This window comes from Homalodisca vitripennis, chromosome 4 (assembly GCF_021130785.1).
Source record: "Homalodisca vitripennis isolate AUS2020 chromosome 4, UT_GWSS_2.1, whole genome shotgun sequence".
In the NCBI taxonomy this organism is placed as follows: domain Eukaryota; kingdom Metazoa; phylum Arthropoda; class Insecta; order Hemiptera; family Cicadellidae; genus Homalodisca; species Homalodisca vitripennis.
The window spans coordinates 158,794,302-158,901,665 of record NC_060210.1 but is presented as its reverse complement, the minus strand read 5'-3'; the positions used below and the strand labels follow the sequence as shown (position 1 = coordinate 158,901,665).

General features: G+C 32.2%; 4 protein-coding genes across 6 annotated transcripts; 1 reads left to right on the top strand and 3 right to left on the bottom strand.

The window, feature by feature from the left end:
• Window positions 1-4,488: 4,488 nt before the first annotated feature.
• LOC124360421 (NADPH-dependent diflavin oxidoreductase 1) lies at window positions 4,489-45,342 on the bottom strand. Of its 3 annotated transcripts, XM_046814038.1 has the most exons (10): window positions 45,148-45,340; window positions 35,265-35,377; window positions 27,778-27,960; window positions 23,870-24,118; window positions 22,741-22,864; window positions 11,846-12,094; window positions 9,374-9,628; window positions 9,022-9,186; window positions 8,661-8,887; window positions 4,489-4,826 (listed from the first exon to the last, which is right to left on the bottom strand). In XM_046814038.1, exons 2-10 carry the CDS (start codon window positions 35,357-35,359, stop codon window positions 4,601-4,603), a joined length of 1,773 nt encoding a protein of 590 aa, XP_046669994.1. In that variant the 5' UTR covers window positions 35,360-35,377; window positions 45,148-45,340; the 3' UTR covers window positions 4,489-4,600. The 3 variants fall into 3 exon arrangements, with proteins under 3 accessions (XP_046669994.1, XP_046669997.1, XP_046669995.1); XM_046814041.1 differs by lacking the exon at window positions 23,870-24,118 and having other exon boundaries at window positions 45,148-45,342; XM_046814039.1 differs by lacking the exon at window positions 35,265-35,377 and having other exon boundaries at window positions 45,148-45,341.
• A 2,134-nt stretch (window positions 45,343-47,476) lies between these two features.
• Window positions 47,477-64,927, top strand: LOC124360419 (tRNA N(3)-methylcytidine methyltransferase METTL6). Its single transcript, XM_046814036.1, has 4 exons — window positions 47,477-47,575; window positions 56,844-57,505; window positions 59,646-59,821; window positions 63,101-64,927. Exons 2-4 carry the CDS (start codon window positions 56,844-56,846, stop codon window positions 63,118-63,120), a joined length of 858 nt encoding a protein of 285 aa, XP_046669992.1. The 5' UTR covers window positions 47,477-47,575; the 3' UTR covers window positions 63,121-64,927.
• Window positions 60,484-69,470, bottom strand: LOC124360420 (polypeptide N-acetylgalactosaminyltransferase 35A-like). Its single transcript, XM_046814037.1, has 2 exons — window positions 69,317-69,470; window positions 60,484-60,689 (listed from the first exon to the last, which is right to left on the bottom strand). Exons 1-2 carry the CDS (start codon window positions 69,395-69,397, stop codon window positions 60,552-60,554), a joined length of 219 nt encoding a protein of 72 aa, XP_046669993.1. The 5' UTR covers window positions 69,398-69,470; the 3' UTR covers window positions 60,484-60,551.
• A 1,646-nt stretch (window positions 69,471-71,116) lies between these two features.
• Window positions 71,117-93,309, bottom strand: LOC124361509 (mycosubtilin synthase subunit C-like; the record flags this gene model as incomplete). Its single annotated transcript, XM_046815566.1, has 9 exons — window positions 93,162-93,309; window positions 89,920-90,064; window positions 84,487-84,756; window positions 82,177-82,308; window positions 78,618-78,783; window positions 78,001-78,125; window positions 76,440-76,567; window positions 73,610-73,828; window positions 71,117-71,302 (listed from the first exon to the last, which is right to left on the bottom strand). Coding segments are annotated over exons 1-9 (1,494 nt in total), but the record flags the coding sequence as incomplete, so codon positions are not given.
• Between the last annotated feature and the right edge of the window lie 14,055 nt (window positions 93,310-107,364).

Below are 107,364 nucleotides of genomic sequence, written 5' to 3'. Positions count from 1 at the left end.
GTTATATTAATTCAGAGATGTGTACTACAAAGCTGTTTTTTACTCTGACTGGTGAGGCCCTGTTGGCCTTGAAACTATCATTACATGCCTTTTGAGTGGACTATTATGAGCTGGTGATACTACGGGAAAGTGTGCGAACCTGAAGTGTTGGTATTGACAAATTGGGAGGAACTGTTAAACAAAAAGAGTAATTTAAGAGTGTATGTATGACTTGTATATTGCATTGCATACATTTATAACTAAAATTTAACAATGCAGCTGTATATTTTTGCATTAATATTATTTTGTTTTTAAGAAACTAAAAATTAACTATTGTCGATCACAGGAAAGATCCAAATTTGGAAATTTAGAATTCATTGTTGCCTAAAGTTATGTCTTTCTTTACTTTCAATTATATAGTTCCAACAAATGCCAAGGTATACATTGAAGATTGTTTATTACTATATGAATGGAAAATGTTGACTCATAAAATGTAATAGAAAGATATTAAGTGACATAGACTATTTCACATTAAAAAGGGCTATAACTTGAAATATCATTGCTTTTGTCACAGTGCAAGCATAATTTCAATCACAATTGAAGGGGTGAGTGTATAAAGGAGGTAAGTAACAAAAGTAAGTTCTTGAGTAATTTGTCTTTAAAGTTTCATTACTGGAACTTTTTCTTTGATTAACATTTTGGACCGATTTTTTTATTCACACTGCTAACTAGTGTATAAATGTTTTCATGGCAACAAGGACTTATTATAATTTTCTTTGGTCGTTGAAAAAATTTTAAATTGTACTTACCTCCTTTATCCAAAAATCTTTTTTAAATAAAAAATTAAATTTACAAAACTGAAGGAGGTAAGTGCACTTACTTCCTTTATCTAGGATAAATATTTAAAATGTAAATATTTATTTCTTTGATCAAGGGTTATATACAAAAATAAAATAACGTATCAGGTAAACAAAAAAAAATAGTTGTAAACATACAAAATGCATTTAAGCAGACATTGTATGTTTGATCATCTTCTTAAGTTGTTTGTTGCCCAATGATGGCTTCATAATACCACTTATCCTTCTCTGGAACGAAGCATATCTGTTCTTTTAGATTGTCTCTCTTTTCTTTGGATAGGGATCCAGTGTTTTGAAGATATCTTGGGATGTAAACGTCTTAAGGTAAATGGGATGAGGAATTCTTTTGCTTGAGAATACATACCATTTTGAAAGGTATGTAATAATCGTAAGACTCCTTGAAAAAATACGATCCAAACATTTCCACACGAATTCAGTTAATTACTGTTTTGAAATTAACCTTTTCACTAAGATGATCTTTTTTCCTATTCATTGGTTTCATGTTTTTTATTATATTTTCAGTGTCTCTAAAGTGATACTGCATGTCTATCACAATATTTCTTTTGCTTGATGAAGCAATAACGTCACGATACTCCTCAGGAGTATAAATGTTTTGATGCTTCCTCAACCTTTTCTCAATGCGTCCAAATGCTCGATCCGAATCTAAATACGAATGCCCCAGTTCTGGGAACTTGTGATCTATAGTTTTGAAGATGCCTTTTCATACTAGATATTGAAACAAACACACCATCAAAAAGTTTTTATTTTGTCCAGAACATGAGTCTGTCCACAAAATGAGATGATCTTTCCCTTTGAGGGCTGGATCCACTTCGATAACTCGGAGAAAACAGCTAAAAATTTCAGAGCTGCCTCTGGAAGCTTGATTTTCGGTCCATGATCAGAAGACGGTTTTTTTCTACATTTTTTGTTATTATGTGGATTCCTAAGTTGTAGAACCACATTTGTCTCAAATAAAATGCTTTTGAGGTACTTAGCCTTGGTAGTGGGATAGTCTGTTGTAGATCTAATGAGACATAGACAGTTTTGTCAGAATTCCTGGCATACGAGGGGGTACCCAAAAGTAACCGGAATTGTATTGCTGGCAGCCGGCAGCGTGTAGTACACATTCCTGCCGCTAGGTGTGTGTCGCGCAACCCATTGCGAGCTCAGTGACCCCAGTTCCGTTGTCCTAGTGCATTCTGTTCGTTCGTAGTGACTGTTTTCGCTAACCCTGTTTTGTTCTTGTTTCGTTTTTTGTCATGGCAAGTTTAAGTGAACAACGTGCAGCTGTGAAATTTTGTTTTTTACTTGGTAAAAATACTGCAGAAACTATTTTAATGTTGAATACAGCTTACAAAGATGATACTATGGGGAAAACTCAGGTCTACAAGTGGTTCGCTCGATTTAAAAATGGCGACATGTCGATTGAAGACAAACCTCGTTCTGGACGTCCATCAACCTCTCGAACGGACGAAAATGTTGAGAAAATTCATGAACTTGTGCTCACCGACCGTCGACAGACAATTGAGGAACTATCAGAGAGTAGTGGGTTAACTTGGAGCTCGGTTCAGCGAATTTTAACAGGAGATTTAGGACTGAAAAGGGTTGCTGCCAAATTTGTTCCTCGACTTCTGACTGACCATCAAAAGGCACATCGAGTTGAAACTTGCCGCCTTCTGAAAGAACATCTCGAAAATGATCCCGATTTTCTGGAAAAGGTAATTACTGGTGATGAGTCATGGTGCTATGGTTATGACCCAGAAACGATGCAACAGTCAAGCCAATGAAAGTTGCCATCTTCACCTCGTCCAAAAAAATGTCGGCAAGTCAAATCAAACATCAAAACCATGTTGATTTGCTTTTTTGATGCTAAAGGCATTGTTCATTCTGAGTTTGTTCCTCCAGGTCAGACTGTCAACCAAACATTTTATTTGGAGATTTTAAGAAGATTGCGCAACAGTGTTTGCCAGAAAAGACCCGATTTGTGGCAGACTGGAGACTGGTTCTTCCACCACGACAACGCACCGGCACACACAGCCATCTCAGTTAGGCAGTTTTTAGCCAAAAACGGCATGGTTCCGCTGCCCCACGCACCTTACTCGCCTGACCTCGCTCCATGCGACTTTTTTTATTTCCACACATGAAAAGAGGCTTGAAAGGTCAACGATTTGATAGCGTTGAAGAGGTTAAGAAAAAAACTAAGCTCGAGCTTGCAGCCATTTCTAAAGATGACTACAAAAAATGTTTTGATCAATGGAAATACCGTTGGGGCAAGTGTATTAGTTGTAATGGAGATTATTTTGAAGGAGATAAGGTCATATTGTAAAAAATTTGATAATATATAATTTTTATGAAATAATTTCAGTTTTTTTTGGGTACCCCCTCGTATTCCCTATCTACTTTTTGAGAGTCAAAAGCTGATTTGTAGTTTTCAGTGTGCTCTTCGTTTGCACTACCTGATTCATATATTATACATGCACATGTGATACATACATGTATCACTTTTGGGATAACCAAAAGTGAGATTGAATTCATTATTGAAAATGAATCTGTAAGTTACCTCTTTGATTAGGAATAGTTCATCTTTTCCGTCATTTCAGCATTTATCCAGGTAAAGTTTATGCATTCTGGGGATCGAAAGTAGAGGTGAAAGATATTTTTTATGTATATTACAATGCCTAGATTAGTGTGATTCTTCAGCTGGGAAACTGGAAATATGGTTGATGACGAAGCCAACAACTTCAGCGGGTGTCTTGTTGGGTCTGACCATGTGTTTTCCTCTTCTGTCAGGTTCACTAGCACTTTTCCCTGATTTCATTGATTTTTGGATCAGGTCCACCTTTTTCATACTTATTCCAAACAACGAAATGAAAGCTCGTTTGCATACGATTGTTTCTCTACCACTACTAGTCACATTGTATTGGTATAACATACCTTTTTATATATTTATAATATTTACCTTTTAACTTGGTTTCTTCATTTATTTCCTCATTGATGATCATTCCATCATTCTCAACTTCACTTTTTAGGTTAGTGTCATTATCACCTACTTCTTCTGGTTCAGGTGCTGTTTTTTCAATACTTTCACGATCACTATTAACTTTTAAACCCAAATCTGCTAAAAGCCTCCCTTTAGAAGTCATTGTATTAAAAGTTATTACTTATTTCGGCATTACATAAACTAATAACACAACAGTTGTACACAGCTTAACAACCTTTGTTGTCTTCGTCTCATCTGATGTTTAGCAGCTGACAAGTGCATGAAGGAAGTATGTTCAATATTTGTTCTCTGTGTTGTAGATGAAGGAGGTAAGTACTATACATAGTAACTTATCTCCTTTATGCACTAGATATATAATACAACATGGTCACTAATCTCCTTCATACACTAGCTATCTCAGCTGTTTTTACTCACAGAATGCTGGGAGTAAATGGAAAATATAATTTAGCACTTACCCTTTTCATGCATGTTGATAATTCATTTTCTTAAAAAATGTCACTTAACTCCTTCATACACTCACCCCTTCAATTATAAATATGTCAATAGTAGCCTCAGCCTTTAAATTCTATCAATCAGCTTGTTGCTGTCTTTTAAAGTCAGAAAAAAATAAAGAACATAGAAAATCATATACTAAGTAATAATGACTTCAACTCACTTCATTCAAGTTTTTATTAAAATGGTATTGATTTTTGAAAAACAATGCAACACAACAAATTTAAAATTAATGTTATTGCTAAAGATTTAGTTAATATCACAAAATCAATTAAGACCAAGTTTCAGTCTGGTACATTCCTTTAGACTCCATAGAGGTTATGAAATCATCTGCTTGTTGAGGAACAAGACCACCTTTGTCCTGAAGAACTGCTACAAAAGCATTCCTGACCGCAGCTGGCATGTTGTTGGCATTCCCCGCCACATAGATCCAACATCCTCGCTCCAACCACCTGTATATCAAACTAGACTCCTTCTCGATAATGTGCTGTACGTAACTGAAAAAAACAATCAATTTTATTTACTGCACACATAACTGCACATTTAACTTATCAACATAATAAAATTACAGAAATTGTATACTGTATTGTATGACACAAGTACAGTAGAGCGCCATTAACTGAAACAATTGGTGCAGAAGTGTTCGGTTTTTGTTTGAAAAAGTCTATTTTTTTGTTTAGGATCGATGGAACGGAAGTAACATACATTACAACATACATACAATACTTTTTTTAGCAACATACTAGAGTAAAATATTACAGAATGTATTGTATATACACATATAAAGTAAGAATTTGCACATACTTATTTACTGTTTACTTAAATGTTATTGGTTTAGTTCAATGTTTTGGATGTGATTAAAAACATTACAAAATTAACCAGTAAAAGTCAAACATGTTTGCTTAAGCTATCCTTGGAACTGGCAATCGATATTATAACGTTGATCCAAATCAAGTTTCGTAGTGGCAATTGACATACAAGTTCAATCTGACACCCGTATCCCCCCCCCCCCGTATCCGTTTTGGTAGTTTGTATTATACATAAGACAACACTACTTATATCCCATTTCAAACACAAAGAATTGCTGATTTTATGGTGAAATTTGTTTTGCTGTTTTTTTGCAACAGTGATGGTGCTGTGACGTCATAAAATTTTCCAGAATGATCGTCTTCATCTAGCCATTTTGAAGGTGGTGTTAAGTCTTTAGATTTAGTCACAAAAGGTATTTATTTTGTAACATAGTGTTAATTAATTATAAACTAGTTTATTGCAGATATTTTTTAATTGATGTGTAGCGTTTTTAAAGTTAGTTTGTGGTTTTTGTAATTAGTAAGCCTAGGTCAATCTAGGTGCATTGTAGTGAAGTGTTTGGGAGCTACAATATTAGTGATATCTCACAGACACATCTGGTCTATTATGTTAGTTTATGGCTTTTTAAGGCTCTCATTTCAATTATGTTGCAAAATTTTGCTGATATGTCATCTGATATTAGAAAACTTGACCTGTCAGACTTGCACAACCTAAACCCTTTATGCTTTCTGGAACCACAAACTAAGTCAATATTTCAGCAAAAGTTCAAAATTAGTATTTATTTATTGTAAAATCAATATAATCATTAAAATATTTTCATATTCAAATGTATATAAGAAGAAATTTTTGCGTTTTCAAAACGTGTCGCTCTCGCACCACTTTACGCCTACGCATGTATGAACCAACATTTGCAGGATACCAGGATTATTGGTGTGTTTGTTTTGCAGTGCTCAAACTATCTAAATTGTATTATATTTTTTTAAATTTTGTGTATTTTTGAAAGCAATAATGATCTATAGTAACAAATATATGATAAAGTCCCGCCACTTTTCAAAAATAAAAATTAAGAAATTGGTTGTTTTTTTTTGCAGTGCACATAATTATTTAAATTTTGGGATATTTTTTAACATTTATTGTACAAATTAATTTTTGAAAATAATCATACCCATTAGTAACAAATGTAGCCTTTCATGTACTATTGTGGTTTGTACAATATTTATATTTCTTCAAGAGAACCTGGTTACCATCATATATTTTCTAAAAATGAAGAATAAGTTGACTAGTTTATATTCTAATATTTGTTATAATATCACACTTTACAAGGTGCAGTCCCAACACATAAAAAAAAACGCATAGATTTTGTAAGGATAAAACTTACAATAAGTAAAAATGAAAGTTTTTTTTTTTCTAAACAAGTGATATTTTAGTTACAAGCCTAAAGGTTTTTCTTTACATTTATAAAGAATTTGTCACTTACCATCTACAACACATTCTTTCTCTATAATGCTCAGCAAATCATATCTAGAGTTGTTTTTTGTTTTGACAAATAGATACTGTTTGGATAATTTTTTATCAATGAAACTAACATATTTTGATAGTAGTGTATTAGCAAATGTGTCTTGACATTTTTTGCCCTTTTATTTATAACAGAAATACAGAATATCAACAAGAGGTACTTTACATAAAGGTGGACTTTTGGTTAGTTTTTTAATATTTTTTTTTATTGCTGCATCATTATTATTCATATAAAATGGATTCACCAGCCATCAACCGTACTTCAATTGGGAAGAGCACCAATAATTTTTGAATATTCCTAAACTGAAATTTGGTCACTCAATGTTTTTGGTTTTAAATTTCCTTCTTCCAACTTCCTCTTCTCCTTTTTTGTCTTTTTGGGGGTAGATTGTGGTAGCTGACCACCACAGATATCAGGGAACCAGATCAACAGTTAGGATCAAACATATCATTTTGGTGATAAGGCAGCCATCCTGACTGTTAATCACAGACAGATGTGCCTAACTGAAGACAGGAGTGAATTGAGTGAGTGACTGTGTGAAACAGCAAGGTGCAAGCAGAGAGGTTATATGACAATCAGCAAGTTGTATATTATTGTTGTATCGATAAACTATTAATTATTAAATAAATTAACCGTAGAACTGGCATGGAATAATAAATGCAAATATACTAAGTGAGATATACAAAAATTCAAGACATCAAGTCAGGGCGGCTGTGTGATCTAAGGTACTACTCTGACATGGGAGTTAGCCTTGAAGTTGAGGGTTTGATTTTCATGTTGACATTAGAGATTTTTGCGGTCTGGTGTATACTTATTAGATTCACTTATCTATAGTAAAATTGTTTGGAGGGTCCACCTTAAATTAGCAGTGGTCGGCTTGGGTGGAAGTTGACGGGACCAGTGATTTTCTTATATATGTGCATTTTATTACTGAATCATGACCATAATAATAGCTTTTAAGAGTAAAAAAATTATTTGTACTTCAATAACACCTAAATTATAGTATGCAAAAATCCGTACACACACCGGGAAAAATGCATTATAAATTACGATTTTGCCAGTTCTAGGGTTAATAGATAGAGAAGGAGTAGGTGCCAGAAATTAGAGGACAATTAATTTTTTAATTTTAATACGTAGAAGCATGTTTGGGCGTGAACGAGGATCGATGCATCGTGTCAGTGCGTCTTATCATATTTCTGTCTAGTTTAATATGTATTACGATGTACAATGTATTGTTTCATTTTTAGTTTCAATATAAATATAAAATCATCAAAGCTGCCAGTAGAATTTGTGTAGTTTAGAGGACTATGGTCGCTCCACTGCCTCTTCATATTATCGTGTATGGATTACCAGCATAGTCCTGCACAATAACTTACATCTTTTCTCATAGTCCACTTTGTAAAATACACTACACATCATTACCAGTGGTTAAAAAAAAAATTAAAATAGAACATTTCTATCCATAAAAAGACATTAACTTTTACATCAACTAACAACTAAAATAGCCGTAATTTGTGCATTATAAACCTATTTAGACAAATAGGATAACATTGAATTTGTCATTAAATTTCCAACAAAACACTACTATTGCACATTTTTTATGGGATTAATTGTTTTCTTTTGCTGTTTGACATTAACCGTTTTTGAGATACGATTCTCAAAATAAAAGCCAATATGGACATAAAAAAATTAAACTAAGCAAGCTAAAACATATGTTCGTATAAACGTTATTGCTTGTTCATGTGTTTATTAATTTTGTGATGTTAATCTTTTGTGAAACACTGTATTAATAAAATTTCCTTACGTGCCATCAACGGGTACTTTTTGTTCTTCAGTCTTAATTGATATTAATAAACATTTAAAAGTCATTTGACAAGTATTTTATCTTTCAATCAATGTTCGTTTGGTTTTTGAAACTACAAAAAAAGTATGATAGAAACAGCCAGATATAAAATAATTAATTGAGAAAAAGGGCTATGAGGTGTTATGGTTGCACTCTACTAACATTTTATGAGGTTGATCTCTGGAGAAGGCTGTGAGGAGCGTGAGTTTTCTCATGTGTTCCAAAGATTTCCATTCATCGGCCATATGGAAGTCTGCCATGTGGTTGCGGTTGCCAAAGACCAACAAAAGAGTGTCACTGTCTGCTGAATCTGAGCACACTCTCTCCTGGATAAAACTGCGGAATGGAGCCACTCCAGTTCCAGGTCCTACCATGATTATTGGAATACTCTAAAACAAGTCCAGTTATTAAATCAGTACAAATAGTACTTACAGTATTGATATTATGGATACCATATTTCAATGTTTATGCCTTAAGATAAAAGTATAATTATATTTATTTATATGTATGGAAAAAAACTAACGTTGTCCAGAGGAAATGTAAAAGAGCCTTTTTTAATGCACACTGGCAAGTGATTGTTGATGGAACATGAAGCTAGCCAGTTGGAGCACAGCCCTAATCTGGGTTTAAATAGTGATGTCTTGTACTGAACCACAGCCAGTAGGATATGTATTTCCCCAGCATGAGCCTGGAAACAAAATAGACAAAATATAAAATAATATAAAGTATTTTTGTTTAAGTTTAATTCTGTGTTATTCATATATAGCCTCTGATTACACACAATGGAAAATGTTCATACAATTTTTTAAGAGCTGTTAGCCGCTCAACCATAAATATTATACTAAATTAATTAAATGTAACAAAAATATATTCACCTTAGGAGATGATGCAATAGAGAAAGCCCTTTGGCGAATTGGTTGAAAGATATCAAAGAAATATGATATTGGAATATTTGCAGATGCATAAGGAAAATCAGAGAGTACTTCTAGAATAGTTCTGCGAGGACGATTACAATATTTAAACAGATCTTCCTGGCCTTCTGCACTGATCAGTTCCTGTAACTTCTCCTTCTCCAATTCTGATGTGGTGAAGTTACACATTATCTGGAATGTGTATCTCTTGGGAACAGCCTGTAAAAAAAATTCAGTTAGTAGTTCTTACAAGATGGCATATTAAATTTACATCTTTCAGTACAAGTATGTTAGCACATGAAAACTCTTATGGTAACAGAAACAAGTCTTTAATATTATTAAATTTGTATTGGGAACTGGGAAAAAATTGTCTAGAAATGTAATACAGTATGTATACTAAAAAAGTATGTTTACTGCTTATTAAATCATTATTTTTTATATTATAAAATAATATGAGACACAAAATTCTTTAGCAAAAAGTATTATATTTTCTATTATTTTATACATATTTGTGTAATATTATTTCATATATTACAATCATCACTGACTTCTAAATATTAAGCTAATAAATAAGTATTTTTTCAATGTCGTTATATTCTAATAATGAAACTATGTGTTTATGACAACTGAAATAGGAAATAAAAATTCTGAAACACAACCTTGAAATAAATATCTTGTTAACACAGTATTTATTACTATTCCATACCTCTTTGTACTGATGTTTTTATTGTTTGACATTATTAAATTTAACTTATCTTTTAAAAAGTGTTTTTCCACACCTCCATGGCAAATTAAAATTATATTATAACAAATGACTTAAAAACCAATTTCAAAACATTTATGATATAAAATTTGACTACATAAACTATTTACTATAGTTATTCACATATACCACCATAACCTTTTAATTAGTACGCAATTTAAAAAATTTGAGGTTTCTGAAGAATATAGTATTCCGCAACCAGGTGTCTCAATAAATATAAATTTTTTCCAAAAACACCAAAGAACAATTTGTGTTTAAAATAGTGTTTTGTCTAAAAAAAAACAATCTAGATGTTTTGTCGTCCTGTAATTTTCAACATTTAAAATCAATTTAATTTTATAATGTACTGAAATCAATCAAATGTTATAAATTTAATAATATAATTAATTTTGTAAAACCCAATATGCAAAATAACTTCATTTCAGTTTATTTTGATTATCAAGTAAGAACGGAGAAATGCGGACATCAAAATAGCCCACCCCTGATGGCTACAGAGCGATCATGTGTGACATGATATTTTGTGTCCCGAAACAACAGATTTTCCCCATGCAAAACATACATCCATACCCCGCCAAAAGAAGTAGTCACTTCAAAACAATAAAAACACTAGAACATATGCATCAGTGTTTTCATTTTTAGATCAACACAGATTGTGTAGTAAATATATTTTAGTAATATTGAATGCCACCACAAGACCAATTATATCACGGCTTATTACTACGATTAATAAATGCTCTCTTATCTTTATTTTATAGTTTACTTTTATTTCTGTTATTTTGCAATATATTTTTGTTTTATATTACATTGTATATGAATAGTAAAATATTTGTTTTCTAACGTTAAAATAAAACACTTACGCTGAAAGATTTCCTAATATAAAATAGTTGTAATAAATAAAATATATTTTGCTAAATATTAAAGATAACTTAATTTGATGCTGATAGTTTGAAATAGTCCTATAATTGAAATCTACATATAAAATATCTACTACTAAAACAAATTGGAAAAACTTTATGGCTAAAAAAGAAGTATAGTTTTATGCAAATTACATTTAAGAATGTGTAGCAGACTTTTTTATAAACAATAAAAAGATACATAAATCAATGTAATGTTTTCCATATAAACTTGTCCCAATAAATTACAAACATGAGTAAGAAAATAGTTACTTGGAATTAATAAAGTATAAACAAGACTCAAGTAAAATTTTACTTACCATTATATGAAGAATAATTATGTAGTCAAAAAATACTCAAAAATTATAAATGAAAATGTGGTTGCTGTATCCACATTTCCATATAAAATTTAGATGATAAAATTATACATACAGTAAACATTTCATAAACATATACTCACTGAGCTACCCAAAATAACTTCTGTTGCAACTAACTTAGCAGTAACTGGTGACAGTGAACTGAAATATTAAAACCTCTTTTACTCAACATATTTTAAAAACAATATATATTGGAATAATTAATATGATATTATGTTGGATACATTTTTTAAAAGTCTACATATACCTTTACAAGGACTATGTATCAAGTTGGCTACAGTAGAGACAACTATAGTAACTAATTTAATTTAATAAATTCGCTAAAATTTTGTTGGTAGAATAATCTCTTTTGTACATTACGAAACATACAGTTATTTTTGTGTAATATATTAAAGTCACTTACATTTAGGTCCCAATACAGCTGAGCACACTGATGTAAAGTAACTGGATGAGAAAGTGCAGGAGGGACAGGCATATCATCATCCTTGCTCAATATAGTCAACATCGTGTCAGGCCTTAGACAATGCAGATTGTGATTTTTAAGTATTTCTAGCAACTGTTCTGTTGATTCTGGTAGGTTCTGAGGTCTGATCATCACAACATCTCCAGGGCTGTATGAAAGAGAACTTTTCAGTTTTATTAATCTCACATCCTATAACACAAATAATTTCAATAAATTAAATACAAAATTAAAGTTAATAATTTTTTTTAACTTTGAACAAAAGATAAATAAGGAAATTATATAAAAAGTATAAACTTAACATCATTAGATAAACTGAAAAGATGGAATTTTAAGGTTTATATCTTTGTGTTCTGGTATATTTTATCAAAATCACTATAGCTATTTGATTTCTTCCTAATTGTGACAGATGCATATACAAATAAATTGGAATTCTCATCACTTTGCCATGTTACTACCAGGAATACGAATTAGTCTATACAAAAAGTATATGATCTTTTGTTTTTTAACATGTTAATAATTTTACTTATTTGTTTCATAAATAAGTTGTTAATTTTTTTCTGAACATGATCATAAATAATTTGTTTGTATTTACAACAAATACAAACAGTTATTGGTGTTGGTTATACTTTGTGACGAAATTCAGCTGAAAGTATTAACAGCTGTTAAGTATCAGTTCACTTTGTATTACATGTCGTAGTGCAGTCTGCCGGATCCAATGTAAAACACTCCAAAATCAACAACTACTTACAAATGAAAAATTAATTAAAAAAACATTTTCCAGTAGACCAAATTGTGAATCTAAACCATTCTCGAATTCCATTGAAAACACACAAAGAATTTCATCAAAATCGGTCCAGTCATTTCGGAGGAGTTCAGTCACATACACACGAACACAAGAAATATATATATATATATATATATATATATATATATATATATATATAAAGATAAACAGAGAAATAAAACTTGTAAAGTAGGTTAAATTCAGTTTTAAAATTTATATTTTTTACTTTGATCTAGTAACTTTTATTTGTTTTGTTACATTTTATAACTTTGGCCAAATAAAAATTATTTGTTTGTATCTTTGTCTTACATTTTCTTATGATATATCATTATATATAACATAATAAAACAATATTTTGAACATTAATATATAAAGAAAAAAAATTACCATACATAATATTTATATTTTAGTAAAAAATATCTGGCATGTAGAAAAATATTTTCAAATAAATTAGTTATAGAAACAGAAACAGAAATCTTTATTTGCTATCATCAAGATAGAAACAGGCGTCATGTAGGCTACATTATATATAGAAAAGAGTCTATTTGCTTGCCAATACTCACTCTCTCCAGGTTAAAAATTCATTGACACTGTAGAAGGGTCTATCTGCCAGCCAAGATTTTAATTTCCTCCTAAAAACTTTCAGCTCCAAGAACTTCAAGGATGCGGGTAAGGCATTGTAGAATTTTGCACCTGCGTAAGAAGGTTTTGATTCAAAGAGCTTCAAGCGATGGACCGGCAGGTTGAAGTCAGTTCCATGTCTGGTGCAGTGTGTGTGAACATCCTGATGTCGCTTATTTATTCCCAGGAGACAAGCTAGTGTTGTAGACTGGAAGATATATATATTTACAACGGTTAATAACTTCAGATGTTTAAAGACTGGCCGGCAACTATCTTGTATTTTCATTCCTTTTATGGTTCGGATGGCTCTCTTCTGTAAAATTAGAAACTCGTTGTAAGTTATGTGCAGAGGTTCCACCCCATACCGAAACTCCATAGTATATGAGGCTCTCAAAAAGGGCATGGTAGGCTGTTAAAGCTGCCTCCTCTGTGCTGACAGATAATGTTCTTTTAATGGCGAAGGACAGCTGTGGACAGCCTTTGACAGAGAACATCTATGTGCTCATTCCACTTAAGATCTCCATCCAAGTGTAATCCAAGATGTTTAATTGAAGTGACAGCATCGATGTCAGGAAGGTTTGAGACTTCATCCCTCTTGGTGCCAAAGGTAACCTGCTTGGTCTTGGAAGCATTGAACACAAGGACCATGCCTTGCACAGTAGTCCATCGCCAAATTCAGGCCAATGTACGCGTTTATTTCGAGGCTTTCAACAGACTTCTGAGAAGTGAGTAGGACGGTGTCGTCCGCGGACATGATGGCCCTACATAAGGCTCCGTCACTGCAGGCAGGTCATTGGTGGACAGCACAAACAAGAGTGGGCCCAAGACCGAGCCCTGAGGAACCCCCCTCACCATGGGCCGAGAGTCTGATCTGGATGTGGATCTGATGCCTTTGATGGATTGAGCTATTTCAACCACTTGGTTTCTGTGAGAAAGATAAGATCGAAACCAACACAGTGCCGTATCTCGTGATACCAAGATGGTGTAATTTTGTCACAATCATGTCATGGCTTAAACAATCAAAGGCCTTGCTCATGTCAACAAAAAATGCCCACAACCACTATCTCCATTTTCTATGCCATCCACAATAAATTTCAAACAAATCCACCAAGGCTGTGAGAGTGAACCTACCCTTTACAAAACCATGTTGTCTATCAGTGAGAAGATTGTTGATATTTAGGTGTTCAAGGATTCTAGATAGAACAATCCTCTCGAGGATCTTAGAGATAGTGGGGATTAATGAGATGGGCCTGTAATTCCCTATTTCATGTTTACTGCCTTTTTTGAGAAGAGGAAAAACTTTGGCGGTTTTTAGTTTTTGTGGAAACACACCCTGGGCCAACGACAGCTGGATGACATGAAGCAAAGGGTGGTAGAAGTTCATGTTTGGCTGCTTTCAGTATTTTAGCTGAGATTCCATCCACTCCCGTTGAAGATTTAGGCTTCAATGAATCTATTGTAATTGCAAGCTCTTCAATTGATACGGGTTTCAGGATATGTATAGTTTGTTCCACAGGGATTTTTGCATGAGTAGTTTCAGCTTGGTTATAAGAAGGGCTGCTATTATTTACTCTAATTGTTTCATCTGCTATTGTTGTAAAGTATCTGTTGAAGTGATTAGCTACGTCTGTAGCATTATCTACCACTCTTCCATTTACTTCAAGGTTTATGGCATTTACAGAAGACTCTTTGGACGATTTCCTCTCACCATTGATTATTTGCCAAACAGCTTTGCTTTTATTCATAGATCGGCTAATGACAGATGCGCTATTTTCTTTTCTTAGAGACCTAAGTTTTAAGTCGTAGGCTTTTTTTAGTCGAACAGCAGTCTGTTTATCATTGTCTGAGTTATTCAGGATGTACTTCCTTTGAGCCTCCAAAAATTCCTCTTTCAATAGCTTTGCTTCTTCGTCGTAGCATGGCAGATATTTTGTAGTTGCGGTTTTGTCTAGACTTCTTCAGGGGGCAATATATATCTAGATTAAAAGTTAGAGTGTGAATCAGAGACTCATATGCGCCATCTGCATTGTCTGAACCAAAAACTCCAATCCAGTTCTCAGCTGCAAAGATTTTGTTTTAGGTTGTGCAAATTTTGTGCATTGAGGTGACGACGAAGAGAAGATTCTGTTATTCGTTGTCTTGCTGGGAAAGTGAGGTGACAAAGCTGACACGTCGTGGTCCGTCCGAGATCGCCGTCTGCATTTTGATCAACCTTAATAAGATTTGTACTGACGTTTGTACATACGGCATCAATAGATGTTTGTGAAGATGCAGTAATCCTAGTTGCTGGGAGTTGAAGCCTCGTCAGGCTGTGTGAGGCCATAAGGTCGTTGAAAAGGGTTCTTTCAGGCAATGGCTGCAAGTTGTCGATATTGATGTCACCTATTAGAAGTACCCTTGCCCTTGTTTGAAGATGGAAATGAGCCCAGTATATCTGACAGGAGCTCAAGTGCTCGAACGATAGTTTTCTTGGCGTTTTATAGGAGGGCGATATACTCCTAGAATGTATAGAATTTCTTTTGCCACTCAACTTGATGGATACTACCTGCTACCTCACATATCAATGGTAGACTTTTACATTCCACGTTTTAAATTAGCAGTTTCGTTTTTTCTAGGGTTACATTTTTGTATATATTGCGACACCCCCCCTTTTGCCGATTTCTTCTCCCGAAGGCAGAAATCAAACTATAGCCAAGTAATCTGGTGTTAGTGATTAGGTTGTCGCTTTGTCCATGTTCAGTAATCACAACAATGTCTGGTGATAAAGAATGCAGAAGATGATTGAATCTATCAATCTTATTGCCAATCTATCAACATTTTGGTGTAGCACAGTTAGAATTTTTTGACGTGTCCATCTTGAATTTATGAAAAGACGTCTTCTCTGAGTAAACTTCTCTCTGCTTTTCTTCAATGGGCTCTTCCATAAAAAAGAAGTCTCTTGGTGGCATGGTTCTTGAACTGGTGCATCTAATTCATACCTGACGCAGTAGACTCACAATACAATGTCACCTGTTACCGAGCAAACACTACGTGCTTGGTGTCAGACAAGTGCCCCGTAGCTGGTCTGTCTTTTATTTGGTTTCTTTTCAAGAATTGTTCAAAATTACTTTCATAAAAAGACTTCAAGACACTCTTTTTTATCCAAGGGGACTGCAAACATTGGGGGTTTATTTCCCAGTTTCAAAGCTGATTGTAAAGCTTTAAAGCTCCGAGACAACGCCCAATCTTGTTTCAACATCTGGGAGAGAATCACATTAACAACTGAGCTTTGTTATGTTAGGATTTCTTCTGTTTCAAGTTTTCTTGTTCAAGTATTGCATTTTTTTCATATATTTAGCTGCTTGTAAGGAAATGCTGAAAAACATTCTTTCTGTTTCTTGAGCTAACTTTTTTACGTTTTGTTGGTGTACAATTAGGTGAAGTAGTAGTATTTGTATCAAACAAATCATAGGATATGTTTATATATAGTATAAATAACATAAAAACAATGTTAATAAAAAAATAATATTGCAATCACTAGACACTTCACTTATCACAACTATTAATAACCCTTTTTATAATAAAAATAATACAAATCACAACATAAACATGATAACAAGCCACTGGTTGCTCTTACTCCCAAATATCAGAACAACAATGCTGTGTAGGATATTGGAACACAAATAACAGACAGACAGAGCACTCAAGAATAGGGTGAATAGTCTATAGAATAGTCTATAAATCAGCTGATGTTAAAAGTGTTGAACCCAAATGCACATTATTGTAAACTAGAGTCCTTCTATTAGAATAGAATAGAATAGAATAGATTTATTTCCTTTTTTTATACAATGGTACATTATTATACAAAACAGTAAATTATTTACAAAATTAATATAACCAATGAGTTCTTACCTATAAACTTAACTACACATTATACTCGTACTATATTTAAAAAATTTACTATGGATAAAAGGAAATCTAGGGCCTCTTAGGCAATGCCTGTTTTGAGGTTCCTACAATTTAAATTAAAAAAAAAAAATCTCAGCTACCAGAGAGGAAAAAAAATTATACTAACTTTAAAAACAAACGGTCTACTTTACTTGAATTGTTGCCATACCTAAACTTTGCAACAACTTCAACAAACAAACAAAATCGGTAAAAAAGAATTAATAAAAAACAATTATTAATCACCGACATCATTGTGAATTTATTATTCTGTAATATTTTGGGAAAATACAGGCTGTAGTCAGTTGTACCATAAAAACTACTCATTTGTCACTATATTAGGTTTACTGCTGTATATTAAAAAGAAAATCAACACTATTTACTTCTACAAGATAATCATTTAATTTTTTTTTTAAGTGAATTTAGTGGATGAATTTTTTATATTGTCTGGTAATTTATTAAACATGCGAGGCGCGATAAAGTTGTAAGTTCTAGTAAAGTATGCATTGTTTGGTTTGGGAACAATGAAATTGCTACAGTTTCTAAGTTTTGTTCTATACTTATTTGCTGGTTGAGGATTGATAACCACTCCTAGAGTAAAATGAACATATTACCTTATAAGCAAACAAATGATAAAGTTCGAGAATTTTAAGTGTTTTAAAAAGCGGGCTTGTATGTTCAAATTTATTTTTAAGACACATCAATCTTAATATATGTTTTTGCTGTATGTATATTATGTCTAAGTAAGTCTTATAAGTACTACCCCAAATCACGATTCCATATTCCAAACGACTTTGAACCAATGAAAAAATATAACATACGCAAAAAACATTTATATCACATAAGTTCCTTAAAAAATAAAAAATATCTTGTTATGTTGTTTAATTTAGCCCTTAATTTAGTTATGTGTGCTTTCCAAGAAACATCACTTTCTAATATAACACCCAAGTATTTTATCTCATTTGTGGATTTGACAAATGTGCACTCATCTCTTAAACACGTTCCGATACAATTATTTTCAAGGCAGAACGCACACATGTATCTAACTTTTTTGAAGACAGTTGGGTTTTGTTTTAAGGTAAAAGTAATAAATTTGGTTTTTTTCTGAACTCAAGACCATACAATTAGTTGAAAACCACCACTTTAATGCTTTAAGATCTTCCTCCATTGCTATTTTCTACTGTATTCCACTCAAGTCCTTTGTAAGACAATGCCGTATCGTCAGCAAAAGATGTCAAGTTACCCTTAAATGTAGCTCCGCACAGATCATTTATATAGATTATAAACAATAGTGCACCCAATACCGAACCCTTCGGAACACCACTTGGTTATCTCACCCAAGTTACTAATAACTGAACTCACTTTAACACATTGTTTTTCTCTTCAAAAGATAGCTTTCAAACCATTTATGAACAATACCTCTAATACCAACACGAATTAAAGTTTTGTCCAGAAAGAATATTATGATAACCGTATCAAATGCCTTCCTAATGTCCAAAAATAATCCTCCCACGCACTTCCCTTCATTTTAAACCATTGTGTACATCAGTCATAAAATTAATTAAAGCATGCTCGGTATTTAGCCCAGATCTAAATCCAAATTGGTTGCAGCTAAAAAAGTTTGTATTTTGCAAAAAACCTATTATTCTTTTTTTCATTAATTTCTCAAATACCTTGGAGAAACATGAGAACAAGGATATTGGCCTGTAACTGTTACATTGTGTTTTGGATCCATTCTTGTATATAGGTATCACTACAGCAAGTTTAAGTTTTTTTTGGAAAAACTCCAGTAGTAAAACTTAAGTTTTATGATATACGTTAGAACATCAATAATTTTAGTTTTTATTTTCTTCAATAAGACAGAACTAATTCCATCTACACCTGCAGCACTGTTGTTTTTTAGAGAATCAATTGTAAGTATAATCTCTTGTGGTAATACTGGTTCTAAATATATTGACTTTCTTTCTATTCTATTTAAAAACTGGTTTTTATAAGGCAGATTTAAGAAATTATTACTGATTTGTGAATTTAAATTTATTTGATTTACTATATCCAATAAGAAAGAGTTAAATTCATTAGCTACTACAAAGGGTTCATCACAACATCATCATCATTAATTTGAACTTTTATCTGACAATCATTTTCTCTTCCTTGACCTGTTAATTTATTCACTAATTTCCATGTAGATTTCGAGTTTCCTTTACTTTGCTCAAATTGATATTTGTAATATTTATTTTTGAGGTCCTTAATATCTATTTTTAACTTATTTCTAAACGCTGAATAAATATTTTTTTAATTCCACATTTTGAGGGTGCTTTTTTAACTAATTTAAATAGATGATTTCTTTTCTTTATTTTCATGCAAATGTAATCATTAATCCAAGGCTTGATTTTAGTGAAAGATGAATAATTAGATTTAACTTCAACCTTACTTTCAATTATGAACGTCTCCAATACGTCAAAAAAAACTCATCGAATACAGATGACGCATCAAGCCGACCATACACCGGTGTCCAGTCAGCGTTGTCTATCAACTGTTCCAAACGTTTGTAATCAGTGCGGCAGCGAGGAGCGGAGGACGGGGAGGCACAGCTCCGCTCCCCTCCACACCCTCCCAACACGCACACTTTGTACTTGCACGAGTGAAGTGGTCAGTTTATGTCCAGATGCCTAACACTTGCTTCTTACATTTACAACACCTTTATCAGAAAGCCTAACAAACACATGGTGTCTATACAAGTTTTTGACTCATTAGTTATTCTAGTTGGTTCATTCAAACAGTTTTCTAAACCATTAATTGCCATAAAACTACTGTATTCATACGTTGCTGTTTTAAAATTATAACAATCCAAAATATTTATATTTACATCTCCGACCCACAATAAATTTTTAATATTTTTAAAGTATTATTCATTCTGTTGAACAACATTTTTCATATCATCAACAAAAAACATCCGCTGTAAAGGACTGCAATCTATAAATAGCGATCAATGAAAACTTTTTACCCATTATTTCAAACGACAACAGGAGCAAATCAGCTGATTGACAAGATAGATCTAATTTACTAACGTTTATCAATGACTTTTTAAAATAAATTGCTATACCACCCGCCCTGTGTTGTTCATTACATTTAAAATATAAATTATAATTATTTAAATTATATAAATTAACTTCATTAGAATTTATCCAAATTTCAGATAAAATTATTATGTCAGGAGAAAAATTGTTACTTATCATTTCAGCTGAAAATAGATCAAAGGTTTGCTCTTATGCTTCAATATTCCGATGAAATATTACTACATTATTTTCCATTTATTGTTACATAAAATGTAAAAAACCTGAATCAAGAATGAAACAGATATTAATAATAAGGCTATATCTCAGAAAATTAATACTATTAAAGTAAAAACTATATATAATTAGATAAATAAAAATTGCATTTTTAAATAATTACTTGGTTTATAAATTTTCTTAGAAAAAAATCAAACTAAGGTTATAATAGCTTAGTAATACATCGGTAACTCAAAATTGATCTTTGGAAGGTGATTACCATTATCGTTACAACCTACAGGTTAGCTACGTCAGCCTGACAGGTCACCTGAATCACTGGACTCTTCTCTTCTTTGCGCATGAGGATCTTCCCGTTGCGGACCCACAGGAACCTGTATCCTTTGTCCTTCTTTGCCTTCCTCGCCTCCGCGAACAGTCTCCGCCTTGTAGGTGAAAGGGACTCGTTCAGGTACACAGGCTGATCCATTGTCAAGTTCATGTGTCTGGTCGAGAAGTTGAATTTCACACGACGTTTCTTCAGAAGTTCCTCCTTGTCTAGACGTCTAACAAACTTCACTATTATACCAGGTGGTGGACTTCCAGGTTCAGATCGTCTCCCCAGTCGATGACAGGCATCTATCATCGAGTCAGTTATATCCCTATCCAAACCTTTCCCGACATCCTTGATCACTTGCACAACATCCTCATTCTTGCTCTCAGGAAAAACTCCATGGATTTCGATCGCGTTCAGCCTCGAGTATTGCTCCATGTCTTCGATCTTACGCTCAAGCTCAGAAACTTTACGTGTTAATCTATTGTTTTCTGCTATTATTTAATCTACTACCTTCAAAACATTTATCAATGGACTCCTTATGCTCAATCACTGACCTCGTATTTTCTTCCAATTTTTTCATTCATGTGTTCGTTCGTAGGCCTTATTAAAGTCCGCCTCTTGCTTTTTCTGGTTATCAGCGATTTCTATGATTTTCTGCATTTACATCCTCCAAAGTGAGCGACCCCCTCAGTAACTTCAGCATCAAAACGAAGACTTTTCCTTCTTACTGCACTACAAGGCTTACACCTCCATGGCAAAACCCTCTGCATTTAGACATTCTACGTCAGCCCTACTATAGTTGTAACACTGCGCATGGAACTCCTTTTTGCAGTCACTGCACTGCAACTTAACTTGGTTAGATTTCACAGGTTTCACACACACGTCACAAACAGCCATGTTTGAAAAAATAATAGCGAACCAGCGAAATAAAATATTGTCGATGTAAACACCAAAATAAGTATACAAAGTAGAAAATAAATAGAAAGCTTGCACTAACTGGCATATATAGGTTTAGGCTTAGAACGACCGGCACACAGCGTTATCTCTGCGACCTTCACTCTCTGAGCGCCGACTCATGACTTAGACTATTTGAGATACACAACAGATGTCTGTTTTGTACTGGTTATTAATATTTGAATTCTACCAAGTAACAATGTTACCGACACTGATTTGTAACAAATAGTATCTTAATGTATTATCACTGGTAAATGAATACAAATTTTCCAATATAAATTCCATTATTGCAAGCCCTTTCAGAATCAATGATTCCATCATCAGGCACTTCACAAATGAATATATTGCAAAATTTGTATTCATTTACCAGTGATAGTAAATTAAACTTTTTTCAATGTTCCAAGATTATTCCTTTAAATATTATCTTAACAAATATTTGTGTGTCTACTTCCTTTAGTCGACCAGATTATGTTTTTTAAATTATCTTTTCAGTAGTAAAAACCACATCTCTGTTTTTAAGTGATATTTCATGATTTCAATTAAGTTACATAGTTCCTATCATAATTACAGCTTCTCACATAATACCTATTTACAAATATTGAACAATTAATGTATTTAGATATAGCATATGTAAGATTGCAAACGATATAACACTTTAGTTAAATAATAAGTAACATATTTCACATTCATGAAATTTCTGATTTCGCATTTTGCTTTGAGTGATGAACAATATTTTTGCATTGTATTGCAAAGGTTTTCTATGATTAAAAAAACCTCACTGTGTTGCCTACAAAATAGTGAAGCTATCCAATAGTAAATTTGAGGTTAGTGAATCAAACTAAATTTTAATTGTGCCCTGTCTTTTACATGTACTATCAAGAGGTGACCAAAAAGAGTAATTTTAAAGACCATGTCAATGATATTGAAACTATACTTGCTAGGCTCATACCTGGAAATGCTGATTATGAGTAATCCGCTGATTGGCAAAAACCGGACAGAGAGAGGAGTTGTCTTCCCACTGTAACCATTCTGTTCTGTTTGAGAGGATCACATCTGAAGGCACTACATTCCACCTTTAACAGATGTTTCTTAAGAGATTATTTAGTTAAAACATTCAAAGACTTAATAATGAGATTTATTTGCAATTATGTTGTTTACTACTATTATTATTAGTAATTATTTACTAGCAAATAAATACTTGTAACGTTGCAATAAATACAATAAAAGATGCAATATGTGTGTTTTATTAATGCATAACTGTTTAGTGTGATAGATAAACATATCAATGTAAATAGTTTGTCAGTGTTTTAAATTTTGTGAAAATTGCTTCTATTTAAAAATTATTTTCGTTTTATTTGTCTTATGAATTCAAACTAGATAAGATAATATATATTGGAACCATGCCAGTTTTCTTTAATTTACAACACATTAGGCAAAGTATCAACTTTCACATAAACTGTTATTACTTCACTTCTATAAAAGGAGGAACTCCAAGTTTGTCTCATTTTTCTGACATTTAAATTTAGTTTATGACTGCATGCAAACCGCTATAAAGGAATGTCTAATATTTATTATAATAGATTAAAATTTAAACATATCATAACTCCACTATTGAATTTTTTAACTGTTTAATACATTAGTGTGGGAAAAAAATATTTTCACTTGAAATCGTACTGTGAGATCCATTCATTTCTGATGAAAAATAGAAATATTATTATTTTGTAACCAAATCTATGATCTAAGGCTGAGAAATACCTTGGCCTTCAAGGCACTAACCACCTATTAAAAAATGGCCTTTACCACACATCACCCTAAAAATATCAAACTTAACATTGTTAAAAATGTACCCAATTAAAAATAATTAAATAATTTTGTATTTAAAACTTTTTTTTAGAAAGAAGAACATTAAGAAAATTTTATTAAGCAAATTAACTTTATTTTTCTATATATATTTGTAAATAATGATTTTTGGAAAAATATTAAAACAAGGAGGATTCTCCAGAGTCATATATTTTAGATGCACCACTCAAAGTGTTAATTTAAATACTAGATCTGTTAAATAAAAAACACTCATTCACCTTGAAGATGGAAATGTAACAGCTTGAGAAGACAATTCCACAGGAAGAGGATACATGATATTTAAGATGTTCCAAAGATTCTGTAACCAAGGATCAACGACAGCATCAGCTCCAAGGTCATGTTGATCATCAGCAAGCCCTACGTTACACAGGGCATGAGCTCCAAGTCCTTCCAAACGGCGATGTAATTTTTTTGCAACATGATTGAACTTAACATATGATGAATCACCAAGACCCAAAACTGCAAACCTAAAGTAAATTTGTATAGAGTTAAAAAAACAGCACTAATGACAAAATGCAGTCATTCTAAAGATAGTTAAAATAACCATATAAATAACCGTTTTAAATGGTTATGAAAAACAAAGAGTCAGGAAAAGAATATGTAATGTGAGTTAACATGTTTTTTTTATTATTGTTGTTGTTATTACTATTACAAAAAAAGAATAAATTCCTACAATCTCCACAAAGGCTTTACATCACTCTGTATATGGAGAGGAGCTCCAATAACAGATTGTAATAGTACAAAATAATCTGAAGATTGCTCAAAACTATAATAATAAAAATTATTACTGATATTTCTTTTATTAATATAAAGCATATTAAAATCTTCTACATTGTGAATTAAAAAAGTATTTTAACTTTTATGGATATTTTTTACTTTGATCTAGTACAGAACATCCAACTCAATATTGAAGAATTGTACTGAATAGCTGGAATATGTTTTCCAAATTTATTAGTTTAACACACAATTACATATCTGAACCATAAAAAGGGCATGGATATAGCTTTATTAATAACATTGTTAGGGGCATTGTTATGGAGTAATGCAATTTCTTAATTTCATAACCATAAATATAAAAATGACATACCCATAACAATAATTTCTCACAGTCACTTCAGTGGCATTTATTAAGTAAAAATATGCTTGTATTGTTATCAAACTGAATACACAGAACATTAAAAGTTTAGTTTATTATAAATTATAAACATATTTACAAAAAATCTGAATTACAAACATTTAACAGGGTAGCACTTAGTTTTCTAATAGTTTTAATAATTTCCTTACCCACAAGAGATCAAATTCTTTTCATTGTTAAAACAATCATTGAAAACACAATATACGTAGCATTTTGTTGTTTTATACATACAAAAATCTAATGACAACAGTTGTTTTACTCTCAGTGTAGAGCTGTGACACTAGAGCTGTGACACGAGTACCAACTTAAACGGCTGAAGGCCGAAATAACTAAGTTACACTCATAGAAAGTCTAAAGCAGACACTAACAGTTTATGTGTAATTTTTTAACGTTTGTAAAATCAGGCGTTTGTAGTTTAAAGTGTTAATTGAACATATTCTTGAGCAATTTTATTCATATACAAGTATGTATAAGTAGAGAACTATTCATAAAAAGTCTAATGATTTTTTTTTAATTTCACTAAACAAATTATTTTAGACATCAGAGATATAACATATGTGTATGACTACATATTGTATATAAACATGTAATTTATTTACAATTATAGAAGTTTTCATTGAATAGCATAACATTTAAAACTTCTTGAGGGGAAGCTGATGAATAACAACCCGAACACCCTAAAGTCCTATTAGGATGGACACAATTAGAAAAATTAAAAGTCCAAAATGAAGTTTAAAGTATATTACAGAAAATGCACCATTCCAGATGGTGTCCATTCTACACCATGGATGAGTTCCTGAACTGGAAAAGAGAAGAGCAATACTCTAAAAAAAAACTAACTATGTAAATATTTGACGCCACTGAATTTCTTGATATTTTGTAAATAAAGAATTTGTCTATTGTCTAAGATCTTAAACTTATTTTTCAATAATCACTGTTGAGTTTTGTACATTTATGCCCAGCAATGATTCAATTTCTGCATTCCATTTAAGAAAAAGTCAATATCTTTACCTTGGAGCCAGCATGCAACTGCAGATTTTACTTAACTATCAAATTCATATTGAACTTCTTTCAGATGCCTTAAAGTTGTGGGAAAAACCAGAAGTCACATGGTACTAAATCTATAGTGTGTGGGGGATGGGCTCCATTTCAAAGTGCTGAATTTTTCATATGTCTGTCAGCTGCAATGGAGTCTGGCATTATCGTGATGCAGTAGGAATTCTGTGCGCTCTGGTCGAATTTGTCTAATACTGGTTTTTAATTGAATGTTCGTGGAGGGGTTGACCCCAAGTGTCTGTACTCCATAAGATAGATTTTTCTTCCAAATCATAGTAATGAATTAATGTATCATCTCCAGCAAAGTATAATTTCTGATATGTTAATAATAAATCATCCCCTATACCTTCATATCGTCAAATATTTGTCTGACAACTTTCAAGATGTTAAGCTTTCCATTTCAGGAGTAAGCATTCTTGGCAAACAACAAGTACACTCTTTATGGTACCCTAACTGGTGAATCATTTTTAAAATATCAAGAATAGAAGTGATTTGATGTTATTTTATTTATTATACTTTTCCTGAATAGGTACATCAATACAAGACTGGTTTTCATTTGCTGTCACACTCACTGGACTACTGGAATGAGAAGCATATTTTACAATTAATATTCTACGTCCATAATTTTTAGCTTTTAAAACCCAATTTCTAATGTGACTAATATCCATAGTTTTGTTACCATAAACATATGTCATTCGCTGATGAATTTTAATGGACAGACAATTATCTGCAACATGGAATTTAGCTACTGCTCTTTGTTTAAACTGTAACTGGAAACGTGTCTCACTAATCTTGTATCTGAACATCAGACTAAAGTGACCAATCAAAATGATATGTGGCACATTTATGATTGTATTTGTCAAATGAGTCTACGCCTGATAACCTATCTTGATATTCGCCGGAGTGATGCTCTCGGAGGCGTTATTTATCAGCTGCCCTTTATATATATATATATAAACATAATTGCCATTTATACAGTTTAATGTATATATATATATATATATATATAATTTCAATAAACATTGAATCACAAAAAGTACTTGCTCCGCCGGGAGCAATATATCTTTTTTATATATATAGGTAAAAAAGATAGGGCTGAACTTCAGACAGAAAATGTTTTTGGATGTTTCATGCCTTCAATGTACCACAATTACGTGTGTGTGTGTGTGTGTGTGTGTGTGTGTGTGTGTGTTCTATAAAGGAAACACAAATTTCAATAATACAAATTTGCCACTCAGTATTTTATTCTATCTCAACAAACGTAACATTTTTTTAATGGATTAAAAATAGTGCTTTTGTAAAATGATTTATTTTACATGGTTAGTTCAAACGAGATAAAATATTTTTTTAAGACCCCAATTGGATCTCAAAGTGAAGGAATTATATTGTTACATCAATACTAAGTGGAGTAACTGCTTTAATTAAAAAATTACTATATTTTCCAGGCCTTGACTTAAATTCACCTAAAAAAAGGTTAACCATAATATAACTATTTTCTATGAATATTAAAAAAAGTTACGATTAAGCATAATTTTGATTTTACCACCATAAAAAATTGACTTTCGGCACTTACACCCCATTGTGTTTGGAGTGAAAATGTGATCTCTTTTATATTATGGGGTGTAACAACAATATATGCAAATTTGTCACAGCACTGTGAAGTGTGAAGGAAGAACTTTGCAAGAACACACATTTATATCTTCCCGACAGGCTCTCTCTATACAAGAACTACAACATAATATTTTACTATATGTATTTAATTATGCTTTATTTGCTCTCCTGGCAAGTGATAAAAATTGAAGTCTCGGTAGAGCAAGTATTCTTTCTCTACCAACATTTACTTTAATTAGTTTGATGGCTTTTATCGAAAAAAGTTATAAATATACCACATAAAAAATAGTACTGATTTAGGCTACTAAAAACACATATTTTTACCGAAGATTTCTTAAAGAATCCACAGGCAAGTTTTTTCTCAACAAGAATTTCCAGAATTTCTTCATGTTATCAGGCTGATCTCCTTGTCCAGTAGTTGAGCATACAAAAACCACCAATTGTTCAAATATAAGTTCAGAAACTGTGTAGTCATCCATCGCTTTAACTGGCCCATGGAAATGGTTGCTGAAACAAATAGTGTTTTATTAGTAAAAAGTCTTATCTACAAATTTTCCTAGTTCAGATAATCAATTTTACTTTAAAGAAATGTTTAAAAATGTTATATTAAAAATAATTTTTTTATATCTATATGAACCCCTATAATTGTATTATATGAGATTTTAATATAGTATGAGTAAGAAGTAACAATTTTCCAAATCTACATTACAATATTCTCAAGACCCATAGCAACAACATGATAGGGATTCAAGGCACATTCTACATTCATCAGATACTGCCTTATACTCATGGAGATATTTGACAAGAAGGATTCTCATATAGCTGAAGAGTAGCTACAAAAAGTTCTTGAATAAGAAGAAGTAAGTAAATTATTTATCTCAGATGGGGAACTTGTGTCAAAGTTTATATAAAAATATATACATTTTAAGTCTTAAAAACAATACAGCATGAACGATACAGATAGCAAATTTATATATATATATATATATATAGCTTCATGCAATCAGAAGTTGATAATGGCTTTATCACAGTCTGTTTCCCTAGAGCGCTATATGAGCCAAAATTTAATCATGACTTTCACCAACCAATTTCCAGCCACAATCATACAAACCTCAGAGACGTATGGTTAGTTTCACTCTCTAGACTGCAAAGTTATTTATTGATCTGATGTTTTTAAATCTTGTATCATGGTACTAACAACACAAACATATATATATATATATATATATATATATATATATATATATATATATATAGGTATAAAAGAAAACAAAACATGTTTCTTCAACTTGAAAAGCTTAATATTTCGTTACTTTTCAGTAACATTATCAAAAGCATGTATACAATAAAATATAAACAAATATAAAAATGAAGGTTATAAAAACATTGGAAACAACAAAACAAAACATATGGTATCAAAGAAGAAAATTAAACATGTAACCTTTCCTAAACACAGAGATAGATAAAAAGTTTGAATAATAAATTTAAATTAGCTGTGTCTCAAATTTAATCCATCTGGTGATTTTGATTGAAGAGCCATTATATTTGCTTGTTCATATCTTCTTAGTAATAATTTTGTGTATTCTTTATTGTCATAATTTTGAAACTTCTTGATGCCAATTAGAGAGAAACAATTTTCAAAGGTTTTGTTGTGTTGGACAGCGTGTGCAGATACGGGTCTAAGTAAATTTTGACGTCGAACATCGGCACGATGATTGTTCATCCTCAGCCTAAGTGACGTAGATGTTTCTCCAATGTAGTCTTTAGGGCAATGTTGACAGGATAATTTATAGACTACATTTTCACTGTTACATGTGATATCTTCTGCAATAGAATATTTTTTGTGCGTAACGCAACTTTTGTAACAGTTTGTAGATTGCATCATATTGCATATTCCACAGCGTGGTTTATTGCATGGATGGCATTGTGTTTGAAATTTGTGTGTTGAAATTTATCTTTAATGTATGTTTTATCTTTAATGTATTTTGGATGAACTAATAGATTTTTCAGATTTGGTGGTCTTTTGAAAATAATTCTAGGAGGTCTATTAAAAAGATCCTTTGTTTCTGGAGATTGTTCCAATATTTTGTAGGCGGTCTTCATAATTCCATTTACTTTGTATAATCCAGGATGGTACTGAGTTACAAATTTGGCATCTTTTTCCACAACACTTAAAACATGGTTTGTGTTTTTTAGGCTTAGCTATTTCACTGTTAATTAATTTTGCAGGGTATCCTCTGTTGATTAATGAATTTGATAATGTTGTTACATAATTTTGGAAGTCAGTGTCATCTGTACATAGATTCTTAGCTCTTAGAGCAAGACCCTTGGGTATAGATTTCTTTACATACTGTGGATGGCAGCTATCATAATGTAAATATTGCATACTATTTGTGTCCTTGACATGAATTTTAGTTTTAAAACGACCGCTGTTTAATAAAACGTCTACATCAAGGAAGGTCACAGAATTTGGCGATGTTTTCCAGGTGAAATTTAGTGATGAAAAATCGTTTAATTCTTCTAGGAATTGTTTCAAATGTTCCATTCCATTATTCCAAACAAGAAATATATCATCAATATAACGAAACCAAGCCAAGGGTTGAAATTTTTGGGTTGATAAAAAAGTTTTTCTCGAGTAACCCCATAAAAAGATTGGCGTATGAAGGAGCCATTTTTGTCCCCATCGCTGTGCCCTTTATTTGATTTTTTATATATATATATATAATTTGCATACTTTAACTGTAACAACCTAATTTTAAATTTAGGATCTTAGTTTTGTAAAATTAGGATGAAACACCAAAGTATACGAAATTTGGTATTTTTGAACATTATTGGCAAAATATGATCATTATTAGTATATTCCAAAGTTATATGTTTACAGTACAATACAAAGTTTTCTTATCTGTATATCATTTTCATTTATTAATGAATCCTAGCTTATAATAAATTTGACTAATATTATATTGCTGTAAATATAATATTATATATACATACACATATATACAGATGTAAAAAAGTCCCACATGGGTTTGATAATTCCTGAACGATTACAGGTAAAGCAATAAAACTTGGTCCATCATTACTGCACCTATAAATCTACTTTTTGAAGTAACTAGCATTTTGTTATCATGTCAGGGGAATGGCCCGCAAGGAGTCAGATGGAAATCTTAAATTAGAGCATAGGTTGAGTAGTACATCAAATTATAGATCTCTATTAATAGGGTACAATGCCATAAATCCAACCTGAAAAGGTTCACTCTTTAAAAATTATGCTGTCGACATGTAGACCAATTTCCTCATGAGTCTCTTTTTAATTAGACAATTGTCAACTATTAAAGTATTTAGGAAGAAACAAAAGAATACGAGTTTAGCATTTCACCATATAGCCTTTATGAACTCAATCAGTTATACAATTATAATTATTGGTAGTTGTTTTCATTCAATTTTTTTTCTTAAGTGTTTAAAATTGTAAATTACAAAATTATACTTTTTTAGAAGATTAACCCCTGCAGTTCAGTTTTACAAATACATGATTGTATTCTGCAATTGGAGGGCTGCTATGGGAGGCTGTAGCAGCTTTCTCTGTCTAATGGAGGATTATGATTACAACTCGGCGGGCCTCACTGAATGGTCCCTGCTATTTTCTAATGGTGGTGCTTCTATCAAATGTTTTATAACTAAGCTTTAAAATGTAGAAAACTAACATCAATAACTTATTACAATACAATAGTAAACACTACAACTTTCTGTGTTTACTGCGACTGGAGTGCAGATGGCCAAGCAGTCTAAGGCGAACTTTGGGTTAAGTTATAGAGTGCAGGTTCAAATCTTGTCTGTGACCATTGGTTATTTACAATTAAAACCAAATGTAACAAGGTAAGCTTTTTATCAGTATTATTGACCTTGTACTTTATCAACTCTCTCCCTTATGCTGTTGGATAAGTTCTTACACAGGCCAGTGGCCCATGAGGACAGATAGAATAAGACCCTTTGAGTGCCAACGTCTGATTTTACCGGGCGACAAAAGGTGTCTGAAAAGTGCCAACGTCTGATTTTACAGGACGACAAAAGTTGGCCGAAAAGTGCCGACGTCCGATTTTACCGGACGTTCGGGAAAAAGTCACTAAAAATTGTAAGCTTTAATATTTTTAAATATTATCATATTGAAATGTTTGTGAAGAATTGTTCTTTTCAAAATAAATTGTTATAGTACACTTCCGATCAATTGACTAACGAAAATCAATCTAGAAGGCACTGACTTCACTTGTCAACAGATTGTGACGCATATTTCTCAGTGCGTTGTTTATCTCAATTAACATTTTTGACTGGCACACTAAGACATAATAGAAAGGGGATTCCAAATTTAAAGTTGGAGATACAAAATATTTGAGAAAAGACTACATGTTGCTAGGTTTTAGGGAAAACAAAGTCAAAGAAAACAAGTTCTACTGTTATCCACCAAAGCTAAAGCGGAAAATGAACGCAAGAGCAAAAATCGAGGAAATTCTATTCGCATAACTAATAAACCTAAAATGGTGCGAGATTATAATGATTTTATGGGAGGCATAGATGGGAATGACCAAATGCTTTCTCAGTATTTGGATGATCGCAGAACTGTAAAAGTTTGGAAGAAAGTAACTTTTAATATAATTGCCCGTATGGTACTAAATTCTTATATTCTGTACCAGAATAATACAGAAAAGCCTTTAAACGGATTACATTATACCATATCAGTTGTAGAGGACTTAGCAAAGGATTGGCTTGCATTGCAAGAAAACCGGCCCAATGTTTCAGATTTGGTGAACATTACTCCAACGCGCATTAGCAGGGTTGGTGCTGGTGGAGATACAGGTATTATTTATGGTCTCATTGAAAAAATTCCTGATAACAGAGAAAAAAATTGCTGCATCTGTAGCAGAGAAAGCACACAGGCAGGTGGCAAGTGAAAAAAATCATCATTCATATGTGTAAAGTGTAAGAAAGGCTTACATTCAAAATGCCTCCCTAAACACCATTGCTAAAAACACTGGTTAGGTCGAGTTTTAAATATTTCATGTGGATTTTTTGTGTATATATGTACTTTCAAAGGAGTTTTCATCAAGCTTAAGTGTGTTTGTATAGCTTTTGTGTTTATTTTACAAACTTTGAATTATGAAACTCACATATAAACATTTTTGGTTGCCATAGCTACCGGAAACAATGTGACAATAGTTTCTTAAAAGTTGTATAACTCACTCATTATTGAAGATAATAATATAAATTTTTCAAGATTTACAGACAATTGCATACACTTTCCAGTGATATGGACTAAGAACAGGATATGAATTTTTTTTGTCATAATAATTTGGTTGAAAAATGAAATTATCAAAACTGTTTGAATTTTTTTTAGGTAAGTCCATTTTTGGTATTCCTAAATTTAGTGTTATGGTAACTTTGTTATTTTATGTTAATTAAACAGAGTTTTCAGAGAAAAATAAAGAAAGAATCATGTTGATAGCTTATTAAATAATCAAACTGTGAATTTTTTACTAAAACCTTGCAAAAGGGCTGGCACTTTTAGTTACACCCACTAGAAAAATACCTGGCACTTTTCAGTATACCCACTCAATAAATACTTGGCACTCAAAGGGTTAATTTAAGTATGTGTAACGACCCGAACCCAATATTAATAATAATTCAAGAAATTATGCTTTATTTGGTTATATACAAATTTCATTCATTTAGTAAAATTTAACTAAAGACATAATAATTGTAAAGTGTACAGCACTGTCGAGGAGGTCAGCAGTAAGACTGCTGACAATGCAGAGTCAGCACCTGCGTGTGCTGGGAAGCGAGTCTAGTTCAGGCCTCAGACTCGTAGACATGTAACTCTCTGTTGCCCTATTTTAAAACTTTTCTAAATTCTTTCAATAATGTAATTCAATACTTTATATCATTCAGAAGTGCTCTCCCCTTTTTAACCAATGTAAATTGTGTGATTTCTATAAATTAATCTTTAATAAACAGTGTTTTTTAAAATTCAAACGTTGTTGCACAAACTTTATTTCTTTTTCCGGAATCATCCGGTGGTGGCAGCGGATACCAATTAATCCCCAAATCGGTCGCGTTACATATGTAGCTATAGAGGTAGTGCATTTCTTTGCTTGGCTTAGGTGTTGGTGCATGTGCATGTTTACAGAATCCTCAGTGATAGACATCTGTGAACTGACAGAGAGGGAAGCTACAAAGATGCCAGGTAATTATACTTTACTGTCTCCATATAGTCTCAAATGTGACTCCAACCAGGTACTTATATTGCACTTATATCAAGATATTTAGTTCATTGTTGTTTTAGTCTTCGGAACCTAATTTTAGATATTACATTTATGTCATTAAACAATCAGCGTTAAAACTGCACCGACTCTAACTGGTTAGAATGGTGTTTTAACCTATATAAGCCCAGTAACTTTCTGGTGGATGCTGGGTCCCCGGTGGGTATACAAAGGTTGAACTAATTGTATGCTACAATACAGGGTATCCCGTAACTCTCTGGACAAAGGTATATCACATTATTGCTGAGATCAAGACAAACAAATCTCACCATATAAACATGGGTCTCCGGTGCTTGATATCCATCAGTTTCTGATGTTTCTCATCAGATGATATGGTTTTTATTAAAGAATTAATATATTAAAAATTAATAAATTATATCATACCAAATTTGGCTCAAATGATAAGAAGGCCAGATACTACAAAATATTTTATAATGATATTATCTTTAATATTTTTGAAGTGGCAGCCATTCAAACTTTTTTTGAATTTCAGAATATAGCAACTTTTTTATACAAAAATTAAAGGATAATATTTGATCTAAAGTCTAATGACACCAAAATTATATAATAAACTAATAAATAACTGGTAACTTTGTTATTTTATGTTAATTAAACAGAGTTTTCAGAGAAAAATAAAAAAAGAATCATGTTGATAACTTAATAATCGAACTGTGAATTTTTTACTAAAACCTTGCAAAATGCCTTCAAAAGGGCTGGCACTTTTAGGTACACCCACTAGAAAAATACCAGGCACTTTTCAGTATACCCACTCAATAAATACTTGGCACTCAAAGAGATAAGACTTAAAAGGGGATTGGTCTACCTGTAATTACAAAATCATTCTTGAAGAAACAATTCTAACTTCAAGTGAAAAAATCTAAACCTATGTCTTGCTTGAACTGTGTATTTATAGTACAAACAAAATAATAAAATATCTGTCATAAAATTCACCAACTATAACTAACAAAACAATTGGCTAGACGTCAAATCGGCCAAAACAAATGACACAAAAATGGAATTGGGAATATCAAATTGTGCCAGCTAGAAGCAGGGAAAGAATAAAGTGTGTCATACTGAAACACTTGGATTCTAAATTTATTAGAACCATATTGATAAAAAGTAATGAGGAAAGACTTACTATATTATTTTACTATACATAAATTTAGCTGAATTTTTAAAGCAAGAACAAGTAACATTTTACAGCAGTGCCATGTACTACTTAAGAAGCAAATAGTACTAAAGTGTTTTCACAAATTATTTATTTTCAATAAACACGACCTTCCAAAATAAAACCGATAGCTACACATTACCCATAACAAGTTTCCATCATTCGCCAGGTAGATAAAAATATTGACTACAATATTTGAGTGGGTTTTTCCAGCAACTTGAGTTTCCGTCATACTTATGCTTATTATATGCAAATTGGTTAATGGCTATGTGTATGTGAATTACAACAAATATTATTGACAAAGTGATATACAAGATAAGATCATTAATTACCACCGAGCCTCTCTCCACATCCTTTCTGCTACTTCCTGTGCTGATCCTGTTTGGCTGCCATACAGAATAGTCAGTTTCCGTTTTTTATCATCCATTACTCCCCCACACAAGAGCTAGAAATGAAAATGTCTAAGCTTAGCTGAATTACAATAAAACATAATACTAGAGCATAAAAACACTACTGTAATTAAAAAATAAGATAAATAAAAGTTTAAAATAAATACAGAAACATCAATATTAATTTTAAGGCTGAAAAAAATCGTCTTATCAAGGTTTAATACTGCTGTTATTCATCTTATAGAGGTTTCTCCTCTCTCTCAGATAAACTATAAAACAAAGATATTTGTGACCAACCTCTGTAGTATGAACTATTTTTAATGTAATTAAAGCTATTTTTCAATGCAGCCTAGATAAAAAAAAAACACGCAACAATTTTTGAAACACAGTATCCATGTATGTATTAAACCACTTGTTATAACAGATCAATATTTCACACAAAAAATTGCAAATCTTGAAATGTTATCAATTTTTGATTGTTACCTTCATGAATGGTTACATATCCAAAGTGGATTATAACTCAACAATGGCTTTCACTACACTTTGATTTAAACTATTTTTCTTCAGGGAAAAACACTTTTGCACATCAATATCTACTCCTGAGTCTTTCATTGACAGTTCAGATTGATCACTGTCTGCTCATGCATCCTCCTCATCATCTTCAGCTACTTCATCTTCTTGAGGAGGATTTGAGGATTGAATAGAAGCCTTTAAAAGAACTTTACTCTAGTTTTGAGCTAGGCTTACTTAAGTGCGTCTGTGGGTGCTAGCATTAGAGGTTGATCATCATCCTCATCTTCGGGAATTGTCACTTAAAAGCAAAATTTTTTATAACAGTTAGAAACAGTTTTCTCTGTCACTCCAGGCCTTTTTTTCCTTCCTGAGGGAAAAGGACAGTTTGTCCTCGCGCTTAGTCCTAAAAGGACCTTTAAGTCTCCCTTACTTTAATTTTGTGCCTTCAAAGTCCGAGGCTTTTTAAAAAACCAATCAGATTTGAGGGCTCCTGTTCTCTGATATCCTTGGGGCTGAGGAGATATGCTCCCAGGTATCTTTTCCGAGTTTCTACGATGGCAGGACAATCTAACCAAATGTGCTCTGCTGACTCCTCCTCCTCTCCACAGAGTCTACACTCGTTACTCTGGCTAAGGCCTACCTTCATAAGATGCTTCCTTAGAGGGCCATGTCCTGTCAACATTCCTAATATAGTCTTATATCCTCCTTATTCTGGTCTAAGAGAGCTGTCCACCCTTTAACGTAAGGAGAGATAAACAATTTGGATAGTCTTAATCCTGAGGCTCTACTCCAATTATTGTGTCTTATTCTCTTTTCCCAATCTTTGACCAAAACTTTAATGTTGGAGGCTATCCCACAACCTGGCTCAGGCCCCACCATTGTGGATTCCGCTCCCTTTTTGGCGAGGATGTCTGCTTTTTCATTTCCATGAATACCTTCATGACCCTGGACCCAACCAAGTGTTACTCTGTTATTATTCATTGCCAGCTCTGCTAGAGCATTCTTACATTCCCAGACCGCTTTCGAATCAAACGAACAGATATCAAGTGCCTTCAGTGCAGCCTGACTATCAGAAAGTATTAGGAATTTTAATCCTTTAGTCCTCATTTGTATGAGCCTTCTGGAACATGAGTCTATTGCCATGACCTCTGCCTGAAAAACCATGGCATGTCTTCCTAGGGGCACAGCCATGTCGACTCCAGGTCCGTGTATTCTGTATCCTGCCCTAGAGTCAAGGCGTGAACCATCAGTGTAAAACTTCAGAACTCCTTTTGTAGGGTAGGCCTCCTTTTTAATCCATTTCTCCCTACTTCCGATAGAGACCATATATGGTTTGTCAAAGGAGTATTTCTTAACCGTTGCGTCTGACACTTTGGTTAGCATTTCAGCCTCAGGAAATTTTTGCAATATCTTCATGTGGCCTTCAAAGGAGGTAGCATTAATTACCTTTGTTCCTAGAAGCTTCATTGCACTTAGAGCGGCTGTTCTCACCACCTCCTGCCCCAGAGGAGTGTATCTAAGGACCGCTTCAATTGCTAGTGTTGGGCAGGATCTCATTGCTCCCTTGATGCTTAAGCAATGCTAGCCTTTGAAGACTCTGTAGCCTTTTAGCAGCTGTTGTTTGTTCTACTTTCGGCCACCACACTAAGGCAGCATATGTGGCCATTGGTTTTATTATGGTTTCGTAAATCCAATTTATCATTTTGGTTTAAGTACCCATTTGAAAAGTGGGTAAAATTTTGGTTACTCTAAAAAAATCTAAAAAAGTAATTTAATAAGTATGGTGAAGGCTGTACATTGATATTTCAACCCATTGGGAATATATCCAGATGTATCAGGACTTAATATACACCCTTACATGTAAGGAACCACCGTTTTCCCATAACTTTTGCTAGGATCATTGTAGAGTTTGGTTCATGTCATTGTATTTCTTTTGAATTTACCTTTCAAATGATATCTCACAAGATAGGAGGGATTTGAAAATTTCAAGTGACCCCCCTTTCCCCTTCGAAAAAGGGGAGAGAAATATTTTTATCCTTTATTTTATCCATAAAGTCCAAACAAATATTTTAATAGGTATTGTGAAGGTTTTATATCAATATCTCAATCTGTTTAGAATATATCCAGGCGTATCAGAACTTAATTTGCACCCTATACATGTCATCTGGGTGATACTCCTCAGTAATACCAACAGGTTTTTCTTTCCAATTATCGCATATTATATACTATCAACTGACGCACTTTTGTCACACTTATTTTAAAAAACAATATCGTTCCTTTTTTTAGTTTTTCCATTCAGCCATTACTAGCATGAAAATCGGTATAAAGGTGTTTTTAGTATTGAATATTACGCAAGTTTCAAAGGGATTTGAAAGAAATTCATCTTACTGAGGTTCGACTGTATTCTGAATTATTTTATTCCATATTACAAATATTTATACTGCATACCAGAAAATCCATTGTAATGTTCTACACATGATTTTACTTTGTTTAAATTAATTTGAAGCAATAATGTTAAACTAAATTACGTTAAAAATTTTAAAAGATTGCATTTTTATACTATGTAAAATAAATACAGGTATTTAAGATTATATACAATAAAAACACTTTAGTTATATTTGTACAAACATACATAACAATCTTTTCTACAAAATGATAGCCAATCTGCAATGGTATTTCTGCACATATTATGACGTCAAAACTACATTAATTTATTAAAAGGTCATAGTAGGTTTAGTACCAATTAATAGTAGGTGATTGTTAATGCATTCATTAAACTAAATTTAGAGCGTAAATAAAAGTCTTCTCAAGTACGTTTATTGTGTTTTGACAACAAACAAAACGTAGTGTTTGTTTTGACTTTTCCTGCAACTAAACACCAGTTGATTTTCCCCTTTAATTCTAGTTTTCATTTCCTCACTACAAACTGGACACTTTGGATTTAAAAGAGTAATATCATTATCCTGTAGCCACTCAAACACTCAAATAAAATTTTATACAAAAAGAGCATGTACTGCGCCATTCTTGACTCATAGATAACTTAATTTGAACTATACTGTTATTCTGTCAAAAAAATAGCAGCTGGCAATTATTATTTATGAATATCTATAGGTCATTTCCAACCAAATCTTATTTCCAACCAATTTTATTATATGGAGCAGAGACGTGGACGTGAACTAAAAATGATTTAAGCAGATTGCAAGCTGCAGAAATGAGATTTTTAAGAGGGATAGAGAAGACTACAAGAAGAGATAGAATAAGGAACGAAATAACCAGAGAAAGATTGAAGGTAGTTTCACTTGCAAGAGACAATGGAAAGAAGAAGAATACAGTGGATGGGGCATGTGAAGAGGATGGGAGATAATAGAATGCCTAGAATAGCACTGTCCTTTCCTCCTTCTGTCTCCAGAGAAGGAGGAAAGAGGAAGAAGACCAAGAGGAAGACCGAGAGGAAGATGGGAGGAACAAGTGTGGAAAGACATAGAGAGAAGGGGACTACAGAAAATGCAGGTGGAGGAAGAGGAGACCTGGAATGACAGACAAAAGTGGAGGAGGCTGTGTACGATGACCCGTGATAACGGAAACGTCGGATGATGATGATGATGATAATCTATAGGTCAAATGTTTTTATATACAATATTATAGATATTTCTAATCAATATTTCGATAATCATGGTGACCACTTATTTTATTGCAGCCGGGACAAATCTGAGCATAAGCCAAGGAAAATTATAAGATTAAAGGCTGACCTGGCAAATCACGAATTTGACATTATCAACATATTCTGCTCATCCTCCTGAACAAAAAATATATATGGTTTTAGGGAGTGCAAATGACAAATAACATGATTTTAGAGGGTATGTACATAAATAGTTAAGTTCTTAATGTTTAATGTTCTGTTTGTGTGCTATGTCTGGATATCTGTAAATATTATCTGCGGCTGGAACTGATAACGTATCTGTTATCTGAGCGCTCTGGGGCAGAAGTCAGAGATAACGTGTACTGTAGGTTGGATCGAGTGAGTGCGTGAAAATCATGGATCAACCAGCCACTAGTTCGACCAATCATAGTGAATTGGTGTTTCGTAAATATTATCTGCGGGTGGGACTGATAGCGTATCTGTTATCTGAAAGCTCCGGGGCAGAAGTCAGTGCTTCACTAGATATCGTGTACTGTAGTTTGGATCGAGTGAGTGCGTGACGATCATGGATCAACCATCCACTAATTCGACCAATCGTAGTGAACTGGTGTGTGGGAGTGTTTTTTCGGGCATGTTAAGAGTTTACGTTTCGACCGAAACGAGATTATTTAGTTTCTGTACATTCTGTGGAACACACTAATGGTAAGTGTTATCTATTAATGTCCATTTATATATTTATATTAGGGTTATTCATGATTTATTAAGTTTTTTACACGGTACATAATTACCTTTCCATTACAATTCAATTTATATTTCTGATCAGCCCCTCTAGAATTTGATATTTTACTGATAGGTACTATCTCAAGGGATGTTTTTCTTTCGTTGACATCAGCATGGGGCAGCACCAGGTGCTGCCGAAGCCTGCGCTGATGGCCGGAGGCACTCGTCTCAACTTGATAACAACTAATTAATTTGTAGCTCGAAATTTAAGAAAAACACTGTTCATTTGGATCAAAATTCTGCTCATTTCAGTATTATTTTTCATTTACATTTGCAAAGATGGTGCCACATCGTATGACGTCATCACGAGGTTGAATCATGGTCACAAAAGGTCACGTGATGCCCGATGTGGATGTAGAACATGGAAATATTGCTCCGCACATCAACAGTTGTTCCATTTTTGATGTTCTAGAACTTCGTTATTTCTCATTTCCACCCCGTCAAACCTTATATTGTTTTGTTCTGTAGGACGATTCCAATAAGTTAATAACGCAAAACTCGTATTTTGCCGCTCCGGCCGTTAATGTGACAATTATCAAGCCAAGTATTTAGATTAGGTATGCAGCCATTCTTTTGTTACGTATGTGACACTTAGACACATTTATGGTGAAATATAAATAAAGTAAAATTATATAAATACATTTATCACAGTTCAGTGTATATAGAAGGTGATTTAATTCAAAAGTATACAAAATTGGGCACAAAAATTTTTATTATTTTCCAAGCAATACATGTTTTTATGGCTGTTACGTTTGTGACATGAAAGGCACTCATCCTTAGAGTGTTAGGTACATAATGGTAAAATTCTGTTAATTTTTCCTTCGATAAAATTTAAAATAAAATAAATTGCATTCCTAATTAATATTTACGTACAACTCTTAATTAATCAATGTACCAACATGTTTTGAATACTTGTTAAAAATTGTGATTTGTTGTTACGTATGTGACAGGTTGTTTTGTTACGTATGTGACAAGTATAACTAGAGTACCAAGAAACCACTATTTATGATAAAAATAACAACTTATTCTATGTAAAAGTGATATCCTTACAACTGAACTGAACCAACAAAATAGGTAACTGTTATCAATTCACATAGAAAAACGTTACAATAAAACTTAGGTACTAAATTCACATATATGTATATTAAGGCTCCTTATAACTATTTCTACAATATTAATTTTTTAAATAAGTTGGGTACACTTTTGTTCTAAGTAAAACTAACCAGAACATAGTCACACTTTCTTTAACATGTACAGTTTTTGGAAACTGATAAAGTTACACGAACTCAACGGTTTTAATTTTAGGTTGTTCCAACACCCGGATAATGTCTTAAGTAGCCACGAGCCTTTCATCATTTTCATCAATTTTAAACAGTGTAGTATCCTCCCCATACTTTCTCAAGAAAGTGGACTACAATATCTTCATTTACTTTGCTCTGGCAAACTGCTACGTAGCGAAATTCTTTCATTTTATTACTTAATAATTTCACTAATACAAAGTCACTAGGATTTGGGTGTAGGACATTTCTATCAGTGTTTGATAATGGGCTCTTCATCTGTCTCCATCTGTGCATTTTCCAGTACTCTCATACTTATCATCATAAGATTCATCACTGTAAGCATCTTCATAGTGTAGCCGTCGTCGGGTTGACAGTTTTGTAGCGTCATATTCTTCATTCTTAATGTCAACTTTAAGCATGAGTGATTTTTGATGTCCTGCTAATCAGTATCTTGTGATCACTATATGCTTGAAAGTGGTGCATTGCTTGAATACCAGTTATTTGATGAATTTTACCCCCATCTCTCCTCAAGATGTTTTCTATTATGATCTATTTCTTCCTTTGAAACAAACAATAGCCGAATTTCTTTGCATTTTTTTTCCAATGTCACTCTGTAGAAATCTTCTGGGGTTATTAACAAAAGCTTTCCGACCCTTTACTGCTCTCCGTACAATCCTCTTTACCATCCCTCCGATACCATCTACAGCCCCCTTCCCATGGCTGGAAGCAAAAGAAATTCCAGTTCATTGCAATACCAAAGTCTTCCTCTGCAAAAACAAATATTTGACATAGTGTACCGGCTTTTAAATTGGCCAGCACAGTTATCAGAAAATATATGTAAATGTTTTACTTCTGGAGCTATTTGATTAATTTCTTTTACAAGAACTTTTATAAATGTCCAAACAGAGTTCTTACAATGCTTCAAATCATCACTAACACAAGCAAAACTATAAACTTTATAATTATGCCAACCTTTTATTTTTTGTACATAAATCAGTCTGGGAGGCTTTAAAATAAACAAATAAATAGATTAACTTGGTAGATAGGCTAGGTTAAACTAACTTCCTAAGTTAATTCTTCTTCAAATTGACAGTTTTTGTATCATAACTTAATGTGTCCACATACGTAACATTTTGATGTGTCACATACGTAACACAGTTTACTTGCCAAAGAATAATATTTAAAAATAAAATAAAAAATATCATATTAACAATCATAACTTGACCTTACTTTTACAAAATGTTATCCATGTCAACATTCTAGATGAGATGCAGTTTAAACTTTTTCATGTTTCTTGTTACGTATGTGACACTGTGACATACGTCAGAATTATTTGGAAATAAGGACTTGTTTTACTTACCAAGTTTTATTTAAATTCAGCTCAAGTTTATGTAAAATGTCCAAGCTTCCTCTCTCTAACCTCAAATCTGAGAAACACTTATACACTAGGTAAAATCAGCTGTTTTAAAAAACTAGATTATTGTTATTAGTTAGACTGTCTCATCAACAGGCAACTTTAACCTAGAATAAAAAAATAAATATACATCTTCTATTAAACTATTTTCTTTGGATTTGGTAAATTAAAGTATTTTACAACATAATAAATATGTCTTAAAAACTAACTTTAAATTTATTTCATTTTGACGTGACAACGTCTTAAATTAGGTTGCGGCTCGGAGTCACTCATGAAAAAGTGTAACGCCCGGTAACGTTACGATGCACCGTCAGTGGGTCCGCCGCACGGGATAAAGCAGATAACTATGTTTATTCGTGAAAATGTGGAGTGCTGAGATTCGTTCATTTACAACAACTACAACAATAAAGGTAAATAATTGTACACTGATATTTCATTATCGTAAACTATGATTGATTGATTGGTAATTCTAAGCAATATATGGGTCAACCTCGATTTTTCTCATATTACAATATAATAATGTTCCAATAGTCAATTAGAAAAGGAAATGACTAGAATTTCTTGCCGGAAAGCAGTTATAGGGAGCAGGCAACTCATATTACAATATAATGTTCCAATAGTCAATTAGAAAAGGAAATGACAAGAATTTCTTGCTGGAAAGCAGTTTATAGGGAGCAGGCAAACCGCGAGAATTACCTATTAGTGATCAGGGGCACTGACGTGATCTGGGCTTCAAAATTTGGAACTACTCGAGTTAATTTTTTTTCTAGAAGAGCAAGCAGCGCGAAGCGCTGCGCAGCGGGCAAGCATCGTGCGTGATCTTCGTATATACTAAATTGATTCAGGCCAAAGGAATGACACAGATTCCTTTACCAGATTTTTACGGAGATTTTGTATTGGGCGGATTATATTGGTTTACTTTGCTTTCCAGCATGTAATTAAATGTTTAAAATTGTTTTTACATACATTACCTGCATTATATTGTAATATGTAATAACAATTTATCAGAAATTTTTAATAAAAAAAGGATCACGCACGATGCCTGCTCGCTGCGCAGCGCTTCGCGCTGCTTGCTCTTTTAGAAAAAAAATTAACTCGAGTAGTTCCAAATTTGAAGCCCAGATCACGTCAGTTGCCCCTGATCACTAATAGGTAACTCTAAGCAATATATGACCGTCTGGCGGTTGCCTGCTCCCTATAACTGCTTTCCGGCAAGAAATTCTAGTCATTTCCTTTTCTAATTGACTATTGTAACATTATATTGTAATATGAGAAAAATCGAGGTTGACCCATATATTGCTTAGAATTACCGATTGATTAATTGTTAGATTGACACAAAAGTTGAGAAACTGAGTTTATAGGTTATGTCATACTATTGACAAATGTTGATAGTGTTAAGTAAATTATTAGTTTAAATCACTCTGCAATCAATCGTAATTCAGTCGATTGAGAAGAAACAGCGTGTATTGCTAGTCAAACATTTAAAATAACAAATTATAACCTCTAACCTGTCATAACAGTGCGACCAAACAAACGAACTAAACCGACCAATCACCACACGCGGAGTTAGAAATTTAACTGTGTTTAGCAAGAATTTCAAATTCCAATTTTAGTAAATGTTTTATTCAACTTTAACCATTTACAATAACAAATTTTAATTAATTTCAAATTATGTACAATGTTTTTTAGTAAACAAAATATATTTGTATAGTTAAAATTTGTGCAATTTTATTTTCATTCAATTCCTTGTTCCTATTGTGCAATTTAATAATATTCATATCAATAAATATTCTACCGAGAAAAAGACGTTGTCACGTAAAATCTTCGCCCGTTTAAAACCGACTTTACAGGCAACCATAAATTTTTTTTTAATACTGAGGTGTCTGTTATAAAAGAATGGCTGTAATGTTTATTTCTCTGAATACAATTTCACTATTACCCAAATTTTGACCATAAATTTATCTGAAAATTTATTTTTATTTGCCATTACAATTACTTGTCCTACCCTCTGTAAATGGGGTGAAAATGAACTATTGCTCAATAAGCTAGGCTAACTAATGAAAAGTTAAAACCTAATATCCTTGAGCAAAAGTAACCTATCAAATATAATAAAGAAGGAAATGATAATAAGAAAGTAACTACATTTTTATTTTAATCCCAAAATATTTTCTATATTAATAATTTTTACGACTCACTCACCTCATACAACTAGTTAATGCCAAGAACTATAAACAATTAAATACTTGACTTTACTACTAACAGACTGAACTTATGAGATGTGATAATAATGTATTGTAGGATTCAATATTGTTGTTGCTTTTAGATAGAATAACTTTTTTGTGTTCAACTTTAACATCATTAGGCAGGTACTAAACTCTCTCGATAGGTAGGCACAGCCTGGAATTTTGAAGACACATCCTGCACTGGGCACCGGAGTTGTTGAATTTCCGCTATTCAACAATAGGCGAAATGATTAAAAAGTCGTTGCTCATGCCAGGTGTAACTTGCTAATGGCTAATTACAACTAGGTTTGATGTGAATAAAAATTAGTACTAACTACTGCCTATTTGTAATTTATACTTCTCAAACAAACAAAACACACACACACACACACACACACACACACACACACACACACATATATATATATATATATATATATATAATTATTATTTCAGCCCCATATTTCAAGGGCGTAACTTATTACAATTTCTAGAAAATAATTTAAAACTCAGAGAATACTTACTGAAAGAGGAATATATGAAACTTAATGTTATATTATAATAATAATATTTTATATGAAACAATTATAATGAAACTGAAGAACATTTTGACGTGACAACGTCTTAAATTAGGTTGCGGCTCGGAGTCACTCATAAAAAAGTGTAACGCCCGGTAACGTTACGATGCCCGTCCAGTGGGTCCGCCGCACGGGATCCGCACGGGATAAAGCAGTTAACTGTGGGTCCGCCGCACGGGATAAAGCAGATAACTATGTTTATTCGTGAAAATGTGGAGTGCTTAGATTCGTCATTTACAACAACTACAACAATAAAGGTAAATAATTGTACACTGATATTTCATTATCGTAAACTATGATTGATTGATTAATTGTTAGATTGACATAAAAGTTGAGAAACTGAGCTTATAGGTTATGTCATACTATTGACAAATGTTGATAGTGTTAAGTAAATTATTAGTTTAAATCACTCTGCAATCAATCGTAATTCAGTCGATTGAGAAGAAACAGCGCGTATTGCTAGTCAAACATTTAAAATAACAAATTATAACCTCTAACCTGTCATAACAGTGCGACCAAACAAACGAACTAAACCGACCAATCACCACGCGCGGAGTTAGAATTTAACTGTGTTTAGCAAGAATTTCAAATTCCAATTTTAGTAAATGTTTTATTCAACTTTACCATTTACAATAACAAATTTTAATTAATTTCAAATTATGTACAATGTTTTAGTAAACAAAATATATTTCTATAGTTAAAATTTGTGCAATTCTTATTTTCATTCAATTCCTTGTTCATATTGTGCAATTTAATAATATTCATATCAATAAATATTCTACCGAGAAAAAGACGTTGTCACGTAAAATCTTCGCCAGTAAAACCGACTTTACAGGCAACCATAATTTTTTTTATGATACTTTTATAATAACGAAAGGAATAAACTTATTAAGCGTATTAATTAATATAAATAACTGAATAAAGCTATTGAAAAACAATATGTGCAACTGTGATTTCTTAATACTTACGGTTCAATTGTTAGCTTAATTAAAACTAACATTTTCATCCTAATGTTAAATCCAGTGGGCTAGAACAAGAATTTACTGACTAAGATAGGAATATTATTATTTTCAGCCTATAATATTTGTTCTTTTTGCTCTAAAACAAAATATAAAAATTATTAAGTACAGTGTAACATAGCGAAACTGATATTTCGTTCTTCAACAAAGGGAATAAATAATAATGTGTAGTAGCAAATAAAGAAAGTATATTTGCTCTGTTTGTCCTATCGGTAGATATGATATTTGTATCTTGATACCTGTAACTTCCACGTAAATTCTACTTTAGCGGTAGTAGGTACCCAGTAAATTTTACTTTTGCTCTGGACTGGAAAAGTCATTAGTACTTAGAATCAACTCTTATTTATTCACCTCTCAAATAGTTCGGTTTTAGACACTTTTTACTTATCTTACTTCTTATTCTCGTATGTATTTTTCTCTAAAAATAACAATTTTCGTTACCCTTAAGTTTACCAGCAACCACTCAGATAAAAAAGGATTTTATTTATTGAATTATATTAATCAAGAATCTTCATTATCATTTTAAGAAACTCGTGCTTTATCCAGTTTTGACGCAGGCTTTACTGGTTTTTTTTGTCATTTAGTTACGGGAAGAACAATCCATTTGTTACGTACAGCCTATCCCACCAGTTCCTATTTGGATAGAAGGAAAATCTTTCTGTTGTTTGATGTCTGTCTCTATTTTTCTTAGGATGTGCACAAAACTCACACTTAGTATTGTATTGCCGTATTGGTATTCAAGCCGAGTTACAAGAACACTTAGAGGAATATGTTCTAAGTTACTAGTTTAAATCATACATACAATAATGTAAGTAATTTTTAAAAATTCGTCAACTCAAATTAGTTTTAAAATAATTCAGTGTTTCTAATTGTAGCTATGTAAATGATATTGCACTTTGTTGATGTTCTTTAGAACTTTTAGGTTATGTCTCTCCATTGATATAAAATGTTTACAAATACTACTTGGCATGTTTTGTTGTTTAACCCTTTGAGTGCCGCAGCGTTTTGCTATATGGTATGCATAAAATGCCAAGCGAAAATGCCTGATTCTGCAAGGGTCTGATTAAAAATTCATAACAAATTTATTTATTGGTATAATGTCTAGGGTTTTTTGTTTTTTTTTTTTAGATAAATATATTTTCTTTATACATAATATGTATAATATATTATTATATTATAATACATTGATCACTTATTTAACGTTTTTATACAAATAAAATAAATCGTTATTGAAATATTTGATTTTTTCACTTTTAGTTATTCTTATACACCATTTAATTCTTTACAAAAAGACATACAAACATTTTTTTATACTTATAAATAAAGTTTGGAAAATAAATATGAACCACTACAAAACTAGAAATTTTCTAACCTAACCTAAAACTGTGTATTGTCTACACAGATAATGGGGTAGGATACGATAAGCGGACCCGGTTTTTTATATAGAAGAATGTAATCATCGATACCTAATATTCGCATCTCAAATCCTAGACTATCAATCGATATAAAAGTATTTATAGTCCTAAATAACAATTATATGTTTTAAATTTAAATATGAATTTAATATTTGCAGTGGTCAAACAAATTATTATAACCAAAATTAGGAAAACTGAAGACCATATTTGCTCCTCTCACAGTTATAGTTGTTTCTTTCCCACAAATTTCACATAATGGGGTTTTCAGTCGAACATGTTGAAGCCACGAAAAACATGTCTTATCATCTTTCAAAGCAATGTTGTGTAGTTTTCTAAAATTGACTACCATTTTTAATAATCAAATTTTACTTATGTAAAATTGAAATATTACCTTACGTGGATTATTTGAAAGTGTTTACAGCTGTTGATATAGATTATTTAAGTCTATATCATTAATTGATATAAAAAACCGGGTCCGCTTATCATACCCTACCCTGATAATGCTTAAATCTAATGCCTGCAATACTAGGTCTTCATTGTTAGCAATGTTTTTTACGACTCATTGTTTATAAATATCACTGAACAAACACAAAAAACATAAAAACTATACAAACGTATTTAGTAAAGTACTAGCTGCTTACGATCGCCGTAACTCACGGTCAAGTCATTGTTCTACTTACACACAGACTAGAACAACATAAACAAACAAAATAATATCAAGATGCTAACACTACAAACCCATTTACACTTAAAAACTTTCAATATCATTTGTGAAATAAACAGCAGCGCAAACAAAACACGTGACGGCTCGTCCACGTAGCGGTCGATTCTAAACTCGACTGACGCACTTTACAACCGCCGTAAAAATCACAATCTAACCAGAATGCAACAAAACCTACATCAAAAGTTACGTTGAAGCCTTTGGAATGCGTATGTATAGTCATTGAGCCAATTTAAATAAATACTATATAAAATATAAGCGTTACTGCAGAAGTCGCTAACAGCGATTCTGGCATTTCTTGCATATAATGCGGGATCGCTGACAGCGATGCTCCGGCACTCAAAGGGTTAATGTTTAAACATACATTTTGAAACTATAATTGCTGTTCATGCCATTGTTCTTGCTGATGTCACTAGTCTAGTCAGTATGTCAACGAAATAAAAACAATGATTAATTATGAATATCCATAGATCAAATGCTGTATTCAATAGTATTAAATCAAGTACTTTATTGCCATTGATCACATTTTACATGTTGAAATAGGCATTGTCAATAAAGTAAGAAGTTTAAACTAAATTACATCTATAATATATCATATTCATGTCATATTTATACAGGGTGCGGCAAAATAACCTCCCTATTTTCATTGCTTTATTGTGAGTAGAGGGAGGCACTCAGAATGGTGGGGATAGCCGCAATCGACGCAGGAGAGGGGGAAATTTAAGTGACGCTCCGCCCGTAGGCACCAGTCGTCAGTCGCCATCATGGTGTGGACTAGTGCACAGAGAGCGTTTGCGGTCGAAGCGTTTATTTGTAACAATGAATCAGTTATCATGGCTCAACGCGAATTCCGAACGCGGTTTCAAATTCCTCCTCGTGATTCAGTACCGGACCGCAAGTCTATTGTGCTGTGGGTGAAAAACTTCAGAGAAACTGGTTCTGTTGTGAAAAACGAGGTGGAAGACCTCGTAGTGCTCGTACACCAGAAAACATTAATGCGGTTAGGCAATCAGTTTTGCAGTCTCCTCAACGATCAGCTCGCAAACATGCAGCCGCCCTTCAAATGTCCGACCGTAGCGTTCGTCGAATTCTACACATGGATCTTCATTTCCATTCTTACAAGATGGTTGTTGTCCAAGAGCTGTATCAACGTGATTGGCAGAGTCGTATGGAAGCGTGTAAAATAATCTTGGATAGTCTCCCACCAGACGCTGTTGTTTTTTTCAGTGACGAAGCGCATTTTCATCTGTCTGGAAGTGTGAATAAACAGAATTTTCGCTATTGGAGTGAAAACAACCCGAAGGAAATCCATGAGAGGCCTCTTCATAGTGAACGTGTGACTGTTTGGTGCGCGTTATCACGATGTGGAATCATTGGCCCTCATTTTTTTGAAGAGGATGGCAATGTTGTTACTGTGAACTCAAACAGGTATGCCAACATGCTAGCAGAATTTTTTGAACCTGCCCTACAACAGAGGGCTTTCGAGAATGTGTGGTTCCAGCAGGACGGTGCCACAGCACATACTGCCCGAATAGCAATGAACATTTTGAGGCAAATGTTTCCTGGCCAGTTGATTTCTCGGGGAGGGGACATTGTGTGGCCAGCGCGATCACCCGATTTAACCCCATGTGACTTTTTCTGTGGGGTTACTTAAAGGCCGAGGTGTTCAAACATCGCTCCAGAAACCTGCAAGATCTGAAGCAAGCTATACGGGAGGAAGTTCTGCGCATACCCCAAGCCATGCTTGAGAGAGTCCACGACAGTTTCAGAATTCGCTTGCAATAATGCATTGATAACCACGGCCACTACTTATCTGATATTCTGTTTAAAAGAAAGTAGAAAAAACTTCCCATGTCATAGAATAAGTTAAAATAAATAAATTTGTTTTTTGGAAAAAAACTGTGGTTTTTATTAGCATTTAAAAATAGGGAGGTTATTTTGCCGCACCCTGTATGTACATTTCTATCCATAAATTCTTGAATTGAATAAAAAGGATTCTTTACTAACCATTCATACAAAACTATTTAAAAATTTTTCTGAAGGAATGGTTCTTGCTGAATGAGGAGGTTTGTTGAAAAATCTACTTCAATTGATTTGTACAGAATTTGCTGTTTTACTGAGTCTGTGACAGGAAACATCAGTTTTTTTTTCTTTGTTACGAGTGTTATAATTGTGTATTTTCTGTCTGGAGGCTATATTATGTAAGTTAAATTTGGTATAAAGCAGTGTGTGATATGTGTGTGTGTGTGTGTGTGTGTGTGTGTGTGTGTGTGTGTGTGTGTGTGTGTATATATATATATATATATGTGTATATATGGAGAGACTTTGAAGCGGCCTACACTCGTTATTCGATTGCTATTAGTGAAAAATTGAATATATTATCCAACTTTGATGTATGTAAAAATCGTTCACAAATACTAAATGTTTATTGCAAATTAAAATTATAGTTATAAATTTCCGTAACAAGAAGAATCTCGTACGTTACAATTTTAAATACACAAATTTTACAATAACATTACAAAACAACAAAACCAACTACTATGGCCTAGATTTATGGATATCAAAGAAACCTTACAGTATTTATAACTTGCCCAGCTTGATATCAATACGTAACCGCTTTTGTGAAATGGAGGAAAGAATTCTCCCCATGTGTTACCAGGAGTGAAACCCACATATGTTGAAGCTACTTAAACAAATCTCGTTACTTGTGAGAAATATCTTGCATATTTTCCTCATATTCATCGCCATTTTCAGTCTCAAAATATTAGTTACTTCTTGTTGTTTATTTTTTACATTAAAATTACTATAACCAATAAGTTGAAATCATATAAGTTAAATAAATTGTAATATCGAATTATCCTTCAGATAAAAACAATCAAACCATTTGTTAATAGCAATCGAATAACGAGTGTAGGCCGCTTGTTAAAGTCTACCCGTATATATATATATATGTATATACTTTAAAGTGTATAAATGGCAAATACACATCCCGGCGGAGCAAGTACTTTTTGCGATTCAATGTTTATTGAAATTATATATATATATATACGGATAGACTAATAACATTGCCACCCACTGTTTGCTAGGACTCATTGTGAATTAAGTTAAAATTGTCAAAATACATTTTTATATATAAATTAAATGGTAAAAATAAACAATTTTTACTTTGGACACAAAAGATAGTATATTTAGGACAAATTGAGATAATGTAAAGGAATTATAACAAATTTATTGCTGAAAATAATTTTTCATATTTTTATTAGTTTATATTATTTTCTGTAGAATGTTTTTGGAGATTTAGATAAAAATGTATTAGTTAAAAAAATTATTTATACATTTGTGGCGGCCAGCCTGCAATTTAAAAATGCCCGCCATGGCAAACTTGTACTTCTGACGAATAGTATGGTAGACTGGCGGTCAGGTTAACCAAAACAGCTGATAAGCTTTCCTCTCCCCGCACCGTTCCTGCAGAGTGGAGACGTGAACGAGTCAAGGAAAAACCTGTGCCAATAGATGATCCCTGTGGTCTTTTATCCTTAAGTATTTTAGATATATCTTATATTTATAAAAATCTTGAGTCACGATGTATGTTGCCAATAAACTCCAAAACGACTGAACCAATTTCAATCAAATTTCACATGTATCCGTAATTTAGTCTAACTTAGAAGATAGGATAGTTATTATCTGAATTATTCGCTTATGTCGTGAATATAAACGAATAAAATGAAGAAAAGTTTTCAAAGCGCCTGCACATTATAACCTGCAATTACGAGATAGATACGTATATTAAACAGTGAAACACTATTTGAAGGCGCTAAGTTATGATGTATAATTGTCTAAACTAAATTTTTGGTTGAACTTAAAGGTTGAGTGGTAGACCACTTTGTAATAAAATACATTATGCATGTACAATACATTTTTGACATATTTTCTTGATCGTGACATCAAGGTAAAATCTACATCGGGGTTGGAAATATAATTTACTTCAACCAGAAATGCTCATACGCGGGCAAAACTTACGAAAAGCGTGCGAAGCCGCGGGAAACAGCTATATATATATATATATATATTTATTTATAAGACTATATTTTCTCATATTTTATCGTGACTGGTAACAACCAAGATAAACTAAATTATTTTTATTTAGGGGAACTTGAGGGATGGGCAGGTGGCGGTATAGATTGCTTGTCTCAAATCGGTGATGGGAGGTATATACCATATATTATAAATTGGCATATCTTTTATTTGAAGTCTCTTTATATTCAAAATTTAATTTAAGCTATCAAGGCTGGCTGGAGCACAAAAGGCCTGATCTCTGGAGATTCCGTGTATGGTCTAGGGGTTACGGATGGGATCGAACCTGAGCACTAAAGATTAGAATATATTTAATATTCAAGGATACTCGATAGCTAGACCTTATCATGTCACACATTCTAGTTATTGTTCATAAAAAAGTGAAAATAAAGAATAAAATATGTTTAAAAATTATGGTAAAATTAAAAATCTGTTTACTGACTTCCTGCATAATTTTACCATAAATTAACAGCACTGCTTATAATATTCTAAAACAGTTACAAACCGATACATCAGTGTACATATTTTTGTTTAATCCTTTAAGTGTTGTGGAATGTTATTTCTACGTTGACATAACTTGATGAAGCTTTAAAGATTACAACATAAGCATAAAAAGGTGTTATTTTCTGCTTCTGATATGTAATTGTGTACATATACAGTGTCATCGAAAAATAATGCCTAGATTTAATAAAATTATAACATCAAAACCTTTAATGTTAAATGAGTAATTCTTTCACTGGACGATAACTGGTGAACGCAAGTTTTGTTTTTAGTTCGTCTGATTGAGTTTCCCTGTCTTTGTGATGCGCAGACAAGCTGCGCAATCGTCAAGGTCAGCCGGCCACAGACGCGCCGCCGCTCAGTACGATGTTGACCGTGCAACAAAAAGCACAGTGCGTGATTTGGTACGCGGAGTCAAAGTCAATTGTCAGTGTACAGCGGCTCTTTTGGAGAACATATCCGGGTCAAACAGCACCTGATAACAAAGCTATCGTTCGATGGTTTAACCAGTTTAGGGAAACAGGGACCGTCGGCAAAAAATCTAGACCAGGCCGACCAAGAACATCAGAAGAGAATGTTGAGCGTATCCGGCAATCTTGTGTTAGGAGCCCAAAAAAATCCATTGCTCGATGAAGTCTTCAACTAAACATTCCAAAAACAACAATACAAAATGTACTCCACAAACGGCTAAGACTTCATGCGTATAAAATTCAGATAAAACAGCAAATAAAACCTACCAACCGCCCTAAACGAACTGAATTTGCAAGTTTTATGTTAAATGAAATTGATGATAATCCAAATTTTCTACAGAGAGTGTTGTTTAGTGATGAAGCTACGTTTCACATATATGGATGTGTAAATCGTCACAATTGCCGTGTATGGGGATCGCAACAGCCAAACGAAATCCACGAGTATGTGCGTGATTCTCCCAAACTCAATGTGTGGTGCACGTTATTTCATGACAAAGTTATTGGACCTTTCTTTTTTGTAGAAAAAACCATTACAGGCCTAGTTTACCTGGACATGCTTGAACTGTTTGTGTTCCCCCAATTAGACGATATCGAACAACAGACTGGACAGCGAATCATTTTTATGCAAGATGGGGCTCCACCTCACTACCATCGCGAGGTACGCGCTGCACTAAACGCACGCTTCCCAAACGGTTGGATTGGTAGAGCAGCCCCCTATTTCATGGCCTCCTAGAAGTCCTGATCTTACCCCTTTGGATTTCTTTTTCTGGGGGTACATAAAAAATATAGTTTACGCAGAAAAGATTCGGGATTTGGACCATCTTCGGGAGCGAATTTCTTCCGCAATCTTAACTGTTACGCCAGATATGATTGGACACACACGTGGCAGGAAGTTGACTACAGACTTGATATCTGCAGGGCAACGAACGGTGCTCACATTCAAACATACTAAGGTATGAAAAAAAAAAAAAAATTTATTTCTTTCCGCACATTTTAAGACTACAACCTTTAAATTACCTTTAATAGTTTTTTTATGACAGTTATTTAAAATCTAGGCATTATTTTTCGATGACCCTGTATTTACTAATTGTGTGGAGTTACAGTTTATGGCTGATGTGTAGCAAGTATCATTTTAAAAGACTAGAAAATATCCTTAACTCAAAACATTTTGCTTTTTAATTTCTTGTGTTTTAAGATAACTTTATGAAGCAAACATTTTTCTGACAATATTAGTTCTAACACAAGTCCCATGTGCTTATGTCATGACTATCATATTCTGTTTTCTGATTTATGCTGAGTTAAAACATTGGTAACAGAATAAAAATTGTAAGATACTTCAAATACTCTCTGGAGAGCTATCTTTAGTCAATAGCTCCGCTGAAGATTTTTATTGTATTAACAACTTAACAGCAGTGTGAACAGGAAAACTTAAATGGGAGCAATATTCTAAAGTAACCACTACAGAGGTCACATAAGATTTTCACTTTTTCAAACAGAACAACCTTCTTGAATTTGTTTAATTGTGACGGTAAATCACATATTGTCACAAACTGTTTATAAACTGTAGCATAAAGAGGTAACATAACATTGTGGCTCTGGTATCACATTGTAGCGCGGTAATAAACTACCATATGTCCTCGCATCTAATTTACCCTAGATTGTTGTCCCTTGGTCTGATAACATTATATTATAGAGGCAAAATAAATTATATCAGTCATATTGTTTTAATAGTATGTATAAATAGAAATTATTTGTTTTTATATGATAAACCTTTATGTATTTCTGATTGCTAAAGATGCAAATGTTGTACTTGCAAACTCTACCTTTTTTCTCTTGATTGAGACGGTTTAGTTGTTAACAGAGCTGCACATTCGGAAATCAGGGCCTCAGTATATTGTGTTGATACTTTGTTTACCAAGCAGCCAAATGTTTAGAACACAATTTTAACAGTACACTTCTGTAGGGATTGCTAGTGAATGTATTATATTTCGTCTAGTTTTAAAACACTACTACTAATTTTAGCTATTTTTGTATTTTAATAATTTTAGGCATCAAATTCCATCTTATTCTAGTTATACTAAGAAAAAGATTTTAAAAGTCAACTTGATCTAATGAGGACAGACTTGATTTAGCTTAACCCCTTAACTGCCATGCCCATGTTAACATGTGCCAAACTGCTCCTTCGCTACACGAAGCCTGGCTGCCAAAGATGATGCACATTGGCCTCTAGTTGTATTTGTTTGAATTACTACAAATTCACCGTAGTGCTGTTCAAATGCTATTACACTCTGATGGTCAAGTAAGGAACTATCATGAAAGCACATTGTGAATCTTTACCTGGACATCAGAAACAGAACATGTTGTTTTCAAATGATTGTGTTTTTTGAAGTTGCTACTGTAATTTTTTTAATTTAATTGCGGTTCAGTCGGTTTAATAATGACCGGAAGTATTTGTAATAATAATAATGACTTTTTATTACTTCTAGATTTGTCCAGATGTGTTGTTGTGAGTCAGGTATTCAGTAGTTTGTAACTTTTTTGGCAATGATGGTAGTCGTGGTGTGAACTCAATATATTAACCACAATCTGACGTGACGAATCAGTAGACTTTGGTGGCAGTTCGGTATATAAAGATGTTTTGTTTGGTAAGTAAAGATGTAGCTGAAGTTTATAGTTGTGGGCATGAAACACGCTACACCTATGCTGACTGTGGAGCGATTATGTGCGCGGCAAATAAATCCAGCAGTACCGGGCAACGGCACCGTTGAAAACTTGGCATTTTAAGGGTTAAAGACCTCCAAAATATGATCATAATTTTAATTATTTACTGGAGGGCATCGATAGTTTTCAGTATGGTAAATTGTGTAAGTGGAGTCCTATGTTTTTCTGTTTCAGATGGATATGGATGACGGATCTCAATCTGACTGTACGACAGAGACCAAACCTCTCTCGAATGAAGAGGAAGAAAAACTAAAGCAACAAAATTCTCGTTTGGTTACCGAGTATGTTGCAAATAAAATCAACATAGAATCAAAGAAACATTGGGATCTATTTTATAAACGAAATGAAACACGATTCTTTAAAGACAGACACTGGACAATAAGAGAATTTAAAGAACTCATTGGAAGTGATATTAGTGAAAAGACAATTTTACTTGAAGTAGGCTGTGGAGTTGGAAATTTCATTTTTCCTCTAATAGCAGAACAGTTGAATATGTTCATTTATGCTTGTGATCTTTCTCCAAGAGCAATTCAATTGTTAAAATTGAACCCACTTTATTCTGAGGACACTGTTGTAGCATTTCAGGCAGACATAACAACAGAACATATTTATGAAGACATACAAAGAGAATCAGTTGATATTATTACTCTCATTTTTGTATTATCAGCCATAGATCCTTCAAATTATATAAAAATAGCAAGAACATTGTATTTTCTTTTAAAACCTGGTGGATTTATTTTGTTTCGTGACTATGGCCTGTATGACATGGCACAGCTTCGTTTCAAACCAGGTCATAAAATATCAGATAATTTTTATATGAGACAAGATGGGACAAGGTATGTATATCTACAGGGTGAGGCAGACCACCCATACAGTATGTATAGCGGCCAAATCAAACGAGGTAGATTATTCGTAACAACTTAAACCCCCCTATTTCCACCCCAAAGAATTTGGAGAAATTATTTTGAAATTTCTAAAACTCCCCAAAAGGGTAGTTATTATTAAAAAATCTATTTTTGTACTACAGTTTTGAAACCATTGGGGATAGAGACAAACTTTAAATGTAGAAAATGTTTATTTTTTAAAGACCTTTCTAATTATGTACAACACAACCTAGGTTGCTATTTGATTTTTATTTTAGATTGGGGCTGTTAAGTATTTCAAAATTCTATGTATTTTTAAAATGTGTAAATTTTGGGGTAGGGTGGCATTTGATGATATTTTTGATAAGCCGCCTCATCATTAGTTTTGAATAAAAATATCGCCTCTCTACATTTGTGCAGGTAGTTGCAATAAATTTACCCACAAACCCCTGATTTTTTAACGTTTTGGTGTATGTACATAAACGGCAAGATAGTTCAAACTTTTTGCATCAAAATAATCAGTGAAGAAATACCTTTAAAATGAGGTATAACTCAACATACACATTTGAAAATTTTCCAAAAACCACCCCTACCCACCAAAAACTACCCTTTTGGGGAGTTTTAGAAATTTCAAAATAATTTCTCCAAATTCTTTGGTGTGGAAATAGGGGGGTTTAAGTTGTTACGAACAATCTACCTCGTTTGGTTTGGCCACTACACATACTATACGGCTGGTCTGCCTCACCCTGTATAGAAACTGTAAAATTTGAACTTGGTTGGTAAGATAAAATCTGTAATATACATGTTAGTGTATTCTAAACTTTAACACAAGCCCTATTTTATGAATACACAATTGTGTAAACAAATGCTAATTAAAACAAACAATAAGAAAAAATATATCTCAATCCTAATACTATTGTTGACTATTAGTATCAATAAAACTATATTATGGTTTATAGAATTTTTCTTTATGTTTTTAAAACTTGGCTCAAAGCTTACTGTTTAATCTTATACAAATCATTTATAAATTGTGATGTGGCAGACCGTTCTGGAATTGGAATGATTCCGACAGGAACATTCTAGGCTCAGAATTAGTTCCACGAGACAGCTCCAGTTCCATTCTGACATGTTATTGCCTACATTATTCTTGGCAGATTTCGTTCTGAAAGGATGTAGTACATGGTACATTCTGGAACGCTTTAATAATTTTATCTAGGATTTGATGATTTCACTTACATGGATGCCTTAATGATATTTATATGTGTAAACCTAATGTCTCTCTGCACATCTGATTTTCTTGTCAGGTATGTGACAACTGAAGTATTTTGACCAACGAACTTAGGCTTAAGCCATGTTATATAACAGTGAGGAAATGCCCACTAAATGGAAATGCATTAGTGATGCTAATTATAATAATGCTTTACCACCCGTATATAACAAATCAAATTCTTGTGATAAACAATGCATTAGTGATACTAATTATAATAATGCTTTACCACCCGTATATAACAAATCAAATTCTTGTGATAAACAATGCATTAGTGATACTAATTATAATAATGCTTTACCACCCGTATATAACAAATCAAATTCTTGTGATAAACAATCAACCAACACAAATTTAGATACCAACCAATCAACCAATTAGCTTCAATTATAAAACTACTAAATTTTATTACACAATTGTTTCCGGAATACAAAAAATTAACAATATGAAAATTGCCCATAATTTTTTACTTCCCTCCCCAGATATCAAACATTTTACATATTTATATATATTCTTGATCGTGAAAAAGGCAAAATCGACTTTGGTACAAAAATACTAATATAGAGTAAATTATAATGGCCTTAAATGTAGACTTTTTCCGTTTATGGTGACAATTCCTATTACTAAAAAAAATATTAAGATATGATCTTTAATATTTACGAAATGGCGGCCATTAAAACTTTTGAACTTTGACTATCTTAAAAACCACTAATTTTACTTAAGAATGACAAATTTAATTACATCAAAATTATTTAAATGGAATAATAACTAAATTACGAATATTATGAATATAGGTTTATATATGTATATACACAACATATTTCATTGTAATTTTTTTATTTCTAGGTCATACTTCTTTGCTGTGGATTTTCTTGGTGAATTATTTAAAAATGCAGGATTTTCCATTGTTACAAATTGTTACATACACAGAAGAACAGTAAATGTTAAGGAAGGAATTGACGTCCCAAGGATATTTGTACAAGCAAAGTTTCAAAAACCATATGTGGCAGATGATGCTGACAGTAAGTTATTTATTATTATTTGTTTATGGATTAATTGATTAAATTTGACAATCATTTTGAACACCTTATTACTTTATGGGTACACAACAGGGTTAAACAACACTTGTTATTTAATGACCATTACTTGGTACACAACACTTGTTATTTAATGACCATTACTTGGTACACTACAGGGGTAAACAACACTTGTTATTTAATGACCATTACTTGGTACACCACAGGGGAAAACAACACATGTTATTTAATGACCATTACTTGGTACACAACAGGGGTAAAACAACATGTGTTATTTAATGACCATTACTTGGTACACCACAGGGGTAAACAACACTTGTTATTTAATGACCATTACTTGGTACACAACAGGGGTAAACAACACTTGTTATTTAATGACCATTACTTGGTACACCACAGGGGTAAACAACACGTGTTATTTAATGACCATTACTTGGTACACCACAGGGGTAAACAACACTTGTCATTTAATGACTATTACTTGGTACACAACAGGGGTAAACAACACTTGTTATTTAATGACCATTACTTAATGAATTATGTTATTGCTCCCATCAGTAATTATCAATCCTAACGGTTTCCTCCTGTCCTATGAAATAAACATGTTTATTAATGTTAAAAGGAAGGCTTCACAATAAACATGCTTATGACAGTTAAATATTTTATTATAAATAACAAGTACAAATGTAGAAAAATAAAACACATGACTTTGATCCTAAGTGGTTACCGGCACCAGGTCCCACTGATTGAGTCCCTTGTTGACACATATATCCATGACAATGTGAGAATTGAGTGAGAGATGATCTGCAGCGAGGCAAGTACCAGCAGCCAGGTTATATATAGGACTGGCATTCTGCACAGAACATATAATTGGAAGTTATATTATACTGTAAATCAAGATGAGTGTACAGTATATTTAATTAAGTTTATAATCATAATCTGTTTAAATGTGTTACTTTGGCTTTCAAAAAGTCATGGGAGTGAAAAACGATATAAGGTTTAACTCCCGAGTGGTGGTACTTTTTTCTCTAAGTGGACATTTTTACTGATTTTGTATGTTTGCAAAAGAAAATTTATATAAAATACTGTAAATTATATAAGTATGACATATCATATATCAATTTAAACTACATAACACACAGAATAGAATGGTAATAATATGAAACCCTTACCTTGGATTGTTGTAAAAAACTAATGTGTTGAATCCCAAAAATAAAAATTCAAATTTTTTTGTTTTTATGTTAGGCTGAGTAAATGTTACTAAATTTAATTTTTTTAGACAAATCCAAAATAGCCATTTTGTTTAAAATTTAATTCTGAACAAAAATATGTATCGTTTATATGTATTATTCCTAAAAACAACACACTAGTTGCTGATAAAAACTTTTATGTAGACGTTTTTTACTGCATTTTAATCAGTATCAAAGCCAACCTCATTACTCCTCATTCTTCTTGGTTTGAGAGGCCTCCAGTAATGTTTCAAGTAAGGCAAAACACTCCCTATGAACCCAAAAATTACAAGCTGGACACCAGAAGTGACTTGTGCCCCCTTTTTTGGTGTGTCCACACACTGCACAAAGTCTGGTAAATAGCAATCCAGTGAGGAAGATCTCCACTTGGTCCAGGAAGTAGTACAGTAGGTGGATGAACTGTTTGTAAGGATTCCATTAGTGCCAGCATATCTAAATACTATATAAAATTAAAGTTTGGAATCTGGTCTTTCTAACCATACCTAATATATAGCGTTTAGGTCACTGCATAACATCGGAAATACCGGAACAAAAGAGGCTTGTGTTAATAGATGCTAGAGCGTCTCTGCCACTTTCGAACGAGATTTAATAGACGCTGCAGCGTCTTTCACCACTCGGAGGGTTAAGTAGTGGTTAATGTCTTGGTTCTTAGTCACTAGTTTTATTCAAGTTTTTACTTTAACCTATAATGTGTTTTAAAGTATAGGCAGTTAGTTTTCATTAAATAACGTATTTTTTGTTCCCAGGTCATCATCATTCTCAATATTATTTGCAGTTTTTATACTAATAAACAATCAAATAAAAAATTGAAATTATCATGAAGTAACAACTGCAATCAACATGTAAGGGCTTCCAGAAAATACAGCAGTAAACATAGAAATGACTGCTGGCCACAAAGGATTAAGTCTATTTTGAAAGATAGAACTGTAAAAACATTTTAATAAAAAGTATCCCTTTCCTAATTACACAAATATACAGAAAACAAAAAAAGAATAAAAATAAAATTACAGATAAAAGTATTTATTTCAACAATTCTCAACTGGAAATCATAAAAACATTAATTTATTCATGTCTGTTTAGTCAAATGCATTCATCTTAACTTTAATCCTAAGAATCGACCATTGCATTCCTTCTTAGCTATGTTTGCATTTTGAAATTAACTTTGTTATGCTTGGAGTTCTTAGTAGACCTTTTAAAAACACAACTTCCCTTTTGTTTGGGATACTTTCCTGATTGACTTGACTTTCTAATCCTTTAACTTTTGAAAAATTTTACCATTGGCATTATAAAATGTCTGACGACTTGAGAGCGATAAATGTGTCTACCAATGCAAAAAGGGATTCTGTTCCAATTAAAATTATTATAATTAAAGACATAATATTCAAATAATTTAGTTTTTAAGTTATTTTCCCTCTTTTATTGTACTTATTTACTCGTTTATTTAGTTTAACAAATAACATTTATTATAAAACAAGGCTTAAAGTATTTGTACGGAGTTGAAAGGCTTTTTTTAAATGTCTAATAGTGTTAAAATCAAATTTGAGGGTTTGTTTCTCTCCTTCCAAATCAGTCCACTCCATGGTAAAAAGTGAGATGAATGTCTAATTTTAAATACACTATTTTTAAAAAGTGAATTTCTATTGTATATTTTGTATACTTTTCTACCTTCTATATGAAATCATTAATTTTGGTTTTAATCCTATTCCATATTAATAGATATCTAGATTTCAATTCCTGTAACTAAAAAATATTAAAGTGCTTTTTTTTAGATCTTTATTATTTGTTAAATGATATAAAATGGCATAATTTCATTATTGTCTCTGTGTAAATTGATCTATGAATGGAAAGTGGTTGGTTTTGGAACCAAGCAGAAAATGTTAAACGATAATTAATAATATTTTGAAATTGTTGTGGTATCAATTAATTTGAAAATTAGAATGTACCCATGTCTACTTATAATAAATTATTCAATCTACTCATACATATTTAAACCAGGTCTTATAATCTGTTCTAGGACCAATAAACGTGAAATGACCAAGTACACCCCCTCATGGAGAGACAAAAATTATCCACATCCAGTAGAGAAATACATCAAGTGAAGAGGTCAAGAGTATCATCCAGGGAATGAAGTTTCAATGTTGGCTGGGATAGACAATATCTTTCTAGAATGCTGAAACCTCAATGGACATTACCAACAAATCCCTTTCCTTGACCTGGCCAAGGCCTTTGATAAAGTAGATCATTTTATTTTATTGAAGAAAATGGATTATTATGGGGTATCAGACGCTTTTGTAAAATTTTTCGCATCTTATTTAATAAACAGAAAACAGTATGTTTCCTATAAAAATAATTTATCTGCTACCTTTACGGTTCAATCTGGAGTACCTCAAGGCTCAAACTTGGGACCTTGTTTGTTTACGATTATGATAAATGATTTAAGTGACCGTGTGGTATCAGCTAACCCTATATTTTTTGCTGACGATTTAAAACTCTTCAAGTATATATCCGATCAATCTGACGCCGATGATTTGCAGAAGGACTTAGACAGTGTATTTTTATGGGGGGGTGGAGAATAATATGCAATTTAATATTTCTAAATGTCATGTAATGTCATTCAGCAGATCAAAGACTATTATTAAGAACAATTATTATTTAAATGGAACACTTTTGTCTAGAGTTGATTCAGTAAAAGATTTGGGAATCATCGTTGATTGCAGTTTGTCTTTTAATGACCATATTACTAATTGTATTTCTTCCGCCAGTCGGATGCTAGGGTTGATAATCAGACAAGGAGTAAATTTTCGAAACAGTGTAACATTTATTACACTATATAAGGCACTGGTTAGGTCACGACTAGAGACTGCATGTATAGTTTGGAACCCTACATATGCCGTTCACAAAGATGCCATAGAAAATGTACAAAAGAGATTTTTAAGATATCTTTACTTTAAATGTTTTAATATTTATACTTATTTAATTAATTACGAGGAGTTATTAAGTCTGTTTGAATTCGAGAGTCTAGGTCTGAGGAGAGCAGTGATGGAGCAAGCGTTTCTGCATGGCTTAGTGCAAGGGCGGGTGGACGACGTGATCAGTATGGAAGCTCTTAGGTTTAGGGTTCCGCGCTTCAATAGTAGGAGTAAAATTATGTTTGATCTGCCACATGTACGGACAGTATCGCACGCGTACTCGCCTCTGCTACGGATGATGAGATCTCACAATTTAATACTTTCGGAAGGAAATAATCTTGATATATTTACAGAATCAAAATATGTTTTTAAGAAGAATTGCCTAATGATATTAAAAGATAAACCTTATTTATATTGACTTTTAGATTATTAATACAATGTATGCCTAATATTTTCACACAAATATAACTGTAATTTATCTTACTATAACCGTTCCATCTATTTATATTTTTGTTGTATGTTGTTACTTAAATTATTTGTATTGTTGCATGTGTTAATCAAATTACTTAGTCGTTGCATTTAAGTACAAATTTTTGTTATGTTTCTCTAATGATTATTGTGCTGTTGCTGTCATTTATACTTATTTGTTATATATTACTTGATATCCAGTGATTATTTTAAGTACTGAAAATGGACCTTGCAAACCCACGAATGAACTATATTATGTACAATTGTTAACTGCTTTAATGTAATTGGGTCTTAACCTGTATTAAAGCATGCAAACTATAAATAAATAAATAAAACATTGTTGACCTACAAGCAGTTTTTGTCGCAAAACACTGGAATGCGTCTTCGTATTTAAGAAGACTTACCATTGTAGAGTTAATAACTGTGAATTTCTATTTTATTTGTATTAAATTGCATTTTTACCATTACAATCTTTTCATAAGTTTAATTATAACACAAATAAACTTCTGATTACTTTAAACTAATGACTAATTGTGAATCCATATATGTAATAATCCTTTTCCCTGGAACTTCCTTGACTCTGTTCTTCCCATGTACTTATATTTATTTTCAGTCAAAATGCATGGCTTTAAACTAAATATTGTCATGAATTTATTTGGACTGCTACATTCGTTTTGCTTATAAATTCTGGTTAGACATTACATTGGACATAAACTAAAATATTAAAAATAAACTTTTGAATATTACACACAACTTTTTTGAAATGTTATGTATCTACATAGGGTTTTATATTTATTTGTGATATAGCACAGGTATTTCCAAGTATTACATACATTTTTACTTTTATTTCTAACAAACACAAAATATTAAAAATATATATATATATATACCTTTGTAATTTTTACAGATTAGTTGGCTTAATATATTTATAAACTTCTCAAAATCCATAACTTTATTCAGGATTATAAAAATTTCACAAAATATTATGAAAAGCAGTTTCGATGGATAACATATTGATTATCCTGAAATTCAATAGCATTTTCTAGTACTAACTACACCAAACATAACTTACCATACTCTATTAGATGCATATTAGTAATACTACACAATTTTTAAGTAGTAATAATCGCAATACTTAAATCACCAAAAATAAATAAGGTTCTAACATAAATTACCAAGAGATAAAAATGATTTGCACGATTCATAAAACAACAAACTACATAAATGTTGTCAGCTGATCACAATACCATAAGTAAAATGTTACACAACTTCACAGCCGGAAAAAATATTTTTGTTGAAATATTAACCCCTTGCGCTCCGAATGGTCAGTAGTACTGGCCATGCAACGTCTTCAGACAGCCCGTTATTAGTTTTCGTCATTGCTTGTCCCTCGCCGCTCGAATGGCCAGTAGTACTGGCCGCGCTAGTTCCACTCCCAGCTAGTCGCCATGTTTGTATACTTTCCCAGCCAGCTCGTAATTCTTTTTAAATGACCTTTGTATTAGAAGAATAGGTATTTAAAAATGACGTAAACACCATTTATAGATAGTTAAAGAACAACTTTAATGAAACTAACTTATTCTAAGATAAACAAACTGTTTGTTAATTTTATTTTTATACATACATTTTTAAATTTAATAATTAAAATAAATTGCTGAAATTACAATTTGATATTTACATATAACACAGTCATAAAACGTTTTCCAACATTTTTAGTCTTTGAACTTTTTGGCGGAGTGGAATTTTTCAAAACATAATCCATGTGAAGTCCTGGGTTGTTAGGACATGTTTTGCAGTAAAAATTTGCTGTGTTTTCTGTCCTTGCCAGGTCTCCTATCACTACAAACTACGCAGTCCTTAGTCTTGCCACCATCAAGTGGATAGGGGATGTGCAATTTTCCCGTTTTAGTCTTTCTTCTTCATCTGAAGTGGAAGGCCTTCCTCTTTTCCTTGAATTTCTTACATCTCCCACTAATTGTTTAATCAAAATTTTTCTGAATTTTCTTTGCCGTATCTTATTTTGTCCTTGGTTCAGATTGTAAAGTATAAAAGCATTTACAACTGCCGTTTCAAGAAGCCAGAAGAAAACCTTCCTCCACCACTTAATGGATTTTCTTGTAAAACAATAACTAGAGATGTATTGATCTGCGAGATCTACCCCGCCCATTGATTGGTTATATTTACAAACCACAGTCGGTTTTTCAACGTCTTCTTCTTGTCCGTTTTTCTTTGTGCGGCGTGAACAGTTTGGGTTGAGTTATCATACAGGGTACTCAACATAGCTACCAACTTTGTGTCTTGCCACAGGAGCACTGCAAACTTGTCTTCTTTTCTATAACAATAAATGTCACCTTTTTTTAGTTTGATTTTGCCTGCTTTGTTCTTCTGTTGACTCCTTATTTGCGCTGGTAGGCCTTTTTCGGTTCATCATAACAGTTCCTGTGATATGAATTTTCATTTCAAAAAGTACTTGAGCAAGATCTAGGTTCGTGTAATACCTATCAGTAAAGACATGAAGTCCTTCTATGTTCCCATAAGTCTGTTTTAGTTTGTCAACCAGATGGATAACTATACGGCTGGTAACGCCCAAGTCTTGCCGTGGCATTCTATCAGTGGTACATTTGCCAAAATATGGCTCCATTGCACATATATAACCTGTGCTTGATTCGGAAAGAACAAATATTTTAATACCCCATTTTATTGGTTTGTCCTTATTGTACACCTTAAAAAACAACTCTACCTTTGTATCCGACGGTGCTTTCATCAACACTCACTTTATTCTCTGGTACATAGAATTCTCTAAAATTCTGATCCATGTATGCCACCACATTTTCGTATCTTACCTGAGCGTGTTAGCCTACCTCGTACAGGTCCAGAGGGGGGTGGACTGACATGAAGATTCCAAAATAATTGTAGGAATCTCTCTTTGCTGAATACGTCCTTAAAGAACGGCTGGTAATCTACCCATTCAGTAGAAAAATAATCGTCCAGTTCTGGTTTCTCGTTCATCCCCATGTTAAGAACTACACCCAAGAAAGCTTTTAATTCTGATAATGACATGTCATGCCAGGACCGCCACATTGACCTTTTTTGGAGTGGTGTTTTCATCTGAATTTTTTTTCACCAGCATAACGGTTTAGTCTCATTGACGATTTCTGATAACAAAGTATCATTAAAAAAACAGCTGAAAAAAATCTAGGGGAGTCTTTGGTGTGTGTGTGTGTTAGTGGAGGTTTATAGCCACTGTTACCTGCCCAGTTAAACCTTCTAAATTTAGCATTACCTGTTTTCCATTTTTTGCCATCCGTCTGGACTCACTTCGTCTTCACTGCTATCTGTACCACGTACTGACAACTCACCACTGTCCTCTCCCACATTGTGTTCATTTGTTATATTTTGAATATCATCTTCATCATTTTATGTTTTGTTCCATTATACTATAATCGGCGTCTTCACCCAATTCTTCACGGAGTTCATCTTCAAATTGTTCATTGAAATTGGAATCCAAAATCACTATTGTGTTCAGAACCACTGTCTTCATCAATGTCACTTTCATCGGCCAATATATTTCTAACTTCATCAGAACGTAAACAGTCATCCATTGTTCATTTATTAAAAAAAATGTACTAAAAATATACAATATTTACAAAATAATAAACTTAACAAATTGTATGGATCACAAAGCCTACTACAAAAGAACTGTTCCAAATGTAAACACTAACTATTTACAAATATTTACAAAATAATCAATTGCACAGCTGCCGTTTTTATTATGAAAGATGTGTTATAAAGATATTCAACTATTATTTACAAATATTTACACATTAATAAAAATCCACAGCTAAATAACATCAAACAGTACGAAAACACAAGTCAAAATGAACACACAACAAGTAGTAATGGGCGAGGGTGACTGACCTTCGAAACATCAGTTGTCTGAATCTTCTACGCAGAAATGGAATTGGCGGGAAACCATTGTCAGCAGATGTCAAATTTAGTTTAAGAGTTCCTCGATAGGTTACAGCACTCGCCGGACATATAAGTATAAATTAAAATAATAATAATAAAGTGTTTACGTCGTGTCCAGTAGTACTGGCCATACGAGCAATGGTCGTATTCTGTTACTGGCCAGTACAGCTGGCCATTCGAGCACCGAGGACAAACTATAAAAAATTGCTTTCGAGTGCATAGGGTTTAAGATTAAAACAGGTTTGGAAAATCTTTATAACTATACTGACAAGTAACGTTGAAACTGCACACTATAATAAAACCATATTGGCATCAAATAACCGATGATTCTATGGAAGTGATGACATGCAAGTGCAAAGTGTTACTATAAACTGTTATCACTACTTGTGAACTTCACATGATTTACTACTATTGCACCAATGTATACAGTACAATGAACTTAATCTTTTTTATGTTATTTTGAGAACTATTGTTACATTTGGGACCAAATGACTATAATTTCTCCCTATAAAATTCATAGATAAGTAAACCAAATATATATATATATATATATATATATATATATAAATATATATCTACAGGATGTTTTGTATTTTTATAAATCATCAATAATTTTTATTTATAAGTAATCTATGTTTCTGTTTGAGTGAAATGGTCTATGACATGACGCATATTCCTACATATTTCAGTTTCAGACAAATAAAAACACCCTTTAAGTGAAGTTCAAAAATAGCCTGCAGGCCATATTAGAACAAATTACTGTCACCAGGAGGGTTAAAATTCCCAGTTATAAAGAAAAACTAATGTATTCATAAATAGTATTTCAGCTCATGTGACAATACAACAAAGTAAAACTATTTATGAAATGCTATCCTGAAACTTACAGATCCGCGGTGTTTCCACTCCTGTGAGCCTCCCATCTCGTGACACTTGGACAATTTGGGCCTGTATTCTCCTGCATCCATACAAAGTAGCTGTGCTAGGACCAGTTCGTTCTTATCAGTCTCAAACCAGACCTAGAAAACATGGTAGACTGTTGGACTTGTAACTCAACCATATACTGTCCAAAGTTGTTGCTGGTCTGCAAACTTTTTTCTTTTTTATAAATATACATTTTAAAAATTGTGAATGAACTTAAATGTTATTGTACATTATTTATTTTAATATTTTTCCAACTGAACAATGGAATTTTAAATATTGGTGGATTTAAAAAAATCTAATTAATTTAAGCAGTGCATCTCAATTCAGTTAGAAGCATCTTTTCTTTTATAAGAGTTTTAAGTTAGACCTATTAGGATGATGATAAATAAACAGTGAAAATTGCTTGAACAATAATCAGTAAATGCAGAGCAATCTTTTGTAAGGGGCTTTACTCTTATGATACTATCTCCTATTTACTTTGTTCTTGCTTAAATGCAATTGCTTACATAAGTATATAGGAACTAAGTTTGTGTCAACTGATGTTGGCCGGGAGAAAGAAAATGAAGGAATCGCCCAGCATGTAACTCATAGCATTAAATTGAAAATGATTGAATGAAGATTTAAATGTACCCATTGAAAATCAGAAACTCAAAACCCATAACTTATAGATTAGAAGAATTGTGCTTTAAAAGAAAGAAGCAGTAAAAAAAAGTTAATGGGTTGAATGCTATAGACTGTTATAGATAGGCTTTACATTTATATTACATTGTCAATAGTCATAGGGTCACATTATTTATCTCATCTCAATTTAGAAAGAAAAAATAGTTTATATCTAAAATATTTAATTTACAAGTTCAGTTTTGATAAACTATTTTAACGGATTGTTTCTTATAATTTTCAACTAATATATCGAACAAATGATTTCTTGTCTATGTGTATGTCTATAATTATCTTCTAACATTTGAATTAACTATATTTTTTATTTGTTCATGCTTTCAAGAGTGTCCATTTACTAAGACAATATTTTCCAAATTTAGAATGATAAGTAATATTTGTTTGGAATTTCTAAAAGCAAACAACGTATTTTTTCATTTATTTTATAACGTTTTGTAAATATTAATCACTTATTAAGTCTACATATTTTATTTATTGACGTGAATCCACACAAAACTCTTTTTAGTTAGAGAATTGTAACAAATAGACTTATTTAGATTTCTATGTGAATTTTCGTATTAAAAAAAAAAATTGTGTTTATACAATTTTACAACCCTTTCATAATATTGAAATTATAAGTTTACTTTATAAAATAAGAAGAATTAGAAATGCAATTTCCTCTAATGATTTTTTAAATGATAATTTTGGGGTATAACCTATCTGGTTTTATTATGATTAACCCTTTCATAATATTGAAATTATAAGTTTACTTTATAAAATAAGAAGAATTAGAAATGCAAATTTCCTTTAATGATTTTTTTTTTAATGATATTTTGGATTATAAACCTATCTGGTTTTATTATGATTGATACTGCCTATAATATTTATTGTTAAATAGATATAAGTAAGTAGTGTTATTGCACTGTACAGGTAAACATAAATAATTTTAAAAAAAATATTAATATTATAACATTCTGAACGCTTTTATAAAGGATAATGTTTTGGGGGGTGGGGGGGGGGGGGGGTGGGGGGGGGGGGGGGTGGGGGGGGGGGGGGGTGGGGGGGGGGGGGGGTGGGGGGGGGGGGGGGTGGGGGGGGGGGGGAATAAATCTAGAAGGAATCATATAAAATGGCAATCTTTTCTTCAGTTGTAATCGCAGCTCCCGATTTGAAAGTGTTACATTTTCCTGAGGTGTAACAAAAGCTACCAATGTTTTGTCCTCTCCTTCAGGCCCAAAAGCCTGAATACAGGCAGACAATATGCCAGGCAAGTCCATCAGATTTGTTTTCACTGCCTGTAAAAATTAAAGTATAATGTTTTAGTTGGGTTGTTTACAATATCCATAATAATTTCTCTTTTACGGGAATAACTAAACAATAGCAAAAGAATATCGGTTTTTATTTTTAGATGAAAATTGTATAAAGAAACTTTTTAGTTATAGCCACAAGTGACTGTGTTAGCAGAAAATTCCTCTAACATTTCACATTTTGTTGTAATCTCTCCTAATTTATTCTAAATGTAGAAACTCAACTTAGTTTGTTTAACTCTAATAAAAAGATCATATTTATATTAACTACAAATAAAAGATATAAAACCATTTTTATTTTCTACTTTTTGAAGTGAATAAGAAGTGAATTTCTGGAACATTAGTATTATTTAGTAGCAAATAAATCTACTTATGAAAAGGTTAACAAGGAGGAAGTTTGCAACCGTTATCCACATTCATGAACTTAATAATTTAATGTATCAAATTTCTGATATTTTCAAGGATTTTTAAATTATGGATCAATTTAAGTTCATAAAAGGCTAAAAGTACCTTGTTGCATGCAACTCTAATGGAACTAACATGAAACCAACTAGAGAAATGTTAAGAGAAATATATCATTCTTTGAGAAATTGTATGCACTTCCGCATCAATTTTTTTATGTAATGTCCACCAGTATTTTTTTGGGGTTTTCTTCCTGAGCTTTAAAATAAAAATATCATGTTACCATGTTGTATGTTTCTTATTAGAACCCAAAATATTAAAGTAGACTATATTAAACATCCCAGCTTTCTAGCTACATGGTAAAATAAAAGGGTATTAACAACAGTTATTTAGGTCTTAGATATTACAAGGCAGAAGAACGCCACATCACATGTCAAAACAGGCTTCACTAAGATTGCATGCAAAATACCAAATCTATAGCTTATTTCATTCTCGATATGTTCTTTCGACATATAGACAGACAGACAATAATAAAAAAACAAAAGTTGTCACAAAAATGACACATCATAGAACTTGTTCTAGTAGAAATGAAGTTCCTGCAAAAAAATCTATAAAAGAAATCTTTCTTGATATATTTTGCTACATGATACATTCAGATTTGTTTCTATTAAACTGAGTTTAATATTAGTGTTTAAATAGTAACATTTTACAAATGAAGCTTAATACACAATTTTAAGTATGTTGTTTTTGAAATTAAAAAAATAAAAACAAAATTACCAGTTTGTTTTTGAAATATTGTGACAGACAGATAGATAAGGCCCTATGACTGATAGGCTTTGTAAAACCCCAGACAATGAATTTTAATTTGTCTTAAAATTGAGTAATACAGGGTGCATTATGAAAGTAATGAACATGATTTTATTGTGATGTGACTATTTATCTTAGGGTGCTTGGACCGGTCGGATAATGTGGTAGGGGTTCTGCCCTTCCAAACACGCTGTCTCAATTCACTCCAAGCAGTAAGAATAGTAGGATGTGTGTTTTGCATGAAGTTAGTTTTTTTATTATGTCACGGTGCGATAAACCACTCACAGGAGCTGCAGTACGCGATCAAGTTTAAAGTGCGGTTTGGGAAGAATGCAACGGAAACATCTAATTCTTTAAGAGGCCTTTGAAGAGAAATGCATTTTGAGATCTCAATGGGGAAGGTGGCACACAAAATCTTCTATCAAACCCAAAAAGGCACACGTGAGAAACAAAACAATGCTGATTGTCTTCTTTGATGTCCAAGGAATCATCAATTTTGAATTTGTACTGCAAAGACAAACTGTCGACGCTTTTTACCTGTTGGATCACGTGTGTCTGGTTTGAAATCAAAAACTTCTTCAAACTTGAACATGACATTATGGCCTTCAGCCACATGGCCTTCTTTGTTACCTATTATCTGACCCAGAACAAGACTCCTGTCTTGGGTGCCAATGGCCTCTTTGTTACTTTACAGTCCTGTCTTGGGTCCATATGAATTTTTTTTTGTTCACCTGATTGAAGAGAGAGCTGAAGGTAAAGCACTGAGAGACGGTGGAGAATATCCAAGCTCATGTTACAATGTTCATGAGGTTCCAGTCGAGGAGTTGCAGAGTACTCTCCAGGCATGGCAGAATTGACTCTGTAGGTGTAATGATGCTGGAGGAGACTATTTAAAAAAATTCTAACCATTTGTAACAATCAGATGAATAAATCTAATTTTCTCTGAAGATGTACATTACTGTCATATTGTACCCTGTACATTTCATTTTCCACTCTTCCGAACTGTATATATAGGAATTTTAGTTTTACAGTAAGAAAATATTTCACAGCAGCTGGTAATAAAATAATCTAAATTATGGAGTATACCTCGAGCTCTACAGTATATCCTCTGATCTTGACCATAGTGTCACATCGACCACAGACTTCCAGGCTGCCGTCACTGAGCAGATAGCCCCAGTCTCCTGTCCGATACAACCGGTCTCCGACACTTGGAGGCACGTGAGCAGGACGAGCAATGAACTTCGCTTTGTTCAGATCAGGCCTGTTAAGGTAACCGATGGCAAGGCCAGGTCCACCAACATAAATCTATGAACATACAAATGTATGACATTAAAATTTAATTGCTTCTTAACCCATTAGCATACATATTTATAATAGCACTGATATTCCTTCAGATCCTCAATTAATTTAATGAAAGTGCAGTTTTATGTTTAATTGCTTTATGACAAGTGTTGTCTTACACACGCGCGCGCACACGCACACACACACGCACACACACACACACACACACACACACACACACACACACACACACATGTATGTGTGTAAGATAGGAAACACTTGTTTTAATTACAAAAATATTAAGCCTGATTTTAAGTGATTCAAAAATGTATATATGTGTATGTAAGACAACACTTGTCATAAAACAATTAAACATAAAACTGCACTTTAATTAAATTAACCTTATAATATAAGGTTATAATATATATATTATATATATATATAAGGTTTTGCAGGTATTTGGTCTTCCGATCATATGTTAGTTTGGTTATTTTAACACATACCTGATAGAATTGGCCGAATACAAAATAATTGAATTGTAAAAAGTAAGGGCTCTGTGGTGTAGTGGTGATAACATGCTCACATCGACAAGTGAGAGATCTGGGTCGGGTCCCGGTTGAGCAAGTACTTTTTGTGATAAAAAATTTATGGAAAATTAAATTAAGCTATTTCCATTTATACAAATCTATATATATAAAAAATGAATGTTTGTATGTTTGTCCTTTATGGAATCGTGAACTATTGGACCGATCATGATGAAAATTTGTACGTATATGTATTTTTCCACGGAGAAGGTTTATAAGCTATGCCCCATCCCTTTCCCGATTCAGGATTCCGCCCCACTGGTTACAGAAATACCCATAAGAAATGCATTGCAGCAAACATATGTTAACGTCTTTTCAAATTTTTAATCAGCTGTTCTTTGTAAACATATATTACACTTATAGTTTTAAAGCATAGAGTAAGCTTAAGAGAAACGACAAATTTTGTTTAAACTGTTTTTGCAATCACTGTTAAACATAGACTTTACTATCCAGATAATACAATTCAAATTTGACGTAAAAATTCACCTTTAACTGCAATATTTATTTAATATAAACCATGCTCATGCTTGATCAGAAGAGTAATGCAGATATCATAATTACTATCTTACGTTGGCTACAAATATAAAGAATGTTATAAAATCAACCTTAGTTGTTTTTTTTGACAGAAGTATGGTTCTCAAAACTCCGTGTGTACATATTCTCTCGATCGAGACAACAAAGCAAGCTCAATCGTGGCATCGGAGATATAACTAATTTAATCTAAAATTTATTATAGTAAAAAAAAAAATTTATTAAGTAATATAAGGACTTCGGTTCTTAAGATTTGCGTGCGAAGCCGTGGGTAACAGCTAGATAGAGGCAGGAATATGGTACATACCTTCATAATACGCCCAAGAGGCTCACGATGGAACGACTATCAATTATCTCAGCAATGTTTAGAATGTGATAGAAAAAGAATAAGTGAGTATAGTGTACTGTTTTTCAACGGGAAATTGCGTGCGAAAGCCGCGGGCAACTTTTGCAAAAAATTATTGAAATGCGCAGCAAAGCGCGCCGGGCCCGCTAGTTGAATATAAAACAAACTTTATAAATTTTAAAATAATGAATTTTAAATTATTCAGGCTTCCCAATTAATCAGAATAATTACAATTCAAGTATAACAACTAAAGAAAAAAATTACCAAATTTTGAGTAGCAATAAGAGTTTAGTACATGGAGATTTACAACGGTTCAGATAGTAAGGAATATTTGTGAACTATTTTTGAACGGGGCTCTGATCGCAGGAAATGAGTTAAGTAAATTTACTTTCCAGTCCACGTCTGAACAGTGCCCTGTTCTTGTGCAATAAACTTTGCTTCACAAGTGGCTGTAGTATGCAATACCAACACAGTATAAAATCCCACTACAACATGAGCCAACAACAACAATAGTGAAATTTGGTACATAATGTTTTAAAGCCAAAGTGTCATTCCATTTTAATATACACAAAATGTTAGAACTTATATGTGATTCATAGGTAAATAAAACTGGTTTGCAGTAAAAAAATTATAAGCGAGTCATTTGTAAATTCAAAGTAAAGTACGTAATTATCTTCAATCAAGACATAAAAAATGCACAACAAAGATGGCCATACAAATGGGGTTTTTTATTACTTCTCATTCAGTTTCAGCACAGAACCTTATAATGTTTACTAGAATAAAGACAAATCTTTCTAAGTGATGAAACATTGAAGCAAAGTCTGGAAAAACTTCCTTTAAAGTAGTTTGGTTTAGATTCCCTTCATATAAAATGTTGTTTTGATATTCCTTTCATAATTTTTAGAATATTAAAACATTCTTAAATGTTTTGATAATAACCATCACAAAATAAATGAAATTATTAAACACTGAACAATTCTTGTGTATGAAAATGTTTCTATGTATTAAAAGAAATCTGCAAAAGAAATCTATGTAATTAAATATCTAAGTATAGTATTTAGCCCTTAAATAAATTTTATCAGTTTCAATTTGTTGGATCCTAACTTCATGTATAAAGTTCAAAGTTTGTAAAGTTTCAAAACATTAATGTTTACAATTAAGTAATTCATACTACCTCTCCTGGTTCTCCAACCGATTTAATATTGAGGTCTTGATCCAGAACAACCACTTGAACTCCAGTTAACAATCTTCCAACTGGACAGAACTGTCTTGAACTTAGATCAAGCTGTGGATCTGATAAATCTACAACATAAATAACACACTCAACTTTCTACTTAAAAAAATCTATTATTTAAACTAAACCATTGTGTTGAAGTTATAAACCCAGTTGCAGCTTTTAAAAATATTCTAATATATTGGCAAATTAAATTTTAGAATAATAATGTTTAAAAAAACCTAATTTAAATAAAAGAACAACAATTTTTTGCAAATTTGTACACCTACTAAGAACATTAACATTTTGAGGTTACAACAAATTCGAGAAAAATAAGCTTCAACTAAACTTAATTTAAGAATAATGCATACTCTGAGAAACATTTTTAACGCTTTTAGTAAATAGTTTTAGTATATTTCACAGAGTACAGGCTCAACTATAATGGGCTTTTTCTCTTAATTATAGTTTGGTGTAATATAATAAAAATCACTACTATAATAGTTAAGGAGAAAATTGTTTATAAGTTTAGCATATTTTGCATGCATAACAAATTATTTAAAATAATGTATGTACACTTAACCACAATATACAACTATACACTAAACTTGAATCACAAATGACCAAAAACAACTAGGTCATAGAAATATTATAGTATAGAAGGCAACATGATGACCATGCAGTTATTACAAATCAGAGGTGTTCTGAATTATTCTGTACAGTTTTCAACTGTCCATGTAAGAGCATGTAACAATGCCCTTTAGTAAAAAAATTTAGAGTTTAGTAAAACTACAAAGTATTTAATCCTTTACTTGTTCCTATAAACTCACATTTTTGGGGAAGGGTTATCATATTGACCAGTAGCTCCATCATGTCAGACCTCATTTTGAAGGTCTTTATAAAAGAAGAATAATTGTGATAATGGAGTTATATAAGTTTACATAACATCAAGTGATGGTAGAATTTTAGTTTTGTTCAAACGGTACCATTTTGTAAAGAACGGTTTATTTGTATCATTATTTTAGCCTCATCAAGACCTTTAATTTGAGCTTACTCAATACATTACCCATTTCTAATTTTTAAGTAGTTCCCTATTCACATTTTGGGAGGAGTAACTTTAAAAATCTGTCATACATATTTTGAGCATATGATATTACTTATTTTTATATGATATATTTGTAAACAGTTAACCATTCAAAAGTTATAAGGTTGGGGTGGAACTTTTGGGACTCCAAGTGTAAATACACTTGTTTCAGACATTGTTGCATTTTGATGAAGAGATTCATTCATTTATGATAAAATTATACTCTAGGGAATAAAATATTAAAGCATATAAGCATTAAAGGGATCATGGTGCTATGATGTAGAAATCCATTTGGATTTGATAAAATTATACTTTGAGGAGCTAAACTATTTTAGTAAAGATAAATATCTCTGTTAAAAACATCATGGCATTATGATGTAGAGATTCATTTAAATTCAATAAAACTATATTCTAGAGGGCTAAGTATTACAGTGTAAATACCTGCGTTTGAGACATCATGGCACTCGGATATACTGTAGAGGTTGAGCTGTTGTATCCAGGGCAGAAAACCAGCCACCTTATTTCTTAGGACTGTTGTTAAAACCTCACCACAATATACTATTTGTCTGCAAAATTGCAAGTGATATAAAAGACAAGTGTTTTAAAATATTTCCTACATTAAAAAATTATGTTTATTGACAACTTTTTGTAAATATTCTATTATTATGGGGCATGTTAATGTAGTTATGCTCAATCTGAAAATTATACAACATAAAACTTAACTAACTATTAATAAAAAACATGTACTGGTCTGTTAGTAGTTTAGATCCGATAGCCTAAATCAAGATCAATTCAATAAGAATAAACATTGCAACCACTTATATATGATGACAATACTGCAATCATTCTATCAGTGGAGGTGTCCTTGGTTATCACTTCTCTGAGCTCTGAGCATATCACTGTTAGTCAAGATTATCTTGACCAAGAATGTTGTAATGTATTATATATCAGCCAATTTCAAAGGACAAAATCCTGGAAATTATTTTATAAAATAATTTCTTAAACTTATTTAACGATTTAAACCATTAAATATTTAATTATGATAATTTGTTCATTACCTCAATGACTTCAAACTCCTTTGAAGATCTACTCCTTTATATTCAAGTAATGCTTGAAGCAAGGAGGGTGTAAACAGCATTCTTGTAATTTTATTTCTAAGGATGAATTGTGCAAGTTTTGGAGGATCGTAGATGGTGTCATCTGGAATTATGTACATTGGTATACCTGAAAATATGTAAAAAATTTATTAAAAATTCAAAAATATATGTTACTTAACATTCATGAAATCTTCAACCAATTTTGTTCAGTCTGGATTAAGTGTTGATTGTTTCTTCAGACAAATTAAATATATTATATACAAGAAAGAGTTCTGTATACTTGTTTTATCTTTGAGATTACAAAGTACAGAATGAACTTAGAAACAGACTCTATGAAATCAATGAACTGGTGTTAAACACTTAAGAAATTATTGGAGAAATTAAAAACAAATGTGCAGGATATAGTTCTTAATATGGTAATTCATCATTCCCTTATAATTTTTGAGAAGCAGCTGCTTATTTCAGATTAAAATTATTGACATTGGAGTTTTATATACTGATGTTTTACTTCCATAATAATGTTAATTTGTCAAATTTGCCTGTGTTGTATTTATTAGTTGCTCTTAGAAAAATTAACATTGTATATTTAACATGTTCACGACAGTGGATAATTTCTAGACTTTTTACTTGCCATAAAGTTTTCAATAAGAATGGCAAAAAACTTCAATAGTTTTTCAACCTGTGGATAGCGTTATGGATTGTATCCACAATGCCCATGTCAGTCGCCTCCACTGAACGAAGCTTTTCAAAGGTGAAGTTGATAAAAATTTACCTCAGGTCAACACTGTCTCAAGGAAGATTTAACAGCCTTTCAATTTTATCAATTGAAAACAAGCTGTCAATTGATTATTTGGACATAATTCATTCATTCTCCGAATTGAAAGCAACAAAAGCCCTTTTATACATGTATAATAAAAAAGACTATGTACCTATTTTAATAGTTAATAAACTTTTGTTGTGTGTGCGCCATTATTAAACTCTTTAATTATTATAAATTTAAAAACAAACACCCCAATAATATATTTTTTATTCTTGTTAAACAGAAATACAAAAATATATTATTGGAGTGTTTGTTTTTAAATTTATAAATAATTCCAATAAGAAAATAGCTTCTAGAATGTCTTTACTTATTGGTTCACTATATTCTGTTGTTTTATTTTCTTGACCCAGAAACTTTCAGTAGTTTATTTAATATAATAGTGGTATAAAAAAGAGTATTGAACCTATCAATTCAGTCAATAATAAATCAAATTGAGAAACATAACCTTAATGTTCTAAAAGACGCAAAAGTGCATAAAATCTGTGTTTTTAGACTTTAAATTTCAAAAATTTTCCCTGGACTCCCCCTTTTACCTGGGAGGTATTCCATACCCCTCAGATCTCCAAGTAAGGGCATAAAGTGTGAGTTGAGTCCTTGGTTTTATATGCATATCCATCTTTAAGCAATGTTAGAACATTACTTTGTAATTAGAATTAAAAGCATATGTTTCAAGCATTCCAATTCCTGTTTGAGATTGAATAACACGCAAGAAAAACAAAATATATATGATTTAAATTACATTACTATCCACCCCCACTGATGCAGTGACATGTTTCCAGACATCATTTATTGGTTTGACAGGCTAAATTTTCATAATCTTAACAAGATTAAATCTTCGAATATTTTACAATTTTAATGTTTGAGAATAAGATTAATTGAGAGATTTTTGTTTATTTTACCACTTGTTCTTTTCTTACAAAACATATCCAGATATTTACAAAGATCCATCATAATAAAATTAAAATTGTGTAGCTTTAATCACAACAATACTTAGGACTAGCTTTTTTACAAATTCCAACAATACCACCTAAGTAATGGTTTTTCTACCACTCTTTTTAAATTAAGCTCTTGCATGCATTATAAGCAGTAAGCTCTGGTTTTTCTTATTATTCATTAAATCTTTGGAACATTATGTAAAACAATTTTTCTTACATATAGAAAAAGTAATTCCCTAAAAGAAATGTTCTGGTTGGCTTATATGGCTTCTGACTGGACCCTGGTAAACAGAGCAAATGGCTTGACAGATTACACAGGAAGTAAGCTTCAGTCACCATGTATAGTGGTGGACTGTATTCTTAAATGGTTTAAAACATATTGGAAGGTGAAAAAACTCAGAAGATGGGTGCCTCATGACTTGAAAAATCAATGGAAAATGTCAAGTTTTGATGTCTGTTCTTCTTTGCTTCTGCAAAACCAAAACAACCCTTTTTTGGATTGAAGTGGATCCTGTACGATAACCGGAGGTGTTGGACTCCCGACGAGCCTCTCAGGCACTTCCCAAAACCGAAAACCCACTAAAAGAAGACTATAATAATGGTTATAATATGATGGTCTGCAGCTGGTGATATCCACTACAATATTTTAGAACCTGGCCAAACCATCGCAGCAGAGTCCTATTCTGAAGAAATCAATGAAATATACCAAAAATGCATCAACAACAGCGGTACTGGTCAACAGAAGAGGCCGATCCTGCTCCATGACAACACCCATCCGCACGTTGCACAAATCACCATCCAAAAATTAAACGAAATGAACGTTGTATTTCTGCTTCACCCACCATACACAGCAGAGCTCCCACCAACCGACTACCACCTTTTCAAGCACTTTGATTACCTTCTCACCGGTAGAACCTTCACTAATCGGAACAAGACAAAAACGTATTTCGTCAACTTCATTGAATCTTGTGCACCAAGTTTTTATCCTGTAGGAATCAATCAACTTGTAACATGTTTCAGAATAATGTGCTGATTCTGCTGGCACATATTCCAATCAAATGGAGTCAGTATTACTGAAGTTATGCCACTTTGAACTTTACCTATTAAAACCCTGAGAACTTTTTTACAAACTTAATATCTTCTAATTGAACCTACACTGGGTACAGCAATGACCGGTGTCATTTATATCTGGGAAACCCTTTGGATATTTAGGAGTATCACATCACTAACCACACATGTCAAGATATTTGGGTAGTTGGTGGAGAGGTCTAGTCTGTTGCATACAATGACTGTTGTTGTGAGTGGAGCTCTCTTAGTGTTAAAGGCTTGTTGCTAGCCTGGACATAAGGTAGTGCTGTCACCTGTCTGCTTTGACTGGAGAGGTTAGAACACAACTGCCTCCCTTGTTCCAAGATGACATGACTGAGATATAGTGTGCTCGTTATCTCTGCTCATGGGATCTCAAGAGGAGGCAGACCCTACCCCCAACTTTATCCATCCTGAATATCCTGTCATTCCGGAAGAAAGAGCAAGGGTCCTTTTAAGGCTAAGTGCAATGAGAGGTTTTTAACTTCTTGTCCTAAGTGAACAAAAGGAAATTCTAAAGAGTTTGAGATAATTTTTCAATGTGTATCCTCCTATCTCAATACCTTCTCTACATTAAGATTAGCTTTACCGAGTTCTGTGCAATTAATAATATCCTTTAAATAGAATGCACACATGTTAACATATAAAATTAAACTGAGTGTTCTACATTTTTACTGACCTTGAGCTAGAGGGCGCAACATTTCCCAAACAAAGAAGACATTGCATGCCTCTCTGTCATGTTCATTGTACGGATATGCACGATGTCTCCAAGTAAAAGAGAAAACAGCTCCACGGTGAGGACATTGTATACCTGTTCAGAAACACATTTTGCAATGTAACAGTTCTTTTACACAAATTGTATTCATATAGTAAGTCCATTTAACTCATATTTGCTTGTATACTATTGTGATTCATAATAAAAAAGACAGTTAATACACAATACTGAGATATCATAATATGATAGTGTATACAGGGTGGTTAAAAAAGAAACTCCCTATTTGTATTTGACTGGAAGGTTTGTCAGTTTCAGCCAAATACATGTAATTAAATTTTTTTCTTATAGACGAGAATTAAATCAAATTCAAGAAAATGGCCACAGGAGGATTTTTACCTGAAGAGTGAGTGCAAATTGCTTGCCGTTACAAAGTCTGGCAGTCAGTAGTAAAAGTACAAAGGTGGTGGCACAATATCAACGTACCACATGCTGTGTTGGATCCAAAAACATTAAAAAAACTGTCATTCACAATTAATAACTACTGGATCAGTGAAAGACGGTATAAAAACCATCCATCAACATCCAGATCAGAAGAGAATATTCAAATCATTAAAGAGATGTTCACAAGAAGTCTCGGAAAAACAGCACGTGAGAGTGGTCTTACACGGTATACTGTTATAACAGTCCTAAAGTCTCTCAGATTTAACCCTTGAAACACATTTATACTGCCAAGAAATATTTCCTGAAGACTGTGATTGCTGATGGAATATGAAGAAATTATGCTTGGGTGGTTGAAGATTGGCTAGAACTCTTTGATAACATTGTCTGGACTGACAAAGTGGTTTTTCATATTGGGGTTTTTTTAATTGCCACAATTCACATTACTAGGCAGAATTTGGCCTTAAGATTATGAATGGAGAGCGAGCGGTACCTCACTATTCTCGAAAACAGAGTTCGGCAAACTTTTTTCAGCGTTTGATAACATTGAGAACAGGTATTTCTGCAAGATGGAGCTCCACCACACTTCGCATTGAATGTTCGAGAGTGGCTTGACAACCGCTTCCTAGGACGTTGGTTAGGTCGTTAAGAACTAGATGAACGGCTTGCTCATAGTCCAGATCTCATGCCTTGTGAGTTTTTCCTCTAGGGTTGGGCAAAGGATTAAGGCTATCACACAACCTAGGAATCTTGATGAACTAGAAGAAAGGATTCAGCAAGTGCTGACAAATGTACCTCAACAATTCTTGCAAAAGTTCATAGCAGATATTCCAAGACACTTGGAAAAACATAGAAAATACAGGCGTTTACATTGAATTTTGAGAGGTTTAATATTATTCTTTATCAAAAACCTTGTTTGACTGAAACATTACTCACATTCTTACCTTTCAGTTAATACCTAGGTTTCACTGATAAATGTAAAAAAAAAAAATCATGACAAAATGCAAATACTGAGTTTCTTTTTAAACGTTCTGTATATAAAGCAGTAGGATAATGTGGGTTGATAAGCACTTTATGGCTTCACAAGTAGGGATAAAAATGAAACTAGCAAATTCTGATACTATAAATTCTGTACAGAAGTTTTATTGTGAATGTTGAAGTTGTATTGTAAAATTAAAGTACAGTACATCAGTCATCAATGTACAACAAATCTCTCCCTAATAAAATAAAAATTACTCAATTTTGAAAATTTAAAAGGTCTTAATTAGTTTAAGATTTAAGATGTATCAAATAAAGACTGGATCTCTTAACCATTTCAAATCATATTCTTTATAAAAACTAAACCATTAACACACTAATACTGATGCTGACAACTCATAAATTTAACCTTTGTATGTTTCCTACTTTTAGTGGTTTTCTTAGAAAAAAGAGTTAAATTAGTATATGTGTTTTTCAAGAAAAGACATGAACACTTAAAACGTGTTCAGTATTTTTATACACAAATCTAGCTGATTTGATGCTACATCACACATCCACTCTATATTTTGTGGTTTTAATTGTACTATTTAATGCATTAGTTTCAAGTGCACTTTTAAAAAATATAGAAAACCAACATGAATGTGATACAATAATACACCGCCTTGTGTTTTACATCTCTTGCTTTTTTATCCTATTAACATGAAATACTCCCTTAAACTTTTCAAGAAAGTATTACATAGTATTACAGAATTCATGTTATTCCAAAATTTGGTTTCTAGATGGCTACCCAGTAAACATTTAAGGATGATCTAGTTCCAAAATTATTTTTGGTGAAAATATATTTTAACACAGATTTACCTTTAGGTTTCCCTGTAGTGCCTGAAGAATAAACAACATAAGCAATATCATCTAGAGAACATTTTACAGGAGATTTCATGGGAAGATCTTTTTGTTCATGTCTTAACTGTTGAAGCCAATCTCCTTCCAAAAGAAAGAAAGGGATTCCAGAGTGAGTTATTCTAGCACTAAGTGCTTCTTTAGTACATATCACAGAGGGATTGACATCATCCAGAACTGAATCTAGCAGTGTTTTTGGCCATGATACTTCTATTGGTAAATAAGCTCCTCCTGAAATCATTTAATATATTTGTGATTTTTGTTCTTATGTAAAGGGTAATTTGTGAGATGTTTGTACAAAATAATGCTTTTTATACAAAACATGCAATAATTATACATGAAACAATATGTAATGTACACAAACAATATTTAACTGGTTTCAATAAAGTGGTTGCTGTTCAAAAACTTTGATGTTAAATTAAAAAACCCCTATGTAACAACCATGAAAAGGTTTTAATAGATAACATAATACAAAATAGTTTCATTTGTAAATATTTTACTGAAAAATAACTGTGAGAATAGATTTTCACACATATTATGCTACACAATAGTATAGCGTTATATCAGCTAAACGTGATTGAGTACACATTGGATTTATTTCCACATTTTATTAACAAGAAGTATTTGTTGAAATATATTCTTTTGTCTCTTGTGAAAATATTTACTTAAAGTATTTTATAGAATCTATATACATATATACAGGGTGTTCAGTAAAAATGTTCCAATATTTTTGGATTTTGTTCTAAACATAAATATGAGCAATAAAGTTCATATGAAGGTATGTCCTAAAATCTTCAGTTTTCTGTCTGTCTGTATGTAGGTATGTGTCTTTTATAAAAAAATATCAGTTAAGTTAAAGTTATGAAACTTGAGAACTGTATTAACCTTTGGAAAAAAGAACTTTTTGAAAATACAATATTAACAAAGTATCCTATATTTAGTTATTTTTATACCAATTCCAATGGTACCTTTCTCAAAGAACAATAAAAACAACATATAAGCCAGCACAATCACTTTATAGGTATGCTTTCACAAGTTGGGAGCAACTAAGATTTTGTCTTTTGATAGACATCAGCTGTTTTAAATAGTGCAGTCATTGAAGCGAAAAATACGGTCTTACCTCCGAATTTTTTTACTGTGAACCGATTTGCACGAAATTTTGGAATTAGGCTCATCTTACCCTTAACTTCAAAAGTGAAAATTATCTGAACTCCGCCTATTATTTTTAAAGGGTGTAAACAACCCCTTCATGGAAAAATTGACATTGAGCAATTTTATCGCTAGAAAACATGTCTAATAGTATGTAGTGAAATTGTAAAGTGTTTTCTAACACAATTACCTCATATTAAAACCATTTTTAACCCCTTGAAAATCTTACAACCCTTGCAAACAACCCCTAAATTGAAAAAATCACAAAAAAATACTTTGGTACGACATAAAAGGATGTAAGTATAGAGTAAGTAATATTTTATATTCTCTATAATAATTATCAAATTTTTAACCCCCTTTCAACCCTTAAAAACTAACCCTTGATAAAAAATTGTTTAACATTTTTTTTAATAAAATGAAAAGGATTTAAATATTATTCCACACTCTCGAAAATGATTATCATATTCTTACGCGTTTATACCCTTAAAACTACCCCTAAATTAAAACAGTAAATATATATGATTACATATTTAAAAATAATTTAATTTAGAGTAAAAAATTGTTATTTATTGAATAAAATATTTACAAATTATATAAAATTCACTCAAATGTGTTATATATATACATACAAGAACGTTGGTATGTATTCATGCCTACGTTTCCAAAATATATGAGCCATATTATGTTTATATATACACATTACAATAGTTTTGGGTCTCTATTATACTGCGTACACATTGCTCTAAATATTCACACTCCGAAATTTTCAGTTACTAAGTAGAAAAAAATATGGTAAGTGTTTGGATCATAACTCCTTTAATTTTCATGCTATCGCAAGTTATAGAAAAAGATTGTAAAGGTAATTAAGAGAGCTACAACATCCTTCATTGCAATATATAGTAAAAAACCTTTTTCTCAAACGGTGAAGGGTTAATGGGCTTAAGAGAGGTTGTGATTGCGCTGCCACGCGCTCTTTAAACAATCATATCTCCGTCAATTTTTGTTTGACAGAAAAAACAAAAAAAAATTATTTTTCAGAAAAATACCTAAATTTTTCATCCCTACACTTTTATACGTATCTGTCGTCAGTTTTGAGATATTATGAAAAAAGGTGGTTTTTTAAAATTTGAATTTTTTTTTCAATCGTGACTTTTTTGAAAAATATGTGTTCTGAAGCAGCCAAACTGATACAATCTATCAAACCCTTCATAATAAAGTTAATTCTAGGCGGAATACGATTAATTTTAATTTTGGTGGAAATGGCACTTATGAAACCCTTTGATTTAAAAGAAAAAAACATTAGATGCTCCTCTTATTTGCAATACAATTCACTTATTTTACGTGCAAAAGACTTTTAATAGTGCTCATTTTAAAGCTTATTTCAAGCATTACGAAACCATTTTTTATTAGAATGCCTAAAATGCATCTGCTCGCCGCTAGATGGCATTGACCACATCGATTAAATTTCAGACAAAATAAAAAACAGCTTTGATCTTTAATATCTAGCTTAATATTGCACTTAGAATACTTTAAAAGACCAAATTGTTAATTTTTTTCCCTGCTACAATTTTTTTCTTTATAAAGTTTTCGATAAAACGTATATTTTTGGAAATATTTGCAAAAAACCGATGAAAAACGTGAAAAAATTGCGAATTTTCAATTGCCAATAACTTGAAAAGTATTGGATTTTTCGAAAAACTTTATAGACGATTTTTTGCTTAAAATTAGGCCTTCTAGCGATATCCGAGGTTATTTTGAAAAACAAAAAATCACCCCCGAGAAGGGGTGGCAACCACCCCCAGGGTGGTTGCGGAGTACACATCATTTTCACTTTTGAAATTAAGGGTAAGATGAACCTAATTCCAAAATTGTATGCAATTCGGTTCACAGTAAAAAAAATTCGGAGCAATAATGCTTCAATGACTGCACTAAAATAGGTTGTACAAATTTTACAAGATACCAACTATTTTTAAATTTTTATGACAATTACAACGGTACTTTTTTTTACAATATCCGTCAACGCATAAGCAAGCACGGCTACTTTATAAAGATATGCTTGCACAAACCAGCAAAAACAACCGTTACCTCTCAACTGGGACATGTTTGGTGCTCCCGGCTTGTGCAAGCGTATCTAAGATATAAAAATTGGAAGAAAAATTAGTAAATATCAGAAATTAAAATGTTTATTTTTTTTACAAAGTATGTTCATTTTATAAACAGATATTGTATTTTCTGTCTTATTTTTCATATGTGTCGATTTAATTTAAACATTAATTCTTTAAAATTTGTGTTTGTTTATTATTGGCATATTTTACACAATTCTTTTCAAAATTACATTATCTATAAGTTTTGGTTATAAAGTTTGCGTGTTCATTACCCATTTAATGAAGTTAATGTACTTCAAATTGTGTATTACCCATGTAAATTATGTATGTATTAAATTCATTATGTATAACCCATTTAATGAAGTTAATGTACTTCAAATCTAAACAAAGCATGTTTTTCGAGACCGAATTTTGGGTATTTTGTCTGATATTTCAGAAATGGTTGGTCTTATAGATCTGGGACATATTTCATTCAATTTTTAAATTCATTTTACATAAAATCCAATAAATTAAAAAACTAACTTTACGCCATAAGAACATCAGTTTCGCTTTATTTCCGTCCTTTCTTAGAAAATCAGGTAAAATCTTATGTTTATATAAACTTTTTCATTATTTTGATGAGAGGAAACCACCTGAGAAGTTTGTTTGGTTGTTCATGGGACACACTGTTTTTATATATATATATATTTTTTTTTAAATATATATATATATATACAGTGGAGTCCCGCTAATCCGAACACGTGTAATCCGAACGTCGGTTAATCCGAACAGGTCCAGGAGGAATTATTTATAACGATAATGAACAGTTATAGGAACTAATTACATAAAAAATGAAAATGGGTGCATCATTTCGTACATAAACAAAGAAAACTTTAATTAAATAGACATACAATATTTTATTAAGACAAATTGTGTACGGTACAGTACATAAATAATGAAGTTAAATACAGTACCAAATTGAAACTTATAGGTTAAGTATGAGTTAAATTACTTTATTAAGAAGTGAAATCAAACAAAAATTGGACGTACAGTACTGATATTATTATTGAGTACAATATTAATTGTTAAAAGACATAAATTCAGTTATTGTCTTCTGTCGCATTGAAGAGTCTATTGGATGACGCGTAGTTTCGTACAACTATTGAACGCGTGGACCCGTACAATATCCAGTACGCTCACATTGCTTAACAATAGAACTCTCACACTAAATACGGTAAATGTGCTTAGTATTCACAAACACGTTTATTTGTCAAGAAATACAATGCAACAGTCAGAAAACATGTTTTAATAAACAATGTTGATAATTCTATAACAAAATAGACCCATCTCAAGTTTAAAACCGTATTTTTCTGTAATTCTGGCTAATCCGAACAATCACATAATCCGAATAGGGCTCGGTCCCAATTAGGTCGGATTAACGGGACTCTACTGTATATATATATATATATATATATATATATATATATATATATATATATATATATATATATATATATATATATATATATTTATTTACTCAATGTTAGGTTTTAATCAAATAAATAGCCAACCAAAACTAAAATCCTGTGACTATAAAACATTTTTTATGGTGACGCACCCAATTGTCCATGAGTAGTTACATTGAACTGATGTTATGTTTATCACATGACATCTTCATCAATTATGAGACATAATAATAAATGTAGACACATCTTAAATTAAACAAGTAAGGTAGGACATATGTCTTTTCAAAATGTTTCACTCTTTGTGACTACCATTATATTTCTAAAGTTATAACTTCTGTGAAATGTATAATTATTTTTAACTATTTAATTTAAATATTACTGTATGAAGAATGTAAAACCAGTGTTCAGTTAAGTATAATTGTTTAAAGGATCTTAATAACTAGAATATTACATTAAGATTGTACGAAACAAAATTTAGAAAATTAATAAGGCAGTAAACATTAAGAAGCTAAAACTGCATTAAACTCATTAATGCAAATCACATATACTCAAATATTTTCTGAACAGTAGTATTATATTTGAACATTGCATAGCCGTGTTACCAACTTATTATTTTTGTATATTAAAGATAAGTATACTGATAGTTAATCATAAGTTTCTTGTAAAATAGGTGACTGATTAGCTTTTTACAATACCTGCTTTCAAAATGCCGAGGTAGGCAACAGTGTATTCTAATGAACGTTCCATTAAAATACCTCCAACTTTGTTCTTTCCAAGTCCTAGTCTGTGAAGTTTGTTTGCTAAAAGATCACTCATTCTGTCTAGTTCCTCAAAAGTTATCTGCGGTAAAAAGTTACAATTTATATACTATTTGTATTAAATTCATTTCCATTTACTTAAAATTACTTAAATGTGCCCAGTAAGTAACACTAATGATGGTATGTGATTGCTGATCAAGAAATGTCCTTTCTATTAAATAAACATGTTACAGTGAGAACGAACATAAGAACCTATGAGGGTTATCCAGAAGGTAACAGACATACGTTTTAAAATAAAAAATTGACCAACTGAAATAGGAACATTTTATTATATACATTTAAGAGCTACACTCTTAGGCTATTTTTCAACATAATCCCATTTCAAATTGTCATTGGTTTTCAACATAAAATCTTCAGTCACGGCTAGGACGACCGAAGGAACTTAGTGTCAACCCCACCAAGGCTGCCGTGGTTGTCTTTACTAGGATGGTCAGTCGGAGGGTATTGGTCCATTCTTACTGAAGGACTCTTCCATTGAGTTGAAGTCCGAGGTTAAGTACCTGGGTGTAACTCTTGATTGGATCATGAACTGGGGACCCTATCTGGAAAGGGTTATCAGCAGAGGGAAATGGATTCAATGCAGACGTGTGATAGGTAGGTCTTGGGGACTTAAGCAGAGGCTTTAGTATTGGCTTTAGAGGGTGGTTAGACCTGCACTAATGTTTGGAGCTGTTGTCTGGTGACCAAAAACGGCGGCCAAGATAGTGGTAGCTGGTCTGTCCAGCATCCACAGGTTGGCTTGCTTTGCTATCACTGAGGCTTTTCCAAGTGCACCGGGCACAGATTTAGATTGTTGCCTTAACCTCACCCCCTGGACATTGTCATTCAAGCTGTAGCCAGGAGAATTGCCTACTGTCTTCAGCAGGCATATTTTGGTTGGCCACCGGCTGCAGCAGGGGGTACTGCAGAATTAGAATCCCGATTCAGGGAAATGCTCTGCACATGATATCGGATCAGATATAACAAAGATCTTCCTTCATCAAACCCTTCAGGATTGTCATACCTTTTAGAGAGGCTTGATCAGAAGCTTGAATGGTTTGCAGACAGCTCTAAAACCAAAAGTGGCACAAGCGCTGGAATTGTGAGGGTGAGACCATCTAGGGAGCTGGTGGTCCCTATGGGTCCTTATCCACAGTCTTTGAGGCAGAAGTCACAGCCATTATGGAGTGTGCTCATGAGAATCTTAGTCTGCGGTATAGGAGTAAGACAATTTTCACAGATAGCCAGGCAGCACTGAAGGCGTTGGACTCTTGTGTATTCAACTCCAAACGTCTAGGATTTCTATCAAGTCATTTCTTCCCCTGCCAGAAACAACAATTTTACTGTTTGTTGGGTTTCTGGTCATGAGGGGATCTATGGGAACAAAAGAGCTGATGTCCTAGCTAACTTGGGCTCAGCGTCCAATACGATGGGACCTCAACCATTTTGTGGCATTTCTAGGTTTGAATCTTTTGGGGCTGTCTCGGAATGGGTTCACACTGAACATGAGAGAAGGTAGAGGCTCCATCCGGGTCTGAGAATAAGCAGAATGTTTCTATAGTAACCTTCCCCTAGGGTGGCGTCTGACTCTCCTCACTAAGCAGGTCAGTGTCTTTTCGGGTTATGGGTCTGATTACAGGACATGGTCACCTGAGGAAGCATCTTCACAGAGTCTGTATCTTTCAGGAGGATTCGCTCTGTAGAATGTGTGACGAGCAGAAGGAAACTGCTGAAAACCTGCTCTGTGACTGCCATGCATTATCAAGGGAGCAGTATGCCGTATTTGATAGTTTGGACTTGGGTGGCGAATTTCTCCAGGAAGACCTAATCGGTTGTTTTCGGCGGTAGAACTGCTGAAACCATAGACTGGTCGGCCTCATGGTGTGCTTCTAGGATGCGCAAAAGACCCTTGAGGCTTAAGTGCAAGACAATAGGCTGCCCCATAGAAGAAGAAGAAGGCCGACCGCTACGAGTATCATCATGAACATTGGTGCGGCCATTTTTAAAGTCAATACTTGCCACAACTGCCATTATGGAATAATAATGAGTGAAACTTATTCCATAAATAATAAGTTCCCTTCAATAAACTTTACACAGTAGGCGAGATATTTCAACTGTTTTATGATTTTTTGACAACAAAAACCTTATCACTGAACGCACTTCACAAGTGGTGGGACTTTCAATTGCAGCACACATTTTAATTAATCAAAGTGAGAAAAGTCAAAGAGATACAGACCGTGCGTAACTACAGTTCGATGCAAACTGAACACCAGTGTTTTTACAAAAAGTCTGTTACTTTCTGAATAGCCCTTGTAGTTTGTCTATTAAGTCTGATACATAACAGATCTCAATCAAAGCGTTCATAAATGTAACTTCCACCACCATTTGACATTTCTGTTAAAATAAGTAATAAATGTCACAAAGTATAGTCCTATCATGCTTAGTTTACACTCTGTTTGTTTGTTGTTATTTTTTTTAATACAATTATATCTTCAATTAAAACAAAGGCATAAAATTCAAACTTTGAAAAATCTTTATTCTAATCTTAACTTGATTTAAAAAATTTAAGAAAAACACTATCTCAGGTTTTAAAACGGCGGTAATACAGTATATACTTTTAAAACTGTAATAAATAAAATACAAGAGATTATGAAAAATGAATATGAATATTGAAATAAGTATTATTTTAGGTAAACATTTTAATACTTATTTTTATTTCATGTTGACAAATAATAACAGAATAGTAAATATTTTACTAAGCACCACCCTTCACTCAAAATATATTAATCAAGTTATTAATGTTTATTAAATAGCTAATTGCTGCGTTTAACAGTAGGTGATTATGTACTTGTATCTATGTGTAAGTTATATTATACATTTTTAACATACATCTATATTGTTATATTGATAATATTAGAACATAATATCAACACTAACTACGTGTATTCCTAGCCAATAGTATATTAAAGTTCTGAATCTGAATGTCATAGTTTTCCAATGTAACACCAATTATAGTTTTGAAAAGATAATTCTAGGCAGAAAGAGTATCCTCTTATGTTACTATAACTATAACTCACCATTATAAAATCTGTAATTCTGTTCAAAATCACTTAAATTCTAATCTGACTATTGATACTTACTTGTGAGCCATCACAGTCAACCACTGCAACCTTCCCTGGTGTCTTCTGAGCCTGCCTGATAAAGAGATCATGTAAGCAGCCCAGTTGTTCATAGTCAGACATGTCAACCCCTGGAGTGGACATTGTCACTCTGTCAACATATATTGTGAATAAGATTGCAAAATATTATCAGAACTGAGTGTGCAGTAAAAGCTTGAAACATTTAAATTAACAATAAAAGAGTTCGCTAACTGAAATAATATCTAATCTGTAATATTGTGTACTTTAAATTAAATATCATGATATATTCAAATTGTCAATATGTTTCTTCAGTTTCACATAACACAGAAACACATGAACTAAGTTGTGAATTTTATTTTATAACATTTCATGTGAAGATTAACAGTAAGGATTTCATAAATATTTATTGTGGTATTTTGGAAATTGTATCTATGCGTGATACTCAACAACAACAAACAATTTTGCATTGTTCCCATCTTACATTCAGCTAGGGATCAAAAGGACATCTGGAAGATTCTCGATTATTATATAATAAGTCTCGAATTTAAATTATATAAGAAATTCCCATAAGTTGACTGTATTGTTTCATACAAAAAATGTATCCATAACAGCCTATGTATGCAAGTGAAAGATTTTATTTATCAAAATCTCCATGGTAAATGATTCACCGTTTGAGATGTACAGTGAAGTTTTTTACAAATGTAGCTAAAAAACTAAAATAAAAAAACATTTTTCAAGTAAATTACAATTTATCCATTTTATTTTTTAATCTTTTAGCCTATTATTTACATACTAGTGTTAATATGGATTTATATTTTATTATTACAATTATTTTATAAGAAAGAGAGAACTTGTGTGTTTATATACTCTGTATAAACATCAGATGTGACAAAATAACAGCCCATCTTTAAGCAAAGTTGGCATAACATTTAACAGCAGACAGAAACCACGTTGCACACACACACACATGCATGCCCACACACATACACATATTTCTAATTTGTAAATAATTCTGGAGGATATTCATTTTACCATATAATTTTAAGTGTTTTCAACCTAAAAATTCAAAAAATGTACTTAAAAATCTTTAATTTTACTTTTACTTAAATCATACCATTAATCTGAAAAGCAGTAAAATCCATTTTACTTATCTGATTACATTTAACCATTTTAAAATGCATAAGTCTATTTGCATAAAAATGTGATTTTCTTTAGAGTTTTTAACTTGTATAAATGTGTTTGACAGTGTTATCAGGTGTATAAAGCTAAAAAGTAAGAATTTTAAAACGTTTTTATCTGGTTTTTTAAACCTTAAAATTGTGCTCCCGTTCTGAACTCCACTAAAATTATTATGGCTGACAATAAATTCTTTACTTAGAGAAATAACTCTTATCAATTTTCCGAAAAATTAGAACTATCAGCAATATCTAGTGCAGTGATTGGTGGATTAGTTAAATGATCTGTAGAATAAGTATAGAACCCCTGTATGTTCTAGTTACTGCCTCAGATTTACTTAACACTTACAATATTTATTAACAAGATAAAAATAATTTATATAAAGTGGTTAAGAACATCAGGAACATTGTAGTTTAAATAAGCTTTGAATGACAGATATTGTTAAATGTATGAACTGTATGACAAAACTCATTCTCTATTCTTTTGTTGGCTGATATTCGATTGATATCACCTTTGAATATTCAGTAATCTGTATTGTTAATACAATAATTAGTAGTGTCTTCATCTGTGTACTATTTACCTCACCAAAATGGTTCAAACCATATTTGTATAGATATTTAACAACAATACACAGTTAAACAACAATACACACGATCAAGATGTACCTTTTACCAGGTAATTTTCATTCAATACATTCTCTCTCGGTAACTTTGTTAAAATTTTAACCCTTCTCAGTAATAATTTCTTTACACAATACTTTTTTGTATAATGGATTAGCTGTTTGAAGCAGTAGAGCATACAATAAAAAAATAATAAAATGATACAATTATGTTTTACTTATTTGAGAGAATTACTCACAGCACTGTACTGCACTGAGTTAGAGAGGTAAGTAACAGATAAAATGGCATAAACGGATGTTAGCTAGTGTAGATAAAATTGAAAATTTTAGCTTGCTACCAAACTTATCAATAGCAAACCTGTAAATCAATACCTTTGTTACTTTTAAAAACGCTTGTAATATAAATATTAACCATACAAAAATTCCTAACTCATAAAATTGCATGTTTTTCTATGAATATTATTTTAAAAAATTTACAGGAAAAAAGTGTCTACATAAAAAGGATAACAGTACTTTTTCATAATGCAAAATTTTCTTTGTATTTTAATTAATATGATTAAAAAATTAAAGAATCTGACTTGGAGATTTCTCATAACATTAGGAACATGAAATTATTAAAATAAGTGAGCTTTGATCTATACTCATTCGGAATTCAAAATTTATGAGGCTAAATGACCAAGTTTTATGCCATTGTTTAGATAATATTTAGTTGTGTTTATGTTTATGAAAATGATTGGATTTAGTAATATTTTATAAATACATATAAATATTACTAAATGTAAAGAATGCATAACATTTCCAATGTATTTGTTTTTCGGGCGAGGCCTTTCGAAACCAAAGGTTTCCTCATCAGGTGACTCCACAAATTTTTTATTAGACAGGTATATAAATATGTATAATTATATTATAAAAGTTAGAATAAACTTATAATAAAATTAAGTAAAAAATTATTAAGCATTACCAAAACTGAAATACATAGAAAACCAATTAGACAGTATATAATTATTCCTTGAAGTTGTATGAAATAAAAATCACATATTTTTTATCTTTTATTGTTATACTAGAGGTACAGCAGAATTAAAAATTAGTTTAAGAAATTAATTAATTTATGTGTGTGTGTGTATAATACACACACACACACACACACACACACACACACACAAAATCAGTGCATACTCTGTTTTCTTGTGTGTTTTAAAATTTTATATAAGCTTTTCTCGCATAAATATATGGGTACAGTGATATTGTAATAAAAAACACTAATGTATAGAATTCTTTGATTTCTTTAATTTTGTTTAATAATAACTTGGGGAATTAAAGTGATCCAAGATATGGGAAAGAATCTAAAAAAAGAGTTTTAACCCCAAATTTTAATGTTTACAACTTAAAACCTGCAACCTGTGTAAATAGTAGAAATAAACAACACATATTTCTTGTTGACATTTATACTTCAAAAAGTTAATATACCATGGTTAAAAAAGCATTAAATTTTGAGAATATAACAAATTGTAATAATTAATGATTATTTATGTAGGTATAGTTATAAATACTGATTATTACAAACAATTATAATTATTTCATTAAATGTTTGGGCTCTGGTAAACACAATTCATGATTTAATTCATTAATGTATTACTATTGTATGATATTGTACAACAACATCATACAATAGTAATACATTAATGAATTAAATCATGAATTGTGTTTACCAGAGCCCAAACATTTAATGAAATAATTATAATTGTTTGTAATAATCAGTATTTATAACTATACCTACATAAATGCATTCTAAAAATTAAGGATTTCATTTGTAGGTATATTTAAGCCACCCTTCATAGAACAATCCGTAAAATACTTACCTAAAAAAAATAATAGAAAAGCAGATATTAAAACTGTTCAATATATTTTGTTTTTAGTAATTTGTAACCAAATTGTCTTTCATTTGTGTCTAGATAACTGACACACATAATTGCTATATTATGATCAATGAAAATATTAAGAGTAATAATTTGTTTCCTTAAGTCTTAAGTATTGTTATATATTTATAATGTTATTTAAACCTAAATTTCAATTATATCAATAGAATATTGACGAATACAACAATACTTTTATTGTAACTTTTTATTCAGGTAATTACAATATAATTTCCCATATAAAAATGGAGACATTTGTTCTATATTGCCTGAAGTTTCAGTAAAAACAAGATTAACATAATTTAAAAAATGCATTGATTTAACTGTTTAAATAATCTATTTAACTGGCAATATGATTACAGTAAACTTATGATTGACTGTTATGAATATTCTATACTTGTTTATATATTATAGAAATCAGTGCAAGTGTGCGTATAAGAATAATTTTATTTTTTATTGTTATGTATTGTTACAAAATGATATTGTAAAATAACTGATCATACTTTTTACCAGTTTTACATAAAAACACAGTGTGTAAATAAAGGCATGAGAAAATTGATATGTTTATCTTAATATTTAAAAAAAATATTAAAACAGTGCAAAATAAAAAGGCAAATTTAACGTGAGTAAAAACACTAATTTTTAGGCAGTTAAAAAGTTTACTAAGAAAATATTAAAAAGAACATAAGTACACATACATACGTACACACACACATAGTACTTACTTTACACTTTCCTTCTCTAATCTGACAGACACAGATTCTTATTTATAACGCTTTTGAATGTATCATACGATGTTCAAAGTACAGCCACTTGATTAGATTGGAAGACTGTATTTAAAACGTTAATAAGTAATAATCACTAGTTAGAATAAAAAATTATAGTAACATCTTATACATTTTGGGGAAATGTTGCATAAAGCACTGAATTAAAAATTAATAAACTACAGACAATGTTAAATGTTACCTAAAAATTAGTAAAGTAAACACTTGGCTGCTGTATGATATAAAATGATGCAAAGCAAATTTGCATTTATTTTATGTACATTTTAATATTAAATTATTGGAAAATTTAATATTAAATTAAGTTCATTACCACTTTTTAAAACTGAGAGTTATAGTAATTAAATATTACATCTGAACTCTTATATTTGTGCTAACTTTATTATTATTTGTTAAAAAGTTTTTCAAAATTATATATTAATCCTCCAGTCCTAATATTTTTTGTCCGATGTGAAGTTCTCTTATGAGGGAGTAATAACTAATATTACTGGACTTTGCAGTTAAATGGTTAATCATGAGGGATGTTACTAAAAGGAAACATTGCATTGAAAGTGTTGTAAAAGCTCCTACAGCCACAAGATATCAATGTGTATATTAATTAACATTATAGATACATTATAGTTTAATTAAAACCAATATTCAACTGAATTTTTCTTTTATAAAGCACCAAGCAGAATGAAATAAATTTACTACTTACTAATTAAATTATAAAATAACTTAACGCCTTTACTAATGTATAATTTGGTATCCAACCAACAGCCTTATTACCTGTCTATTTTTATGAGGTTTGCTTCTTTCTCTTAGTTAAATGATTTGTCCATTGGATAGACATGTTATATTTTTCTTATACATATTCACTAATTTGATGATGAAACAAGAATTATTATTAACTTATTATATTAGCATGTAGCATTTTGTTATTCCATTATGTTATATTTAAGGAGCATATTAACAAAAACTGAAATAAGAATGTACATGAGATTAGGACATATTGCATATTTCTTTACTTAATGAAGATCATAATTGATTGTTCTGTTTTATTGAAGTTAGCTAGTGTTGAAAGGCTTTAATATAAAGTATAGACTTTAACTCTTCATGCCAGGTTACCAGTCAATATCTCTCTGTCTTTACAAAAATGTCTTAAAAATGTTAAAATAAAAATGTAGATATAACATAACAGCTTAAAAAACTTTTTTTAGACAAATGTAAATTTTAATAGCAAATGGAGAATTGTATGATGAGTCAATGTCCCTTGGGGTGAGAATGGTGAGATACATATAACATTTTAACCCTCAATGCCAGTACACCTGTCATATTAATCCATCTTCTATATTGGTTGGCCCTTTATTATCGAGGGGCCATGATACCATTGTTATACAACTTTGGAGCAGATATTTACTCAGAGTGAAGTTTTATAAGATGTCCCAGTTAATGGTAAAAATGAATTTCTGTAATAGTGCAAGTTTTCTACTCAAGAGTTAAAACAAAAACTGCCAAGGTGTATGTAATATAGGGCAAATTTTATAAAAATATTCTAAACTACTTACTATTGTCAAAATATCTTTTTTTCAAATTCTATGGATTTGGGACTTATGGAAGAGATGTTTTAATTAAAAATAGGTAAAACTTTATTTACTATTTAAACCATGAAATTAGTTAGTCTTGGAAATGGCAGTTGCAAAACCTGTAATAACAGGTACTATTTTGCTAGTTGTACACATCATCATTTAAAAATCTGTAGAATAGTAATAATTTTAAAACTATATATATATATATATATATATATATATATATATATATATATATATAAAACCATACAACTAACTATATATTACTATATATTTTTATCTAATACATGTCAGCTAACATACATATATAAATAGTTATTTTCTAAGTTTTTAATAGCTTTTTTATTGCATACAATATGTAAATCAAATCAAATCAAATCAAAAATCGTTTATTCTCCAAAAAAAATTACAAATGATATAATTATATTAATATATTCATTGTCTAAAAATATACAATTACCATAAATATTTGGGTTTTAACGTATATTGTGTAAAATAAATTTATATTTTTCTAATTTAATTATTTGAGAAATATTCTCACATGGGCTACTAAAGCCTGTGCGTGAGAACGAGTCACCACAAAGTACTTGATTGGTATTTCAAACCTTAAAAATGTTGTTATATCTTATTAAGTAAAAAGAAAAATTAAATAAAATAAAGTAAAAATAATGTTTCATAGAATGAAAAATAAAACTAAAGTGAGAATGTATCTAGATGAAGTAAGTGAATAGAAATAATTATTAGAAGGACAAACGACCAACTGTCGGAGATCAAGACCACGGACAGGCCTTGGTGCAACTCTTAGTTTGCAGACGGACATCGGAAAAACTGCGTACAAAAATTCACCATTCCTTATCATCGAGGGTTGTTATCTATATTTATGGCATCAACGTATTAGTCTCGCATGACCTCCCCCAGAAGACACACACTCAAGTTCACAAACACACGCGCGTGCAAACGCTCGCGTGCAGCACACACACACACACACACACACACACATTCGCACACACATATTTACACAAAAACTAAAAACTCGCTCACACTATATTACTTATTTCTAATATTTACTTAGAAGCCAACATACATACAATCTTATTAGCTATATACTTCCAAACAAACCCAAATGCTTCCAGTATATTTCAAACATACTCACGCGTACATCCTTACATGCCTGTTACACCAACACTTTATATTCATTTTAAGTCAAAAATAAAATTTCCTAAGTAAACCTTTGAAAAAATGTACTTTAAACATTTCTTTTTATATATCAATACACACAAAATGTGCCAAAAAAGGTTTTCTGTGCAAAATTAGTACAAGTGGAAAGTTAAAATTGTGTGGTAACTTTATGTATTTTTAGTGTGTGTATTATGGGTTATAATTAAATAAACTATACATAAAATTAAATGCCAATACATCCTAAATAATCTTATGTATAATATATAACCTATTTAACTTTAAATATGATAGTAAAAGTTTGATTAAGGTGGCGGTAAAATTAATAGTATCTCTCATATTTTGTCACTTTGGAAACACCTTAACACAACTTTGGTAGTTAGTTGTCTTTTGTCACTTCTAGGTTCAAACTTGAACTGTCTTTATAGGTGTTTTACTTACAGAATTAATGTAAGGTAAGGGCACAGAAACTAGACATCACTAATCCTAGCCTTAATTATACAAATGTATAATTAACACTTCTAGTCATATGCAATAGAACATTTTATGGATGCATTGCCTTACTAATCATATTATTCTTTTATTTATCCATAATATTTTATACTAAGTGATAAAATAGTAAAGTAAATCCACATTTTGGATGCTGGCCATTAACCAGTGGCGTAAATAGAAAATTATTTCGGAGGGGCTCACACTAGATGGATTAGGAAGTACGGAATACTCTCGAAAACAAGGGCTCAGGAATATTCAACAAGATAATGTTTAAGCTTTAAGACCTCATAAATGTGTTCCAGCTTAAAACAAACTACTGTGTGTAATGTAATGTTTGTCTTCCAAAATTTTGATGAGGGGGCTTGAGCCCCTTGAGCTATCCCTTATTCAATTAAATTCTTTTTATTGCATAAGGTACACAGAAGTACGTCACAATCGTCAATATAGAACAAATCTAAACATAAACGTGCTATCAACAAAATCAAATTTCATAGTACTCAAAAGAAAGAAATAAGCACGCACAAAAAAAAACAATCATTTACATTAAAATTGAAAAGCCACTGTCAGAGAGGAATTCATTTAGATTATTAAGTTCCTTTACTATTAAGTACCTCCTTAGATTCCTTTTGTTCCTATTGTTACACATACGCCCATGTCCTTAACATCAGTTCTTATGGTTAAATACAAATGAGTGAATGTACTTGATATGGGGATAATAAATGAACCAATTGTGTAAAATCTGCATGAAAATTTTGTTAATAAATACACATATAATTTATCATTTTTGGAAATTATTAGGCTTTTTATTATAGAAACTTTTTTAAATAGAAAACCATTCTAACAATTTGTACTACATTATGGTTGAGCTTTAGAGCATCCTATTACTTGCGAGTTGGAAAAATGTAATTTCTGTCTGTCTGCTCGCATGATATCTTGCAACCAAAATGACTTACAGAAAATGTGGATAAGGCTTTATTTCTATATGAGGAACACTGAGTTGAATGATGTTGCATGCACTCAGTGGGATTTGGCTGAGCATCAGCGAATATTTTCATAATGGTCTTACACATAACCATGATGGCAATGAGAAAATAGCAGAATAAATCAATTTTTAAAAACCTCAATACACCCATAAGAGATCTTAAACATGATATATTAAAACATGTAGCCTAATTATCCCAACACATAAAACATCATCAGGGCCGTGTCAGCTTTGGCAGGCCCTGTCATGTCCTGCCACTGCGCTCCTATCACTCTGTAGGCGTGTGGCAGGCTCCACTGAGCGCCCGTGCCCCAGTAAAGTTGTCCAAAAAGACCAGTCTAAGTACAGGCCTGACCATCATTCTATAGGCATCCCTTTTAATATGTAGACTTTTACTACCTAAACACTTATATGAAAACTAAGTTAATTAACAAAAATGTGAATGTATTATGTAGAAAGATATGTCGAGAAAGATCTTATTTATAAACTTTAAATTTTGCATGGAACTTCATTTCTACAAGAATAAGTTCTGTGACGCGTAATTTTTGTGTCAACTTCTTTTTTGTATGATTGTCTGTCTGCTTAACTGTCCGCAAGACTTATCGAGAATGAAATTAGCTATAGATTTGAAATTTTTTAAACAACCTCAGCATACTGTTAGGACAGGTGGTGTAGCATACTACTATCTTTTTTAAAGTTTATTAGTTGCTTACCAAATTTACAAAAATTGCATTTCTCATAAAATTACTGTACATATTTTATAAAAGATTGAATTTTAATATTTGTTGTCTTTAAGAAATGAGTTTTCTAAATTTATGGAAAAACATTACACACATGCACCCACGTACACACACACATGTGCGCACGTCAAGAACAGGCTATGAAAAAAGAAGGATTTTATAATGGTAACATAATAAACTGTTATACTGAAATAATAATGAAATAATGATTTATTCCCATAATTGTATACACATGATTAACAAAACTTAAAAAACTCTGGACTGACCACTTTTACCAGTAATGTGGTCAGTTAAAACACAAATATAAAAACAAAGTTACTTCTTGAGTCCATGTCTAATGTTCATGTTGCTGCCAGTTGAGCCGCACTCTGTGGCGTCTGTCAGCTGACTCTATTCCACTAGATAAGGATTGATACAAAACATAATTCCTTAATAACTAAAACTACATTATACAAATTATGTATTACTCAGAGTACAAAATTTGAAAGCACAGCTAATAATAATAAAAACAAACAAGTTCTTAAAATATTTTTTTACATTAATAAGAATAAAAATATAATAGTTACGCATTTAGGCCTACATCTGTTTTAAAAAATGCAATATCTTGATGACTAAACAACAAAAATTTTACTTTTAGACGAAAATGCCTTATATTATTAGTTTCTTTAATATGTTGAGGTAATCTATTAAAAAAAGATGGTCTACTATATATAAAAGAATTTTTTTAATGATTTATTAACTTTATGAATTCTGAAATTTCTTCTGTTTATTCTTCTAGTTCCATATATAAAAGATCAGTCATTCCGGTATTCCCACTCCGTAAATAAAATAACCTTAGAACCTTAAATACGTAAAGATGTTGAATAGGCATCTACATACAAAGGAAAAGAACTGACTCTCTTTTTCTTACCTAGTATTATTTGTAGAAAGTGATTTTGAACAACCCTTAGTTTGTCTATTAAATACTTATGGGTTCCTCCCCAACAAACTAATCCATATTGCATTCTAGAATCAATTAAAGAAAAATATAAAGATCTTAATAGGTTTGTGGAGCAAAAAATTTCAACTATTGAACAAATCTCAACTATTGAGAGAATGAGTGACGAATTTTGTTTTGTCAATTAGATTATTGAAACTTTCAACAGAATTGCCAAAGAACATTTACATTGTTTCAACTAATTATGGAATTAACACACCAAAATACATAAATTGCAAAACTACTACTACTATAAATTACTTGCTTTTCTATATTTGCTATGTTATACAGAACTAATACAACATTAAAAAATTAATTTCTCGATCATGAATGCAAGATACTTTATGTATACTTCCATGTTAACTCCACAACCTGTATAAGTTCTCCTGTAATCTACCAGGACATAACTAAAGAAGACTCAGTATTTGTATATTAACCCCCAAACTTTGTAAAATATTATTCATAACAAAAACACATTTTCCTTTTTAAGGTTTTGTTGTTGATGAGGATAATTTGAAAGAATAATACAAACATTTTCCATCATTATATGTTACACAAACAAAGCGCAGGAGATGGCTGCCCTTTACCAATCTCCAATGTTGCCTTCTTTTCCTAACCATCACGGACATTGATTTTCTCGTCAGCCGTCCAATTTGGCTGGTGCGTGTGATATTTGTTTGTGCTCTTGCTTCTGTCCACAACTTGCTGTTTGTGTCTTCTCTGACACAACTTGGAAGCTCATTCTTTCCAATCTCGACTACATGCTGTTGGTGTACCAGTTAGATATTACTTGAACCTTTTGAGTGGCAATTACTTTTTAGTTTTTGATTTTTGGTGTGTTTATTTATGTATTAGGTTTTTAACACCTGAAGGAGAGGGTAGATTACAGTCCTTGAAATGCAGTGCTATAATTTTTTTAAATATATAACGATGGCAAGTGTCTAAAATCCTATTACCCTTTTAAAAAGTTGTTCTCTACAGATTTTAACTTTCAATGACATTAAAAATTATTAGTTGATTATTTAATTTAATTTTAATTTAATAATGAGCCAACGTCAGCAACAATATGGCTGGTTGAAAATTTAATTAAGAGGTCACTCAATTTCGAATTCCTTTGCCATAACTCTTTCTTTCCACTGCTTGCCTGTACCTACAATTCTTTCAATACCCTTTTCTTTATTTACTCTCATTACAGTAATCAGAAATCAGAATCTCTTTATTTACAAAATCACAAGGAAATGTAATGGCGTCAATTTTACAAAGTTTATGATCTTGAGGTTTCTTGCTTTACAGATCAAATCAAATCAAAAAATTCTTGAGTTGTATATATTGGTTGCTCTATCAGCCAGCTTTGTAGTTGTCTGTGAAGATCTTTCCCTCTTAGGCGTTTCAAGAAATCTGGCAGCGAGTTGTAGAATCTCTGCCCCGCATAAGATGGCTTTTTTGTGTACTTGGTGGTATGGTGCAAGGGAAGATGGTAGTCCAAAGCTCTTCTTGTGTTGTAGGGGTGTATACTTACCCCTAGGGAGTCCCAGTTGGTCCCCATGCACAACCACTGCATGTATGTACATGGCTGTGACCGTGAGGATCTTCAACGATTTATAGGTTTCTCTGCAGCTCTCTGTTGGGCTTAAGTCAGCTAATGCCCTTACTGCTTTTTTCTGGAGGACAAGAATTCTATTTAGATTCTGTTCAGATGTCCCTCCCCACAGAGTTATCCCATAGCGGATGTGGGATTCTACTAGAGTGTGGTATGCTGCTTTAGCTGCAGCAAAACCTCCTATCCACTTCACTCTTCTAATAACATAGATTCCTGAGCTTAGCTTTTTACTCAGTAAATCCACATGACTAGTCCATGAGAGATCTGCATCTATTGTTAATCCTAGCAGTCTTGCTTGTTGGTCAGTAGAGATGTTAGGAATGTCGGGTATGTCATCTTGTCTGCGACTAAAATTTATATGTATCGTCTTTTTAGGGTTGATAGCTAAATCGTTTTGAAGGCAATATTGAAGTGCTTTGTCAGTAGTTGAGGTAATGTTTGTGACCAGGTCTTGTGAATTGTTACTTTTGATAATTAATGTAGTGTCATCTGCATACATTGTTGCCTCTATGTTGTCATTTTTAATAAAACTGGGAAAGTCATTTGTAAAAAGCACAAACAAGAAAGGACCAAGAACAGAGCCCTGGGGCACTCCTCTTTTTACTGGTAGTGCATTTGATCTGAATGTAGATTTTCTGCCAATAAATGTTTTTTGGACCTCCACAGACTGTCTACGGTCATTCAGATAGCTAGCTACCCAGTCTCTTGCCTTCCCTCGAAATCCCAAGCCAGTCAGTTTTTGCAGTATTAGATCGTGGCCCAAACAGTCGAATGCCTTGCTATAGTCCAATAACACTGTTGAAACAAGATTGTTTACTTCCAGTTGATCTGTAATAGATTCAACTATGTCTGTTATTGCACTTATGGTTGATCTTCCTTTAAGGAAACCATGTTGGTTTTTGGTTAATAGATCATGCATTTCAAGGTGATTCAACATTCTTGTTAGAGCAATTTTTTCTATTATTTTAGAGAAAGTTGAAACCAGTGAAATAGGTCTGTAATTTTTTGGGTCTGTAGTAGGTCCTTGTTTGAATTTCGGGTAAATTTTTGAAATTTTGAGAGCAGAAGGAAATAGGCCTAAACTGAATGATTTGTTAATAATATAGACCAGTGGTGTTACTAATTGATTCGCGCACAGAGTTTTATAGCTTTAGCTGGAACTTCATCTATGCCAGAAGATAGTGTAGGTTTAAGGGTAGCTATTGTCTTCAGTACTTCATTTTCATCAGTTGGAGTTAAAGTAAGGGGGGTGATAATTGAGTTCTGGTTACTGTTCAGAGGAGTTACAATAACTGGGTTGTGTAGCTGATTTCGACTTTCTTTCAGTGTGGAGTCAGCAATTTCCACAAAATATTTGTTAAGGTGATTAGCAATGCGGGTCGGATCCTCTTCTATATTCCCATTCACTTCTAATCGAGTAAGGTGGTCCTGCTTTTTCTTACATTGCTTTTCTGCATTGATGACATTCCAAAGAGCCTTTGATTTGTTACTTGATTTATTTATGAGTTCTTCTGTGCTGTTTAGTTTGAGATGTCTGAGTTTGTTGTCATATTTTCTTTTAGCAGATACCATTGTATCCTTGTCACTTGGGTTTTTTGTCATCTCATACTTGTAAAAAGCTTTAAGATATTCACCTTTCAGCTGATTAGCCTCATCATCATAAACTAATTTTGGCTTAGAACTGTGTTTAAATCTGATTCTTTTCTTTGGGCATGCATAATCTAAAGTTCTTGTCACAGCCGTATATCAACAACAGGAATGAGCCAAAAATGGATTAAGAAGACAAACAAGTTTAGCGTCTCCCTCCAAATGGCAAAAGCCACTGAAAAAAAGCTAACATCCAGGAATTTCAAGTACCTAAAAACATCCAACGTTTCTAAACAGAATAGCCACCTCCCAGAACCATCCCCAACTCCTCTGTGAACGAAAATCCTCGCTCACTCACTTGTAACGAAAACTCAGGGCATGGGAAAAATGTCTCCTCCATGTACTGCACAAGTACTTAGTGAGGGGGAAACATACGAGGAGATTCCTCACCAAACATCTTGACAAGTATAGTAAAAGAGGTAATATTTTAACCACTGGACATAGCTTGAGCATGACTAACACTTTAACTGTACTGAGGGAGCCAGCCAAACCCTGTCTAAAAACTGAGCCAAAACACTACTGAGGGAGCCAG

What these genes read in the sequence shown, in the direction of transcription:
- LOC124360421 (XM_046814038.1), bottom strand. Translation starts at nt 35,359, where the DNA reads ATGGATGATAAAAAACGGAAACTGACTATTCTGTATGGCAGCCAAACA. An exon ending in CTCATAATCAGCATTTCCAG is followed by an intron (nt 12,095 to 22,740) that starts GTATGAGCCTAG and finishes TTTGTGTTATAG; the next exon opens with GATGTGAGATTAATAAAACT. An exon ending in TTACATTTCCTCTGGACAAC is followed by an intron (nt 8,888 to 9,021) that starts GTTAGTTTTTTT and finishes GACTTGTTTTAG; the next exon opens with AGTATTCCAATAATCATGGT.
- LOC124360420 (XM_046814037.1), bottom strand. Translation starts at nt 69,397, where the DNA reads ATGGATGCAGGAGAATACAGGCCCAAATTGTCCAAGTGTCACGAGATG. An exon ending in AGTGGAAACACCGCGGATCT is followed by an intron (nt 60,690 to 69,316) that starts GTAAGTTTCAGG and finishes TGTTCTGTGCAG; the next exon opens with AATGCCAGTCCTATATATAA.
- LOC124360419 (XM_046814036.1), top strand. Translation starts at nt 56,844, where the DNA reads ATGGATATGGATGACGGATCTCAATCTGACTGTACGACAGAGACCAAA. An exon ending in ATGAGACAAGATGGGACAAG is followed by an intron (nt 57,506 to 59,645) that starts GTATGTATATCT and finishes TTTTATTTCTAG; the next exon opens with GTCATACTTCTTTGCTGTGG. An exon ending in TGTGGCAGATGATGCTGACA is followed by an intron (nt 59,822 to 63,100) that starts GTAAGTTATTTA and finishes AATCTGTTCTAG; the next exon opens with GACCAATAAACGTGAAATGA.